Source organism: Oxyura jamaicensis, chromosome 9 (assembly GCF_011077185.1).
Source record: "Oxyura jamaicensis isolate SHBP4307 breed ruddy duck chromosome 9, BPBGC_Ojam_1.0, whole genome shotgun sequence".
Classification (NCBI taxonomy): Eukaryota; Metazoa; Chordata; class Aves; order Anseriformes; family Anatidae; genus Oxyura; species Oxyura jamaicensis.
Window position 1 is genome coordinate 24,240,147 of NC_048901.1, and position 141,225 is coordinate 24,381,371.

Below are 141,225 nucleotides of genomic sequence, written 5' to 3' on the forward strand. Positions count from 1 at the left end.
CCCCCGGTTACACTGGGCATGATTAACCCAATGGATCTACAAAGTCACTCAGAGGCCTCGTATTGCTGTGTCATGTATGGGTTAATACAGGATCAGTGAAGTGCTCTCAAATGATGTTAAAAAATGTACTTTTCTAAGAGTATCTATTGTCCTCTGGTTGCACACGTGTCGTCTGGCCGAGCACCTGCAGGAGAATAAAACGGATCCATGTGTCTGGAGAGCGGGACACTTCCCCAGCGTTTTCCTGCCTATTTCAAACTGTCTGTCTCTCACCGCACACGTCTAGGGCCTGGCCAGTTAGTTGTTTTAATGTACTACCTAATAGAGACTGTATTTCCTTTGAAATGTGCCACTTCAACCATTTTACCAATTTATTAAAGCTGAATTGTTTAAGCTTTAAGCCAGAGAGCTGGAAATAATATTCCTTTAAGAGTATAAACAAAAAGATTTCCTTTGGTTTTCATGTTCAGGAGAAAATTACAGCATATTTTACCAGTTAAAGGTCATTTTTATATAGACTCATTACAACCTTTTTGGTGGTGCACCGTGGACAGCTTTGCCCGCTCCGAAAGCGGTGTCTGTCCTATCTAAAATACTAAATGCACTTTAATGGTTTTGCATGACAAAGAAAAAAAAAGGGTATTAATTTTGGGGTGTGGGCACTAAAATACTTGCGGGTGTTCGGGGGGCTCAGTGCCTGCTGCCTGTGCCGTGGTCCCAGCGGGACAGGAGCTCAGCCCTGCCACCGTCCCCAGAAGGAGACGGAAACGGAGCGAGGAACCCACGCTGGGCTGATGGTTTTAATTAAAGTGCCACGAAGGTCTGTACATGCAGCTGACAACAGCTATGATTTATCTTGTCAGCTCTCATCAGAAGTGTATTCTTTGAAGTAATAGTAATAATAAGAAGAAAAATCATCCCTGACTACCACGGGAAGCAAGTTCTCGCTGCTCCCCCTCCGGCGCCATCCGCTGCGCCGCTGTCAGCTGCGGCCCTCGTGCTGTTGTTCTTCCTGGAGAAGGGAAGGCAGGATAGGTGGCTCCGGGGGAGCTGCAGGAGCTGTGCCCCGCTGAGAGGTTGTGGGGACCGGCGAGATAGGAGCTCTGCGGGATGGTTTCGTGTCTTCAAGGCGTGCATGAGCGCCCACCGGCCGGCTGGGAAGCCATTTTGTTTCAGCCAGGAGCCTCGCCACAGCCCTGCCAAATTTAGGATTATCTGCTGGGTTAGGAATCACGATTAAAACACACAAAGTAATTCAGGATATTTAGCGAGGGCTGATGCCTCTCAATGCTTCTGGGAGTAAAATGAAAATCTCAAGAGGGGCTCTGAGGAAAGCAACCTCTTGATTTTGTTGCCTCTTTCTTTGCAGTGCAGCAAGACAAACACCTCCCCTCGTGACCGCCTTCAGAAAGTTTTGTAATTAAAACGCTCGCAGAACTTGCAGACGTTGCGTCCCGTGCAGCAAGAGGCGGCGTCCTGTGGGCCTACTCGTGCCATGCTGTGTGTAGGCCCCTCGAGGAGCCACCGCGGCCCGGGGCTGCGCCAGCCCCATTCCTCCCGTGTTTATAATTCCTCCCCAATTATAATGCAAACCAGCACCCACAGCCCTGCTACCGCCCCTCAGACCCGAACTTCCTTGAAGTTCTGAGGATTTTAAAATACTGATATTCATTAACAGGGTGATTTCCTGCGACACAAACGCACGTTATGTATTGTAATGTACTGGAAACAACGGCAAATGCCGTGTCAGAAGTGTTTACATGGCTGTTGTGAAAAACGGCCCCGCGCTAATATATGCCTGTTCCTTAAATTCTGTTAGCAGTTGTAAGACAGTCGGATCCCACCCATGGGAGCGTGTGCCCTCATGAAACACAATTACAATGAGAATATCTCATTATCTCATTGGCTTTAGCTTACTCTTCTGTTACCATGGTTTCAAATACACAGAGGAGCCTGAAACTAAGAGCGCTGCTAACAAAGAACATCTCCTTGTACAATGACATCAGATCGTGTTAGACAGAATAGACTTAATTAAATACCCCCTGACGTGGGCCAAAATATAGAAGTTGGGGATACTTTTAAAAATGGCATCTCCCGGGGGTTTTGTGTGGCCGGAAAGCTCCGCGGTTGCCAAAATCGGCAAGGGACGGAGCTGGCGTGTCCTGGTGGCATGAGGAGCATCGAGTCGTTGGGAATGGTTTTGGCTGGTGCTCTTTGCCGTCCTGCTCCCTTGCTGTTGCCCCATCCCTAGCCCACCTTCACCCCAGACCCACGGCACCCTGGCGTGGGACAGCGCCCGGCCCCCTCATACCCTCCCATCTTTTCGAGCCCCATGTCCCACGGGACAGGCAGAGCCATGCCCGGTGCCGCAGCGCAGCCCCCGTCCAGCCCCACCGCCCAAGCGCCTCGGCTTCGGGTTTCGAGCGGCGGCATTAAAAATTCCACAAATCATTTATTTACCCTGGAGTATATCCGGTGACATAATGTGACAATAATGACATCCCTAGTGGTGTTAATTGATTTTGTCCTGGTAGAGAGGGTAATTTGGCGTCCACAGCAGCTTCTAGATCACGGACTTACTGATTGTCTGCCTAGGTAATATTACTGTTAATGAAGAGAAAACATGCTTTCCTCTTTAAAAGACAGTATGCTAATTATGACAGACAATAGGGAGTCAGAGGTCATTTATTATTTTTAAATGGAGAGTTAATGCTAAATGACTGGCATAGAAGTGCAAAATGACTGTAAATTAATAAGTGCAATTCCTAGCTCATAAAATCCAATGTCACTATTAAATAAAAAGAGAGCATTCATGAAATATTCCAACCATCTTAGTACTTGAAGGTGTGAATAATTAACAGCCAGAAGTTAACATCCACTCGCTTGTAAAAGGTCTGATTAAAAGCGGTGTTCATCATCCACCAAACTATCACAGCCCATTGGGTCAACATCTCCTAATTAATGATTTCTTATTAGAGAGATAAAACATATTTTCTCGGGATAATTATTTTTTAAAAAGGAAGGACTGTACTGAATGCAATGTGTGGAATAATTATAAGTTATTTAGTGGGGACAAGACTCGCTGGGTGTGTAAGGCAGATTGTGGTGTGGGCACTGGTGGCCGATGTGTGGCAGTGCCAGGCAGGGTCCCTGGGTAGCCGGGGCACCTGGACCATCACTCTGAGCTGAGCTTTCATAAAACCCACTCCCAAAACTCCATATTTTCAGCTTTCCTGGAAAATACCACCATGGCAGCACCAACCTACCAACCAGCTGTCACCAATGCCACAGCAAACTTATCTTGCCTCCCTCTGGGGATGTCCCCAAACCCCAAAGTCCTCTGATGGCAGGAGCTGGTGGAGATGATGTGCCACATGTCTTCCATCACGTTGCAACATGGGGAGCTGCCGTTTGGCAGCTGATCATGGATCTGTGGGCTGAAAAGTATCCTGGACAGCTGTCAGTGAGGTCTCATGGCAAGAGAGGGCCTGGGATGAACCAAACCTGCATGTGGGAGATGCAAAGAAGAGGTTGTATGTTGTGTGGTCATCCTCTGGTTTTGCATGTTTGAGTTGCACCACAAAAACAGACACTTCTAGATATGTTCTGGAAAGCGTGATACTGCGTATTGTCTGGTTAGAGCAGGATGTGAGATGAAGCAAGCTGGATTTCATCACTAACCACATATATACGGACTTGTCTCTTTTGCTATATGCATGTAATTTCAATTGGTATTAATAAAGTATTAGGTGAATTCAGTGGAAGGGAGCTGACCTTTATTGCTCTTTGTTGGAAAACTTTGAAAAATTCATCGCAGGCCATCACTGGAGGTGTCACTCTAACCTTCACCTCACTCTGCTTCTCCCGATCCCATCTCATTTTGGCTTGTGCTTCATGTGCACAGTGCAGCTGGTGCGGCCAGCTCCTCCAGGCCCTGCAGAATCAGGCACGCCGTCCCATGTTCACAAGACTGATTTTTAGCTAAGCCAGTCTGAAAAACAGAATCTTACTTTTTATTTGAATTTTCAGCATGTTTTTACCATTTTACAGCTTTTATTCATAAAGTGTTTGTCTTTATTTATTTATTTATTTCTTGTTCCACTTCTGCTGCTGAATTTGTACATTAACTTGGCTCCAAGAACTGGGACTTTTAGCACTCACTTCACCTGCAACAAAATTCACAATAACATGAAGAACTGGCATAACTTAAAACTTGCCATCACTGCTGAGGGGAACACATCTGCTCCTCATGCTGATACATTCGTATGAATAATTTACTTTCAAAAATAATTTCTTAATGGGTTCAGGAATGGGTTTAATGTTTGGAACCTGTACTTAAGGACAGTGGTTATGATGGTACATTATACCCTTGATATGCAAATAACCCCAAATATAGAAAAAAAAAAAAAAGAAAAAAAGAAAAAAAAGAAAAAAGAAGAAATTATCCTTTGAAGGGTGAAGACCTCAAGGTGGGCACTGCTTATCTGCAAATTAGCAACATTGATCAATGTGAGCCATGTGAATCTGCATGTTGAAGCGCAGGAGGAGATACTATTTTAGTGCATTAAAATCATCACAGATAGAGCAAATAGGACCCTCACAGAAAAGGAGGACTGTGTCCTACCTAATTCCCTCCTCGGGTTGCAGGGCGATTGTGATCCTATAAAACCTAACTCGGAGAGAGGTTTAGGCTGGTGCCAACAATTCTGCTCCCCCTGTGAAAGGAGAGACATGGCTGAGGTTGTAAAGGTGCTGCGGGGGCAGCTCTGTTTTGGGACATGAATTATGGAGAAAGCTGGAGACACCCAAGTCTGGTTAATCTAACAAAAAGAAGAGTAAAAGGGTAATCTCTGAGAGATACAGTGTCCTAAAAGGGAAGGAATTAATGCGGATGAGATGTCAAAGACAGTTAATAATTTAAAAGCAGTAGGTAATGGGCTGACTACTTTCTGGGGATAGATCGGATAGATATGGGAGCAGCCTGGGGCTGTGAAGGACTTCGGCTCATTTGTTGGCATTGCTTTTCTTTCTCAGTTTGTCAGAGATGTGAGTTAGCAGTGGATGTATTGGGAGGGGTCTCCTCCAACCTCGGCTGTTCTGGGATTTCACATGAACAGATGCCAAATCCCGGTGCTCCCACGCGCATCCCTCGCGGTGCCTGGTGTTCTCCCCACCATTTCCTTCGATGCACATGGCACAGCGGCTCCACTCGCTGTGCCCACTCCAGGGGGTCGTTGCTGGGTGGAATACTTGGCACCAGCCTGCCCAATGCGTGGCACAGCACCGTGACCTCAGGGAGGTCCGTCTTGCTGCATGGAGCGGGCACACCGGGAGCTCCAGCTGTGCAGCACCACCCATGGCACCAGGATGCTCCCTGGAGCAACAACCAGGAGGATGAATTGTGGCAGGGCTGCTAACTCAGGTCTGGGAGCAGGGAGGGGATGGTTTTGTCAAGGTCCTGGTGCCACATAAACAGCAACAAAGAGCTCCAACGACAGCGCGGTCCCTAAGGCTTGGGGGTTTTGTTTTTAATTTACTTTTTAAACACTGTTTTCTAAGCACTGACCTCCATTAAAAGCATTTCCTGGTGCCCATTTGCATTTAAGGAAGAGAAGTTCAAGCTCTTAAAACTCCAAATTCTGCAGGAAATGAGGGCTGATGAACCAATATTTACACTGGATTCATTTCGGTGACTAAATGGCATTTTAGCTCTAGTTATAATGAGCAGGTATTGCGCATGTCGCCTTGCTGGTTCGGGCTTGCTCTAATGATCTGGAGGTGTGGCTACGCTTTAATGATATTCCTTAATAATTTATCAATAGAGTTTGTAAGTGCTAATTTGCACTTTTAGGTGCATATTCTCCTTTTGAAGCCGTTGTACAACCCCCCATTAATGTTAATGGGAATTGTGCTCACATTAAAAGGAGATTATACCCCGTAGGTGTTTAACATCTGACTTATCTAGGTCTTAAATTGCATCGCGGAATGTCATTTCTTTCATTCACCAAGATGGCTTTTTGCTGCTCTGTCACCACGTGAGTGCGACGGCAAAGCATGCTCAAGGAGAAAAATGGGGACGTGGCGAGTCGGTGCGCCAGCCCCAGCGTCCTGCTCGCGGCTCCAGCCTGAGCTCAGCGTGGAGAGGCTGGCGATGGACCCGCTCCGTTTGGATGCCCGCGGTGCTCGGGGGCTACCAGGGGATGTGGGAGCTGCCGGAGCTGGTGCCCAGGGCGCAGAGGGACAGCCACAACCAGGACGCAGGTTTCCCCCCCGAGGAGTGTTTAAGAGCTGCTTCTGGGGCAGTTGTGATAGCGTCAGAGGCCAGCGTTTATGAATTGACGTCTCATTAACAGAAAGTAGTGGAGGCCCGCGTTTGTCTTCTCACTCACAAAATCACTCAAGTTCAAACTGAAATCCTCTTCACTTCACTGAAGTTAATTGGGTTAAACTACACATTTAAAGATCAGTTCTCACCCCTTAGCACTTTACTAAGCCCACACTTACTGATATCCGGGATTTTGAAAGACAAACAGAATGGGAAACTCTTATCTGGGTGCAAGCACTGAGTCTGACTTCTGCAGGCAGGCAATGGCTGATGGATCCCAGGCCATAAAGGGGGGGGGATTTGAGAGGCACTAAAACCCATTTTCCCCAGAAATACGTAGTCACAGCTGGCCCTGGACACAGGGTCACAAGCCCATGAAGTGACATCCTTTAGGACTTGAACGTGGCTCAGTGCGGGTAAAGATGAGAAGCAGAGATACGGAGAACTTCACTGGAAGTCTTCTGATTGTGAGAAAATGTCCTGGAAAGGCCAGTAGTTCCCTGGCACTGCATGCCCTCAGACTTGCTGGGCTGCTCGGTTTGGGGAAAGTCCCGACCCCCGAGCACCCAGCCTCCGAAATCTCACATTGTGTTACAGCGCAGTGCCGGCATGCGTTAGAGGGAGCTGGCTGCCGAGCAGACCTTGCGATGGAGCGGGGTGATTTTATCTAACACAGGTGTTTGGTATTCATCTGCATAACTTTCTGTGCTCGCCTGCGCGCCGGCTGAAAAATATAATGAATGCCTTACATGTTAATCATGAGAGAGACAGAGCCGTCGGAGTGTGCTAGGTGATGAATTATGCATTTGCCCCACCTGGGAGTTAATATTTACCATATCTTGCTGAAATCCATTACGGAGAACAAACATTGTATTTATACGACAAGCTGCAAAGCCGTCCGCTCGCGTTGTTGCGAGCCAGCAGAAGGCAGGACGGGCGCCGTGGGGCGAGCCGGGCTCCGGGACGCTTTCTGCCGCGGTGTGCTCGGCCCCGGGGAGGGAACGGAGCCCCTGCCTCATGGCAGCCCCCCCTGCTCCCAGGGGGAAAGCGGGGTGATGCAGTACTCCTGGGGGCCCTTACACCTGGCACGGGAAGGACAGGCTTACACCAGCCCAGAGGGCAGGGGCTCCCCATCACCACCCCACAGTGGGGACCAGACCCTCCCGCAGCCCCCAGCGCCCCCAAAATGCTGCCCCAGGGCTCCTGGAACGCGTGTGCTCCTGGGCCCAGGCCCCTGGTGCCTCCTCCTGAGGTTGTTTTCACCTTGTGTCACCAAGCAGATAGCCCTGGCGCTCAGCTTGCTTTGAGAAGTGGGCACAGATGTTTGGCACTGAGGAATTTTACGCCAAAGGCCAAGTGATGGGGATGAAGAGGTTGTGCATTTATAACACCTGCGCCCACCTCACCCAGCTCTGTGCTTCCACAGGGAAATGCCTGCTGGGAGGCTCCGGGGCCTGTGCGAGCACTGAAACAAACCTCTCCCCGTTTTCTTCCTTTTCAAATGAATAAAAAGAAAACAAAAAGAGATGTCCTTTTCTCAATGTTCATTTTCCTGGCGACATTTGTAAAGCAATCGCAGTGTTTTCTGCCAGGTGCGTGCCCCAGCAGCCCTCAGCATCCCCTCCTGCCCCCTGGGCTGCCCATCTTCACCCTTGGTGCTGCGCCCGCGCAGGTTTCACCCCTTTCGGCGTGTGTTCTCTGAAATAAAAATACCCGTAAGGGAAACTCGCTGTGGAAAGTGGATGCAACTTTGTGTCCGAGTCTTTTATTTACATAAACCTGTCCACGGTGGAAAAAAACTTTGGCAACAAACGGCTCCAAAGCACCCAAGAGCACCTCAGACTGCTGCCGTTTGGTACAGGGAGCTGAAATCTCAGGAGTGCCTTCCCGGGGAAGCTGTGTGCACGTGTGTGGTGCCTGGCAGAGCAGCCGATGCCTTCATCCTCTAGATACGGACACCAATTTTCTGCCGGCACGGGTTGAAGCCCCGCAGCACGGGACCCGCACCCACAGGGCCCGCGGGGCGGCACGGAGCTGCTTGGCGCTCAGCGGCACGGCGCAGCCGGCGCACGTGGGTTTAATTCACTCCCGATTGATCCCGCAATTACAAAATTTGTTTAAAGCTGTTATATTATCTCCTTATTTGACACAATATGGCACAGTTTTGTTATAGTACCGAAAACCAAATAAGACAACTGCAGTTGGTAGGATTTCAAAGCAACATTCCCTTTAAGATGAAATCAATCCTGTTTCAAGTTTATTCCCTTGCTTTATGATCGAGGCTCTAGGGGTGTATTTTGCTGGAAAATGTCTTTTTGATTTTTCAGAAATTCTTTAGATTAATATGCAGCTGTCATTGCAAGGCAAATCCAGCCCCGCTTTCATGTGCCTCCTCTCTCCCCAGGCTGCGCTGGGGCTGCCTCTGCCGGGGAGCAGCCGGGGCGGCTCCGTGCGAGCCAGGATGGGGCCCTGCCACCCCCCAGCCCCCCGTGGCCAGCTCTGCCTCGCTTGGCCCCCACCACCATTTTTAAAGCAGGCGCAAAGTGCGGCTCAACGTATATACATGGCAGGATAAAGAGAGTTTTACTCTTCTGTGCCTGCCTCGGAGTGCCTTTTGAGAAGTTGTTTGGCTTGCAGATCATGTCGGATAAACTTTCCAGGGGGATATTTGCGAGTAAATAGGCACTGAAGGCCGTAAGCAAAGTTTAAGTATTTATATAAATATTTCAGCACTTCTTCCTTCCTCAGTGTCAATCAGCGCGGGGCTGCGGGGCTGCGACCTCGCTGGCTCCCGCGGGGCTGCGGCACGGCAGGGACCAGACCCGGGGGCTGCACCCAATGGGAATTGGACTGGGTGGTCCCCGGGGGTCCCTCCCAGCCCCTGTGCTTCTGTGCTTCTGGCCTCTTGCAGGGCACCCGGCCGAGGTGGCGGCCAGCTGAGGGCTTCGTTGCCAAAAAATGGGAGCGGTAATCCAAGGTGGCAGGGTAGTGATGGAGCTCATTGACTCAGGGCATCGCTGCTGCCGTACTCCAAGTGCTTAAAGGATGGAAATAACATGGGGAATGTCCTCCTGGTGCCTCGTGGAGATTAGTTTAAGGAAATACAAATAAGGGCCATGGGAAGAGCTGTTTGACTGCCTCCCAGCAAGGCCCTTGTCCGGCTGCTGCTGCCCTGCCTGCTCAGTGAGCAGTCGCCCAGTGGTGCCACGGCAGCTCCTGGCACTTAATTACTCATTAATGAGGTTGTCAGGCAGAGGAGGCACCGAGCACCCCTTGTACCCATGGACAGGGGCGGCACAGGGCAGCGGCGGCTCCCGGGATGAGAGCAAAGAGAGGGGCCAAGCATCCCTGCGAGGGTTTCCGTGTGATTTCCCCAGAGATTAATAAAACCTATCACTCTGAAGACCTTTGCATATTTTAATTTCTTATCTAAACTAAGCCCTGGAAACCTGGCATTTCTGTTGTTTCAAAGAATGAAAAACGCTGGTAGGGAATAATACATTAATAGCTGGAATGCTGCAAGCCGTTGTTTTACTAAGGCTGTTCCTGTGCTGGTTGAATAATTCTGTTGATTCCTCCACTTTAACATAAAATTTGTATTTGAGCTGCTTTCTCAGAAGCTTTCTGGCACAGCTGGAGATATATGATGAGTCAAAGTAGGAATATATGAATGCAGAGAGCACAGCAGAGTTTTGTGTGCTGAAGTGCTCATCTCTCCCGAAAATTTGGCTCCTCGTTCCTTTGTTCTCTGTTTGATTTCCCTTTTTCCATACTTCTTTCATATTTCCATTTTCCTTCAGGGCAACTGGAAAGAGCTGGGACAGGGTTTTTATCATGTGTCAGGAGTCCAAGTTTAGCACGGAGCCATTTGCTATTTCTGAAAACAAACACCAGCAGTCTGCCTAACAAAGCGCCGGGACGTTTTGTAAAAAATGCTGTCGACAAAATATCTGGGCCAGCCTGAACCCCCAGGCCCAGAAACATCCCTCCCAGGCAGGGATGGGGGCTGCACCCCTGCCTCGGGTGCCTTTGGTGTCCTGCGGGGGACACCTGCGGAGCTGCTGGGGATGGGGCGCATCCAGGAGCCCCGAGCTCCAGACCGGTGCCTGAAAGCACCCAGCTCTTTCCTCTCCGGGACAACGTTACAGAAAATTTCTCAGCAGAAGGTGCCGCGATTGCCTGGGGGTGCATACGTTCAGAAACCCCTGCTCTTTCTCTGCTGCTCGCCAGCGCTGTGAGCCTTTCGGAGGGTGATGCTTCTGCGAGGAGCTGGCGCCTCTCCAAAGGAATTTCCCAAACTCCTCCCTCTCCCCCCCCCCTCGTGTGTTTTATTAACTGCGGTTATGATTTGAAATGATTTATGGGGAATTTTGGCTGCTGTTCCTCTCTCGGTAACCCTTTCTCAAGATTTGATAATTACCCCAAAGCAAATCCCCAGTTTTGGCCATAATTTCTGCTGTGAACTGCAGCGGGAAGACAGGGCAGGGTGCTGCAACACTTCTCCCTGAGAGCAGTCAGTATGATGCTGCGGTGTTTCACGGCATTTGGTCATTTTCAGCAAAAAATAATGCAGTTTTCGGTAAATGCATGCTTGGAGCTCCGTGTTGGCATGTGTGAAGGCTTCCTCTCTGACGCCCGGGAGGAGCAGGGCGCGGAGGCAGCCCACCAGCAGGGCAGCCCTAGCAAGCCTGGTTTGCTTTCCAGTAGGTAGTTTGGGGGACGTGTGTCTGCGGGGACCCGCCGCTAATCCTGGGCACCTCCATCGGCATCGGCACCGCTTTTATTTGCCGTTTTGGGCTCGGGCCTGTGGGTGATTTCCACATGTTTTGGATGAAGGAGAGCCACGTGCATCTCGTGCTCAGAGCATCTCACGCTGCTCGAGATTATGCATCTGTCATGTAAGTTATTAAGTCGCTGTGGATTACATCGCATTACTGCTTAACGGGGAGATGTATTACAGAGCCCAGGAATGTCTTGCCTGTTCCAGCAAAGGACATTGTTTTCCCATATTTCTCTAGAAAGCTCGTGCATTATAATTGCTGCATACAGTATACCATGTAAAATGATCCCCATATATTTCGTACAATAGATGCCGTGTCATTTAATTAATTTAGACTAAAGGGGAATGATCAGCATTCCCTAACAACTTTTCCTCCGGGACCGTGCATGAAAGACCCTCTTTCTGTACAGCCGCCAGCGCAGGGAGGCACTGCTGGAGATAAGGTTTGAGCAGAGGGGAAATATGCCTCTACTCCCCATATTGTCCCCCAAATATATAACGAATTCACAGACATGATCTGAAGCAGCTGGTGGCAGTGCAACCCACAGCCCCGTGCACACAGAACCGGCCACGGGAGCAATGCCAGTGCAGAGGCAGTCGGGGAGAGGTGCGTGCTCCACGGCTGATATTTGAGGCTCGATGCGAGGGGATGCAGGGAGGAGACGGCCAGCCCGAGGCACCACCATCGCTGCTGGCTGTTCCTCACACTTCCACTCCTTTATTTTCTTTCCTTCAGCGAAGTGTTCTAGGGAAGTGTTGTGACTGGGGATGTTTACGGTGCGTGCAGCCAAATGCCGGTGACCGCCCGGGGTCGTCGTGCTGCGTTTCAGCATTCCTGTCCCTGCAGAACCCATTTTTATATTATGGAAATTTCTGCGGACCTTAGGCCATGAGTATTGAACAGTGCTCACCTCTCACAGCTTCTCATTGACCTACAGTACAATACAGGCTTCTTTGAACATAAAAGCATCATTGACAACTGCTCTGTTACGCCAGGAGATTGTTTACCCATGTGATGGAGGAGGCTTCTAAACTTGCCGCTAATTAGAGGCGTGCTTCTGAGGACAGCCTTCAGTGCAGGACCTGTCGCCGGTTTTGTTCCTCGCGCCCATTGCAGGTGATCTCTCACCGAGGTGTTTGCTGGTTTCGGCCAGCTCTGGGGCTGTGCCTCTCTTCTCCTTTCTGCTTTTCCCCATCCCTGCCCCGAGCAAGGGGCCGGGGCTGCGGGGAAGCTCCGCGCCTGGCAGGCACCGAGCCCGCAGTGCAAACCCTGGCCGTATTTCACACCTCGCCCTTCTTTTCCCCCACAAATTTATAGCTCCCTGCATTTACCGTAAGCACTATTTTCAGCATACATTAAGTGGGTTATTTTAATCGCGAGTAGCAGAGCTTCTCCCCCCAAAACAACTTTTCTTCTCGAGAGAGCTAATGCACACTGGAGGCACAGGTTAGCCCCCGCGATGCTCCTCGGTGAGTTAGCTGCGGAAAAGACTTTCCCTGCAGCCTTCAGCAGCTGGAGTATTCAAATATAACCACACAGCTTTCATTTGATATAATAAAAGATTCTCATCTGTATTGCTGGGTTCGATATAAGTGGTTTGCCTCTCAGATGTATTATAGCTCATTTCATATTTAGTGATACGGTAATAGCTCAAATCGTGCACTGAGGTCAAGGACAGGCATTGATCTGTTTAAACAGACACCGCTATTAATTAGAGGTGGGGTTGCACTGAAATACCCGGCCTGTGTGGGTCCCTTCAAACGCCCCAAAGCCCCGGTGCTGTCAGGTTTTGTCCCGGTGGCTGTGCTGAAGAGGAGCCGACTGCCTTGGGGCGGCCCCAGGGACAACCCCAGGATGACACCTTCTGGGTGTCGGAGCCTTCGCTCCATTATCGGAGCCTTTGCTGCAGTACCTGTCGATCCTCTTCCCACCTCTTTTTCTTCTTTCCCTTCTGAGGTTGTTGCCTAGCCAGTTCTTTCTAGGAGAGGAAGTTTTTACAAAGTCTCATGAGCCGTGTCCCATGCCTATAAAGGTTTTATTATTCGGGCAATACGGCCAAAGCTCTCACTCCCCTCTCCAAGACCTCAAACACAAAACCCAACCCTCCTCCACCCTCACACACACACACCTTTACATCCCAGCTTTCACCAGGTCATCCTAATGGAAAATACCGAACCAGCAACCAGAGTTTATACAAGTACCACCAAGCTGTCAAGAAAAGCCTTTCCACATCACAGCGGTGGTTTTATTAAAACCTTTCAACCAAAACCAAAGAGCTTCAACGTGTCGAGGAGAAGACAGTCAGAAAAGAGGTGGTGGGAAGCCCCGCGGTGTCAGTCCCAGCGGCTGCAGCGGGTGAGTGCCTTGGGGCAGAGGCTCCAGCGAGGTCTGGCTGCTCGCAGCCTCGCCTGCTCTGCCGCACACCCAGAGCTGGTTGGGAACGACCATTTTCACCCCAAACCCACTTGGGTGCCTCCCTGCCAGCCAGGGAGCAGGGTACGGCCCCCATGGGGCTGGGGGCTGCACCCACCCCCGGGGAGGGAGCGCAGCAGAGCCGGCGTTCGGAGGCTGAGCGTAGCCCCGAGTGAAAAACCTGACACAACCACAAAGAGCAGGCAGGATAAACAAATCCCGCTATTGCGAAGTTGCGGGGGCTATCCATCACTGTCAGGGCTCTCCTGACGGTACGAGCCGTCGTCGCAATTCAGAGCACCGGCAGCTAGAGCTGTCCCTGTATCTTAAGGGTATCCTTCTCAGAAGACATCAATAACAGAAAAAAAGAGGAAAAAAAAAAAAAGAGAGAGAGAGAAAAACGCTCCTTTTCAAGGGTCTCATCACACTGAAAACTTGCTTGGATTTGTGACAGCGCTTTTACATAAAAATAAAAGAATTCACAGTTTCCCCATGATGCGGTACCAAAAATCGCATTGGCAGATAGTTGAGCAAGAAGATCAGCATTTAATATGTCCTCATCACATACTCATTTTTAACTGTGAAATGAAATCTCCAATTTCAGGGGTTTGAAATAAAACCCATCTTTGGAGCCGTGCTTGGGGCACCTCCGTGCGGTGGGGTAGCCGCAGGGACCGGCCGCGTTCGCTGCCGGTGACGTCGGGCTCCGAGGCCATTTGCAGATCATGTCAGATAAACTTTCCAGGGGGATATTTTCGAGTAAATAGGTGCTGGAGGCCATTTGTCTGGTGCAGGTGGGAATATTGAACTGATACACGGTGGCATGGGGAAGAGTCAGAGCGAAGATATGCTCTAAAGCTTAATACATCTGGAATATAGATGGGAATCTACTCCAAGCTAAATGCTGTGCAGCAGTTGGCGTTGGCACCAAAGACCTGGGGGCCCCCTTCTGAGCCCCTCTCACCCAAAGCAGCTCTCCAGTGGCCTGGACACGGGGCACAGCCGCAGCTTTTGGGGTTGTGTTTGGGGCCCTTCCTGATGTGCTCTGCAGCAGCTCGACTCCCAAGCATCTTATTGCAAACCTTTTGCAGACGCAAGGCTGCCGGCACAAGCCCTGGCTCCTGCCCCGCCAGCTCGGCTGCCCCCAGTCTCACTTTGCAGAAGTTATTGCAGTTTTATAGGCAGAGATGGGCAAAAGAAGGTGGCCTCCCGTGGCTTTGCCCTGTTGCATCCCTCCAGCCCCCGACGCTGCTGCTCCCACTGGTCCCCACAGCCCCACCAGGAGAAGCACGAAGGAAATTATCAACCAGGGGAGAGGGAGAAGCATCCACATCTGTGCGGGGAGAGAATGCAATAAATAACAAATGAGATTTGATTATATAACATAATATTACTTTCAATGTAAAAATGAATTACGCTGCACTCAGTAATAAATCATAACTTTACAATTCACCAGCACAGAGCCAGCTCTGAACCACAACATCTGGAGCTCAGCCTGAGCTTCCCAGCTTTTGGGGACACCTTGACCCGAGCCTCATCTCCGGAAGACCAGATGAGAACCTGAGCCTGATTATCACGGAAGGACCTACGCGGGGAAGGAGGCATCATCCGTCCGTGGCATGATGCAAAGCTTGCAAGGAAGCCAGATGGATCATGAACTTTTTTTTTTTTCTTTTTAGAGCTACAGCAAAACAAAGCTGTAAGGTTGGCTGCCTGATCAGGTTGCCTGCTGCGGCTCAGGAAGCCCCGCGTGAGCCCACGGGGGCACAGCTTGGCCATGTCACCACCCCGGTGGCACCGCACAGCCCCAGTTGTGCCACTGGTCCTGAGGGGATGTCCCCACTGCCCTGCTGTGTGATGGTGGCAGGAGATACACCTGGAGCCACGGCCAGGAGGGCTCTCACTAAATCACACGTGTCCGGAGGCAGGACAGTGACCAGGAACAGGTGCCCCGAGCCAAGTGCCACTCGTCCGGCACTAAGCAGCATCCCTGGCCGCTTTATGGGAAGAAGCAGAGAGATGCTGGAAGACCAGGGAAAGAAATACTCGCTTTATTGCTAAGCCTGGCACAGCTGTATCTCAGTGAATTGGCTTACCTACAGCTCACAGTCCTCATTTTAAAATATGGGCATTTCTCTGCTGGAGATGCTGTCCTCTAATATTTCCCTGGTCTGAAAGCTGCGAGGGTCAATACATCAGCACTAAAGTCTGCTGAGTGTCTGGAAATAAGGCGGTATCATTTCCAAAAGTAAGTGACCACCAGGCTGCCGTTAGCTCTGACATTGCAGAGGAGGAGATGGCTTTTTGCAACGTTGATTTACTGACAATTGTTGGAAAAGAAGCAAGCAACAAACGAAAACCCAATATTTCCATTACCGTTTACTTAATAAAAAAAATATTGTAGGAAAGTCGGGCATCATAAAACGCCCATCTCCTCTCTACGTTTACAGGACCACACAATGCCTTGAGCCAGAGCAGCAATCCATTAAAGCCCAGAGCAAGCGCAGGGGCTGCTCTCCCACCAGCAGCATCCCCTGGCCCGTTCCAGCCGGGGCAGGGGCACAGCACCCACCGACAGCAGCCCCCTGCCAGCTCTGGAGCGTGCTGTGGCACGGTTCTTCCAAGAAACCCTCTTGCACACTGAGCAGTTTCTCCTCCAAGGGGTCCGAGATCATCCTCATCACTTTGCCCTCTTGCACAAAACCTCTGCTGGGTGCAGTGGGAGCGGCGCTGCTGGGACGTCGGCGCCTGCTGGCGTCCCTTATTCCTCAGCCAGTGGCTTAATCTATTCTAACGATCATCAGTACTGATGTGTGGTATAATCACCTTGTCTGTTAAAATTGCTAGAATCTGAAAGCCAACTAGATTTTAACGCCTTATCATCAGGAGTATTATTTGGTTGGATTAAGCTGGTCTTAATTCCTCCGCAGCCATCATTTCCAAGCTGTTTGGAGCCCATCAGGGCAACCCCTCGTCCCGGTCTGAATCGGTGCCTTGGCTGCACACTGGGTATTTTTATATTGCCTTTAGCAGGCAGTGACACAGGTGGACACCGAAGCACCCCAGGCAGTTCATATTCATGACCTGTCCCCGCCTCCATTCCAGGCGCCTTACAAAGCACGGCAGCAGTGGATGGATGTTCCTCTCCGGGTACCGCATGAGACCTGGTTAGAAGACCTGGCTGCAAACGCTCACGAAACGGAGCCTGGAGAAGCCAGAGCAGCACTTTCTGCAGCAGGAAAGTGTTCCCTGGGCAGGGTCCCGGGGCTGCAGGGTGCCATGGCACATCCAAGCACCCAGCACAAGGGCTCGGAGCCACAGAGAACAGCGAGGCAAAGCAGGGACCCTGTACAGCCCTTGTCCGAGCACTGATATGAGATGGAGACAGGCTCTGCTTTTGTACCTGAAAACACGGTTGTTCTTCTGTGTTCTTGTGCTTCTGGTGCAGCTGTGAACAACCCCCAGCAAGTGTCATACTAAAACCTTGAGGGACCAGGCTTGCTGCTGCCACGAGATGCTGCAGAGCTTAAAAGCTGCTTAGTAGGAGGCAAGGAGATCGTAGAGCAGACAAACATTTCCTTTACACTAATACTTTTTCTTTATCCGCAGGAATATAAACGTGCATTTAGAAAAAAAAGCTGGCAACTTACTCTTTCAAGAGCTAGCCAGAAGTGGTGAATTAAGCACATTTTTATGGAAACAAGCAGTCAAGATCAGCATGTAATGACCATGAATAACCCTTCTGTGGACGGAAGAACTGTTAGGTAAGTTATTTGATTAATTTGTGTAAAAATAAAGCACTCGAGGCATTTTAGATGTTTCCTTCAGTTAATGAGATTTCCATGATAGTTAAAAAATAACATTAGAAAACAATGCCATTAATCCTGGATTACATGCAATGTGGGCAGACTTAGTGGCATAAAGCAGGAAGATTAAGACACTTTGCTCTTCAGCAAAATAGCGGTGGTGGAGGCTACGTGCCGTATCTTCCTGCCTGAGATTAACAGAGAGGTAACGAGGAGCTGTCCCTTCGTCCCCAACGCATTGGCACAGCCCTAACTTCTCCTTTTTAAAAGGCAGAGCGTGCTTCTGAGAAAAAACAAACAATAAAAAGGGAAATAATCTTTGAAGAAATAATGCAAGACCAGATTCTAACTGCATTAAAAAGTAACAAGTCATGGTTTCAATCAGCAGCCAGGCAAGCGGCTGATAATCTCGTGTGTACAGCATATAAATCTGCGAGTGAGACAAATTGCATTTTAATTTATGTACTGAAAAGGTTAACTTCTAACACCCTCTGCTAGCTTAAGAAACCAGGAGAAGCGTGTTCAGGCAGAGTGCACGCTGAGGCCAATAACGGCACCCTGCACGGCTGGTCCAGCAGCAGGGATGACGTTACCCCCCAGAGACCCAAGCCCTATTTTGTGGGGGTTTATTTTATTGTCGGTGTTGTTTTAATCAGTAGTGCAGGAAGTTCTGGAACGTCCAGAGAAAAATGCTTCACTTTTAGCGTGCACTTTTGGCAGAGATTTCGGTATGATCAATTGCACTCAGTTTATTTTCTTCTTCTTCTTATTTTAAATCTCTTCTGATGTCCCTTCAGCAAAGTTATCTGAAATCAAAGGATGGGTTTCACAATAAGCCCACAAATGCACTGACTCATCCTGACTTTTACAAAACAGCCCTTTTGTTCACAGTTATTTATTGAAGCGAACCCTTATACACATATATAATGAAATATTAATAAGATCTCAGAATAAAATTCTAGTAAAAGTTTTCTTCAGACAGAACAGTTTTGAATAAAAATACCTAACGCACCACAGACAATCGCAAGGTACAGTCTCCTTAGTACCCCCCCCACCAGTACTTACCTAGACCAGCAGCTTGTAAAGAAATGCAAGTCATTAAAAAAAAAGAATCCCTTTCCATGCAGTGTATAATGGCATGCAGTAATTAGATTCCATGGAACACACGGGTACTGATGTATAAATGTTTTAATTAACTTAACAATAAAATGCACAGTAATACTTTGCAATGAGCTGTACGTGAGGATCCCACCAGCTGACAAGATGGATGTAAAAGCACAACAATGCATCCTGCATTTTTTTAAACAGCCACATTACTGTTATCTAGATGTAGATTTTCATCTAAAAATCAAATTGATTTTTTCAATACTTCTTTCAATGTCGTGATACGCATCGCATCATGACATCAAATAAATTCTTCTAGAGCAGTCACTGCTGGATTCCCTATCAGGATAGGGAGAAACAGCCTAAAATGGGGGGAAAAAAAGTCAGGAAAAAAGACTTGATATCATACTGAAATACAGTATTAAATATTTATTTTCATATCCTTTTCAAATAATTAATAACAAATTAATGACAAAATAAATATAAAAGTAATAACTGTGGTCCCTAAGCAACTCCAATCTCAACTTTTTGTTGAGGTCACCCCAGAGCAAAGTGCAGCGGAGGCAGGAGCCGACCACGACCCAGCACTAGGCAGCGTCCTCGCCCAGCAGCAGCGGTTCCACTTCCAGCGCCACCACGGCAGGCTGCCTGTCCTTGCGCTGACGATACAGAACGAATTGCACAGTCACCTGTTATTCTGGGGTAAGGAAGTAATTAACTGGGATACAGAGGCAGCGCTTGCAGTACTGGCTTTCAGTGAAAGACAGAAAGCCGCACAGAATAAGAGCAGCCACCCATTTAGCTCTGGCTCGGACTCTGAGTACCACAGAGGAAAACTTAAAACTTGTTTCATCTAATTCACACCCTGCGGGGTGTTATCCATTTATTTAATCCTAACTGTGGAATTTTCTACATTATCATACAAGCTCTTCCAAACCTTACTTAACATTCATCTTCAGTATTTCTTAATGACAAAACATTTAATCATTTTACTTGCAATACTAAAAAAGGGAAGATACAGGAAAAAGTTAACTTTAAACCTCAGCTTTATGGCTCAAATCCAAATGAGAATATCCCTTGCTATCTCTTGCCTGCAAGGGTCGTAAGCATGAAATTCATCAGACATGCAAAAGGAGCATTGTTCACCTGGGGAGCCCACGTGGGGCTGCTGGTAGGGAGGGGGAGTTAGTAAAAACTTCTTAGAGGTGGATCAACAGGGCCTGATCAGGAAACAAAATCCTAATTTCCTGCAAAATTCTCCCTCGTTTGGTATTGGAAGGCAATGACAGGCCGACAGCTCTGTGGCTCCGCATTTAATGCTGTTTTCAACACAGAATTGTGCAATTGGACACAACTGTTTATTTCTGTTGTAAAACAGAGCAGTGGAAACACTGCTAACCTAAAAAGAATTAACAAGGATGTACTTGTCCTTTTCCTTGATGATTCCAGCTCTCAAACAAAATTACTGACCTGGAGCATATCTAGCCTTTAAAAAAATGGCAATGTGCACTTCGAAAGGATGAGAGATGCCTCAGTCCTCAGAGCTTCTGCTAGGTAACTTTTGTACTTCAGCACTGACCTGGATACGAGGCGCTTAGCTTTGACAGATACACCACTTTACATACCATTCTGCAATATAAAGGTATCACACGAGTCTCTCCAGCTGTCCTTCCATTAGGGACTGTGTTTTGTTTGCAGGGAAGACGTTTCTATTGTACAAGACATCAGCGTAGCATCTTCCAGAATAGATTTCCTAGTGACAGTACACTGATACGAGCTGTGGTGTACCGCCAGCAGCCTGCCCTCACAGAGGCACAGCACCAGCAGGCAGCGAGGTGGCAACGCTGCCTGGTGTAAGGCACTGCCTGTGGTTCTTCCTTTCCACCCCCGCTGCATGGAAGCAGGCTTAAAAGCACAGGGTGTGCAAACAAGAAGCTATCTGTATACCTGGGTGCAACGTGCAGGGGATGCTCATCCATGTTCAGCTTTAACGGAGACTAGTCACCACTACTACTACACGTAAAATCCCACTTTCAATTGAAACTGCGTTTCTCTGGGAGGAAATCTGGCACATAAAGTTTTGCCACGAACACTTCAGCCCAGTTAAAATAACTTGGCTGGCAGACAACGTTTGTGAGAAGTCTGCGGCTAATGTACACGCTTATTTATAAAAATAAGAATTAAAAATAAAAAGCTTTCTGGGAGGCCTGGATGGAAGCAGAGGAAATTCTCTACAGATTTCTTAGGCAAAGCCCCAGGAGTTGTCCCCCTTTCCCAAAGCTCTCCAGCATCCCACCCCTAAGGCCTCCCAGCTAAAGACTAGACAGGATTTCCTTCAGAGCCAGCAGATCAGCACTCCTTTCAAGCCCTTCCGTAGTATTATGCAGGAAACTTTAAGAAGAAAGTTTAGCAAATTAGTATTACAGCATATGTAGCTACCGCTTAAATTTCCTGCCTGTTTCTTTTTTCAAATAGGCCTTATTGGACTTGCAGCCAAACACCTCCCCAGGTCTTAAAAGCTGCACTGGGAGAAAGGCTTTTGGGGACTGGGGATCAAAGCTGCTGAAACCACACCGTAGGCTGGGGACAGGACTGGGCTGGTGGCAGCAACAGAGCTCTTAATTTTTGTATCTCACCTTCCTTATGTGGAATTCACCAAAGTATTTGCAGAATGTTGGTGTGTGTTTTTTTTTCCTTTTTTTTTTTTAGCGTATGTGCTCATCTGGTTGTATTTTTAAAATAAACACTGGACTGCCAAGACTACTTAATATAGAAACATACTTGATGCTCTCGTCTGTGACTTTCTGGGGGAAACTCCAAGGCCTAAGCACGCAGACAGCCCAGAGTGGAGGTGAGAGCCAGGCTGACTGCTCAACACCAGTGTTTGTGACAGCCACTGATCAAGTTTATCAAATCTGTTTCATGAAAACCTATCAATAATTTAATGACAAATCAAATAATGCAATGTTTTTGAGACAACAGCAGGTAGTTACAGGAGTGCAGAGAAGTTTGGCTGGGAAAGTCTTGCTGACTTGTCAGGTCAGACTTACATTCTCTGCACCGTGTAATTAAATTACAAAGCACGACGTTTTGTAGAGGTATATAATGGATTCCAAGTGCCTGCCCTGCAACTCACAAAAGGTGCCAGATAAAGAGTCCGTGTACAGCAGCTTGGCTCTTGCTGAATATACTTTGGCTATTTAGTTACAACCTGGCTACACTTAATGAAAAGAAGTACCTGCAGAGGATTTGAACATCGCTCTCCGACAATAGGGTGATGTCAAACAAACAAACAAAAAAGAAAGGCAAAAATCCTAGTAAAGGGCCTTACCTGAATCTAAATACAAAGCAGAGTTGTTTGGTTTTGGTGGGGGCAAGGAGGGGAATGAAGCAAGGGTGAAAGAGAATACTTAGAGAAAAGGACAAAGTTTTCCAGAAAAGTTGTGCTAAATTCAGTCTCTTAAGATTTTTAGCAGCAGCCAACACTACGTTTCCAAGGGCAGAACTGGTCAAAAACTCAGCAGTTTAATACTACGTATTTTAGGTCCTCGTGTGCAAGTGAGCCATTAAATATGCACAGAGCAAAGCTCTATTGAGGTCCACCACGGAACCGTAAGATAGGCAAATGTGGACTTCAGTGTCTCTCCCAGATAAGGCACCCCACCCCATCAGGCACATGCCTGCCTTGACCTTCACAGTCTCTTAGAATCAGAGAGTGATTTGGGTTGAAAGGACCTTAAAGACCATCTAATCCCAACCCCTGCCCCTGCCTAGGGCAGAGGCACTTTCCACTAACAACTCTTGGGAAACTCCAACCACCTTCCTCTGCAAAGCAGCGGTTGGAAGGAAACAATTACTGGAAGAGAGAATCATGTCCAGTTTATAATGCAAACGTGCAGCATTATGAAATTCCTTCTTAAAATGAAGAAGAGGACAACTCATACTTTACAAACAACTGCACACTTCCATTGCTTATCAAAAATAACTAGCTTACCGCGCGATCAAATAACTAGCTTTAGACACCGAGGAAACAGGATGACCACGTTATCCCGTTAAAGCAAGCTGAAATGGGTCCGGTGTAATCCTGCACTGAGTAGCGCTGGAGCTGCTGTTCCAGCTGCGATCGGGAGTCCATTTGGTTCTAAAAATAGTCAATGGCAGCCACGGCAGGCAGAAGCAAGAGATAGAATGCTGCAGCAGACACAGAGTAAGTGAAGCCTTAATCCTTCCTTGGACCTTGAGGAATGAGGGCTTATCTTCCACCTAATGAAACTCTGCACACTCTAAGGAACAAACCACACTGGAATTAGACAATTTCTACAACTACTTCTCAAACCAGAGACTGCTGCACAAATGCTTAATTATGAGACACCTCTCTTGTAGAAATTACAACTTTTTCATTTAAGTCCTCTGTTTTTCAAAACCCCAGTGGTCCTGCTATTTTCTTTTCTGGTCTAGGTCTAACATGACATACCAGTTTGTTAGAATTTTGATTTCTTGCTTGGCAAGAGACAGTAATGAAGCTCTCTTTAAAAAAAAAAAATAGTGTTTACTTCCATACCTTCGGGGCTTCTCAAAGCTGGAGGTCTGCTTTTGTTTTCTCTTGATTACAAATACTTCATACATTTTCAACTAACACTATATACTTGACTAGATTTCTATAAGCTCCCCAACCTGATCTGGGAGCATCTGCTTCCAATATAATTTGAACTGGAAGACTATTAGCAAGATTGGATTCAGACTCCAATCAAGAGGGAGCTGAGAAATGAATGTCATGTGCACACTGGCACTGCAGTTCCGGGGCTGGGCTCGCAGAGGGGAGAGGTTTGTGGCCGATGCAAAAGTTTTGGAGTACATCACAGAGAGACATCTGCTAATATGCACATAATGTACTGCAAGGGTCATCAAGATCAAATTCTAGGGTGTTTTTTTGGTAAATAAATACTGGCAGTTTTATGTTTCCAGCTGTGGAGAGGAAAAGAAAGTCACTACTTCATTTGTGGAACAAAAGGGCTGAGCACTCACACCAGCCACATGGGCTAGCAACCCTGAATCCCTGCAGTCTATTCGTGCAAAAGAAACTGCATGGTCTCAAAAGATAAAAATTAAATTTACAAACGCAAGAAGCACAGATGCCCATTCTGAGGGACAGTACCATTTGGCAGCCCATCCAAGGCAAGGGTCAGCTGTCCCATCGTCAGGCTAATTGGAGTGGCTTATGAAATTACTTTAATCAGAAAGACAAGACTGATGCCTGGGAATCGTAACTTCTTGAACTGTTCCAGGTAAATCTGGTAAAGAACTTCCTTCTAATATGGAACGGATTAACACAATATGCTTTTTTAGCATGGTCTTGAAATCCCTCTTCATTCTATTTCATTTCATACTTGGAGTTAATGGAGCTAAGTACCAAGATGTTTTAAGAAACAAAACTAAAATTCTTACTCCAGGGAAGATCAGAAAGTCTCCTGTTTATACTATTTTAAATGAAAATGCAAGCTAAAGTAACGAGGCAGGTGGCTATAAACACAATGAACAGAAGAACAGCAAATACCACATTATCATTCGCTGGACTTCTAAAGCAAGAGTACAATATTACCATAAATATTTTACTTTTAATTTATTTATCACAGAATGCTAATGCTCAATGTAGAAAGAGCACGACTAGCAATAACTAAAACATTGTAAACATCTTACATATGTCCCCTGAATTAAGGGTAAAAAAAAATAGTGTTTAAGTTTGCTCAGGACTTCAAGAAACAGGCATATGTAACTGTGTAGTAGTAAGGCAGCTCTTAGCATGACTCAGTGAGCATAGCTGATGGTTTTCAGAGGCAAATGCATCTGATTTTGCCCCGTATTATACAGTTAAGTGTAGCTGCAACATTTCCTTGTTATATGTTGTTTTCTTGAAACAAAGTTTGCCAAAAATCTCATTGTCTGTCTCTCAAGCTGATGCACTCTTCCAATAGCATTTACAAGTCAGCCAACTTCTCAAAGCTATAATTCTATATTTATATTTAAAAACAAGCAGTTTTGGAGGTGTTTTTTTGTTTTTAACATTTATCAGACATCACACAAAACAGTAAACTGCAAAATTCCACTTCCCAACTTTTAGTATACTATGTATTGGCTACAACATTAAAATTAACCTGTGCAATGTAGCTTTAATGTAGTTATTTTCTATGAACTTAATTTATAGAAATATTCTCATAGAAAACATATTAATTATTATTCTGAAAGAAGTTAAGATTTTTTTAAAACATGATTAAAAAATTCTACCTAATTTCTGATCTACTTATTAACAAGCCCATCCTGAAAAACTCTAGCTGTAACAGCAAAAGGATACAAGAATGTCTAGAAACAAAACTCCAAAGCTCCCAATGAGCCACGGAAGATGGTGTAAAAAGTAGAGAGCTTGGAAAGATTTGGTAGCAGGCATCTTTAAAACAAGGCTCAGTCCATACGTACAGTTTCCCAGCATGGCTAATGCAAACAGCAGGTAAGAGGTGCCTTCTGTTGATCTTCTCTGAAACTAAAATACAAAGAAATTTTACAGGAAAAAAAAAGTTAAAACATTCATCACAGTAGTCAATTATAGATAATTCTGGTATTTTGTGCTATAATAAATCCAAAGACTCTCAGTCAATCTTTTCCATCTCTTCCTGGGCTCTGAATCCTCTGAGCTTAATATTTTCAGCACGTATCACCAAATGTTATAGGAATTGTTACAACTCTTAGAAGCAGCTCTAGTTAACAGTTTTTATTTATATAAGTGCAAAGCACCAAGGATAACCTGCTTCCAAATGATTTTTACTTCTTAGCAAGTCTGCTGCTCTATCAATCTGTTCAGTAGAGCCCTTTGAAAATGTTGTGGTATTCCGGCTGGGATGGAAAATGTAAAGGGAGAACAGGAATAAGCTTGGAAATGAATTAATCATTTACATAATCAGCTAGAATACCTGTATGCATTTGATTATGTAAGACCCTTAGCATTTTTTCTCCCACAGACTCTTCACTATCGGTATATTAAGAAAAAAAGTCAGTAGTAGCATCTTCGTGGAAAAGAATCTAAACCTTTGAATTAATTCTTCTCTAATTTTAACTTTTGATCCTGTAGTTGGTTACTTAAGGTAGAATAATTTGGAGAAAGAAAAGGGGAGATTCCACTTGCTCATGAAACCAATTACACAAAACATGCTTCTGCTCATGTATCTGATCAAAGTGTATAGAAATGTAAAACTTCCCTCTTTCCTGGCAAATCAGTCCTCTTCTATCAATTAAAGACCACCATTTTTCTAAATTCTCACCACCCTCTTCCCTTTTTCTTTACCATTTTAGAGAGTCACAAAAGCCAAGCAGGCTTTTGATGTTGAGGGCTCGCTGCTAGGAAGAATCCAAAATGCCAAACAACAGAGAATATTTTGTAAAGTATACAAGTATACTTAGCCAAAAACCTACTTACATTTTTATAAAGCTGAGGAAATCTACTTCCCAAGTAAAACACACAAGATATATAGCCACAAATGAAGCCTGACATTTCAATCATATCAAGAGAAGCCTGAAAAATAAAGGTACATAGGTTTTGGCAATAATGTTTTCAAGCATTTCAGAGGCAGAGAGAGACCACAGGCTAGCGTTCTGGACAGAACTCCTTTCAAAGCAGTTCAGGACAGCTCTTCAAATGACCAAAGAGGGCTAGAAAAGGTTTAATCTTTATCTCACAACAATGCACAGTGCTGCGTCATAGCCATGACTAAGATCAAAAGCAGTGCCAGGCTTTGGGCTGTAACTCTACCGTCAATCCAGCCCTTCTGCTCAAGATGCCTGGACACAATAATTCAAGCCAAAACTAAAAACCATAGCTAGGGCTACTAAAAAAAATAAAAACTCATCCTGTCTGGAAAAAGCAAAATACTCATTTTTCAGTTTAAGAGAATTGTTAGTTTTCTCACCCTAGCTGTATTTTGAAAATAAGCTGCCTCCCTGCTGAGCAATGTTGCTGGATTACAATTATTTTACTGGCATTAGTACGAAGGCTGTAAGATTGCAAGAATAGCCTGTGAACTTTCCTGGTGAAGTGACAGCAGCAGGTACAATTGTAATTTTCCACCTTTATTGATTTCACTTTTCACTGCATAGTCTCTACATGGATGTCCACATTATCTAACACAAGCAGAAAGACAACTCGTATACATGTTATTTCACAAAGCAGCACATCCTAATAACCCTAGGGACAGAATGAGCCCAAAACACAGGAAGCTGATAAAAAAATAAAAGCTATTTTGTAACTTTTCTTTATTTTGGGATGTACGGTACATACTTAAAATGTCCCAATAGCGCCACATTTATGATTTCTAAGGCATTGTTAAAAACATCATCCATTTTTCTTTAAACCTCAGAGCACACTATCCTTTCAAGCCACACTGTTTTTTTGCTTGTTTGTTTTGGAATGGAAGCAGGTTAAGAACTTACATTACTTCTTTCCAGTACTGAACTCTGGTCTTGGTTTCTTACTAGCAGCTGACAGAATAGAACGATGCACAGGGCCACACACAGCAAGATCCAGGTTACACAGAAATTCTTCAGGTTTTTGCTGCCTAGAACGACATACAAACAAATTAGCTGAAAAGTAAAAGGTAACTTTAAGTTAACAGAAGGTGTTATCTGCAACATAAAAATGTAAATCTAAAGGTACGATGCCAGGTATCTTCTTCTCAGCAACAATGCAAGTCTAAGGAGTGCTCCTCTTTTCCTGGGCTGTGTCCGGCCCTGCTCGCTGCGCACTGTGTCCTAACGCACCACCTGAGGGCAGCAGTGCAGGAGCAGGAGGGAGCTCCTTACACAGGCATCGCTACTGAGACAATTTTCACACTCAGTTCATTTATATAGAGTTCCATTTCCTAATAATTTACTTTTATGTAACAGCTGATAAACAGAAAACCGCTAAGAATAGAATACAACAGTTTCTTTCAACACACTGCAATTTAAAAATGCAAAAGCAACAATATTTGAAATTTAGATAAATTCAAAAATATCTTTCAGATAAATAAGTAAAGTCCTCTCTGTTGGACCACCGTCTATGCCCACGGTTAGCTAGATATGAATCCTTATCTTTACATGCAGAAGCTCACATATACAAAGATAAAGACTCCGTCTAGTAAGTCTCTGTAGACACCTACAAGACAACCTGAAAATGATAAACAATCCTAGCGATCTCTCAAGCTCTGCTATCTTCTGTATTTAAAAGGTGCTGGTAAGCTCCTGCAGTCACTGCTACCTGTGGAACAAATTGCTGTATAGCAGTAGAAAGCCTGCCCTAAAGACCTGCAACCTATACAACAGACACAGGAAGCAACACTGCTGTTTCACAGGCTTGGAGATGCAAAATTGACCAACCTGCCTGCAGTAACAGCTCTAGAACTGGCTACTAAAAGGTTTTATTGCTTTATTCACGATACCATTTCTCCCTCTCCAGCTATGCAAAGAGAGGGGCTGAAACAGGCATGGGCAGTTATACTGCACAAGGGCCTGCATTTGTTTTCGACAGCAAGCAGCAGGAAGGAAATATCTTTAGCACTGACCTATCTCCGGGTTTATTATCAGTTCCATATTGAATGAATCTGCTTTATCCCTATTTAGCTTGCTGGGCAGGCATCTGTTTTGCTTCAGCTTTTTGTTACCTCCACTGCACCATGGGTTTTAGGTTTTGTGTTTTTGTAGATTGATGAAATAATGGCTTTGATTTGATACAAATTGAACATAGCTTTCTGTCTTCCATTTCAGTAAAAACAGTAGTTCATTTGGTAGGCAGAATACTACAACTCCAGCCAGGATTTTATGAAGCACCTCAAGCAATTTCATTCCCATTAATACTTCTTAATCATAGGTATTGAAACAGAACACATGAAGATGTCAGGATATTTTATGCTATAAGCAAATAAAGTCCCGTTTTAATTAACATGAAGGAAACTGAGCCACACAAAGCAATAATGCTTACTCTCAGCTTACGCGTATAGTTAGATAGCTGAAAGTAGATAGTAAAACCATGGAGCAAGTTAAAATATGGAACCAGATTCCACAAAACTACATTATTTATGTCTGTATAGACAGAAAGTACTACATAGGAAATATGTACAGATATTTTGTGGGTAAGAGACTGAAAAAACTGGAAGAAAGAGGCCTAACAACTCCAGGTGGAATTTGTGCACTCTATTTTTAGGTAGCTTTTCTTTAAACACTATAGGAAATATCACAGTGAAGAATGTGCTATTTAATAGATAACATTAACTGCTTTTAAAACTTACATTTTGTCATCTTCTGATTCTTGAGCTTATAGTATACATATTGTGAAATCATAATTATATCCATATTAACATAAGAAATGGCGGTGACAGTCTGAAAGAGAAAAACACATTTGCTTGTTCATTATACAAAAAAGTTTAAAACTTTCTCAACTTAATTGTGCTTCATAATAATGACGTGAACAACAAATACCAAGCTAGACAGCAGCAGATGAACGCGATGTAAAGCTTGTGCAACGGTGATGTGCTGACACAATCACAACAGTGTGTCATTTTGCAGGATGCATGGCACAAATTCCTGCCTGGGCAGACTGAAAAATCCTTTCCTGCCCAGAAGCTGAAGTCCACTCTACCCAGTTTCACAGCGCTTTGGAATCTATCAGCCTTGCTTAGTGCCTCCTGCCTCAAGAAGACAGAACTGACATTCTCTCTTCCCCTTTTACAATGGGGGAGATGAAACTGTTAGACAACATTAAGTTGTAAACTAGATGACAACTCTATCCACTCTTGGGTCCCTCTCCAGCTTGGGAAAACTTCTGTGACTGACACATACATCTTTCTTTCATTAAGAATTGAAAATAGAAACAGAAGACAAGAAAGTTCCAGACACAATTAACAGATCACTGACAACTAAGGCTTCTTACAGTGAAGCTGGAACTGTATTGTCAAATTTTAACAGATTAATAAGAAAGCGCTAGTTCAAAGAAGCTGTTAAAAGACAATTCTTTTATATATGTGTAGTATTAAATTATCCTAGAGGTTAAAGAGACAGTCAAAAATTATATATCAAAAAGTAGAAATAACAACAGATTACCTGAATTGGCAGTTGATTTGTTAAATAGCAGCCTATAAAATTTGTAAGATCTCCAGCTATCCAACACAGCAGAAAGCCCAAAGACAGCGCTTGATCCACTTTTCCATTCTGACAGGCAACGTAAATTTGACTGGCACAAATTCCAGAAGTAATTATAAAATATTGTAAGCCAAAAATGTTTGACAAGCTTGAAAATACATTTTTCAAAATCTGAATATAGAAAAATCAAAACTCTTAACTACAAGAGACCCATCACAGCAAAACCCCACTTACAGTTTGGATGAGAACTCCATTCACTACCGCTCACCATGTCTTACTCTCATATAACAAAGACTGAAATCACAACCTCATTACAGCTTGCGTGAGTTCTTTTTTTGTGTCCTGCACTGAAGTATCATTTTCTGGACACCAGAACTATGCCAGCATCATTTCATATTCCCCTGCTGTAAGTACTAGCCTTTAAAATACTGAAAGAAGAAAAACACTTACTTGACATAGAAGTGCTAAGAATGAACAAAGCTTCTGTAAGAGCAGACTACTACGCTTACACTTCCAAATTGGAGAACTGTTACTCAGATTCATAACAGGGGCTATGAAGCAATCCCAAATTTGAGTCCATTAGACATGTCTTGATGAATTCCATACCCACTAACATGACACTTTTAATGTAAAGTCCATTTTCAACTAATATTTAAGAAGCTCAACAGCTTACTCAGAGTGTTTTTATTTTGCTTGATTTCCATCACACTTTTATAAGTTCAGTAAATTATATTTCCCTTATGGGGACAGACTTTGGAGTCAATCCCATTTTGTTCCAGGCATTCTCATCCACTAGCAGCATTTCTGCTTTCTTTTGCCATCTCCTACCTATGTTTGAAATCTGAACCCAGTGCCAGTCCGCCAAACACCAACTGATTTAGCACTACACACAGTGCTAACTCATGTGCTGTTTCTGACCTTTTTGAGTCCAAACTTCGTTGGCAGGAGCCAGCAGAACAGTACTGGTGACGTGGCATGTGGTTTAAACACCAAGCCAGTTTTTGCAGCAAGTGTGCTGCGTGTGCACACATCTCAGGGTGGAGAAGATAAGAGAGAAGAGGTGATTTATTCTCATTTGCTCTAAGTGGCAGAGATTAGTGTCAAGTCGGTACAACAGAACAGTACATCAAGCTCATTTGTCAACCACCAAATATTGTTCTAAACATGAACAACATGCTTCTCTGGCATATTATATCTGTATTATGCAGATAGAGAAACATATCCAAGATAAACTAAAAAAAGGCAGCTTGTGAAAAAGGCTTCAGGCAAGATTACTCATGTCTCAATCTGAGGACTGCCTAAGACTTTAAACTTACGGTAGTGCAGCAAACAGAAAACAGACAATGGAAATCAGTCCTATGACAACGCTCCAGTACTCCCACGCATTCTCAACACATTCTTCCAGAAGATGCCAAATCCATGGTGTTCCATTTATACACAGTCTCCTAGCCTCTATTGGGGAGATATTGAAAGCATGTGTATACAGCTGGGAAGCCATCATTTCTGGACTGAGATTCGATTTCAGAAGTTTATTTCTGCCTCCATATTTACCCCATGCAAATCCGCAAATCCGTTTACCAGTGCCGAATATCCGCTGTGAAAAGACCTCTGCATACCGCAGTTATTCCCAATCTCATAAATGAACCTGTCAAATTCAAAGAAAATAAATATAGCCAGTGTGAATAAGACGTTAGCCATAAGATGCTTGATCATATTTATTGCTTACAGAAAAGAAGTTCAGACTTCCAAGAAAGAAAAATACTTCGTAGCCCATTGCATCCATTAACCCTTGACAAATATGCAACACTCCAGATGTTTATCACTGTAGCATTTTAGTCTGAGCCTGTGTTAGACAGAGAGGTGCCAGAAATCTGCTGCAGGGTAAAGTAAACAAAGCCATTTATTTGCACTTAAGACCAAAACTCTGATTTTCACGTTCAGCATTATCCCAAAGAAGTAACAGTGCTTTCTTTAACAGTATCCAACCTGAACACTCTATTCACACTTATGGAACATAAATCTAGCGATCTTTTCTATGCAATTAATTTCCAGCTAATATTATGAAGGAGAAGTTATTTATTACACAGATTGCAGACAAGCTCTAAGGCCTACTTGAATATATGTCGCCCAATCAACCTAATTAGTGATTTGATATAGTGTCAGACAGCTTGTATTATTTAATACTTCAGAGGAAACAGGGAAAACATGAGAAGCCTCCTAAGGTGAATGTAAGGTATTTCCACTCCCAACCCACACAGAATGAAGCACATGAAATAAAACACAGGTCAGGGTTTGAAGCACAAGGTCTTTCTGACCTTAAAAAAATATCTTCTCATAGGTAATTATAATAATTCTGGATATTTATTGTTCTTCCTACTGAAATATCCAACCTATTGGACATTTCTTTTTTCCCTAAATGTCTAACCACTATAAAATTGAAGATTTTTATTTTATTTTATTATTTTTTTTTTTAGCAAAAATGCAGAATTATGTGTGACTATTCCCTGAGATTTACTGCTGACAAAAAAAAGCTGCTTTCCCATTCACTGTGATGATACTTAGGCTCTCTGAGGGTTAATAATTTCCCATGCAGAGGAAATCAAATCAAGTAGCTATGAGAAAAAGCCACAGCATATTTTAAGAAATTCTTCTTAAATATATATATATACGTGTTGTATTAATAGATTCACCTGTTTAGTACTTAAAGCCAGATGTCAAAGCAGCAACAAGAAAGACAATGATAATTTCTAAGGCCATTCGGGAACAACTCAGAAGCACAGCAAGTTCAGAAACCAGGAAGCAGTAACACTGAGGCATAAGGGCATCCTCCTAGAAGTGACTATCTCAAGGACAACAGTCCCCAAAGGCCTCATGTTTGTGGCAGGGATTTTGAGGTTTGTAACACCATGTGCCTGGGAGGGGACAGGGCTCGGGAGGGCTCAGCTTTCTACCCTTTCTACAATACAACATGTTGGAGCCACTCTCATTATGCAAACTACAGTCGAGCCTTGATGAAGGTTCACAGCGTTTGTTTTCATAGAGCATCATGCACTGTAAAGTTAGGACTCACTTTGCTAACCATCAAGAAATCTTTTCTATTTCCAGACTTCAAGTATCTGCGGTGCTGAAACAAGTTTTCTGCAGAAACTGGCTGCTTCTCAAGAGAGCTGTCATCATGGGACCTAAACCACATAAACAATAAAAGAGAACATGTTTTCATACACTGAGAATTCATCTTAGTCTATTCGATATATTTAGCTTATACTGGAGAAGTTATTAGGCTTTGTAGTCATCTTTGAAAATATTTTTTAAAGTTAAAAAAATTTATCTATGAGTAATGTTTAAACTAAGCTTCCCATTCTGGCACTCTGCAGCTGAACAGGGTGTTGCCATGCACTAGGAAGGAGAAACAAAGTACACACTCTACTTGGGCAGGTCTTAGGCCACAAACTTTCAACTATCTATAAACACTGTAACAATAAACTTGCAAATTTCATTAGGTTTCAGAAAACACTGCACCTCAGCTTCATCCTAAAACACCCCTTTTGATATATGCAAAATATATCAGACGTTTAAAAAGTTGCATATGGTATTTAAAACTATGCCTGAATGTCACGACTGCAGTTTGACTCATACATTAAAAGTTCTCTTAAAAAAAAAATAAATCACAGACTATGGGGTAAAATGACTAAATGAGGCAATTAGGACTCAACCACCTGATCTTAGGCTATACCCTGCTCCAAAACCCTGCAGCTGTTACAGAAAACCAAACAGCTTAAGAAGTGGTGGGAGTTGGGCCCCTTACACTTCCCAGATGACTGCAGACTTGTGCGCTGGCCTCCTGCCACACGCTGCACTTAACACATTTAAAGCACGTGGATATTCTCGGGTTGCTGTTCCTTAGCATTTATACAGCAGGATAACTGCTGTGCCGCCGGCCCTTGAGACTGTATTTTTAGTCTTAAAATAATTGTGTGTTTTTTTTGTTGTTGTTTTTTAATCCCCAGCAAAATACTGCGCCCCTATAACAAGAACAATTTCATCCGTGGGTAGAACAACTGGATGCTGTCAACTAAATGTATCTGCCACAAAGCCCTTCTTACTTCTATTTTGTTGCATGAAACGCTTTGCACCTGAAAACAGGATGAGATTGTCGTGGCATTTCTTTTCTTCCTGTAATCTTAGATTCGGTGAGAAAGGAAAACAAAAGGTGAGTTATGTCCCTACAAGAATTTCATACCTACAACCTCATTCTTAGATTACTGCCCAAATAGTATTTTCTAGCATTTGAAAAAGCTGCAGTAAGGGTATTATTTATTATTTTCAATGAAGTGTTAGTCCGGAAGCTTGAGATCATGCCTTTCTGAAAAGGCTTAGTGTTTGTCTAGCTAGAAGTAAAACTATTGTGGTTTCAGATATTTAGTTATAAGGAAACAATAGCTTGACACTTCGCTTTGGACATCTTTCTTACTTTAATCTGCTATTATGGAATAAAGATGCTGAAATAAATAGCATTTTAAGAGTGAAATCCTCTTCGTTAAGAACAGCTCCACGGTGCGGAGGAGGCAAAGCGTGCTTCTCCTGTAAGTCTGGAGACCTGCCACAGCCGCTCTGCCCCTCCAGCAGCCAAGTTGCTGCAAAAACCCGCGTGCTCCGACCACGGCGAGCACCGGGGTGGCAAGTAATGGGTCGCTGCGAGTAACGGGCAACGGTGTCGGATGTGTGCGTGGCTGGCAGTTCTGCTGGTTCCTTAAACAGGTAACAGCCTGAAACCCAAAAGGATGCTCAGTTCTGCAGTGTTTATAATTTAATTATTACTGGGGGTAAAATAAGAAAATTAAAAACATGAGTTTAGCTAAGGAGTAACTGGGAGCTTCTTCACGCGCTCCCCTGCCTTAACCCGTTCATCCCACCCCGGCTCTTCTTTAAGTGCTTCTTTCCCCAGCCCCAGCTGCGAATATTGCATCCTCAGCGCTGATGATAACGCACGGCCAAATCGAGCCTACGAACTGCGCCCAGTTCTCACAGAAAGCTTCCGGCTTATCAAAGAAAGAAGAAAAATGAGAGATAAAGAAGCGCCGTCCCAGCGAAGCTCCCATGAGCCAGCCCCAGCCCCACCGCCCCGGGCAGCCGCAGCCCTTCGCCCTCCCGTGCCCAGCCCGGGCCGAGGGGAAGAGCCGGGGCCGGGCAGCTCGGGGAGGGGGCTGACAGCAGCGACATGGGGACAGCAGGGACAGGGGGACAGCCGCCACACCTGAGGGGACGGCCCCGGGTGCCGGCGCTGCTGCAGGCGCCCCCCGCCCCGTGTAATGGCGGCCCCGCGGGGAGGCCGGGACCGGGACGGGGCCGCGCGGCGAGGACGCGAGCGGGGCGGACACCGACCTGGCCACGGCTGCTGCTGCTCCGCGGATCCAGCTCGGGCTCGGCCGGCCCAGCACCGAGGGCCCCGGCACCCAGCCGAGGGAGGCAGGCAGGCAGGCAGGCGGCCGCCCGGCCCTGCCGGGGTGACGGGGAGGCAGGCGGGCAGGCGGCCCGCCCGCACCGCACCGCCCCTCGCCGCCATCGGCAGCCGCAGCGGCGGGGCCCGGGCGCCCTCTGCGGGCGGCTGCCGGGGCTGTGGAGCTGCCTGCCGGGGGGGAAGGAGCTGGGGTCGGCAGGGCGGAAAATGGGGGGTTTTTGAGGGCCCGGGTGGTCGTTTCGAGAGGGCGCCCCTCTCTTATACAGCACCGCGGCTTCCCGGTCTGCCTCCGTGTGGCACGCACCAGGGCAGTCACCGTGAGGCTCTGAGCAGAGGAGCAATCTGTTGGGTGGTCCAAGCCGTCCGTAATTCCATCATGCTCCATCATTCCGTGCTGCTCCGTGGCTTGCCTTCAGCTGGAGCAGAGGTTCATCCACAAGGGTGTCCCCCTGGCCCTTGAGAAACACAAGCCGAGGTCCCTGGAAGCAGCAGTTAAATCTGAGCAAGATTCACTTCACCGGCAAATGCTCCAAATGCACTTTGGTTTTCTGGAGGCTTCTCCTCCTCCCAGAGGCTCCAAGGTGCAGACCCAGGCTGTCCCCACAGAGCTGGCCATCCCCAAGGAGCTCCGTTTGCGCTCCTGTCAGTTTCAGGGTCTCCCTGTGGAAAGTGGGATATCAGCATCTAATCCCCAGTGACTTAAAAACTGGGCTCAGCCCAGAACGAAGAGAAGCACGCACCCGACGTACCCTTTGCAGGCCTGGCCACTGTCTGGGGTGCAGCCACGACCTTCCTGCTGCCTCCAAGCCTGCCCTTTTTACTGCTGAGTTAGTGCCCCTTGGTCTCTGCTGGCCGCTCTCAGACGCTGCCTCTTGGTTTAATTGGTAATGGCAGGTAGTGATCCGAGGGACAAAGCAGCCTGACGAACAATCCCGGGATCTTCACAGGACATGCACTTTTAAGCATGAATATTTTAAAATATTTTGATGGGAAGGAATATTGTATAATTTACTGAATTTTTAATAGAATTTTGCTTTTATTCTCGCATAGGCTCATCATTTCTGTAGTTACTGCAGCCTAGCTAATTAACACAGGGTTGGGAGACTGATTAAAGGAAGGGTTTGGGTCTCTGTATTGTTCTGGTTTAATTGCTGCTCAAGCAGTGATTCAGTGTTGTTCTTGGCAGCTGAGCAGCATTTGTCTGGCACTGTGAAATTCCTCACTTATGTCCACGAGGCTCATCTGTTGCTGACTGGCAAAGGCATGCAGATTTATATACTTTTATAATGTTAATTGTAAGGGAAAATGAGAAAACTAGCAATTTAGGTGTGGAAAAGCACTGTAAAGATATCTCTAAAATGCTTCTAGAGGCTAGAAAATCTTTCCAGAAAGAGAGCTTGAAATTCCTATGTTTGTCCAGGCCAGTTGCTGCTTTGGTTTCCAGAACGTATGTATCTTGTATGTCATGAACTGCATCTTATGACACCCACTTTAAAAAAGTGCAAAAAGAGAGGGTAATGTGCTGAAAGACAGCCAATTATTTCATAAATGTAAACTACACTAAGAAGTGATGTACGGCATTATATATTTATGGATACAATTTTGTTCTACTGTCACATAACAAAATGAATAATACATTAGTCCAAGAACTTGTCATTAAGTGAACTTCTTTGTTGCCTTGCCATTAAAATAAAGTCCTTGGTCTGTGTATATATGCATGACATTAACCCTTTCCTGGGAGTACAGTGTAGTGTGAGTGAAGGTACTATGAGGCTGTAAATTTGAAGCCAATTTTATAATTTTTAAGGTGAAAGGATTCTAATGAGATTCATCTAAGATTTGAAGACATTCAGGATGGTTTTACATTTCTTTTTCTGTTAATGAGGTGTGATAAATGGAATTGATACTGAATATTATTTGGACAAGAAAATGCTGTTCTTTTTGACAGTCTCTATTATCTGAACATTTTTGTAGTAACCAGTTGGAAAGAGAGAGATCCTTTGCAAGAATTAATGAGAAGGTGGGATCAGGGAAGACTTACTTAAGCTTTAGAAAACTTCCAGGTAAGACTAAAAGTTCTGCTTGATCACGTTTAACTCTAGAATATCAAGCTATTTTGTATTTTAAGTCAAATTATTATTATTTTTTTTTTCCAAGAAGACAGAGGAACATATATTTATGGTCTGATGAGGAAGATTAAAGGGGTAATCAGTCCTGGCGATTAGGAGAAAATTACCTTTATGTTTAAACGTGGTTGGACTGGATATGGGAATTTCAGGCCCCAGCTTAAATTCTTGTCTTGCCCCATGAGCCTAGCTGAGGGGTGGAGAAAACACATATACAGTTTGATGGTGTGGCTGTCATAATGTTGAGCCTCCCAGGTATTCTGCAGAGTTCTCCATATAGATGTATATGATGAGTTTGCACCTTTCAAAAGTAAGATTAAACTTAGCTGAAATACCATTTATCTCAGGATGTGTTAATCTGATTTTTTCTTTCCTATTTTCTTCTTTTTCCCCATAACGTAGTTGACAGAAAAATTGGATCAGTTTACTACTGAGTTGGACGTGAAAGGTGAACACTGAATTTTCTATTACTTCATTTTAATGCAATGTGTACACCTCACTATTTGATAAATTCAGACCTTCTGGGGAAAAACTGAGAATCACATTTTGGACACAAAGGAGAAGATGTTGACTTGCATTGCAGAGACTATTGGTTTAATTTTCTAGTTTGAGAGGAAAAATATGGTTTCTCTGCAATATTTTGAAATTTCAGGGAGTTGTTTTCATACTGGAGCCCCTGTTGTTAGCCGTGTGCCACATCTGCGGGTAGGAGGTTCTTGGGCAAGTGGGAATGCTTAAGGAAAAAGACAATAGGTACAGCAGTACAAAAGAAAAAAAAAAAAACCTGAGGAATCAGAGGTCATGAAAGCTTTATGAATCAAATTTTGCTTAGGTCCTGCCCTAAGGTTAAATTAACTGAACAGGACATGGAAAAGCACTGAGAAAAACATGAGGAATTGCCAAATGTGACAGATAATGGTGTGAGAAGCTAAAAATGGTTACGTATATGAGGGAAGTGCTGCCAAGCTACAGCACAGCGATGAGTCAATAGCATGATGCTGTGGAGAAAAGCAGCTGTAGCTTTGAAGTGTGCTCATTGGGAGATGGCTGCAAGACATGGGAGACTGTAATCCTACTGTAATCACACTTGAAAAGGCCTGGGGTAGACCACGGTGTTCTGTTTTCAATGCATCTCTGCTAGAAAAGAGAGAGAGACCAGAGAGTCAACAAGGGTGGGGTGGAAATTGACAAGAGAACATGAAAAAGGTGAGAAGCTGAATGAGTTGTTTGCTCCATGAGAGACATCTGAGAGAGCAAAGAATCATTAAGAAAGTGAGGCCCTGTAATAAAACAGTGATCTGTTATCGTCTGTTCCTAATGAAATTGGAAGAAGTGTTTGGCTACTGGGTAAATTCTTAATTGTAAAGTGTTGAAACATTTACCTCTGGGAAGCAGCAACAGCAGAAAAGCATCAGGTGTGTCTATACGTGACAGCTCTTGCCTCAGCACAAGGATGTAGGTTAGATCACATCTTGAGGCCTTTCCAATCCTACTTTTCTATGGTTCCATGCTCGCTTTATACAGAGACTCTCTTCTGCAAATCTAGCAAACAAAAGTATGTCTAGGAAAGCAATTTAGGTAGGCATGCATACTAATGCTGATATTAATTCATTTAAATAATTTCTCCCATGAGGTGTTGTCTCTTTTTTTTCTGTTGACTGGTTTCCTTGAGCCACTGCTTAGCTCTGCCATTGTTGACTTCAGAGTGCCTGGTGGAAGTACGATTCCTTATGTTTGTATCTTTCAGAGCATTGTGCTCATCTGTGAGCTATAGAATTAATGATGGTAAGCTTTTGAAGTATTATATCCTGAACAGATGTTTCAGTAGTTTTTAAATACTGACTCTTACTTTGGCATCTGTCCATAGCCAAGAGGAGAACCTGTTCACAGGAAAGGCATGAGCTCATTGTGCCAATGTGCAATGCGTTTCTTTCTCAAAAGCTAGCAGAAATGCTTGTATTAATTTTAAATGTGGAGCTATGGTACGGATTATCTGGTATCATTAGTAGCTTCAGAGGACAGGTGTTTAATATTAATAATCACTGTTAGCCTATTGAGTTAATTAGGACGAGAAGTGTCGGGATGCTGTGCAGAACCAGTCTTGGTTCTAGATGCTGTTCCCGTCTGCAGCAGGCACGTCTTGATTGCTGAGCTTTTGTCTCCAGGCTGCTGAGAACAGCATGTCCTCACTGCTGCTTATCGATACCACTTCTCCTCCCCGGTTCTAGGACTCTTTAAAAGGTTTCTGGCTCTTAACCAGAAATGAAGAGCGTGAGTGCCCATTGAAACAGTCCCTTGCAGTCAGGCAGCTTTTTCTTCTGTGTGGGAGTAGCTGCCTTTGGTCTCCTAAGGTAAGTTTTCTTGACTTCTGCTCTCAGGGACAGAATACAAGGGTTACTTGGGCTGTCATCAGCAGTTTAATTCATTTGCCTGGCGACCCTTAAAAAGACTTGGCTTAAGCCAAGTGCAGACTTCTACCCATTCAGGGTTGAAAGGGTAGGAAAGTAGGCAAAACATACAGAAATTTAAAAGTGAAAAATACAGTGGGACTGTTGAAGCGTTCCTCAACTCGCAGAGCTTGTAACTACGGAGGTGCAAATCCATGCTCAGTATGCTGCTTGGTACGGTATATAAAAACTCAGCGGTGGAGTTATGCGGCTAATTACCACAGTTCATAAACTATGCAGCTCAATTAAGAAGGCCCTTTATGTGGGAAACAATGTGAGTGGAAATAGATGCCTGAAGTAAAATATGCAGTTCAATTGGAAAATGATTCAGGTAGGTAAGGAAAATAGGCTATCTGGCATGCAAAACTGTGAATGTGAGAGGGTGTGTGTGCATGTATGCATCTGAGTGTGTAAAAATGGATTGGGTGTGTGTACAGTTTGTCTGTCACAGCAAGGAAGGATGCTGAGCATCTGAAGAACCATCAGGTGGGCCTGAAGTGACATTAGTTTGTTGCCTATGAGTATTTTGGAACTTTCTCCAAAACAGCAGTGGCTATAAAGAAATAAGTATTCAAACTTTTCTGTTTCTGATATAGTTTATCAGTGAGATGGCACTTAGATGCACAGCAGATGTTGTCTTTTGTGATGCAGATGAGCCTTTTGGAGCAGTGCAGCTGATAATGAGCTCTGTGTATTGTTACAAGATAGGGCTGCCAGGCAATAGCCACCTACAAACCCAACTAACGAACAGCTACCGTGCTGAGGCAGAATCTAGTTCCTCTGAGACAACGGGTCAGATCCTATGGTTTTTAGTCTTCATTCAGGGAAAACCTATTTTAATTTCAACAGGAGCTTTGACTTTGTCTGGAACACAAGGTTTGGCCTTTAGAAATAAACAGCTATTCTAAAAGCGTCAAACCAGATTGCTTTGTTGGTAATTGGAGTGTAAACAATCCTTAGTTTCCAAATAATAAGTAGAATAGTTAAAAGATAGTGTTAATAGTTAATACGGAATTTGATAGAAATATTAGGTTGATATCTAACAATTTGTTTGGCAGGAGAGTTTGCTATCCTAAATACTCCAGTGTATGAAATTATGCAATTACACTAATTATTGGACTGCTGCCAGTCAAATACATGGCCCAGAAATACTTCTTGTAAACTGGTCCATACAGAAACCAAAGATTACTTCATAAATGCCTGTGTCATTATTCACTTCTTTATCTGGGACAGCAAATAGGCATAAGGAAACTTGAGAAAATACCTACTGGGAGAACAAAAGACGAAAATCTTCTAGGAGTTGCTCAATTAACTTCAGTGAGCTTTTGAGAGGTTCTTACTTCTGGAGATAAGTGTTTCTTCCTCAGCGGAATGGACACACCAGGATACGTTATCTGAAAGGAAAAGAAAATCAAATTATATTTATCTCATGGTAGAGGAAGCATTGAATCTGTTTCTATAGTTCTTGGACAAAATTGCTGGTATCTGTGTAAAAGATGCAGCTGTGAACTAGTTAACTCTGTGGCATGCGGTAGGTAAAGAAATTGCTTACAATGGAAATGTTTCCATGTTCCTCAAGGTATTTGTGTCCTCGCTGATTCCATCAGAATCAGAGGAATTTTTGCCAGGTTTTAAAAATCTGAGTGGAGTAAGGGAAGAGTCATCAGTGTCTTGCTTAGCAAGATTTTGAGGCATCAGTGCACACGTTTAAAGGACAGCAGTAGGCAGTGCGCCATCTGTGCTGAATCTGTCTTCTGACAGTGCTACCACTGGTGGCTGACCACCAGGCCCTACAACACAGAGCTAAACTTTGTTATTTGAGCTTGCTGATCACCTGAACACAGACTTTAGACTAATAATTGCCTGTTTTTGAAGTTAATGTAAACTATCTGGAGGCATGATCTGTACTAGCCTCATTGGTTTCTGTGGCTGATTTTGGGCATACAGCAGATTTCTGGCACCTAGACGTATGCCGGGACATAAACCTGATTTTTTTTTTCTATTATCTTTTTACATTAGTAGGTTGTGGGTGTATGTGGATTTTTATGAATGCTCTAAATTAAAGAGACTTCAGCTTGACTGTGAAATTAATAGAGCTATCAAAAAGCCCACTTTCATTCTACAACAATTGTTAATTATTTACAAGCAAACTTCTGCAAGAACAGTATTGTAGCTGTCAGCATTGTTGTTATTAAAATTAAACTGCTTTGTCTGAGTAGGAGATAACATGACTCATTTAGGCTAAATGCAATGAATACAGAATATTCTGTTTCTCTTCACCAATTAGTCAGAGAGAACAATAGCATCTTTCTTTCCTAACAAGATGTTTATTTAAACAAGTCTAACGAAATACATTATTTTCAGGACTTTAAGAAGGACACAAATTCATTGCAGCTATTATGAAGGTTAAAACCAATTGTTTTCTAGGATGGAAAATGCCTTCATAAAGTCAATTCTCCTCTTTCAGATAGTGAAATACACATGTAAGTCTTTGCCTTATTGCAATACGTTGTTTATCATGTGCATTATATGATTTAGAGTCATGAGTTGCTCAAGTGCTATTTATTGTCTTTAATTGCATTTGTCGTTCCAAGCATATCCTGGTCCAGTGGTATTCAGTGTTCTTTGTGTAGTATTTTTTATAAACGGTAGGAGGGAAGTCGAAGAACGGTCAAGAAGTCTGCAGTGGGTGGTTTGACTGAGGCTTCCTGTGACATTCTTCAATGTGCAAACCTGCATTAGCTAACATTTCATTGTCTTAGTGACATTAGTGGTGTATAGCAATGAATCCATCAATTAAAAAAAAAAATAATAAAAAAAATTAAGGTATGAATATGTCAGGGTTGTAAAGGGTGATGCTAGCATGGCAAAGCCCTGCAGCGAGTGTACAGATTGGAAGGGACTGAAGCCCCTAGCCAGGAAAGTGCCATGTTGCTTTGTCTTTCTTCAAGGTAATGCCATCAGTCTTCTTTTCCAAGCTTGTTTGGGTCTCTTGCACCTGATCTTTACTTTGCCTTACACTCCTTAGTCAGCTGTCTCTGTTGGTTTTCTCTCTGACTGTACAGATGATTCTGGGAGCAGAGAACATTCACTCCAGGGTAAGATGTATTCTGTGCAGGACCCCTTGCTGCTGCTGTCCACCTCATGGTATTAAGGGAATGGGTTGCCTGAGAAGGCAGTCAACGTTCATCTTATCCTTTTTCGTGTAGCTATCAGAAGAGCTTTTCCACATAAATCTTCTCAGGACTGTGATTAGCTCTGACTGGAGCTGCGTTTGAGTAAGCACAAAACCAGCCTGTGGTTCTACTTTTCCTTCTGTACAAAAAAAATTGAAAAGATTGTCAGACACAGGGGGGAAATGTTACTTGTGTTGCTTACAGAGAGTGAAGGAATCAACCTGTTAATTCCCACGGTGCGGTAACTTAAATCAGATGCAGAAGTAAAATCCAAGATCCTTTTTGTGCTCTCCTAAGCCAATAGTTAGGCCATCCTGATTTTTAAAACACTTTTTAGTATCTTGTGTTTAGGAAGCAATTTTAGAGTGAAGGTTTATGTTGCGCTAACAACCTGTAAGCCTCGCATAGCCTCACAGAGGTAGGAGGGAAGCAAACTGTGTGTTTCATATGCATACGAAGTTAAAAGGAAGATACAGTGAACACAATCTTATTTTTATTTTTATTTTAAAAAGTCTCTTAGCTTCATTAAAGTATGTGTTCACCCACCATTAATTTTGTACTTGGTTGTAGAGGCCATGCTGGAATGATCTGGAGCTAAAAAGCTGTTCTGAGTGCTTACTGTTAAAATCAAGGACTCATAACTTCATTGTATATTCTGTGGAGCAGATTTTTTAAAACTATAACTTATAAATCCTTACTGTGTTGCAAAAAGACAAAAGACCTAACAAAAACGTACAAACGTGCCTCCTCATTATCTTTGGGCAAACAGTCTTTCTTTTCTTCTGGGTAAGTAGCTGGCTGAGAGTGCTTGACGTTACCCTCTGCTGTTCTGCGAGGTGGCCAAAGCAATATCCAAATAACCATTATTAGAAAAATGCCAGTGCTGGGACACTCCCACTGTGGGTTTGCTCCTGTGCTCAGCAAGGAGAGGGAAAATATAGCCCGATATCGGTTCTGTCAACTCCCCATGGGCCTGTGTGTAGCGCAGGGTTTAGTTACGGTTAATGCTTTGGAAATGTGGAATTTACTTATCAAGGGAAAGCTAAAGGGAGAAGCATACAGACGTGCTTAATGTGGAAGGCAAGCACGTTCAGCTTGCGTGCAAAAATCTGCCAGAAAGATTTCGAAATGATTTCTCCACTGCAGCTGCCAGGCTTTGGAGGTGTTGAGGTAGGTCCTGAGCACAGGTTTCAGCCGGGCAGTGGCACTTTGTATGGGCGGCCTGAAGTTCTCTGGGTTGGAGAGACAGGACAGCTGCCACCTGAAAGGATGCACGTCCTGCCTGGCGTCCTGCTCCTTCCTGAATTTTCTTTGGGCTGGTGTTCCTCCAAAGACACAGGGAGTCCAGCCTTCTCGCTGACTTCTGACAAGAGGCCCCATATTATATTATATTAACTGCTGCAATTTCCTCGTTGCTCTTAAGCAAGTTATTAATTAACTGAATGTAACCACTGGCTGTTGATAAATCCTTTTAACTAATTCCAATTCCATATCGAGCTCGGAGCATTTCCACTCAAGCTGCTGCCGCCTTTAAGCTTTGGGAAGAATTAGTTCTGAGCTGTTTTTGAGTTCTGGAGTTGGGGAAAATGGAGAGAAGATATTTGTTTGCTTGATTCCACATGACAACTCCAGGGTAACTGAATAGACTGTACGGTTGGTTTGACAAGGCTGTGCACCGAGCCAGCAGCCTCACATACCAGAGACAGGGGGATGGAAGGGGAACTGACAGTTGTAATGGATTTTATCAGAATTTCTCTAAAGACCAACAATTTGCCTTCAATTATTAATGTTTTTCAGAGGTTTCTCTCCTGAGAGGTATGAATAACTAACTTAAATAAATATGCATTCATGTAACACTTTCAATAATGAATAAATTACTGCGTGGAAAGAAGTTGAGTAGCACATCCAAATATTAAATAATGGAAGAAGTTTTTGAGACCATATAAAATATTGTCTTTTAATACCGGTTAAGTGACTGTTTTTTCTGTGAATGCAGGAACTGTGGTTATTAGGTGTATGAATGTATTACAGTAATGTTTGTTAAAAACCTGTTCTGAATTAGCTTGTAGTTCGCTAGAGAGAAAAGGCAGTGCCTGTGGATCGGGGTGTGCTACAGCATGGGCGTTAATCCCACAGCGTTCTTGATTCATCCTGGGGCTCAAATGCATTTCGCTTTCCTCCCTGCTCTCAGAAGGCACTCTGTGCCCTGTGCTGTGGGGTTATTGCCTTTTGTTAGGGGAACTTTCAAAATACAGACTGGAGAAGGTGTCTGTGCTAAACGATGTACTGAAGAGAGGCTGGAGTGGATTGCCAGATACCTGGGAGGCACCTTAGGATATTCAGTGACTGTTTGGTGACTTCCAGTTCAGGAGACATTGAGGATCAGGGACTTTGATTTATTATTATTTTTTAATCGTTCTAGTCCCATTTTTACTTCCAGAGTGAAATTCTTGGAGTCCTTATCCTGTTGTCATCTCCTGATGATCTGTTCTGTGTAGTCTCTCATGCTCTTTAGACAGAAATGCACGTTTTTACACTTAGTAAAACTTTTTAACAAGTCCTTTTCCTGGAATGTCATATAGTGTTGAAAACCTGTCATGTATATGAATTCTCATTAAGAAATACTTGAAAATGGTGAACTTGTGCCAGCATCGCCATGACAGTAAGTGTATGGGTATTTGTTGCATGAAGCAGTCTTAGATACATTAGCAATGTTATTCTAGCATCCTATTTTAAAGAAGCTACTTAGAAATTGACTTCTTACAAATCTGTCTTACTAATTTTTAAAAATGGTTTTGCTGTGTTACTTATAGCATTAGCGTGTTCTGAAGCAACAGCCAAATATAAGCCTTGGATTTTATTATTTATACAATGAAAATTGTATAAAACTCTCTCAATAGTACATAGGTTATCAAGCAGATATGTTAAATATTTTTTTGGGTGGCAAAGTTACAAACCTTTTGCAAGAGGCACGCCTGTCAGGTTTACAGGTACATTCTTTCCACTCTGCATCGGATTTGTTCTGCATGGATTTTTGCAGCCAAAATTGCAACAGATCTGTGAGATCTGGCTCACTTAAAGCATCATCTGAGCTATAAAACCTACCAGTTAAGCCAGTTAATTGCAGGGGAGAATATTTACATGGTGGTTTGCATGTCAAGGAAGAGCACTGACCTTCAGAGTGGGGACAGACCTCCCTAAAAGCCCTGCAGCCTGTTAGAAGAGATGGATCTTAAGAGGCAGTACATTTCCTCTGATTGTTTTACAGTTGCTTCCAGTAAGAATACAGTTTCTTTTTGTATGAGGACTGGGCATTAGTCAGTTTGCAGCTCCCAGGACTGCAGCAAGGTGTTTCATTAGCCCCCCCCCCCCCCCCCCCCCCCCAAAAAAAAATAATAATAATAATAATAAATCCTAATTAGTAGACTTAACATTTCATTGTTTCATCATCTGGTCCAGCTCAGCATCCATGGGATCTCTAGACGACATGAAGTGTGGAAACCTGTCATGACAGAAAAAAGGCAGAGGCTTGTAGCAAACAATGGTTGTCTTGTGGGAAGAGTTTAAATATATGCAGCTGATCCCATGGGAACTGCTGTAGTCTATTCACCCTGTGTGAAAATGATGCTCTTTCAAAATCATCTTTAATCCTTTTCTTTCACTGAAAAATGTGAGAACTTTATTTAAAAGTTTCGAAAGGGCGCTCTGTTTTAGTAAGTAAATGTGTTTCAAATACAAAAATAAATTGAATTATTATTGTAACACGGAGGGGGGCAGTTGTCCAAAATATCTTGCAATATTCTATCCACAAGTTACGTATGTGAATGTTCTTGGGAAAGTTTCAGGCCCAAAATAATCAGGAAATGTATCCGTGCTTTCTTTTTTTCCTGCCTGGATGCATGTGGGGAAGGAAGTATCCAGCAGTCTTGGAGACATTAGAAATTTTGTGACCGAGACATCCTTTTTCTAATTCCGCAGAACAGATTTTTCCTGTGAGGTGGGGGTGAAGGATTTCAAGAGAAGGGAATCCTGCTGTACACACAGAGTGAAAGTTTACTTTGAAGGTGATTGTCATCTTCCTCCTATTCATAGAAAAGTAAAATAAAACTAAATATGCAGTTGTTGGACATATCTGTCCCCACCCCCAGAGAGAATGGGAATCCCAACCTCTCTTTGTTCAATCCATGCGTGTGTAAATAACATCAAACTCCCACAGGGTTTTGTAGAGCTGCTGTCCTATTTGTTTTCCTGTGCTTTTTTTGTTTTTAGTAGGACTATGTCCTAAATATTAAACCCAGTTCCCTGAAATACACAGTCTTATTCCTGGTGGTATCTTGTGGCATATGTGTTACAGTCTGCACACAGAGTGCTGAAACGTGCAAAAGAGTTATTAATGCTATTGTGTTTTTGCTTTCCTATAGCATCTTTCACCCAAGGCATCCAAAGCACTTCATACAATGCAGTGCATTAAGCATGGCAATGTGTCCGTGAGGTAAGGAAATGTATTTATTTATTTATTCCTTTTTATTGATAGAATAGTCGAAGCATTGGGCTGGGATTGCATGGGGTTGCTATGGTACAGCAGGACCTCTGGCCTCCCAGTCCTTTAACACAAGTCTCTTCACTTAAGGAGAATTCTCTCTTGTGTACTTTGCTTGACAATTAAATCTAAAATAACTTTTGCTCTGGGTGTTCAGTTTATACTGAAAAGGAAATTTACCTTTTCTTTATCAAAGAGTTCTGGCTTTTAGGGTTGCTTGATCCATCAGTAAAGAAGAAACATCAGCTGGCAAGGCTCTAGCGCTGCGGTGTTTGAGGAGAACCACGCTCGGTGCCTGTGACAAAATGGGTGTCATGGAGGAAAATGGGGTTTGGGACCGGATTAAGAACTGGGAGCCCTTGGTCTACATTAGGAGTAGAGTCCTTCCTTGGTGTGGCTCCCGCAAGGTTCATCCTCCCAGGTTGTTGTCTCTTGATGTGCTCAACTGCAACCGGTCAGTGGCTTTGAGAGTTTAGCCCTCATGGCTGTGGGTTATGGATTTTACTGCAGAGATGAGTTAGCTCAGGACTCGGTAATGTTTAACCTTGTTCTGAAATGCAGTATTATGTACAGTCCCTTCTAATTTCCTTGAACCGTGCAGTAAGAGGTTAGGTGCCTCTTGCTTTCTAGTGAGAAAACTGGAAGATGCTGTAAGGTTCACTTAACGTTAAGTGCAGGTGGCCTGCATTTCCAAAAATTCCTGAAGTATATTGAGGGGGTTGGGGGTTTTTCATATTTATGTTGTTTAGTGTACAGCTAGATTAACAATACTACACAGTTCTTCAAAGGTGGCCCTTTTGTTTTCAGTGGGATAGCATCATCTGGTAAAACTGAGCAACCGTACTTTCATCTCACGTCCTTTGCAAGTTATGGAAATGACTCTAACTTCTTGCAGCATTTGCCCCACTAAAAATTCAATGTATCTTATTCCTTCCCCTTCCTCTCTGATTCCAAAAACACTTTTTTTTTTTTTTTTTTTTTTTTTTTTTTTTTTTTTTGGTTCTTGTAATGTCTTTCTGCAGAATCTGAGTTCCTGATAAAACTATGGCTCTTTTTTTTAGCTGAGCTCAGTTGGCCCTTGGATGCCTTTAGGTCCGACGGCCCTTTTACGTGAATTTTTTATTGTTAATCTTCTTTCATTGGGCGAATTATTTTGCAAACAGACCAATTCAATTGCTTCAAGCTCTGAAACCTGTCAGGCTAGCTTTTGTTCTGATTGCTTCTGATAAGGAGCTTTGGTAAGAATGTTGTGCCTCCAGCAAGTTAAGAGACTCACCTTGGAGGGGAGCAGCTTCAAGGTCCCAGGGAACATATGGCTCTTTCAGTTCATCATGAAAAAAGAATCTAGGTGTAGAAAATCAGAATAAAAACTTTGAATTAGATGTGGGAGAGCACCACAAACCTGTGGGAGGGGGCTGTGTTTTAAGCTGTCTCTTTTTCTGCATAATGATGACCTGGAGTTTGTTACGAGAGCTGGAGTCGCTGCTTTCTTCCCACGTTTTGACCACGTGAAGGTGTGGATCCCTGCTGCTAGCCCCCATGGACAGGGCATTGACGGGGATCTGCACAGGAGGGAGGAACTTTGGCAAGTCCTTTTGCCTATTTTCACTGACTGTGTACGTGAGGCACAAATGTAAGTCTGAGCTCAGATGCTGATCAGACAGTGATGTCTGTCCTGTTGAACAAAAAGATTCTGACGCTGTGGAATCGAGCTGATGAGGCATCTCAGGAACCATACTCTGAAGCAATTTAATTGTCCAACCAGGTTCTTTTTATTAAGAATAAAAGACGTGTATTATGTTTTATCTTTTCTTCAGTGGCAGCTACCTACTAGCAGTAAACTAAAATCTTTAGTAAGGAGATGCTTAAAGAACAATTTTCTCCATGTAAGACCTATGCAAGAAGAGTCTTTTGGGAACTGTTATGAAATTTAAGTATTAAGATGACAATACAATTCCATTTCACAAAGCTTATGGTTAAGAAAATGTTTGTCAATATTGTCCTTATTGTCTATAAAACATGTACAAATGGAATCAGTCCATCAGACAGCACAGGACCTTTCTGGGAAACTCTTCTGCAGAAGCACATGGAGTAGATACCATTTGCCAAAGGCCAGGAAAAGGTAGCCGTGTTTAAGTGCATCCGATCAAAAGGAACTTCATTCCTGAAGCATTTCTCTGAATTCTATGTCCAGATTTTGTTGTGCTACTTCTAAAAGTAATGTTAAAAGCCAAAAAACTTCAGACCCTCTTTTGTATTCACGTGAAGTGTTACAGAATGACAGCATTTATTCCTTTGGACAGAAAATCTCCTCTATTGCAAGAAAAAGAACAAGTGAACAGAACAGTGTGAGCTTACTGAGTTTTTCTTTCTAGCCTTCTTCCCAGGAAAGGATAGCTTTCCGCTAACACTGAGAGTTCTGTTTTCCCTATTAAAAACAACTGCAGTCGAGTGGAATAGGCTTTGTATTTTGTCCTGGAAACAGAGCATTTCATTCAAAGATAAGGCCTCTCTGCGTTTAGGTTCATTTAGTCACCTGACGGAGAGATTGGTAACTTTTAGGCTGCTTTAGTCTGCATTCCTGAAATGCTTTACTCCTGGCACTGCAATTAACAGCTTCGGGTTCACTGCTTACCACCAGATTCCCCAGCTTTCCACTCGTGCCCTTGGATGTTGCCTGTGGTAGCAGCAGAGCAAAGCAAACAGGCTTTGTTTCAAAGAGCACAAACTTTACACCTCTAAACGTCATTGAGGATGTCACTGTGAAATCGTGAACAGGTAAAAAAAAAAAAAAAAAAATCACTTTGTCTATGGCTTTTTGAAATTTTAATTATAAATTTGGGAATTGCTGAGTATGAGTACGATGGGCCCAGTCTCCTCTGTTGGAGACAGAGCACCGTCACCTTACTTGGGTGACTGCTGGTTTAGGTCTTCGAGATTGCCAGGAGAATCGAGCCCTTTGTGCCTTGGGGTTTAGAATTTTAGTAGCTTTTTTCTGCTTTTGTCTTGCTGCAAATAATAATAATAAAAACCTGTAATGATATTAATAGATTTTTAATTATCTATTAAATTACCTATTTAAATCATTTTAAATAGTTAAATAGTTTAAATTAAAAAACATACAGTCAGGCTTATGGCAGATCGAATTCAGGGTTTTGTCTATTCTGATAAAATAGAGATTGTTTCAATTAACTATTTCTGGAAACTTCTCAGTGTTTTGCACTGGTTTTACCACGTATTTCACAATTGGCTTTTTTTTTTCTGAAAAATAGCATAAAATAGAGCACAGGAATTAAGGATATGCTATATATTTCAGTTAATAATTACGCGATGAACTGTGTTCATCAGCTCAGGAGGGGAGTTTGGCCATGAATGCACCACGTGGGCAATCTGGGAGCGCGCTTGGTGCATCTCTTGCTATCCTCCAAATCAGCAAATATTTTTTAAGATATGAATAAGTGAAGACAGGGGAATTTTTTCCCTTGTGACGCAATGTTTGTGTTCTCAGGTTTCAGGCTGGGGAGGTGCGTAGCCAGGGCTGCCTGCAGCCCGCCGTGCCAGCTGCTGTGCTCCTGCTGCAGCACCTGAGCTCTCGGCGCGGCGCTGCTGTCGGGGCATGGGTGGCTGTGCACGCCATCAGCTAACGCAAACCTGCGTGAGAGCAAGGTGGTGTTTGATTGCCAGGCTTGTGCTCATCCAGCTCCTTCGTCACTCTGTCCAGATTATGAATTGCCTACCCATCTTAAAATTCCCCTTACTCCTGTATTTTACTTCTGCTAATATATGTCAAATCTCAGTCTTTTTTACCCCTTTATATAGTAACTTCAGCATGAGGTTCATGGTAGGTGCTTAAGGACATCCCTAGACTGGGGATTCTGCATACTGCTTACATGCACTGTTTAAAAATCTTTGCTAAACTGGATGATAGTGAACATATTTGCTATTTTTTCTTTTTCTTTTTCCCTTTTAGATTGTGGCCAAGGAAGTCTTGAAATGTGCCACAGATTTATTCTTCATATTACACCGATGGCTAGTCCGCAGGGTTGTTCCCGTTCTGTCCTCATCTAACTCCTTCGTGCATATGCTGCATGCGGAGGCCTGGCTGAGTGGCAGCAAACGCAGCCATGCATCACCTCTTTGGGCTGGTTTTGGCACAGAAGGACCTTTCACGTGCGGGGGATCTCTTCTCCTTAGATGATGCTGAAATTGAAGGAAGCCTCTCGGAAGCTCTTGAACAAATAAGACTAATTAGTTCATCTCCTGTAAGTGAAATGCTGTCCTCTAATAATTTTTCATGAGATAAAATATATCATATAAACAAAGTATTAAAGATGGTGACATACACAATCCAAGGTTTTAAACTCAAGAATGCCATACAAAATGTAAGACAAGCGTCCTGCTCCTGCTCCTGCATTTATTCAGGGACAGCTCCAGGCTCGGGGTGGTTGCAGTGGGCTGGTTACACAGGCACTGCTGGCTCCGTTGTGGTGAAGTGTGCGCGGCTGCAAAATGCTCGGTGAGCTTCTGAAAGGAGGCAGGACGATGCTGCCGTCGCCAGAGCACAACCTCCTCAGACCACCTTTGTCACCCTTTTGTCCCCGTGTTTTGCCTTTAACTTGTGTCTGGTTAGAGAGCAAGTTGTGTGCAGTTTAATGATCAGCTCGTCCACTCCTTAACTATATTTCACAGGAGACTTGAGCCGGAGCCTCAGAACCCCTCAAATGCACGCAGGAGTGTGCGCCAGCCTGCAGAAGGGAAGGGCAAGCTCTTCGGAGCACTAAGATGCTCGGTAGCAACACATACGTGTTCCAATAGCGGTGCTTTCCTGGCATGTTACTTCAAGTGATTTTTAAAATCAGTTTTGGCAATGTGCAAACCTCACAAGACCTGACTGAAGATGGCCAGTGTGCACTGGCTCGTCTTCTTGTTGGTCGTTTCTCTGGCAGTTATACCTGCAGCCCTTCACAACACGTTTTGGCTGTTGCTGTTTCCAGTGCACTTCCACAAACCTAGCTGCAGATAACCCTGGGGGTTTTGTGTAAAACATGGTATGCTTTTCAGGAGGGAATGCCCGGACCTGCCATCGGATTTCCTGAAGCACACGGCTTTGTGTGAAGCAGTGTGAGGAGCAGGGCCAGGGCTGGGCGCTGCCTGCCAGAGGGCTCCGAGTGCTGCCCGTGGCTAGGAACAGAGGCAGGGAGCTGCCCCGAGACAGCCCCAAGTGTCATCGCCTCTGCCTGGCACTCGCAGGCATCCCCAGCTGTAGCACAGACCCTCTGGAGCTGCACATTGCAAGCTCGTGTTGAATTTGCCCCTTGAAAAATGTCTATATTTTTTCCATTTTTGATGGAAATTTTGATGACTTTTGGTTAATGCTTTGGTCCGCCGTTCATCTTTGTTTCTTTTCAGGGTGGAACGGCACAGGTCAGAGGGAAGCACGGAGGTGGTGTATTTTGGGTGTGATTCTCCCCCGCAGCCTTTTAAGTTACTGCACAGAGCTACTGTTTTATTCCCATGGGGCTCGTGTGTCAGTAATTACGGGGGATTACAGGGCTTTGCAATAAAGCCTGTTTAATTTTTATTCGTGTCACGTTAATGCTAATTGAAACTAACCGTGCTTACGTCAGGGACCTGACATGATGGGAGATATCTGGGACCCTGCATTTGGCTGTACGTAGGTAACAATTTCAGTTTGAGTTTTAGGATGCTTATGGGAGAAGAGGCCCACGCAAGTGTTTATAAGGCATGCAGCTGCAGTCTCTGGTCAAGAAGGCCATACTTTGAGACAGCCTGCTAAAAATCATGAGAGAACATAATCTGTATCTTAACAGTAATGAGAATTAGGACTTGGAACAGCGAGCGTATCATCTATGATGTGGCTGATTTGTTTTTAATCATGCTAAACATTAATTCTGAAGGTGGAAGTGAGCAAACAATAGGCAGAAAAACCTCAAGCCTTCTGGTCTGATGTGGGGTCCGATAAAGGATGTGCATTCACTGGCAGATGTCTTTATGTGAACCAGGACTACCAAACCAACGACAACGACCAGGCTGTGGTGGAAATCTGCATCACTCGCATCACCACTGCCATCAGGGAGACGGAGTCCATCGAGAAGCACGGGAGAGCCCTCGTGGCTCTCTGGGAGTCGTGCCTGGAGCACAACCTGAAGCCTTCCGGAAAAGATGAGGACACGCCACATGCCAAAATAGCATCTGATATCATGAGCTGTATCTTGCAGGTAAGAATGAGCTGGAAAAAGCAAGGGAGTGCCATGCATTCCTCAGCTACCCAGTTTTACCTCTGAAAAAGCAGCCGTGCTTCATGTTTTCTAAGGGTGCATGAGAGTAGCTGCGTTTGTTTAAAACCAAGAATATGACCCCAAATGTTAATGGAGGTTACCACATATACGTGGTATCCCTTCTGATGAATCAAACATTTTGGCAGCTTACTTATCTTTAGAAATATTGTGACTATTTAGTGCCAGATTTCGTTATCTTAATGCTCGTCAATTCTAAGTATTTGCATTTAATTAAGAATTAAAGTGGGAGACACAGGGCTACCATGTTCTGTGGTTACAGAAAGCTTCATTGGAAAGCACTTAATATTGGGAAAGAGGTTATTCTTTGGAATTGTTCTGGAAGGCAGAAAAATACTGAAGACATTTTAATAACGTGGCATTTAGGTCATTGGGTATCCTGTCAGTCCCTTTAAATTTGGATTGCAAAAGCTGAGTCCAGAGACAACGCAGAAAACTGACTTCTGACCTAAACCCTGATTGCTACTGCTCTAAGCAGAGGACTAGAAAGAGGTTATGCCCTGGTCAAGAGTGTTGAAATAATTTCTTAGAATATTTTACTAAATGCTGGAGGCAGCAACAATAATATGGAAAAAGTATTTAGGTCCCAAAAATGTTTGCTAGACGAACAGCTGAAAATAGGTCCTGTTTGAACCCTGTAAATGCAAGACTAAAAATAAGACCTCAAAGTATACAGCAGCCTTTTAGGGTAGGAGTAGGCTATTCCAAGGCTTTCTGATAAGGTAATCTGAGGGTGAAAAGCCATTTCAAGATGGGGAGGAGGAAAAAAATCCCCCTAAAACCCAACCTGATTTAATATGTTTTTTTGTGTGTGTGTTTTGTTTTGTTTTTTAAATATATATATATTTTATTTTACTATATTTTAAAAGCAGGGATTGCAAGCAATATTATTTCTTGTTGGGGAAAAAAAAACTATCATACACTGGACTGGCCCTTAGAGAAATCTGTGTACAGTTATCTAACGAGGAGCAGAAATCAGGGTTCTTTCCAGAGTCTCATCTGTGGGTACAATTTATGGGTCAGATACAGGAGTCGTTTCTCCAAGTGCCGTGGAGTGTGTTTTTGTGTGGACTGCTTTGGGGCGGTGTTTGCAGCGTGTCTGCTGTCTCCTAATCACTTTCTGTACCTCTTACAATCAGATGTGCATTTTCTGGTTCTTTCGTTGTAAGAATTGGTCTATTCTCCCACGTGCCTGGTGACAGGACGAAGGGGAATGGGCTGAAGTTGCGCCAGGGGAGGTTTAGGTTGGATATTAGGAAGAACTTCTTTCCTGAACGGGTTGTTAGTCACTGGAATGGGCTGCCCACGAAGTGGTTGAGTCCCCATCCCTGGAGGTCTTTAAAAGACGTTTAGATGTAGAGCTTAGGGATATGGTTTAGTGGAGGACTTCTTAGTGTTAGGTCAGAGGCTGGACCTGGTGATCTTGGAGGTCTCTTCCAACCCAGACTATTCTGTGATTCTGTGAATTGGCACAGGTATGTCACTGCCCCATGAAAGCTGCTGCTTAGCCCCATTGCAGGATTGCTCGATAAACTTACTGAGATTCCTCCTCTAGTTTTGCTGAAAGTATTTAAAATCCAAAAGAAACAAGAAGTTTCAGGGGGGAAAAAAAAAAAAAAAAAAAAAAAAAAAAAGTGGAATTAAAGATTAATTTTCTTCAATTAAATATTAGTTTACAACCATTTGTGGTCAGTTGTTTACTCTCAGTCCCTCACTCTGACGACATACAAAAAAAGTGTTACAACAAAATATTACAAGAAGGATGAAACTTCCTTTCCTGAAGCCGGGTTGTTGCCGATACTGGTTTGGGAAGAGTAGGAGTTTATTCTAGCCAGACATGAGGTCGAGTCTGTGGATGAGATTTAGCAGGATTTCTTCTGTGCTGCTCTGGCAGCTGGGAGCTGCGGTTCGTAAGCTGCACCCCGGAGCAGGGCCTGGTAAAGCACCCTTTGAAGGTCAGCGGTGTGCCGGGGGGGCTGCATCCTGTCTGCCCTTCTCTGAACGGCTGGCTTTGCTAAGGGCCGTGCTCTCTGATACGCAGGGTGTTCCTGGGGGTGCTGCTTGTTTCCCTGTCCGTCTTGAGTCTCTAGGGGTGAGGCAGTAACTGGATTTGGATGCTGGCTGCAGCACCGCTTAAACTTCCCAGACCAAAGGCTGTAGGCTGTAAAATCGTATCGTGCTTCGTAAGAATGCTGCAGCGCGCCACGGCTCGTCCAAGCTTTCAGTCAGTGCGGTTGGCAACGGCGTGCCTACATCCAGTGAGCTCTTATCCAAATGTTTTCGGGATTGCACTGTGTTACAGATTGCTTTGAGAAAGGAGTTCACTGAAATGGGAAGTATAAAAACATGCGCTGCTCTCTGAAACAGAGCTGCTTTGAGCAAGTTTCTTCGCATAAAAGAAGAATGAAAGGCATAACCTGGGTTTTTGTGCAATATGCGAGGGTTAGTTGAAGTAGTAATGAATATCTGACAGCTGGGTTGAATCTCACAGCATGTTTCTGTTGATATTAGCAGCAGGGAGGTCCCCGAGGTTTGCAGACAGCACTATATCATATTATTGAAATCTGGTTTGCATTGTCACCTACACATAAGTGTGCTGTCATGCCCTGGTATTATTTATAAAGGAGCAAATGGAACCTTTCTCCTTCCATCTGAATGAAAACCTTTTCTTAACGATTTCACCTTTATCATAGGTTAAAAAAAAAAAATTAAAAAAAAATCCCATTCTTTGGAATTTTCTTAGATCTTTTTAATGCTAGTCAGATGGCCAAGTCTTATCTTCCCCTATAGTATATCTTCCCCTATAGTATAAAATGGAGGCAGAATTTGGCTCCTGCTCAGTAGTGCCTCTCCTCCAAACACAAGGAGGCATCATGTGGATTTAAATGTGCTGCTGCCTAAAGGTCTATTCGCTTTAAGGGCTTTTGTTAAAATGCAGTATTTGGTCATGTGGCAGTTGCCCCAGCGAGCTGTGCCGATGCCTGGGCGTTGCTGCAGCCCGTTCTTCCTTAGGGGCTGGTGCAAAGGGACCGTCCCGGAGCTGCTGCAGCACTGCACTGCTTGGCAGGTCTCCGTTGCAGGGATGAGTCCTCACAGCCAGTTAACTTGGCTTTTTTTTGCATTGGTTGAGCAGCAAACTGCAGCCTTAATTAGGGTCAGCCCTGCTCTCCGTGAGGCTAATGGCCAAGGCAGTTACTACTCACAGGGGCAGAGCTGGCCTAGCAAGCAATGTAGCTGAGTATATGGAACAACAGACTTGGTTTTTTTTTTTTTTTTTTTTTTTCTTGGGTTTAAATTTATTTTTTTCAGTGCTGCTGCAGAATGAGCATGTGTTAAGCCTGGCCTGCCTTTTCTTGCACTACTTTGTTGCTTTCTGGAACATCTGGGACCCAGTGGTTGCCTGTGATTTCAGATGCTAATTAAATATAATCATATTGCAGGACTGTTTTCAAAAACAACGACATACTCTGGTTTCAAAGAGATATTCAAAACTGAATGAAGATGAGAGAAAAGCACTGATTAAGGAGGTTTCAGAAAGAATGTAGATCCTCAATTGCACGTAAACAAATATGTCCTACTTGTTTCAAGAGCAGTGAGGTAACTTAATTTGGGAATTTAATGGGCATTAGATGTTTGTAATCTGTGCATACAAGGTTGCATACACAGATAGTTGCAGAAAATCCTTACCCTAATCTCAAGACCGAAGTATGTGTGCAGGTAGCCCTAAGGTCACTGAAGCTCGATGCCATTTTGAGGACAGAAGTCAGCTGTCTCTAGTCCCAGGTGTAGGACAAAAAAACAGTTGAGCCTGGTGTTCAGAGGAATTGACTGGAATTTAAGAAAGGAAATCTTAATTATCAGAGGAAAATTGCTGGTTACGCTGTGAACAAGCCTTCCAGAACACCTCCTCACGTGTACTCTTCCTCGTTTGACAGGTGTGCCTCTGATTTCAGAGTTAATTACATCTACCCCCTGTCCTTCAAAAAAGGGCTTCTTTGTTTTTACTTACTCGGAGCTGCAATTTGAAAAGAGTTCTTAATATTCAGTGAATCGGGCTGTAAGGTTTTGAGTTACAGCTTTGGGCTGTCATCACACATGGCTGCCATATTCATGCCTTGCTGTATATCCCTAAGAACACAACTAAACAGACGAGGAATTCAGACAGAAACATCATAGTTATGCCAAATACAAGGGAGACCCTGTGTTTGTCCTGTGCTCTGATGCCATTTTTGGATGGGAATGCAGCTCCGGCCTCTGAGCTTTCCCCAGCTGACCTCTGGGGAGGGTGGGTGTTGCAGGGCAGCAGGGCACCAGAGGATGCAGGGCAGGGGAAGGAAGCAAACCTTGCAGCAGCAACAGCAGCAAAATGCTGCCTGGACGCTGTGCCCGCAGGTAGGGCGAAAGGCAGCGAAGGATCTGCCAGGGTGGTGAGTAGGATTTACCGGTCAACAGCGGGAGTGACGCTCTGAGGTGTTTCCTGTGCTTTGGGGTGAAAATTACCTATTCTGTCTGGATAATGGCTATGGCTTCTGCTGTGTTCTCTGATGGCACAAAACAAAATATATTGTTAGAAATGTTACAGCGGTTAACCTTTAAGTAGTACACTCAGTATTGTTTTATCCTCCTCTTGCAAAATACAAAAATGGATGTATTGTCATCATCTCCGGCTGCAGCAGTTTTAAGTTTCCTTATGTGCTCTTTCTTTGAAGTCTGTTTTCCGTGGTGTTACCAAAACATAACCTTTTTTGACCTGTTTTTTTCTTCCTCCAATTCTGATCAGCAGGAGACTTCATTTTAATAATTTTTTTCAGCTGCCTGTTTTTCAGTGTTTCTTCATGTCGTTCCAGAATTACAATCGACCTCCAGTAATGGCCTTAGCTGTCCCAGTGGCGGTGAAATTTCTGCAGAGGGGCAATAAGGAGCTGTGCAGAAACATGTCGAGTTACCTATCCTTGGCTGCAATAGCCAAGGCGGACCTGCTGGCTGATCACACAGATGCCATCGTCAAAAGTGTCCTTCAAGGTATGAACACACTGAGATTTTGGGTTTAGTCCTGCAGTGTGCCCATCGTTACATTGATTAGTCTATATTAGGTGTGTATACAAACATACAAATAAATGCTTTGTCCATCAAAACATTTGAGACATGGATGTATAAAACATGCACGCCAACATTCACAAGCATTTGATGAAATACATCAGATGCAATCTAAAATAACAGAATGCCTCAAGGAACACCTTCCAGGTCTATGTGAATTTAACGAACCTTGTTGACTGTGGAAGATTTGTTGCAGATTGGATGACCCGTAGGGCAGGTAATATATCTGTAGTTGTTATTGCACTGTACTAATGGACTTCACATAATAAGCCGTGCTAGGAGACACTAGTTACTGGGCTCTTATCCTTTCTATTAGTGTCATTGGCAATACTCCAAAATATAAATGAAGATTAAATGAATCCCATTCTGTGGCAGAGTAGTCAGATGTAAGATATAAAAGCTTTATGGTGATGCTTTAGTCTTGCCTACATCAGTAGTTTTAGACAGTTTTGTTGTTAAACTCTGTAAATTTTACTGTTGTTGTTTAAAAAGAAACCTAAAATATTCATACTTGTACAAAAGTAAGTCCATTTTGGCTGAGGTAGTAAAGTTCACAGTATTTGTTGCAATATAGTGCTACTGCAGCAGAAAAGTCATTGTTTTCTCAAGCACAGGTAATAGCAATGAGTACCAATGGCTGTCTAATTATGCCATGAACATTATGAAAATATTAAGTCCTTGAACTAAATTTGTGCGTTATTTAAAAATAAAAAATAGTGCTAGTTATTTTTTTGGTATTATGTGGAAGGATACCCTGAGCTAGAAAGTAACTTGGTCCTTAAAACACTATCATAAGAGTTTGCTTATTTCTATCTAACTTGTTTAAGGACAAATGTGATAAATATGATCTGAAAATAATATGATGTAATAAATATGATCTGAAATAATATGATATGAAAAGAAAGAAACATGTATGAGCTGTGTGATCATACTAATAGAGTAGATCATACTAATAGAGTAGTCCAAGAACAGGATTTTGTTAACAACTTACAAAGCCACATGGATAACTCTTCTAAGACTTGTGACATGGGTATGTATGTGTTTGCTCTATGTTGCCACGGGAAGCACAGCACTATGAACAGAAAGATGAAGGGACACAAATTTTGTGGCACAGTCATAAGTTTAGGAAAAGAGTGACAAATGCCCACAGCTGAAGGATTCGACTGCGCCTGCTGGTTTTCATGTATTTATGTTATTCTACCAGCAGATGTTGCTGTGGACATCAGAGATGGAAATTGCAGGTTGGAGGAGAGTACTCCGCGTAGGCACAGAGCTCTGCTTTGCGTACTGGCTTCACGGCACCGTACACAGTTTGTGTTTCAGGCATGAAAAGGCTGGTGTGCAGCAGGCTAAGGACCATGGGGAGAGACTGTTTGGAGAAGGGAGAAGGGAAGCAAGGGGATCATCTGTTAAAGATGGCTTTAGGAAGCAGTGCAGAGACAAAGGGCCTTGTTCTGGTGCTGCGCAGACTGGGCGCAGCCTAGTGGCACCAGCGAGACTGATAGTGGGCTTTGGCCCGCTGCCTGCGGGTGTTTGAGAGCTGACTGGGGTTTTGGCTACTTGGGGCAACTGCTTGGCTGCACAATCAGTTTCTTATCGTACCAGTTAAGAGAGCTCTTTAGAGTGAGCGTGTGACTACTCTGCTCTGTTTAGTGTGAACTCAGCCTCTAAGCACGCGTGTGTCTGTGCCGTGCGCGTGATGCTGACAGGCCGCGTGCTGGCACCTTCCCTCAGGATAAGGGACCAGGCAGCCTTATTCCTGCTTCCAGGGGACGGCAGCAGAACCACCCTGCAGTCATTGGGGTACTCTGAGGGTCCCACGGCTGCTCTGTCTTCTGGGGGAGCTGGGGCAGCGCGCACGTGCTGCTGTGCTGGGCAGAGGCTGGCTACAGAGCAGGGCTGAGCTCAGCGCCATACACAAGCTTAAGGGACTCACGTCTGCTCCTTCGAGTTCATGCTCTCAGAGCAGGAGCAGGATCGCAGTGGTTCTTCTGTATTTGGAGACCAAACTCCCCCCAGATACTTCTTAATTTGTGTCTTCCAAACAGGCTAAGTAACTGTTAACAAAGGAAAATGTAGTTCGGTGCTGAAGGGAAGAGAAGAGAAGCGTGGTGGTGGACGTGCCTCGTATGGGGCAAGAGGGGACTGGTCGTGGGAAAGCTCTGCTTGTTCGTGGAGGTTAGAAAGGGAAAGAAAAGCGGCTGGAAAGAGGAGGGTGTTCCAGCCGAGCTGATGAGAACGCAAGGACTGGCTTTGCGTTTGGTAATCTGCCAAACCAGTGCGGAGATAGGAGAAGGATACTTGAAAGACAAAACATTTCAGGTATGAGGAACAGTAAAGAAAAGCAGCCAGGAATGACTTTGGGTAATCTTTTTGAGGATTTCGCTTGTTCTGCTATATTTCATGGACATTTGTTTTCATTTAATGGGTGGCAGTGTATGGAAAGAGGATTTGAGAGTATTTTTGCGCTTGCACAATGTTGGGAAATAGAGTGCTTTTCTTAACTCTGAAGATATATTTTCTGGCTGACATCAGATGATCAGAGGTAACCTTTCATTGTTCTGTACTTCAAGTTATTTGCAGATACTATTTAGTAAGGGCTTTTTACATTTTTATTGCAAGTAGGAGGAGGAATTTCAGCATTCTGAGAAAGCTAGGTTTGCCTTAAATACACAGTATTGCCAAAATGTTGAAACAGACTGTGTAACTTCAGCTGCGAGGCACAACCCCCTTGAATGGCGTAGTCAAGTGGAAATTACCTTGTCACAGCTTTTTTCTTACTACTTTGTTGCGGAAGGAAGGATTTGGTAGCTGCATTGTGTTCGGGAATGAACATAGCAGCAACTTTTCAGAGCATGTCCTTAAGACATCTGTAGAGAGTCAGAAAGAAAATGGAAATAGAATAAAAAGGTGTGCTGTTTCCAGTGGAAGTGAGAATTGCTTTGAATAAGGCATTTTCCAAGACAACTTGTTCAGAGACTTCAGCATACATTCAGGAATCCCCTCAGGTTGATGTGTGTTTATCAGTGTAAGTGTCTCTTCTGTACGAGCAACCCTGCCCACGATGGAGAGCTGCTGGAGCAGTAGATCCCTCCGCGTGTCAGTGTCCACGGGGGGTTGTTACCATGACAGACCAGTAAAGCTGTCTTTGCCAAGTGCTTGGAGGTCAGTCCTCTGAGGGGAGGGTCTCTCCATTTGTGTAAGATGTTAATATTTGTGTTTCTCTCTATTAGCAACTAAAACTGAGTGGTTAACAACATGGAAAAAATCCCATTTTCTATTTATTTCAAGAGTTCCAGTTGATGAATGCCATGGAAAATCTTAGTTTAGTAAAGTATCTTTATTTACAGAACAACTTTACAAAAATAATTTCAATAAAATTATTACAAAGTCAATTTACAGTATAATACAGCTGTGTTTTCTCAAAATGTAACATCGGATTATGATGGCGAATATTACTTTTATATGTTAGGTCAATCCGTGGCATTAAATAATGCTTGAAACAAGAAGCTAGTTTTATTGTAGTCTACAAATTACTAACAACACTTAATAAACAACACGCTTCTTGGCTTTTGTGGTTCCTCTGCACAATTGACATTAGCACTATGAAAACCAACGACTGGAGAAGCCTGGAAGATGTGCGGCTTTGCATCTGTTCTGCGGAGACGTGCAGGAGCTTAGCAGGAACTGCGGGAGTCCGGTTCTGCTCAGTCCACAGTGGCACTCATTTTTATACATAAGCTAGAGAGACAGCGGTCGTCTGACCTCAGGAATAGCTTTTCCAAAGTCAAGCCTTGATGTATTGTTTTCAGTGTTTTGCCAAAACAGCAGGCAGAGATCAAATCCCATCTCCACAGTACCTCATTCTGTAAACTTGCAGTGCTAATCTTCCTTGGGAGGTTGGGAGGTGCAGGCTCTTTCAGCTCTGTGTACTTGTAGGCATTGGCATTCTGCTCTTAATGGAATACGTTCTCTGCTTCAGAAACTGCTTTACAGGAGTTTAAGAAACATACTGAGCTCCTCCGTATGGCAGAACTTCTGTGACTCCCCACCCGATGATGTTGCCCCTGATACTGCACGCATCTTCTCCGCTCTGCGCTGCTATCTCTTCAGTGCTGAGCACTCTGTCCCACAGGTTAAAGCCTGTTAATTTTCCTGAGAAGGCTAAAGCTTCATCAAATCCACCTCCAACACAGCAGCCATTCTTCTCTTGACCAATCTGCAAAATTCCTCCGTCTGGAACAGTGTGAGCGTCAGCAACGCCTGCGGCAGTGCCTGCGAGCTCTCCGTTCACCCACAGGGACGCGGTCCCGTTGTCCGAGCTCCAGGCGCCACAGAGATGGATCCACTTCCCAGGAACAATTACATTTTTGACGACTAACTTGTGCTGCTCGCTACCAACGGCAAGCACTGCAGATTCACGGCTGAGATAAAGCTGAATTTCGTATGGATTTTTCTTGGTTCCATAGGAGAAGACAATAGTTTTGTCCAAAACCTCAGTCACTTTGATCCAGATGCAGGCAGTGAAGGAGTGGAGGGTCATTTCAGCAGTTGGATGAACGCTCCCAAAGATCTTTTTTGAACGCATTGGGAATAGAATTGCTGTTTCGCAGCCTGAAAAAGTTAATTAGAAAGATTAGGTAAGTAAAGGTTTGTACATCCATGATTAGGACCCTTGGCATATGCTCACCTCTGGACTTTTCAGAGGGAAAAAAGCACTTGCCTACCTACCTAGCACTTGGTATGGCAATGAGCCTAGGGGCTAATCATGCTGCTTTAACAAGACCCAGCCTTCCCTTCACCGTAAAAGCGTGTTGCTGTCGTGTAGCACGCAAAATGGCATTCAGTTTTAATGCTACCTGCCTGTCTTGGCCATGTAATGGTAAAGGGATGGGCTTGCCAATCTATCAGCCTGGAAGCTTTACGTACTGTGACGTTCCTGGGATAGCAGTGTGAAATGCTGCCGGGGCCGGTGGCACAGAGCCACCGGATAGCTGTGTCACCAGCAGCTGTAGCCTGTCCTGCTGGGCTGGATACCTGACGACGGTCTTCCGAGTACCGGCAGGGCTCGGTATGTCCGTTCTGTGCAACGCAATACGGTGGAACGGTGCCTGCCAGGAGCTAAGCGTGGCCCCGGGGAAGCCCTGTCACCGCAGCCCTCCGTCCAAACCAGGGCACCTCATGCCCGAGGGGCGAACGGATGCGCTGACGTGTTCCCTGTCAGATTTCTGACGGTGTTTCGGTGCCTATATTTAGGCTCACTTCTAAGGGCAAGGCTTGGTCTCGTATGTCCTGTTGCTGGCTCAGGAAATGCCATCGGTTGTCAGGGCTGTGATGTGACCCGAGGAGCCCTGTCAGCTCGCTGTGCTCGGAGCAGCACGGGCTGTTTGTTGTTGATGCTGCCCCATAACAGCACGAGTTAAAAATGTGTCTTGCTGAGCCAGCCCTGTTTGGTTACGTCAACACGAACCCGGGGCCGCACAACTTGCACCTGGGGGGATTTGCTGGATTAACTACACATAGGATCTTGCACTGAGTGAGTTACTTGAGAGCAGTTTCAGATCCTGGCTGGTTCCCCTGTCCTTTGCAAATGCGTGCCTATGTCCTGGCGATTTCCTGCAACTGGTCTCCGGCAGCATCCTCCAGCAGCAGAGTGGGACAGGGACTGCTGGAAAGCACGAGCAGGGAGTTTGGCAGAAGCATGCTCAGATGTATTTTATTTTTTTTATCAATCCCTTTTCCCAGCCTGGCTTTAGGGCTGTTAGTAACTCATGCACTGGTTAGTTGTCTTTCATGTTTCCAATATTTAGTATTTTTAAAGCAGTTCCCCTCCCCTCTCCAGTTTATCAATACGTTACAGTAGAAACTAGATCATTAAAGCTATTAACAGGAATTCATGGCTATTAGAGAAGTGTCTGATGATTACTAAACACTTCTTAGCATTCTAACATGCTGTTCTTTATGTATAACCCTGGTCTTTATGTATAACTCCATATTCTAAGTGAGAGGGGGAAAAGCAGCCCCCATCTATAATTAAGCTGGTTCGTTTCCTGTTTAAACAAGCTAGAGGATCTAAAGCGTCTAAAATGTGTGTGGAAACTTCAGCCTCAGTGCATGAAGGACTCTTTGTGTCCTTCTGGATAGTGCTGCTGTGTTATTTCATAGACTGCTTCCTTTAAACTTTGGGCAAATTTTACATTTCTTCATTTTTTTTGAGAGAGAGTTAGCTGAGGGGCAGCAAGCAACTGTTGGGGATGCTCCTTAAAATGCTACTTATGAATGCTATTGTGAAATGGCTTTTAATGAGCAAGCTTTCTGGCTTTATTGTCAAGGAGTAAACAAAATTAAAAACAGCCTCGCTGAAGAACAAAAAGTGTGATTTGAAAATCCCTCAAGAGTGTCTGGCAGTAATTCAAGATGGGAGAAATTAAAGTCAGTTGCTAAAAATTCCCTTAAAAAAAAATATCCAGGGAGAGAGACCCTGCAAGTACTTAAGATGTGTCTTTTAAATTAAGAAACTAAAAAAAAAATGCTTTCTATAAAATCATGTAGTGGAAATACTCTGAATTTCCAGTGCTGAGTCTGGGATCTTTAAAGCTGACCAAGTTTTTTTTCCTCTCACCCAGCGCACAGTAACTGACTGCAAGGCTGGCCATGTTACAGGGGAGATAAAGGGTGAGATCATGCTTTTTGGAAGGCGAGATTCATCTGTTGGGGGAGGGAGGGGAGGAGGAAGATGCTGTAAGAGCTACTACCACAACGTGCAGATTACCAAAATATTACAGTAAAGAAGTAAAAGCAATTTACTTACAGAGCTGACTTAATGTTCTCCATTAAAGGATAGATTTGTTGGGTTGTAAAATGCTTTGTTATAAAGTATTGTTATGTTGTGTTTGCAGGCTCGTGTAAGTTGTTGGTGGTTTTTGCAGCTGCGAGAAGCACACTTTGCTCACCTGTGTAAGAGCTCATGCTGGTGGCATTGCTAAGGGCTCACCACCAAGGCTGGTGTAACCCCCACCTCCCTGTTCACACGTCTGTGGGATTCTGTGAGTGTAGGTTTCTTTGTGTTTTGGGTTTTCTATGCTACCGTTAAACTTCTGTTTATGGAATATGTGATCACTAAAGATACGGCAGCTCTTAGAAAACATGCAGTGCCAGTTATCCAGTAGGCAGAGTTACATCCAACGTGGTTGTGCTGTGCACGCAGCAACTTTGCACCCACACCCTTTAGGTAGGGCTTTGCTCTGCCATGCCCAAGGTGCTGTAGCTGCTTCTGCTGGGTGCCACCTTACAGCAGACAGAAAAACCAATGAGTTTTGAGATCTGAGCTCTTCTTTCTATGGCTACCTCGCTTGCTCACCAGTACCATGGTTTTAGAAATAAGAAATCGGTGTGTCAGTTCTGCTGTGTTACTTGCAGGTTCCCGTGCTTGGGGAAGGCATTCTGTCCTGACAGTTGCGTGCAGTGAACGTGCCCTCCCTGCTGCAGGAAGCATGCGTAGCTGTGGCTGGTTGGCACCAGCAGCACGTCCTCTGCCCTGGCTCTGCTCTTGGGCATCAGAGTTGGTGAGGAGGAGGCAGAGCTTAGCTCAGGAGGAAGGAGGAGTTGGGTACATGCAGGAGGAGGACAGGAGCATTAGTGACTAGTGAGTATGTGTGGGAGTTACCAGCTGGGAAGGTAAAAGGTGAGAGAATATATTTTGTATGTTTAAAATACGTTTGTTGCTCTTTGGCAGCTGCTTTGATCTAGGAGAGCCTCCAGGAGGTAGGATCCTAGCTGGGTGGCTGCTTTGCCCTGTGTAAGGACTTTGATTAAACCCTGCTTTGATCCCTTCTTTGAAAAGCTCAACGCCTCTTTTTTCAAGAACCCTTACTGGGTTTCCTCCCCGTATCTGCAGACTGCTCAGAGCTTCTGGGCTATTCATAAGATTGCTTTGGAGTCCTGTGTGGAGGTAAATGTTTATAGGATGTCTGCTTCAACAGGCCAACCAAAGAGCTCGCCAGTAAAGAATGATGTGTGTGGACTTACCCGCTGGCAGCAAGTGCTGAGCTGCCCATTTCTGCGATGCCTTCAGTTCGGCTCTCATCTGCTGTAGCTCTTTCCACAGAGAGTTCAAAATGAGGTTGTCTTCTCTGGTGGGACTGAATTTGTCCTGCTGAAAAGCTGTTTCTTGCACCTCTGCCTCAGATCTTCTCAGGCAAACGCTCTCCAGGCGGCTGAGTCTGTTGGACACGTTGTGGCTCAGTAACAGAACGTGCTCGAGAACCTTTCCTTGCTGGGACTCATGAAGCCCCTTGGCTTCTTCACCGTGGTCACTGCTCCTCACAAGTGCTTGCTCTACCTGTGAGATGACGTGGGAAGTGATTTTTTCGACCACAGTGCTGAAGGTGCCGGTGAGGCTGGCAGCGAGCTGGCTCAGTTCTGCTCTAAGTGTCTGCAGGTCCACCTTCAGGATGTCGTCCATTGTCTGCAGCATCATGTTCTCCTTCATCTGCGAGTTCTCGAGCATGATGAAGAGCTTGTCCCACTCGGTGTGCTCTCGCTGGCAGTCACACGAAGCTGGAATGCAAGATGCAGATGCACTTACGGTTTTAAACAGAAGGGGTATTTAACAAAACCTGGCTTTGCACAAGGCTTATGTGCTCCAGTCTGCCAGTTCATTTCCTTCTGTATCAAAATGGGGAGGTAAAGCAGTGTGTATTAGAGCAATTCTAAAACTGTCAACCCCACTCTTCTGCAGGAAAACAGGAACAATAGTGTAAAGCAAATTCCAAGGCATGCTATCCAAGTACTGTAGCATTTGCTGTTCACAATAATGTGAGCACATGCTTCTTCCCCTTAAAATGAATAAATTTTTGTAACAATTGGTACAAGAGCAAGCAACAAAGAATGCAATACTGCACTTAACAGAAATTTAGTTTAAATCTACTTAATCTACTTACTTTCCTCAGTCCCAAGAACCGGACCTTCGATTTCGTTATCCAGATTCACATACATGAGATCATAGTCGTCATCTTCGTCCAGAACAGAAACAGAAGCCCTGAAAACACAGAACAGCGTAAGCAGAGAAAGCACTCCTTGAGGCAGCATTCTCCAGCTGCTTCCTGAAAATAGCTGAGCTGTCTGGAGCTAAAGTCGAAGTCAGACTTCAGCGGAGACAGGACTGCGAGTGAGCCGCGGCGAGCCCCTAATAAATGCTCCGAGTGTCTCAGCTTGAATGAATGAGCGATGCTAGTGCCAGTGTTGTAATAGGAGCACTTCTGGTTGTTGGTTTTGGCGGCGAGGCGAAGGGGGCGTGCAGCTTGCTCAATCTCAGCCTTCCAGGTTTGCGCTGGGGGGAGAAGGGTTGCCTCAAGGAGGGGAAGGAATGGGGAAAGCTGCGCTTGCGAGCTGCCACTTCCCCTCCGAGAGCAGATTGCCGGAACGTGCAGCGAAGTGAGGGTGAGAGCGGGGGATGAAATCACTCAGAGGTTGCTGCCTAAAAGCCCAGGCTGCATCTCTTGTGCCATTTTGTGTCCTTTGTGGGAAGGAAAATGTTCTCTGCAAACTCATTTTGCAGTTGGTATGTGCCAGGGCTCTGGAGGGGACTGGTAGAGAAATAAATAGATCTGTAACTGGTTTAGATACACACGTACGGTTTCACCTAGATCTTGTAACTTTTTTTTTTTTTTTGGATAGTTTTTTATTTAAAAACTTCTATTATACTGTTAGTTTGCTACCTTAAACAATAAAAGAGAAGTTGTGAAAAAAATAAAGACAGCTTGCTAGAGTTTTACTTTTCTAGTCCTAATCACCAGTAATAGTTTTGTAACTGGTGGATAAAGCATTACTGCTAGAATCTTGTTTCAGGAGCCCATAGGTTAGCAGCTGCAGGATGAGAGCTGTTTCTCTTCACTTGGAAACGACAAAACAAGGAACTCGTGGGTTAGATGTTAATCCAGTGACAAGCAGTGTTGGTGGCGGTGTTGACTCACTTAAGCTCTGGCAAGTTTATCAGTTTAATGGGCCCTTGATTATTCCAGAATTGAGATTAAGGGTAACGTGGTGGTGGTATCAGTTACACATTGGCTACAAATATTTAGAAAACCGGAGGGGGAAAACCCCACATAACCACGCTCAGCGTGCAATCTGTTCCCTTTCTGCTTGGGACGCTCAGGCCCAGCCCCTCAGCGCTGCACACAGCGGTGGCAGGGAGGGCCCCACGCTTCCCCCCCCGCAGCTTCCTCGGCCTCCTCCATCACCAGGGCTTCTGATCAGGGGCAGGAGGTGTGGGGAGGTAGCACGGAGGTGTGCATGGCCTCAGCACACCTCTGGTAGCCGCACTGCTGAGCACGATGCCAAGCTCCCCACGCTGCTGGCCCTGTCGCGGTGCCTTTCCTCTGCACCACGCGTCTGGCTGCTCCACAGCGTGCGCCTGGCTCCTGCCCCAGTGGGGCCTCCAGCTGCTCTCCAGCTAGCTGAAATAAATGGTGACTTTGGCACGGTGTCCTGCAAAACCTAACAGTTTGGTAAAGCAGAGGTGAACACTTTCAGAGTTCTCTGCCCAGCTTGGGCCACCCAGGGAAAGCAGTGCTCTTGGTGCACGCGCTTTTCCCAGAGTACTCCTCCAGAGTGAAGGCCAGAACGGGGCTGTACGTTCACACAGCGCTGCCAGCCTCTGGGATCAGCCGTGGATGGGGCAGAGCTGGGCTGGAGCACGTGGCTGCCTTTGCCACTCCTTGTGCATGCAGGGGATCGGCCAACGCGTGTGCAGTGTGGTCCTGGGGTTGTGGCTGCTGCTGCTGGACCTGCCTCTGCCCTGCCTGACTCGCAGCCAGCCCGGCTCAGCCATCGGATGTCCCCAACTGTACGTTACTTTCTGCCCGAGTTGCATAATTCCCAGTGTGTGGTCTGCTTGGAACGCCTGAGCAAGTCTAATCTGGAAAGCATTGGGGATAAGGGTGGTAGGGAAGGAAGAGGGAGAGAAGGTAATTAAGGAGCTGAGTATAATGTTTTTCCATTCTCGGACAGCAAATGTGCTTTTCAGGCTCTGGGTTTAGGCTGAGAGAGATGAGGCAAGATGGAGCAAAGTGAATTAGTTGGGAGCGGGCAGAGCATCGCCTCTGACTGAGCTCTGAGAATGCAAAAGGTTGTGAGCTGCACGTGGGGAAATCGCTTAGAAACTGGGAAGGTTTGGCAAATGGCAACGGCGCTCAGAGCTGGCTGGAAACATGCAAACAGGAGAAAGTAGCGAATGGGGTCATGCTTTATGACCCTTCCTAAGTTATACGAAGAACAGGCACAAACTGTGATGTCTGCTTGGATGGTTTACAAGTTGGTGTATGGGGGTTGTTCAATTAAAAAGGACTCCGTGTCAGTGAGGTCACTTAAACATCGCTCCAAAGTGATGGGCTAGCTTCTAATTTGCCTTGTTTTCCATTTATCAGGTTAGTGAATTTAAAGGCAGTAATGTTTGCTGCGTGGTGACTGGACGAGCTGCCCAAGTTGTTGTTTGTACAAAGTATTTCTGTTCAAAGTCTTTCATAACTGCAATCCATCATGTCATGGCAAATTACACCGCCTCTTCTAATGCATCCAATAGTCAAAATGGTGGTTTTCTGACGGTGAATAATTAGTCTTAGCTTCCAGATATCTTCCTACCCGTGATATTCTGGCTTAGGCAATGGTGAATCTCAGGCTAGCGGCTGTCTTTCTTCATTTAGGGCTGCTACTTCTTGTCTTTCTCTTGAATCATTTCCCTCCACATTACACCCAAGAATTTTGCCTGTCCAGGAACAAGGAAATTTCATCTTTTGCAGTTGTTACCACTGCTGAAAATTTGACTGGAGCTTAAGGGGTCTGTTCTGCATGGGCAGAAAGCTTCCAGTGGAAACTAAACATGCACAAGTACAAAGAAAGGGCTTAATTCAGGAAGCACGAAATCATCCAGAGAACAAGAAATTTTTCAGTACGTTCAGTTACAAGATTGTTCAATTTCAAACTCAGATGTGAGTCCAGAAAACTTCAAGTAAATCGATCTTCTAGCATTTTAGTTTTAGCTTCGGGCGAATTGGTGTTTTGATGACTGTTTAACTACACTACTCACAATCACTGCCTTTCCTGGTGCTCAGCTGCCTCTGCTGTCCTGGTTAGTTTAAAAATTACAAAATAAAATCTATCAGCTGCTTGTGCAGGTCAAAGGCATTTTCAAAAGAACCTCTGTGACTTAGGAGCACGAGTCCCATAGTTAGTGACTCTTGTGCCCCTCAATTCTTTTACAGTAGCATCAGGAAGAGATGTGCACAAAGGTGTGGATAGAAAGAGGCTGGAGCTGAACTGCTTGCCTTGAACTGTTTGGGGTAATCCATCAGCAAATATCCTTTGTTTGCGACTGGCCTTTGTGCTTTATTTGTTGAACAGAACAAGACAAATTCTTCATGTCCATGGGAACTGAGGTGGGGTCTGAACCTCATTGTTAGCCCTGCCTTTGGGAAGAAGCCGACGACTCTTCAGGCAGAATAAATGCTTCAGGAGAGGATGCAGAAGCGAGGCTGCATGAACAGTGCAGAGGCACTCCTCTGGAGCACAAGGACCCCTTAAGGATCATTACAGGCTGCTTTGCCTAAAAGTTTTGAGGCTGCAATGAGTTTCATTTTAGTTACTTGCCTCAGGGGTGATGTTGTAAGACCTGACAGTGTCTTGGGCTGCTCTTTCTGTATCTGGCACGAGCACAATGCGATCAAGTCTGACCCATATATCCTCTTTCTGCCATCCATGAGCTGACCTGCTTATCTTCCAAAATTATAAGGCTTGGATTTAAGTGGGAGAAAAAGCAGCAGGCCAGAGTGCTAGTTCCTCTTAGAAACCAAATCCGAAGAGACCTTAAGGACTTTCAAGGGTTTACAAAAAGAAGCCATACTACACTGCAATAGGCAGATGTTTTCCATATGTTGTTCAAGTGAAACTTAAATATATTGAGGCAGGCATGTACAGCGATGTGAAGTTATATATTTTGGTATGAGCCTGGGCTTCAAATTGAATTATGCACAGACATCTTAAGAAAATGTGTGAGAGGGTTTTGCATATCTGTGTCTGTCTGCAGTTGACTCTCTCTGTCTTCTTTCTATTCCTGGAAATGTCATCCTTAACTATTTATGTTCAAATTTACTGTCATGCACATTTAGTTCTCTTAATAACTAACTATTCTTTCCATATGCTGGTTACTTAATTTGAAAGCCTTAATCTCAACAAAAGGGAAATAGAGCTTTTATGTGCTTTCTAGCTTTTTTTTTTTTTTTTTTTTTTTTTAATTATTAATTTAAATCACACTTTCTGGAGTCCTAGACCAATTTATTATCCAAACCTGAAAGCTCGTTAAGTGGCCTTCTCATGGTATTGTATTTGAGAATGAAAATTATAATAAATAGGAAATACTTTTTTTACACATACATTGTTATACCTGCAATGATTCATTCTATTCAGATAATTTATTGGGCTTCTTGGCACAGTACATGATTTCCTGCAGTGAATTTTACACCTCCCTGGTTCTGTACTTATGATTCTCAAACACTGGTGTCTCCAGGCGTGTGCCGATTTTCTAGGGTGCTCCCTAGCTGTGGGGCACTGGCATACACTAAGTCACCGGCCTCTCGTTTGCTCTGTTCTCAGGGAACTCGATGCTGCTCCGTGTCCTGCCTTCCCTGTACGAGAAGCAACCGCGGCCGATAAACCTCCATCTGAGGGAGCTGGTGGCCCTGATGGCTCAGCTGCACCCAGCCGAACAGCACCACCTCCTCAGGCTCCTCCAGGTCGTGGCGAGGAAGAAAGAACTTGGGGTAAAACTGCATTTGGAATATCTCACTGCTAAATGTTGCACCCCCTTTTGGGGGGGGGGGGGGGTATTTTTTTCAGATGACTTGGTAAAGTGTGCCTACTAGCTGCTCTCAGAACAGTAGGAGTCCCGTAACATGCATGGCAGTGCTTTCCTATGATTTTCCTATGAATTTCCCTGTGAATTCTTTAATTCCATTTCAAATTCTCCATCTGATCATAAAGAAGACATAACAGTGACTCCATTGGACCAAAAATGTTGTGTTAAACCAGAACTGTTTTCTACTCTTTTGGCTCTTCCTCCATGAGCCGAGCATTAATTCCCATAACTACATTTCTGTTGGAATATGTGAACTGTGTTAAGTAATATATCAAGAAAAACTAAAACGAGTTAGGAACTGATTAAGAGTGACCTGAAGATTAACTGAGGCAAAGCATCCCATGCTTTGAAAATTCTAGGACAGCACCCAGCACATTCAAACAAGGCACAAAGCTACCTGCTTTGTAAATTTATGGAATCTATAAAATCTTCGGAAAACAGGAATCAGCAATAATTAATATATTCCTCCAGATAGCCAAGGAAACTTTATCATAATACCCTGTCACAGATGAAATAGAGCTGCTTTTGGAAGTAGGAGAGTCGTCAGCCAAAGGGCCCTGCGCTGCACTGCTGGCCATGCTGAGGCTCCACGCTGGAGCCGACACGTCTGAGGTTGCTTTGTGCAACTGTCAGGTGCTTGCTGTAAGTGTGTGGGGATGCTGTGCTGGTGAAAAGTAGATGTATAAGCCAAAAAATGTGCGAGTGAGCACTTGGAGCATCTTCCCAAACCCTGGGAAGTTGGTGGAAAGCCTCCCTTTGGCTTCAGCAGGTGTTGGACCAGTCTGTCATAATGACATGCAAATCATTAGTCGTGAGCCTTAATAGCTTTAAAGTATTTCGTGTTTGTGCTTCGTGTCTGCGCCACACACTCCATAAATCCGAAGTGTTGTCATTTACCACTGTTAACAATTTATTCGGTCAGGTACCTGCAATATTGTGGCAGAGCCGTTGGTAACAACTTGCTAAAGCTGATCGTCCACTTAGAAAAAAAAAAAAAAAAAGTCACTTTATGCCCCCATTCTGTGCTGTAATGTGTTTTACATGCACGCAGCAGTTTCACAGAGTCAGAAGTGTGTTAGTATACACGTAGACGTGCATTAGTATACGTGTAAAATAATCATCGAGTAGGTAGTTGAGTACACTGCATCCTGTTTGTAAGGCGTTCTGAAGGACTGGACCCTCAACCTCTTGAAAAGTGTGCTGGAAGATATGACAGCACTTCTGTGCAGCTCGGATCTTGCCCCTTACTTTTAGTTTGGTACCAGCTATTAACCTTGTCATGTTATTTGGTTGCTGGGGGAAATAAAAAATTTCTGCTAGTACTTTAATTTACTGTATCGCTGGGGAAGACTGAGAAGACCTATGTTGTTTTAATCCATAAAGTATAGAACTGGCCCAGAGCAAAGGAAATATTTGGTGAGGGATTTTTTTTTTTGCCTTTTTTAAAACAATTGAGTATTTCCTTACTTAAGTATGCATAACTGCAATATTTCAAGGCTACAGCGTACCCTTGTTCCATATGTTGAGCTGAACTTCTGTTGACCTCAGCAATAGCTTTGTGCAAAGGTCAACAAAGGTGGAAAACTATTGTGCTAAATCAAAGCCTGGCGTTTTAGTTCTATCCCTCCAATGTACGATGCCTCTTTTGGTTATGTGTATTCACAATGCTCAAATATATTCACAATCTTTGTCATTTTTTTTTGAATAGGTGCTGAAAGAGTGTATTCCATGTCTGCTGGGACACCTACGAGACCCCAGCCACAGCGACGTTATTCTAAACATACTTGTAGAAATAGCTGGCTATGAGCCGGTAGCCTTAGCTGCTTTTCTTCCGAAGCTAAAAGAAATTGGTGAGAGTTTTCCAGGTGTGATTGGGCAAACGGCAAAGATCTTTGGAGCTGTTGAACATATTGATGAGGTAAGCTTGAGAACAAAAGAGGTTGGTTGGTTCAGCGGATGGCTCTCTGTGTGTGTGCTCGTTTGTTTCTCTTGTTAAATGGTGTACAAATTAATATACCTAAGTACTGCAAACCCTGGGTATGATAGTGAATTTCAGATGCATATAGTCTTCAGGAACATTGCAATCATGCAGTGAAATGTGAACTCCCTGATACAGTGTAATCCAGCTATTTTGCATGAGTAGCCATAGTTAATTGAATACTTCTGACAAATATCTTCATAAGGAGAGTGCCCGGCAGTGATGCTGGATTCGAGCCTCATCACAGGAACATTTTCACGGTTAACTCTGTTTGGGACCTGACCCAGCGGGAACATTCTGCCTTAAAAGGATTTAAAGCCACAAACTCCTAAAATTGTTTCATGAGTTTCATCACAGAGCAACAAATTGCAAAAAACTGCAGTTTTTTCTTCTGTCATAAAGTCTGGACACAGAAACAATGCTCACCTGCTCCAGGTGCTACGAGCAGGCTTGGTGTGCTACAGACACCACCGAGCAGCGCTCAGGTTCTGTGTTTTAGCACGCTGAACCAGCTCTTCCATGCAAATGTCTGAGGCAGCCTTTCTGCTGTGTTCCCCTTCCTAAAAGGGACAGAATTTAATTTGCATTTATTTACTTATTCATTGATTTATAGCAAGAACAAGCAAGCAGCCACCTGGATGTGTTGTGCGTTGTATATTATTGGAAACGACAGACTACTGTAAAGTTTACAAAGAACCAATTTGCAGAACACTTTCTTCTATTTTTTTAATCCCTGGGTTTCTGCAGATACATGTAACATCCACCTTTTACATGCAGCCTGGGCCAAACCTGCACAAAATAATCATTCTTCAGTCCTGTAAGTGTCAGGTAACCGCCGTGCTGCCCCGTGCCGTACACCCGATGTGTCTGAGGGGCTGCAGGCTGCTGACAGACACGTGCCATGTTCCAGCCCAGCTCCATGCCACGAGCCGTGCTTGCTTGGAGAGGTGGGTGCACACTTGGCTTGGTTTTGTGGCTCTGCTTTAGCAGCACCCAGGAGACCTTTGATCAAAAAATATTTCTAGAAGTGACATGCAAAGGCTGGCAGAGGTGAACTCTGCAGTGTGAGACAGCTGGCTCCTCTAGTCTCCTGGGTTTGCTTTCTAAAAAGGTGTCCAAATGGTTCTTTTGTATGGTTTTTGCATCCTCTGACATGGGACATGGTCTGCTTCCCTGCATCGCCTGCTCGGGTTCACCCGACTGCTTCCCTTTTCCTTCAGCATTGCAGCTGAGGGTCTTTCTCACACCTTCTCCTTGTGACTTTTGTCTTTTTATCCCAATTTTAAAAATATTTTTATTTTAGCGATTTTGAGTGCCTTGTGTCCCACAGTTTTCTGGGGGTATGAGGAGCTATTTGGAGGGCCATTCACTGGTCCGGGGTTTGCAGGAGACCAGACAGTGACCGAAGGGTCCCTGCCCCTCTCACCTGTTCAGTAACGCACAGATCTCATTCTCCCCATAAAGCTTTCTTTTCTTGCTTTATTCTGGCTGTTCCTTTTTCAGATTTTTGTCCCCACACTACCATCAGTGAAGGGGCAGGTGCTGTCTGTGGGTGCTCCCGTGCAGATTGGGCACCTCAAAAGAGGGGAGGAGAGAAGGCTTTGTGACTGCCCCATGAATTTCACCGATGTGTAAGGCATCAGTTGCCGCAGTGTGGACACCCAGCCTGTGATAAAACAGCAGAAACACATCTGGCATCATAAAAGCTGGGCCGATCGTAAAGGTTCCGCAGATCAAGATGAGCCTACCCAAAAGAAATTATCCAAGTACCACTGATCTAAGAGGAACTGCTCGGTTACAAGCCATTCCTGCAGCCAGCTAATTTATGTGGGCCCGGCAGAAACGTGTGAGCAGCACAGCGGTCCCTGCACGCCCGGGCGTGCTGATGGGGTCCTTACCTCGGCGGTGCCTCCCCGAACGCGTCTGCGGCCGCTTCGCCCCCTCCTGCTTCCTGCGACGGGGCTGTGCTGCAGACGCACTGCTCGCAGACGGGACCCTGCACCAGCAACCCCTCGCTGGCCAAGGGAAGCAAGCGAGAAACGAAATGATAACGGCGTGTGGGAACTTTATTTGTTGGCATTTTATTTCGCCGGGTGGTTTACTGGGTGAAAAGAGGTGGCAAGGGTTGAGGGTTGGCCCTTCGTCATACAGATTGCGAACGTGAGCAGAAAATGCCTTCTGCTGGCTTCTGGAAGCGAGCTCTCGTGCTTTTCCTGAGCTGCTCTCTCCCCCTTGGCAGCTCAGGCAGACCCCTGGAGAGATGAGAGGTTTGGCTGGGAACGGATCCCTTTATTTTAGAGGTCCCCTTGTTTGTGCACACCGCTTCTGCTGATGTCAGGGGGAGTCTCGTGGGTGAAGCTGAAATCCGAACATGTCCCTTGACCAGCAATTTGTGCAAAGCAAAACACTGTCCTGGGACACAGGTCAGCTGGATGTAGAGTTACTGAAATATATAGATATATGTGTATTAAGATGTTTTGAGCAAACTGGAAATTGCAGTTTCTTCTGAAATCCTTGTGGTCTTTTTCGTAGTCTCTTGAGCCTGATTTTAAGAAAAAGCAAACTGTTTCCACACCTTGTGGCTTGCATTTTAGATCTTCACCTACTGGCGGAGGTAACACCATAAAACGGGAGATAAGCTTACGGTAAAGCAGATGAGCACAGAAAACAAGCACAGTTGCAATAACAATGGCTTGTGTATCTCCAAACAGGCTTTCTGAACATTTCTGGGTAAAAATTGCGGCGGAGATAATAACTGCTTTCATGTTGAGCTATTTTGCTGTAATTTTGTTTTGTGTAGCAGTTCCATATTATATTACTCACTGGAGTTTATTGTTCTTTTACCTCACTCCAGGCGAGTAGCAGCGTTTCAGCGTGGCTGGAGACATTCCAGCTGGATCAAAGTGACATGAAAAGGGTCAAAACTTCTCTTCGAGTTGCGTCTGCTGCACAGTTTGTTTAGGAAACAAAAATGTGTTTTAAATGTTAATTGAGCCTATGTTTATCTCTTGGAGGGAGGAATGCCTTCCAAACAAGCTAGGGAATATTTACCCAAAAGTCAGCCCCTTTCAAACCATTGAGAAAAAAGCTTGCTCTGTCACACCAGCCCAGCCCGCCCAAAGAAGTAGCCGTAGTTTTTTCCACATGCGGCTGAGGGGAAGCAATTTGTCCGATAAGCTCTGCTCATTTATCTCTGTCATGGCACGGCGTAGCCGATCCCCTTTTGTTTGAAAGAAGTTGACTTTTTCTTCAAAAAGTGTCTCATCCGTGATACTTGGGCAACGCTCTGCCGATGTCTCCCATGTGTTTTTATGGCCCAGCTATACCTGGAATTAAACCTTCAGCAGCATTTTTTCTCCTGTTACACAGTCCCAGAGGAATTTGGAGGTTTTTTTTTCTGAAATCGGAGGCAATAACGCTATTGCCCTGCAGTGCTGGGAGGATGTACATGGCACGCAGCTTCCCCTCCTTTTCTGCTAGTACTTGGGAAGAAGAGATTTTTTTTTCTTTATTTTATTTTATTTTTCCCTAAAGTGCCTCTGCTTGCATTTCAGCACAGGTTCTAACAGCAAAACATCTCCAGGCTTCTGTAACCGTCTGCTGAGTGTGGGGTGGGTTTCGCTAAGGGGAGCCGTGCGCTGGTATCCCAGCGGAGGATCCGATATGAGCTCTGAGTGAATTGCTTCTCTTTGCTGCTTTTACCACTTAGGTATTTTTAGGGTTGTGGAACCTTTACACCTAGAACAACTATAGGACAACAAAGAAACCCTCATGCTTTTCTTTGCCTTCAGGGTTTGTGTTTTAGTGCGAGAACTTGCACATGTGTATGCAGGGATTTGGAACCGTGGGCACTTGCCAAGCAGAGATAACATATTTGTTAGCAAATATTTGTGTGTTTGTTGTTTTTTTTCTTAGCTTATGATCAGAAGCAGCCCCTGTAATTGTAATTTGTGGGGGATGTGATCTTGCTGATAAATTGACCAGCAAAACTTTGGCTGCGGAGGGCATATCAGACGTCAGCGTGTTGGCTGTGATCGATAGAGCTGCCAGACAGCAGCTTGTCGCGTGTGGCAAGATCGTAAAATGAAATCTCCTTTTAAACTCCACTTTGTTTCGGTGTTAGTCATGGGCCTCATCTGAGCGTCGCTCCTAGATGCAGAGCAATGGAAGGAGAACGCCCCTGTGATTTCTGAGGCCCTCCAACCCCTCGCCACTTGCCCCGTGCCTGGCCCTCCTCTGCAGGACGCCGTCACAGGAGTCCTGCTCAGTCTGGGGAGTGCTGGTGAAGACAGGGTTTGGGGTGACACTGCTAAATATAGCAAATGGGCAACACCTGACAGATCCAGAAAGGAAGCTGTGATTGGGAAACACTTTTGTGCTCTGGAAAAATGGGTATTTGTGCCTGGCTATGTGCTTGTCACAGCTGGTGGCTCGCGCAGAGCTCACTCTAACTGCCTGGTGGCTCTTGAGGGGTTGCAGCTGTGGAGGAAAATGTGGACAAGGCAATAATCTGGAAATTAGCCCATAAATGCAACGGGTCTGTAACAAAGCCACATCAGCGGAGTCAGCCCTAGGCTGTGCGGTGCAGCCCTGAGCCACAGGGTCTGCTCCCTGCTGAGCTGGGGGTACATGAGCATGAGGGTTTGCCAGCCAGAAACAGCCCGGGAGGTGGAAGGAAGGAAAAGAAAGAAAAGCAAGCATGGAAACTGGGCTATGGGCAGGTGAGGTAGCTTGGCCAGGCTCACAAGGCTCATCAAAGAAGAAACGGGAGCCGAGTCTGCTGCTGGTGCTCTGATCTGTGAACCAGGTTGATCTACTGCCCTAGAGCAATGCAGGGCCCTCCCAAGGCTCTGGGGACTCCGTTTCTGGGTTGAGGAGCAGACAAAGGTGTCCTGAAGCTAAGCCAGGCTGGGCAGCACCAAGCTGAATACACGTGATATTGACAGCACACAAAAGTAAACCGTGCTTGGTTGCAGCTGCCTTTTTGTTAGTCGTGGGGCAGCCACTATTCCCCAGTTCCCTGATGGCAATGTTTTAATCAGCAGCACGCACACAAGGCAGCCTTGTGCAAGCAAACATTGAATTCATTTGTTTAAAATTTTTCTATCTCCTTATGTTGTCTAGGAGCGAGCCAGGATGTGCCTGATGTATTTGGTGAACCATCTGGCCAACATGGAGCACTCATTTCACCACATCCTATTGCTGGAAATTAAGAGTCTCACCGACACCTTCTCCAGCATCTTGGGCACCCAGAGCAGAGATATCTACCGCATGAGCAACAGTTTCACTGCCATAGCCAAGCTCCTCGTCCGACAGCTAGAGAATGACAACGTGTCAGCAGCCAGGTACAGCTGGGTTTTGTGTGATGAGGGGCAGTCCCAGGGGCTGTGCGAGGCGGTATGAATTTATATTAAATATACTCAAGTTCCAATAAATGAGCATCCAGCTGAAAATAAGCTGTACTGCAGTTCCTGTAAGTTACTACGTTTCTATTTTCAAATTGATCTTGATATCTCTCATGGCTTGTTCCAGTGTATACTCACTCAGCTATTGGATTGCATTATTTATAGGGTCAGGTAAGCGTACAGACACCCGATGGAGAACATCCGTACTTGTAGAAGTAACTTGAGGCATGCATTTCAAACGCAGGAATAAGGGCGATCGACGCTAAAGCAGAAATCCATAGTTCCAGGATGTCAGTAAGGGCCTAGGTGCACTGCAAATGCCAGATGCGTGCTACCAGGCAGAATGGCCTCTGAACATCACGCAACAGCAGCTGTGGCATTTGGCAAGGGAGAAAAAAGAAGCTGTTAAAGTTTTAGCACTTAGAAAAGAACAGAAAGAAGGCTACATCCCAGATAAGCAGACTAAGGCAATCTGAAAAGCTTCAGTTAAAAATAAATTGGTGAAGTCAGGCTACACAATTATCACTGAGTTTATTCTAGAAGATAACCACTGAAGCTGAGGAGAACAATGACTGGCACAGCTCTGTGACAAAGGTTTGCTAAACAAGTCTGAAAAAATATTCTCAAGCATGTACAAAACTGTTCTGAGCACTTAGCTTCTTGAAACTTGTATCCTGAGATTAAAGCATTGGGAGCACTGCTGCATTTGTCACAGCAAGAACGTGTCATTTAAATATCTGATAGTAGTCGCTTTTAATTAGGGAGAGACTTATAATTAGCACTGCGTATACTGAGATAGGTCAAGAGGGCACAAAGGAATAGCAATCCTGTGATATAAAATTTAACACAGATGTCAGAAAACTCATAACCATGAAGGATAGCTTTGGAGACAGACTGGCAGGGTTGAAGCCAAAACATTGAGGTCATTTGAGAAACAATTAATTGGTATCCTGGAGAGTTAAAAATGAGGAAGGAGAGGAACCCTGATACAGCCACTTATTTTACGAGGCTGTCATAAATGTGCACACATCACCTGGTGGCAGAAATTCTGCCCTGAGAACTGGCTTTGTGAAAAGCTTCACTGAAGACAGTGAAAAAGCTGATGTGGAAAAAACGGAGTGAACATGAAATGACGTACGTGTTTTTCAAACTAGTCAAGTTCAACTGCAAAAAAAAGAGTAGGCAAGTTGTCACAGCGAAGGGGGCCAGAAGAATGTCACGTGTTACGGGAACTGTAACGAAACAGGACGGGAATTGAGGTTTCAGTAACAAAGCGTAATAATTACTCTTGCAGCCCAGGACTGGTCACTTGATTTATGACAGAAAAATTACTTTATTTGCTAAAATGCTATGGTTTTCCTATTCCTTGTTATCTTCTGTGCCTAACATTTATCACTAGAGTGGATCTACACCCCCTAAAAAAAAAAAAAAAATGAAAAAAAAAAAGGAAAAAAACGGGAAAAGGTCTCCGTTAGAACGTTATTGTCATGTTCCTCTATTTCTCTGTAAAATTCCCCTTTAAGGACTGGCTTTGCTGAGGGGTAGAAGCTGCTTCAGCTGTGTATGTGCATGGCTACAGAAGCAAAGCACAGCTTTGTGTGTGGAGCCTGGGGGAGGAGGAGAGGGCAGAGTTTGGCCTCCTACCTGCAGTGGATGGAACCTAAAACACAAGTTCCTCCACCCTGGTTTGCTGTTGCTCTCAGTTTTTAATATTCTGGTGATAAATTGCTGCTTTCAGGAGCTCAGACAGTTGATGCAATACCGGTGCTCTCACCACGAGGCAGGTGCAATTCGTGTTGCTTCACCAGAATAAAATACAAATAAAAGCCTGTTCCCGATGCTGCTCTGGGTGACAAAGAGGGGTGTCTGCCTCACACGCAGCTTTCCCGGACCAGTTGCTGTGCCAGACCCTTTCAAACCAACCTTTCCGGGACTATTCTTTAACTTCCATCTTCTTCCACTTGATTTTTCCTGCATCATCTCCCTTGTCCTTCGTGACCCTGGTCCCTGCAGGCTGGCAGCTGGGGTCCGCTGTGTTAACTCAGCGTGGCTGCGAGTGAGCAGAGAGAAAGGCAGACGTTTTGCAGTTATAGGTGTCAGTTATTTGCTTTGGCATTTCAAACCTTTACCAAGCATAATATCAGCTAACTCAGACAAGAACAAGTACAGAGCAGCAGTTAAGTGAGAGCTTAAAGTGAGAGCTCTCCACTGATTTATGCAGCATTGCTTCTGACTCGTGTTAAGTGGGGAGGATCCAGAGATCAACATGGAAATCCACTCCTGGCTGCAGAGCGGCTGCAGTTACTGAGCTGTGGTGGTTTGTAAAGAGCGGCAATCCAGAGTGTTTGTGCTGTGAAAGGAAAACAGGGTTTTAAAATGTGTGGCTGGATTATAACCATTCCTTCCAGAATCATGTGTTTACATAAGCAGAAACTGATTTCTTCAGAGTGATGGCTGGCTTGGAGTTGTTTGACACTGGGAATTTTACATGCATTTAGTAGAGAGTGTAATTAAAGCCATGCGATGCTCTATTGCCCCTCACTGTCGCAAAATCGCAAGCTACTTGGTCTCAGAGGGGCTTTTTAAGAACACATGCGGAGTCTTAATGGACTGATCTAACCTACAAGTGTAGCATGGTTAATTAAAAGAAGGCAAGAAAGGGCAGAAGGAAAATGTAATGGTGCTTCCAAGCCATCGTTCTGGGTAAGAACTGCTGCTCAGTTTGGTGGCTGGATGAAATTCTTCCTTCCAGGAGAGCATAGGTCTAGCACATAGCATCACTTAGCATTCATTTACCATTCATTTGCCTTTCATTTTCTACAGTAGTTGACCTCCTTTAAATCAACGCTTGTAGCGGTGAGGAGAACTGGGGCAACATCAAAGATTTCCGTGTGTTTTAGTTCCCCCGTTACCACCTACGAGTGCTGAGGCTGTGAGCTGTGACCTGTCGGAGGACGCAGCCTGCAGCTCCGTGTAGCACCTCAGCCTTGGACATTGTCAGGCTGATTATGTTTCCATAATCGGTTCCTAGCAATATTTGGAAGCTCCTGATGGGTTTCCTGACTGTGAGCCGGAGGTCTGGAGATTCTGCTGGCTCTGACGAGCAGTCCCTTGTCGTCTGCCCCGTGCTATCCCCCACTTGCCTTCATCAAAGCTGCACTTCCGTCGTGTTTAAGGAGGTGATTATGGCTGTACGGTGATGAACCACGAGGACCTGCACTCGATCCATTTATGTTACTTCCAAACAGAGTCGAACCCTGGAACCAGTCCCATCTCAGTGTATTTTTAGCAATTTCTATTTGTGTGTGCTCTTCTGCCCATTTTAAGCACCTGACTATGATGCCAGTGATGCTGTTGGTGCCCTGGAGAAACACTCTCCAAATTAATACATCACTCTTGCCATGCTGCCCTGTATATTTAGGCGTCTTTCTAAAATTTGCAAAAGAGCATTTAAAAGCAGTGCGACAGGGAGGAGCACAGCAACATGGAGGGCTTTGCCACCAAGGTCCTTATGATTCACAATAAGTTTGTGCATCCTTTTCCTCTTGAAACACTCCAAGCTTTGGTGTAAGCTGATCCTTCTGCAGCAACCTCAGCAATGTACTGGGTGCCTCTTGCCAAGATTTCAAACAATAGTTTATTTTACTGTTGCTGCAAGGGGAGGCCAGCAGGAAGGCCTGCCAGGCAGCCCGTTGGGCGTGGGGTGGAGGCTTCATTGAACATTTCTCTTGGGGCATGTGCTCTTGGCTTCCTGGGAATCAATGTGAGTGTGAGGCGGGTACACGTGAGAGCTGGTGGTGCCCCAGAAGATCCGTGCCTTGTGTCATCCCACAGCCAGCAGTGCTCGCAGTTGCTCAGGATGCCAGGCATCAGCTGGGTCCCAACCCAGGTGGGGTGTGAGCACCAGTGAGGAGCCCTGTATTTACTAACTTGCTGCTGCAAAGAGGATTCATTGATGCGTTTCTTTATCAGAAGCATTTTCTTGTGTTTCCTTCACAAAGGCACCAGGGTTCAACTGGAGAATGCTGGGGGAAAAAGGTGCAGTTAGAAAAGTCTGATCACATTTCCAAACATTTTAAGGCTAGCTGGCTTGGGGCTGTGATTCATAAACCCCATCAGTCCGTCCATCCATCCCCACTCTGCAGCCAGCGGGCTGTATACACGTGTGTGTATATCAGATGTTTTCCTAGTGCTTGCTTCCCACAGAGAGAGCAGTGGTGGCAGAGCTGTTGGAGCAACAGTTTCTTAAGGAATTAAACCTTGTTCTCCATCTGCAGAAAGACTTGTTAGCAAAGGTCATACCATGATTCTTTATTAGAAAAAACATATATATATATATATATTTCTAAAATGTTCTGTGGTGTTAATATATTGTGAGGTCTTGCTTACATTTAAAACAAAACAGGACAAAACCTTGCCAGCTCCCCTGAGAAATATCCTGAACTGCCTTTATCAAAACAAACACAAAGGCACACTTCATGATGCACTCACTATTCACAGTTGTTCTTTTTTGGTTTTGTTTTTTTGGTTGGTTGCTTTTTTTTTCCAAACACGCTTTGTTTCCACTATTAGTAATTTGCAGTGTTTGGGACTTCTTAATAGGCTTCCCAGCTGCAAGCATGACTTGTTGAGACACGGCTGCTTTGAAAGTGGTGTGTTAAAATTCTCATTTGTGGCTTTCAGCGTCCATATTTCACAGATCGAGCCATTCAGATGTTTGTTCCTAAGGGGGGCAGAAAGGAAGAACAAAATAAGTGGGGTGGGGTAAAAGGAAAATGAGCTTATTTTTGAACTGCAGAGCTAAGTAAAGGTTGCCAAACATCCCTTCATTCTCTGGGAGGATTCTGGTCGCGGAGTTTCTGAACGTTGTACGGGTCAGGCTGGTTTCACCTCCGACCACCTGCGGGATGTGGTTACTCATTCTAGCCTGGGTTACTTCAGAAAGTTGTGGCCCCATGGCTGCACATAGCTGGGATCTGGGAGGGACAGCGTGCTGTTTTCCATCCCAGGAACCAGCACGGTACCCTGAGGTTTTAGTTTCCTGAGCCTGTTTCTTTCCATGCACAGAGTTTTTTTAAAATATATTTTTCTTACTCTGAGTACATTAAGTCAGTACAAACTGTGTGTACTTTTGTCAAACTTTTTTAAACCACAAACTTCTATAAACTCTACAATTAACTCTAGTTTTGGTTTATGAAAATAATGCAATAAGTCACTGTTTAGCAAGCTTGAAAGAATAGTTTAAGTTCAGCTGAAAACCTTTTCCCTATGGGACTATCAGGAAAAGAGGTTTTTTGCTTATGCAGATACTGCACATGCAGTTTCTAATCCAGTGTTGTCAGAGATGTTCAGTGTTTCTGATCCATCTGACAGAGATGTTGATCTAGAAGATGTTTCTGAAAATGATTAATCAACTTCTACGAAAATCTCTGCTGAAACATAATTATTTTAGCAGACGCATAGCAGGGGTCAAGGGCGGAAATGCAGTGTCAGCATCCCTAGGAGCAAAGTGTGCCAGAGCTAAATCTCTGCTTTCTGATTTCTTAGGACAGAAAATGATATTGAAATAGAATCGCCTGTACCACTGGATGATTTAAAATCTGTTATGGATGGAAATGAAGAAGAAGAAAAGCTTCAAGTTAAGATACAGGCCTTTGAAGAAAAAATAAACATCAACAACAGTACTCCTGGCTCAGTAAGAAGATACAGTTTAGGCCAGGTTTCTAAAGAAGAAAGGAAGGATATGAGATTTAACAGGTAGGGTTCTGTAAAATGCACGAGTGGTTTTTGTGACTATCAGTTTTGTAATAAAACTTTGTTCAAACATTGGGAAATTGGTCTGCTTGCCTGATGGCTGTAGGCATCCTAAGTCTAATTTGAACCAAGTCTCATATCTGTGAATTTAAAGGCTGAGAAAATCTCCCGAAGCTACTTTTTTTGATCAGTTCTGTGCCCTAAAATAGCAGGAAGGACAGTAAAATGTTTACGCACAGACAATAGTAGAAAGGAAGGCATAGAGGCCTCTCCTGGATGTTTCTGCTAACGGTATGCATCAAATCCTGTGTCGGTGGGTCCGTCTGTGCTCCGTGCTGGGACAAGAGTGACTCTCCCAGGACCTGGGTGAGATGAGGCCCCTCATTCACCAGCACCCACAAAGTTCTTTGGCCGTGTGTGCTCCACAGGTTCACAGCCAAGGCTGCTGCTTCCTGCTCCAGTATTTCTGCTGTAAACCTGACAGCAAAGGTAACCGCAGCCCTGGTAAGGCTGGGACTCTGCCTCCTCCCCTGAAGCTCTGACAAGGGCACGGCCACTTCTGTGCCCTCAGTGTCCCTGCAAGCACGCATCGCCTCTGCCTGTGTGCTCTCAGGCACTTCTCTTCCAGCCTTCTTGCTCTTAAAGAGACTTCAGTTTCATGTTTGGCATATAGGTACGGGGCAGTGAAGAACTGGAGGCTGAATCTTGGTTCAGGTTCAGGTTTGGTGCAGTTAAATCTCCGCTGGATGGCATTTTTATGATGTGATCAATAAAGCATATGCTGCAGTGCTGGGGTTTTAAGTTCCTTACAGATAGGTTGACTGGCTCCTTCCATGGCACGCAGATGTTGTGATACATGGATATTATTTAGTTTCATTTGCTTATTAAAACTGGCTTGCATTTTGCTTTTGAAACGCATATTTATCAGGAGGTATTTGCCTCTGGCTAAGTTAGCCTTGCACTCTGCTCTCTGAACTGGCTGCATAGAGGTAACTCAGAAGAGCACATGTTCAAGTGATTTCTGTCTCGTTGCTCAGCGTGTTGTGTTCCACCTTACCTCTGTTCCAAAGCACTTTTCCTTCCTTACTTGCCTTCCAGGTCCAAAAGCCTTGCTTTGCATGCAGTCCGCATGAAGTCGGGAAACTTAGACAGTGGCCAAGATGAGGAGAGCGGGGACATACCTGCTGGTATCTCCTTCACCGAGATCTACATTAGCCAAGAAAACGACAAGTTACCTTTTGGTGTTGATACCGAAGAAATGCAACTGGGAAATTCTCTGGTTTCACACCAAAGTATCGATTACACAGAATCAGAAAATTTGCCAGACTCCGCTAGAGAAAAGGCCCGTGAAGAAAGCACAGAGGTGCTGAAGAGTCCTGCAGAATACCAAGACAAGCTCTACTTGCACTTGAAGGAAAACTTGGGTAAAGTGAAGGCATACGTCATGGAGATGGGGAAGAAAATTCCTATCCCTGACCAGTGTGTTATTGAAGGTAAGAGGCCTGAGCCTTTCGGGCGACAACTTTAACACGACACTGAATGTCATCACAGCATTCAGGCAGCAAAGATCCTATAGCACAGAGCGTATGGATGGGGAGGAAGCTAAGTTTTATAAAATAACATCATTCACAAATTGTAGTGTTTGGAAATCTTCCAAGACTTTGGCTGTTTTCCTTCCGGGATATAGTGCAGCTCTCGCCTATCCCAGACTCCCAGGAAAGTTAAAACCTGAGCCCTCCAGAAGAGGGCAAGACCTGTCACAGCCCAAGCAGAAGAGCTGGGGCTGCTGGTGAGGGCTGCAGATACCTGCAGGCACAGCTGTGGGGCACAGAACGGGACTTGTAGCACATGCTGGTACTTAAACATCCTTCTTGGCCTGCTGAGTTGGTCTAGAGCAGACCTGGATCTGCCTCATTAACGTGACATCATTAAATCAGATGTGTTACAAGTTACACCAGTGACGAAGCAGGTCAGGAACCTCACAGCAGCATGTTCTATCCCTGAAAAAGTGCTACGTGAAAGCAACAGAATGAGATCCTGGTGCTTTAGGTTGGGTTGGATACTACCTCACCGCTTCCCTGGGCTCCTTTAATGTTTTCTGCTTTCATCAAGGGCAAGCAGGTATCTTTTTAAGTGCGAGAAGGCTGTTTTGTCTGCTTTTGTGAGGCTGCCTGGGGAGGGAGGGCTGCAACACGCTGCAGAACAGGTCCTTTATGCTCTTTGAAGGAAAGCTATTTAGGTTTGGTTGTAAGCCTCGTGCCTACACTGAGCAATGGTCGGTTACCTTAACACAATTCTGTGTGCATCTAACCACTTGCTGGTGATTGTGGGCACTTCACAGTCCAACCCGTCATGGGTCGTGTTGATGGTAAAGAGGAGCTGACTCTATAAATTAATTTGCAATCACTTAAAATGTCATCTTCTAATACTGTGTAACTTCCATCAAATATCTTATCAACTGCTTGTTTACTTTTTCAACAGTCAATAAGTGAAAAGCAGGCTCCACCCATAAAAGGGATATATATGGCTATACATATTTTAAAATTTATTCTGCAGGAATTCCTAAATAATGACAAGTGTTAGGTCTACTATTTGAAATAGTTATTTGTTAGAATTACTGATAAAACTTTAGTTTCATAAAAATCTGATAGAAAAGTAAGAGTGAACAATCCGGCTTGAAGCGCTGAATATGTGACCTTGCATTAATCACATGCAATACACAGAATATTTTTAAATATATTGCTCCATTTCCTTTCTGAAGTACCTATTATGGTATGTTCTAAGCATGGGACTATTTCAAAATTCACTCAAACTATTGTAATTTCCTGGAAATCCACAACTAGCATTCTTAGGGAACTTCTTTGAGCAGGGACACATGTGCAGAACAGGAGATTTATGTGACTCATTCTAAATACGCTCAAAGAACTGCAGTCTGGCTCCTCGCGCAGGGGACATCTTTGTTAATACTTCAGATATTACATAAAGCACTCCATCAAAAAGCTGGCAGTTACTGGACTTCTACGATTCCCACACACTATAAAGGCTCATTCAAATGTATCTGTTTTTACTTTTCAGATAACATGTTTAGAAAATACTAGGAAAATGCAGGAAAATATTAAGAGGTTTCTAAATATTTTATGTTGGTTATGTAGGAACTTTTGAACTGGAAATTTAGTCCAATTTAGTCCAAAATTTAGGAGTTAAAATATAAAAAAAAAAAAATAGGCACCTCAGAGCAGTGTCTCACCATGAAAGAGAACTGGGAGGAAATGGTGGCAAACTGTGTTGCAACAGATAGCGCTACAGATTGCTAACGATGGAGAGTGCAAATTTCCCCAAATTCCACCCCGTTGTCAGAGTCGTGCCTTTCCTGGGCTGCCAAGTGGCAGCTCGCATTCAGGTCAAAAGCGTCAACGTCAGTGACAAGAACTTCTCATTAGCGATGGGCCAAATTCTGCTCAGTGCACTTGAGCAGAATTCAGAACCATGCTTGCACTGCTGATGCTGGAGGCGTTTAACCTTCGGCCAGACTGCCTGTGAACATGGTAAATTCCTCATTGCTGAAAACTGGGACTGGGTGCTGTCCCCAGAAGTAGTCTGGGAGGCACAGGGGTTTGCAGGGAGCTCATGAAGGTTCCCCAGATAGGGCATAATTGCCTTGCAGAACGACAGAGGATGTTCAGCTCGGTGCTCAGCAGCAGACAGAAAAGCAAATGGACCAGGGAAGAATTAAGAACAATAGATACCTCATGATGACGTCGTTATGTCGTTGTCTGCATGAATTGGGGCTTGAAGGGCAAAGCAGACCTGGAAGAAGAGTACAAGGGTAATTGGAGACCTTGAAATGAAGAAAAATGAACAGGGCTGGGACTGTACATTGCTGAAGAGATGGGTGATGGGGATCTGTAAAATCACGAGCGACAGAGCAGATTAGCTGGGAGGCTCGCTGTCTGTCCTGACGTGTGTACTAGAGAACATGCAGTGAAGTCACCAGGAAGCACATTCAAAATATACAAAGTAGGTGCCTCGTGGCACATAATTGGGTGCACGTAAATAAGTGGCAGAACTGATTGCTACGGTGCATTAACTATACTGAAAGTGTACCTGTTTTCAAAAGTGACTAGGTAAATTCATGGATTGGAGTTGTTCAAGAGTTATCAAAATAATACCTCCCTGCTGCTGGAAATGCCCAAGCCACAGTTGTAGGTGCGAGGTGAGTGGCAGGGAAATTACTGCTTGTCCTGTTCTTGCACCCCTCACCTACATCTTTTCCTCACCCTCTGCGAGCTAACACCAGGTCATGGCACTGGCTGGGCTCCTTCTCGAGTCGGAGAGCCTCTTGATCTGTGAGTGCTGCGGGCAGCTGTGTGCAGAGGGAAGTTGCTTGATTTGAGCCCTCTGTAGCTGGAGAACGTGTCCTGCAGGTACTGCAGAGGGAGGCAAGGAGGGTGCCAACAGGTCAGGGAAACATGAGTTGTGGGGAAAATTGGAAAAAATGCACTTAACTGGAAAAGGAGAAGGCTGAAGGGGGACATGATAACAGCTCTAAGCTATGTGTAAAACTTAAAGGAACATCCCATGCTGAACAAGACAATTAGCTTTAATACCAACAAGAAAGATCCAGCTTGAACACTAGAAAAAGCCCTCTAGAAGCACTACAAGCTTGCACTGCCAGAGGAGGTTGTGGAGAACTTCTGAAAGCACATTAAAGCAACCTGGAGAGGCTGGCTTCTGGGTCTGACACAGCTGAAGAATGGCTGGTGGCTCCTCAACCATTCCTGGTTCTTCCACGCACACCCGCTGGTTTAGTAAAAGACGTTACTGCTCCTCATCCCTGCCTTACACTACCAGCCAGCCTGCGGCTACAACTCCAGCGTCACAGGCACTGGAGACCGCGTGTGGGTCGGGAGGCAGATCGGCTGGCCGCTCCAGTTCCCCTGCGTGTCTTTGATTACATCTCTGCTCCGTTCTGCAAAGTTCCTTTTTTGTTGATTCATGCATTTGGTATGCATTTCAAAGCCGTGGCAAAATATTTTTCCTTTACAGGATGCATTTTTTCAGTCTCTTTGTTGATTTATAAGCTCGTTCAATTTAAACTATAGTCAAAATTTATGTAATATTGACTCGAGCAATGAATTTTACAACTCTGAAGGGGATACTTGTTAAAAACCGTAAGAGGGGGTCTATGGTCAGCCTGTGACAGTTAATTTGAAGATGCCTCCTGTGCACACTGACGCGTTCTCAGCTCTGTTATCCCATTTAGTATTTATAGTTTTGGGCTACGTGTGCGTCAGGCAGAGGAGAGCAGTGAATTGGATGATGGTGCTACTGCACAAGCAGGGTGCAGAACATCTTAGGCTAAGGAAATGGTCAAGTTGAGAAGGTTTTGAAGAAAGGACAAGATCCAACAACCTACTGGATCCCTGTGTACCTGCATAAGTGAATCTTTTGGAACTTACACTGCAGTGTGAGAGGGGATTTTAAATGGTGCAGAAAGAAGGCATCTGAAACTACAAAAGTCCTTTTATTTTAGGTTGTTTCAGTTTGGGGCTGATGGTTTGGTTCATTCCCATCAACCACCTTGCACGGGTTCTCATCTCTGCTGTGCTTTAAGCAGCTTGAGACATTCTTTTATATCATGTTCATCACTTAAATCCTCTTAATCCTGGGGACCTTTTCCTCAAAAAAAAAAAAAAAAAAAAAAAAAAAAGCCACTGTATTTGTTGAACGTTTTAGCTTCCATGGAGCTAAGCGGTTTTCATCAGCCTGTATTTTTCCAGATGGTTTGTGATCTTCTGTCTTATCGGTACCTCCGGGATCTTGCTGATGGCAGCAGCCCAGAGCTGTGCCTCTCTAATTTCCTGAACGCTCCCCAGATTTGCTACTGCTTTTCAGCATACGCTGGGCAGGATTTCCACCACCTCAGTGCCACTGGAATTGACCGAGAACAAGAAACCATGTTCTGTGTTGGACATTAACGGTGGTGTGACCTGCCAGAGCGGATGTCAGGAGCGCCACACCATCCAGCTGAGGCCTGAATCACTGTCTGACCTGGTTTGGTCCAAATTCTGCTGCATGCAGCGTGGAGCTGGTGGCTCTGCTCTAGCCTCGCTGTGCCTCACCCTGACCCCTGCGTGCTGGAGAAGTCTTGACGTATTCTCCTTTCCCAGACATGAAGGAATAGTGGGTCAAATGCATGGCTGCGTGGCCTGCCCCTGGCAGTGAGTGGCTGGTGTCAAACGGTTCCCAGACACAAGCCTGTGGAACTGCTCATTTTGGCTATAATTTGAGGGAAAATCCCTGTCTTTCCTCTAGTTCTACAGTCTATTCAGACAATTCAGATAAAAACACCACCGTTAATGCCTACAGCTCAGTGCCAAGCAAGCCACTGGAAAGAAAACCCAACGTGTGAATGTAGGACAGTGGAGGATTTTTGCTTCTCGACCTCAGAAGGGCCAAGGCCAGAGACATCGGGTGCATCTCTCAAATCTTGGGCACTGAAGCCATGTTAAAAATCCAACAATTGTTGTTATAGCCACTTTATAGTAGCGAGCCACTCCTGGCTCCTTGTTGCCCTGCAGGAGGAAACATAAACAGCAAATATTTTGTGGGCTTAACGACAGAACTCTGATAAAGGAGGAGGCGGCAGGGGAAACAGGTTGCAGTACGCTGTCCCGGAATCTGGTTGTTGTTATGTTTTATGCTGTACCGAGAGCTAATGGGTACCACATGACGGGCTCGATGGAAAAGCTCGTTGGTCCCCTGCAGTGCTCGCCTCTGCACCGGGCCGATCGATTCCAGCATTCCTTCGGCCCGGCCTGATTGGGACCAGATGCACCTCCGCTCCCTCCGCGGCACCGCGGCGCTGCGCGGGCTCAGGCCAGCATTTCCAGAGATGAGCTCTGTTTCTGCTAGGCCAAAGAAATATTAGTTGATGTTTTTATCCTGTGGAACTGGTATTAGCGTTGAAATCCATCCCAAATGTCAGGCGAGGTGGTGAAAATGGAGGCGCGAACGCGTGGCCTGGCCCTTGTGCTCGCGGCGATCTGGGCCATGGGCTGTGTAGAGAGCCCCCGTGGTGCGGGGAGCGTAACGGGGGCGAGGAGGTGGTCGTGGTAGCCTGCCCTCACGTCTGCGATGACAGCAGCTGGTGTGCTCGTCTGGAAGCCTCTGCTGGAACAGACCCACCTCCAGATGCGATTTACCTGGTGGTAGCAGAGGGATTCCCGATGGGGATTTGTTAGCGCTCTCCAAAGCCAAAGCAGAGGGCTTGGACTTGGGCAGGGTGGGGGGGGACCGGGACAGACGCTGTGCTTCCCCAAGGAGTGCTCTCAGCAGGAGGACAGCCCTGCCCTGCCCTGCCCGCTACACCTGAGCTCCGATTTCGGCAGGGGAGAAGAGCCCTGCATGGCTGGTGCCCATGCCATGGGGCAAGCACCATGTGGAGACGGCCGAGGGATGTGGGGATGGGGATGTTTCCCCAGGACCTGGCTGTCCTGCAAAGGCACCGTGGGCTCTTTGCTCTTCAGGCATCGATTCAGGCAGAAAGGGAAGCGTGCTTTTGCTGCTGAAGATGGGATGACGTGAGAGAGGTCGACCTTCCCAGATGACACAGGCTTTTCGTTACCCTGATGGGGAAGAGAAGAAAGTCAGAAAATGTTATGAAGTTAAGCAAATCTGTACGTTCTCATTTATGGCTTTTACCACTCAGACTTGAACTCTGCATACTGACTGCATTGTGGTGGGCTCCCCGAGCCCGTTGACGTCGTACCTCTGCATTGTAGTTTGGGTGACTTACTGGAGGAAGTACGCATTGAACTGAGTTACGGCACACATGCAAAGCTAGTAGTGCTCCAAAAATAATAATTTCTTGAAGCTGACAGCTTTAAAAACTACTCTCTTCTCCTACAAACATATGTATTGTTTGCATCCTTATCTGTAAATCTAAACTGAAGAGAAAAGGAAACTGAGGAAGCTGAAAATGGTTTGACACTTAAGAAGTTGTATCCATTTCTTATTCTCCAGTTTCATGTTTATGGGTGGGTTTGAGTCTATTTGGGAAATTTATGAGCATACTTTTACTCCTATTAACAGACTTTATTTAATAGTAAAGGATTACCACTGTAAATCAAATAATGCGTGAATTGTTCCCAGAACCAGTGACTCTGTACCTACTTGACTGCGTTACATCCCTCCTGGCTACCCCCGCATGGTGAGCTGGAGTAAACAACAAGCAACAACTCTGACAAATTCTTGTGCTTATATTCTTTTTCCCCAGGCACAAGCACTTAGTAGTGAACTTTAAAATTGCAACATATATTCTCTTGTTTCTTGTACAAAAAAACAAGTTGGTGTTTATTTTCTTGCTAGGAGTCTGGGACTTGCCAGCAGACGTGGTGAGAAGTGCTTCCTGACCAGCAGTCGTGTTTCCAGGGGAGCCTGATCATCCTTTGGTGTCTTTTGACAAGTGCAAGGGATTTTCCTGGCCCAAGTAAAAGGACCATATTTGTCGTCCAGCTCTAAGGGTTAGCTAGTCCTAAGACAGGTCTGTTGGGTTGTCTTCTTTTTCTGCAGTTAAAACTTTTATGAGCCTGTGCGATAGTCACAGCTCTGATAGCTGAAATGGTATTTCCACGAATCCTAATTTAGGTCAGATGGGAAAGGTAACTAAATGAAGCATTTTTCTCAGTTGTGTGTGCTTTCCTGTTATGTGAATTCAACATTTTTATTCTCTGATTCAGGCCTGCAAATGATTTATTTTTGCTCATTTTAAGCAAAAATCTGTTTGCTCCCCTTTCCTAGCTAGCCTTGTGAACCTGGTCTCTGTTCAGCCATCACATTCCCCTTTGTCAGCCACTCTGCACTGCCAAATGCAAATGCAATGAGTTGTTTTCCCTAGAAATGGCTGCCTTAAAATTTCACAGGTGCAGATAGGTCTTGCTATGCGTTATTATCTCTGCTTTAATTCCTCTGGGATCAGCTGGGATTACACGAGGTTGAGATTTGGTTCATAGTGTTTCATAGATCATTGCAATGAGGGACTGGAAAAAGTACGAAGCATAGCTTGCCTAAAGCTCAGCCAATTTATGGAGATGTGCTTTAGGAAAGCCCAAAAATGTATCTTCTTAAACTGTATATACTGAACACGTAAGTACACGTAATTTGTTAATTCTACACTGGTTTTGGAAGCACCTTTTCCATTCTCAGAGCGTGTCTGAGCACAAGTATGAACACGGGTGTGTTATGTGCGTGCTTTGCTCCTAAGTGCGCCCGCCACTCTTCGAACTTACCCAGAAGGTATGGCAAAAATGGGCTGCTGCGATGGGTGCGCTGAGGTTTAATTCATGGTCCTTTGGGATCCTTGAATAAGATGCTATAAAAGTGTAATGTTTTACTAGTAATATCAAGAAACAGTTAATGTTACTACTCTGTGCTGCAGTGGGATATAGCGCAGAGACTCTGAACTGAAATCCCTACATGAGAGGGAAAATGCTTGTAAAGAGTTATATCCTCACTTCTAGAAACAGTGCTTTGGTTTAGCTTCTAAAAAATAAGAATGTAGCACACAAAGGTGTCTAACAGCAGCTGGGTGGTAGGATAACACTATATAATGCAGACATCTGGGGAGGCATTTGGAAACAGACAGGCTCTGATAGCCTGTTGAGTAACATTTACAATATCTGCAACGTTTTTACGTGGAATGTAGATGAAGAGAACTCCGTTGACATGGTTGCATTTCAGTGGACGATGTCAAATTTTGAAGGATTATGACTCAGCCGGTGTGATTTTTTTATTTCCATTTTGGACATTTTGTGAAATGGCCCAGTGTAACTAGTTGTCTCAAACAGTGGCAGCCTCATGTGCCTGGATGAGAAGAAATTCCTGCAGCCTTGCCTCTTTAAAGGCCTCCCGCAACCGTAAGAGTAAGTGGCCGTGGTAGTCACATTGTGGTTGGCAGTTGAGCAAAGTACAGTGAAACCCTGCTAGATAGGGATCGGGGTCATCTTAGTTTTCATCAGAAATAAGTTTATTATTTTAATATCACTTCCTATAACTATGGGATAGCTGGGATTAGCTGTTGTGTGTTGAAACTAGCAATTCCGTGCCATCATTTTAGGGCTGCGTGTAGTAAATTTTGGCTTGTTACCAGACATTGCCACATTCAGCATATCAAATGTAGTAGGAACAGCTATGAGTAATTGCTCATCTTGTACCAAAGGTCTGAAGATTGTCTGAGTTGAGTAGGAGGCTTTTTTTACTTGGTATTGACAGATGAATGTTACTTTTTTCCAGGAATCAGCTTTCTGCGCAGCCAGCACGGGCTCCAGTGCTTGAGCTGACGTTTATTTTGGCATGCGTTGTCAGCCTCAGCATTTTTTCCATGTCATCCAGTGTCTTGCTAAGCATTTTCTTAGATTTTGGTGTCCCTCCATATATCCCATGCAGTATTTTTGTTCCGTGGCCTTTAGGAACCTCCTTCGCGGTCCCGTCGAGCACAGTCCCACCTAGCACCGCGTTGCCTTTCTCAGCTGCTCCCCGGGGCTCCGCCACCCTCTGCCCACAGCTGCAGTGACTTCTGCAGGAGACAGCACGGCTGGGGCTTCATCGGCTTCGTGTGGACGTGATGTGGGGGACAGCAGCTCCAGCTCCGGGCTCTGCTGCCTTGCACAGCTGTTTAAGGCACTCCAGTGCTGGCCTGCAGCCTTCACATGCCTCCCAGGTTTCTTGTCAGTTCCTCCACTTGTAATGAAAAAAGAAGTGCTCTTTGGAGAGGAAGGCATTGACTGCCAGCTCCTTGTAGCAGTGGCAGAACGTGCTTTATGGTCACTTTTAGCTAAGAGCGATTTCCCATAACGAAGCATTAAACTTTTCACACACATGGACCAAAGCCAAACCTCTACGTCTGGGGGAGTATACTGAAATTAAGGTTCTTTGTTAGCATCTGCGATGCATAAGCCAGGGATCTTTAGTTTGGACCATGCTGGTGGAGGAGCCTTCTGACAACAGGCTCCTTGGAGACAGTGTTTAGTTCTGTGCTGTAATACATCCCAGGACTTAGGGTCGGTCTAATTAACCCCTTCAGTTTCCCAAACTCCTCTTGTATATTGAATGTGAACACTGTCAGGTTAGTGGCTGGGGTAATTAGATTAGACTCAGGCCTTCCCCACAGCTGCACATCCAAGAGCAGTGGATTTTCTGCCCTATCTTTTTCCTGCTAAGGTGGGAGTGTTGCTCGCGGGCACGGTGCATTTGTGATCTGCAGCTAGGGTAATTTTCTTTCCAGGATTATCATTTCAGTTTAGCAGCATTAACATCTTTGTTAGCTTAACTTTAAGCCCCAACTTTCCAATGCTGAAGGCTTACGATCGTATGCTTCCTGTACTGCCTCACTGTAGATCTTGGTATCCTTTGAATTTAGAGTGTGTCTGTGCCCAGGTGATTAAGCAAGCCCAAACGGCACTCCCAGATTCGTCAGATTTAGACAAAATGCCCAACTCCATGTTCTCTTCTTCAAAGAGCAGCCTGCAAATGCCCAGTGCTTGGCATCGAGCCCCCCATCCCACACGTTTCTCCCTTCTTCAACCCAGGCAACGTTCCGGGGTGGTTTTGTTTTCTCAGACCCACCCAGGACCTTGCCGAGCAGGAGTGCCCAGCAAGTCAGCCTTGTTCCTGGTACGTTCTGTGAAGCTGGGAGCAGTGGCCCCACTTCAGCCCCTCTTCCCATCACTGTCTCTGAGCAGGGGAAACTTCCCCCAAGTTCCTCCTTGCCTCCCAGCTCGTCCCTCTGACCCTCCTGCTCCCACAGCTTTCCTTTCCGCGCAGCGTCGCTCGTTCTGGCCCCACGTCGGCTCGTGCACCTGCCTGTGGTTACGGACCGATGAGCAACCCGGCGGTGTCCAGGTAATCCAAGCTTCATCAGCTGTAATGCTGCCAATTATAACTTGTAAGCCTTACCCCGAGGAAGGAGCACAGTTCTCATCCCTTTCTGACTGCCTGTACAGTCAGTTTTAGTTCTTGCCTTCGCTTCCCAACATGATGCGGTGCCTCGACCTGTGTTTCCTTCCCCGCAGTGTGTAGTGCCTCTGCTGTTCTTTGTTGACTCTAATCTTCCTCTGCCTTTACATCTCACACCTTTTCTCCTTGTGGCAGTGGAGGCTCAGCGAGCTCTGCAGTCCCCACTTGCTGCAGGTGACTTCCTTTCCTCGACAAATTCAAACAGCTTTGTCTAAGGGTAACAGAGCAGCTTCCACGTGCCCGCTTCTGAAGCTTCTCCCAGCCCCTGACAGCCACCTGCTCTCTCTGCAGCATACTGGGCAGGCTCAGGCAGCACAGGCTTTAATTTGCCACATTTTCAGTGACAACTTGACCCCCTGATATTTTGGTTCTGGGAGCCCAAACTTTTGTGCTTCTGATAAACTCATTTCTCATGCCGTGTGAAATACTGCATTTATTACATTTCTCTCTTGCTTTCACATCTTGATTAGATGAAAAACGCTCACAACAAGTGTGATGCGAACTGATGAGGCTATGCCTAACATGCTGTTATCATTATGAGGCGTCATCCAAAGGCAGAAAACCAAGGCTCGAGGTCAATATTTTTCCAAAGCAGGATCGCATATCTCAGGGGCTTGGTTTCCAGTTAAAACCACCACGGGAAGTTCAAGTCAGGTAACGTTACGTAGCCGTAGCTTTGTGCTGAGCAGCTGGTCCCAAGGGGCACCTTCGGATCCCACGTAAGCACTGCGGGATTTTGGTCAGTGATGTTCATGCACACATCAGGTGTGCCCAGCAGACCTGCACCACACGTGCTTGGGAAGAAGCGGGGCTTGCAGAGCCCTTAGCCATTTCCTAATATGTAGGATTTAAAGCACCTGAGATGAAATTTCTCTAGTATTGTCCTGTGGCTTGTCCTTAACGTGAGAGCACAAACACAGCAGTGCCCTTCTGAATGCCACAGGAGCTGACCCGGAGTGATTTGTGGATGCCTGCTGAGTGGAAGTGTAACGAGCCTGAGGTGCAGCAGCATCCCCGCTCATCACGGGCACCTGGCTTCTGTCCTCTCTGTGGCTGATTTTAATATTCTGTGTCTTTGTTTCTAGATACCGTGAGAAGCTGCGTAGCAAAGTTGTTCTTCAGCTGTCCCCTGAAGGGCCACTACTGCCTGTACAGTAAATCCAGCTTCACCCTCGTCAGCCGGCAGCCCCCGCTGTGGATCCACATCATGTTTCTCTTCCAGCAGGTGCGTGCAGTACAGATTAGTGGCACCTCTGTATTTTTCGTGTTGTACCTGGAAAAAATGTTTTTGTGGTTAATCTGTCGAAATGTGCTTGTAATCCACAGTGCTGTTAATGTGAGTTTTTGTGAGCCTTGTGATTTCTCAGGGAGCTGTCAGGTTTATTGTGGATCTCACCACGGTGGGAACGTTACAGCAGGTTGAAGGGGTTTTGCAGTTGAAGGATTTCTATTGAATGTAACAAATTCAAACTGCCTGTAGGGATTACGAAGCCTCAAGAGTGCAATGTGGGGCCAAACCTTGTTGTCCTGATTCAGGCAAAGCTCGCAGAAAGTCCTAGGTGCTGCCCTGCTGCTTTGCACATGAACAGGAGAAGGGCAGTTGATTTGTGTGGTAGCAGAATCGACCCCAGAGATTTCAGGTGAGGTTCAAGGGGCAGCACCCTCTGGAGTTTTTTTGTTTTTGTTTTTTTACTGTGTGGAAGTTTTGACTGAGCAGGATTTGCAAATCACATCAGTGCTGTTCCCCTACCAGCCCTAAAAGCACTGTCCTGCTCTTAGTGCCACTTCCAAATGCGGCCCCTTATTTGGATGTGTATGGGATTTCCTAATAGGTTACAAACAGTGTGAAATTGTAAAAGCATACCTTAGGTTCACAGTTCAAGATGAAACAAAAGGTTTCTATAATAAAATTATTAGGTTTGTTTTCTTAACCTCTGTAGAATTGGCCATTGCCATTCACCCCGCCCTACTGCAAACCTAGAAATACAAAGGATTTATCTGAAGCTTAAAACATGCTTAGTGAGTTACTGTAAAGTTAACAGGTCAGGTCACTCCTCCCTCTGTTTGTTCCTAGAAATAAATAGAAAAAATATTTTTAAAAAATCCAGCGTGGTTGTTGCTCGTGGGTAACAGGCAACAAGAAGGAGGTCAGAGAAGAGAGAAAGGGAAGCAGAAAAGGGCAGCAGCAAAACCAAGAATGAGAAGATGGTAGGGAAGGGGAAAATAAAGGGGGTGAATGCCTCTGTAAATGAAAGCCTGAAGGAGGAGGTTGAATTTAAACAGAGCCTAGAGAGATTAAATAAATTATGTTACGAATGCAACATTTTGTTCTCGGTGAGAGCAAGGGAAACAGATGTTGGGAAATATGTGCAAGAGTACTGAAAGGCACAGAACTGAAGGAGGAGAAGAAGACACGAGAAGGGCAGGCACACCTCGCTCACTGCCCTGACCCCACCACCGACCCTCGCCCCACCGGTGCTCCATGGCCTCACCCAGTGCACTGACGGTGCACTCACTGCTCGCAACCACGGTCCCCCGTGCCCAGCCTTTTCCTGATGTCCTTCATTTTTTTTTGTTCAAAATCCTGAAGCTTTTATGTACCGGACACATAACTATTATTAAATCACACCGCTCTGAATTTGGCCCTGGAAAAATGTTAGTTAAGTCTGTGAAATTGCACAAGAGATAAATTCGACATAAAATATATTTTATAGTGTGTTAATAATGAGTTAAATGAAAGACTGGTGATAAAAATGTAGCTTTCAGCAGACTTGTCATAGATTAGCAGACAGCTAATACACAGTTCCTGCAGATTTCTGTACAAATTACTGTATTTTATTCTCTTCTTGCCAGTCACACTATATTCTGTTGGACATTGCATTCTTCAACAGTAGAAATGAGAAATATTTTTCTCTGAGGTCTCCAGAACGTATCCTTAATTTTGAGACCCTGCTTTTTATTTAATTTCAAAAATTTTAACGAGTAGTTGTATCATGTTTCGAAACCCTCAGATGGAAGTTGTGAAACTGCAAATTATTCCTGTTTTCTCAGCTGAGTAGCTTTTGGCCAGGAGAAAAATGAGAATATTTCACTGGAGAGCTGAGAGAGGAGTTGTCATACAGAAAAATGATTATCAAGAAAGGAAGAAAATCGGAGTAAGGGTGAATAGAGCAGTTATTTGATAGACAAGGTGCTTGATTTCCCAGATTAATTCATTAAATCATCCCATACTGCTGTAGGATTTAGGGTTTGATTTCTCTCATCAGGGTGCAGCGTCACGCTGGCAAGCAAGCCCCTCGCCTGTCGCGGCCCTTTCCAGTGCCTTCCTGACAGCCGTTCATAAATTTGCCAAAGCTGGGTTAATTGGGCTGCGGTCTTCTCGTGCCAGGTGCTGCCTCACGCTGTTTCTCAGCTTTAATTTGGACAAGGTGATCCAGCTGTTTGTGACAGCAGAGCTGGAAAAAAATGCATTGCCCCGGCCACACTAAAAATGCCTGCTGACCACTTGCTCAATACCTCCGGTTACATTACGTGCTCTGAAGCAGGAGCAGGCTCAGGCAGAGCTCCTTGCAAGAGGGTTTGGCTGTCCCCGTGCAATGCTGCCAGCTCCACTCTGGAGCATGCAGAGCTCACACAGAGGGGGCTCAGGGTCTGGGGATCCCCAGGCAGGCAGGGGGGCAGGCGCTGGGGATTACTGCAGGGTAGGACTTGGGCTTGGGCTGAGGTTTACCCGAGGGTGGAACTGGGATTGGCAGGCTTTGGTTCAGAAAGAGAACAAGGAATATCCCTCCAGGAAATCTACGTTAAAAGGCATAGCACACATTGTGAAATCAAGTGTTCACAATACGGAAAGTCAGATTTGCTTGTGCACTGTTAACTTGGCTCCTGCGTGCAGATGCATTTTTTACTTACAAGATCACGTAGTAGATGTAGTGGAGGAATAATGCTAAGCTCTCATAACCGCAGTGCTGTTCTTTTAACATTGACTCTGTGTGCAGTTTACACAATTAAGAACTTAACCTTCTGCTGCCTTGAATTATTCTATATCAAATGTTATATCCTAGTCCCCTGAGGCAGGTGGCCTTGGAGGTAAGAGCAGCCAACCTAACAGGTTTCATCTTGTGCTGCTTCACCTCGTGTTGTGGGTGTTCCGCGGATGACAATTCCCGCACTCTGCGCTGAGCAGCTTCCACGGGGCTTTTCCTCTTGCACTTCATCCCCTGTCCCCTCAGTGCAGCCACCACATAACCACTGCAGTCACCAGCCCTGCATTGCGGCTGTTCCCTGCCTGCAGGCCAAATGAGCAGAACAAACCTGCAGCGGTGCTGATCCTCTCTTTGCACCTCTAGTAAAAGGCATCTCCCTGTCTCTTCCACAAAGCAGCCTTTCACTGAGTACATCTAGAGAAGCCTACCTTGCCTACACTTCTGTAGACCAGCATTTGCATACAAACATGGCATGCAAGTTGCTGTGCGTAGTAGTATCTGGTATATAACGAGCCAAGGACCACACATAGTCATACAGTGAGCTGAGGACCTTAAAGATGTGTCATGTACAATAAAAAAAGCCCCAGAAACAAATTAAATATGTGGGAATTTATCTAACTGTGTGCATATCGATCCTTCATAACTCCTTATAGAGAAATGAACTTATTCCTGTATTTTTTGTGTGGCTGTCCCACGATGAAATAAGAACAAGATGTTCTTTGTTAATGGCCAAGCAAAAAATGCTTGAAATGCTGTTTTCAATATTTTCTTCAGAGCTTGTTTGCAGAACCTTTGTCAATACAGAGTAATTCTGTGCAAGTCCTCAAGGCCCTGTGGGAGAAAACACAGCTCAAGGGGACACACAGTTTTGAAACTGCCATGATCCAGTCTACATTTCCACACCAAAAGGTAAGCATCTCTGAACCAAACTCTTAACAATGTGCCAAGTCCTCTTGTGCTGGGTGACCATATGGCAATTTGCAGTGCCTGCCTCTAACTGCCCTTTTATAGGGCATTTAGCTTGTGGGGAGATTGGGAAATGTTTCCCCAGCCATTATATTTTCTGCAGAGGGTCCACAGTGTTATTTTGTATGGTGCTTTGAAAGATCTCCAGGCTTCTTCTCCAGCCACTCCTACACACTTCATGTGGATTGTTCCCAAGGTGATGAAAACTAGTGATGCTACATATGGAGTTTTTCCTGCTCACAGTTTTAAACTCCAGATTCAGATTAGCTGCCATTATGGATTGTTTGGCAGCCACTAGGAAATTCACCTAGTTAAACACGGACTTGGATTTTATGAAAACGATCATTTGCACATGCACCATTAGTTACCCCCATCAGTTTAAAAGATTACTCTTTCAAAGCTGTCTCCAGGATTTCAGGGAACGCTATTTCAAAGCTATTAATCAGGCTCTTGGAAAAGAACGCTATAGGATTGTAAAACAAATATCTATTTATTCCTGAACATCTCCATCCAGGGAAATCGGATGAAATGAGTTGTCAAACACGATTTTAAAATACTCTCTCTCAGGATATTTTGAGGCATAGCAATGTCTGACTGAATAAGATTAATTTACTAAGGTTATGGGTGATTTAAAAACAGGAGTTTTGTTAGAAACACCTTCTGAGCCTCCAAGATAGCATTGCGTTGAAGTGGGAACTGCCACCGTGGCTTGTGAGAGGAGCGGGGTCCCCACGTCTGACACCCAGCTTATGGGCCAGTTTGACTTAGACACAGTGCAGCTCACACTAAGTCTTTTAGCTGCTTCTGAAATCCTAGCCTGAGTCATCCAAAGGCATTAGAAATGTCTTTCTGCTCAGTAGTGGCTTAACTTGAGTCCGTGCCAAAAGCTAGTAGTCGAAAGTCAGAGCTGGTGGAGTCTAGAAGAGTTAGGGGTGAATAAAGAGCTTAGAAAAGAGCACGCTTTCATGGCTAGAATTAGATGTAGTGCATCATGTGCACAAATTCTGCAAAATACGTCCAACACCCTAGAAACGTGATTAGTCTCCAGCGCATCAGTTGCATAATCCTACTACTGTTCAGATACTAGCAGTTGGCCTATTTTGGGAACTTTCATCACTGCGTAACAGGATGAGTATCTCTGAGTTCCCAAAACAGGGGAGCTGGAAAATGAGATACTGATCTCCGCTGATTTCATGAATGAGGCAGAAAACGGAAGTTTGGAAACTCCAGAAGTTGCAGATTAATTTACTAAGTGATCTGAAATTTTAGTTTGAGAATTTCTTCCCGTAACTAACAGAACTTCAAATACAGCGAACGATTTGACGAAATGATTGCAGTTAATATTATTCCTCTTCCAGTCATGCAGAATGCAAAATTCTGGGTGCGCTTGTTTCAGTAAACATAGCGCTTTTCCTTGGTTTTTGAACTCAAGAGATTCCAAAACATGATGGTTGAAATCCACAGCTTTATCAATGTCCTGTTCCTTTACACCCTGCGTTACAGTGACATCTGGATACCTGCACCAGATCTGGGGAACGTGGGTGATGTGGGAGCGTGTGGGGGAAGCTCTAGGGCCAGCAGCCAGCAGGAACCTCAGCGAAGCCTTGCTGCAACCACTGCTCTGCAATAAGTGAATTTACAATTGTTCTTAATATGTACTCTAAAGAATGTTGTAAACCTGGAGAAAAATCTATTACATCACTGATTTATTCTGGAGTAAATTCTGAGAAATGCTTGCAGATTTATATCACAGGCAGCTATCTGGATTTGGCTGAGCTGTGGGTGCGCGGAATTGCAGCGAGTACCTAGCGTACAGAAAGAATGTCCTGTATCACCGGGCACTGTGTTCGTGCCACAAAAAATATTTATACAACACAGCTTAAAATGTGCCAGAAGCAAAGTATTTCCAGATGTACATCCTTACAGATTTCCGTTCAGTTGCTTCATAGTTCTTTATCAAAGTACACGCAGGCCACATTATAAAAGCTCTGCTGGTGTGAGCCCTTTGCAGAAGTCTTTGTGTTGACTCACGCTGTGTCAGAGCAGTGACACAGTGACTACTTTACAAGCCCCGTGTGATTCTCTAAGAAAGCCTTTTGTTGAGCAGTGTTGCAAGAGAATAATTAACATTTTTAAGCCTTAAGCCGTTGTTAGTTCTGTTCCTCCTTGCCCTTTGTTTGCTATCTCAGTTTACGCAGCAGAAAGAATCGCCACGTTTTCACAATGGAGTCACTGAAGCTTTCAAGACGATGTAGGGAGAGGGTGAGATGAATCTCTCCTCTCCAATTAGGCTTTTTTGTTTCCCTGTGCTTCACCTCCTAAAATAAGTGGCTCATTTGAGGTGTCCTAGGAGTACAGACTGGAAAAGGCTGACTGCTGCATTGATATTTCCCTGATTGCCTCTCTCACTGCTTTAGCTCACTGCAGCCACTACAAGTTTTTTCACAGGATGGCAAATGTCTGCTCTTTTTGTGCAGCTCCGTCCATGTGTGCTTCTAAAGACCTGCACAGACCCGCTGAGAGCAGTGCCACCAAGTATTTTGTCCATCCTGCATCCCCCCAGGTGCGCAGGGATAGCCACATGCTGCTCTGCCATCCCCTGCCGGGGGACTTCACCCCTCCATCGGGGACCAAGCAGTCTGTCCTGCTCCCCGAGGAGCCAGCTCTCCTGCCCCGGGGGGCAGTTCTGGGTCCCACACCATGCGTGAAGCAGCTGAAGGGAGGCGGTGGGTGCTCGCACCACCAGATCCACTGCTGACGTACCGGTGGGAGAAATAGGGAGAAAGACTGCATGGCTCTCCTGTTACACAGTGCAGCAGCCAGCTAAATTCCTTGCATGCATAAAATTCCTCTTTGGAGGACAGTAAGAATTCATCAATGCATAAAGAGCAAAATAATCAAGTTCTAGTGGCCATTTCCAGCGCCCTGGAGCAAGGCAGGATGGCCAGAGGTGGAGCACCCGTGGGACACCCGAGGGGAGCGCTGGTTGGCAGCAGCGGGCACAGCTCCCCACGCAGCGCAGACACCGAAGGAGACCTGGGGGCAGTCGCCAGCTGCTTGCTTGTGCCTGCCCTGCAGCCCCACCAACTGCCCTGCGGGAGCAGACATGGATGGCAGATCTCATGCGAGATGTTCTCCTGGAGGTCTGCTTAAGCTCACGTGTGTTTAGATGTGTCTTGGCTGTTTGCTGGGGTTAGAAAGACTGGGGAGCAGAGCGGCCATGCTGCCAGGTCTCGCAGAACTCACGGGCTCCTGCTTTCTCATTCTCTAAAGCTTTTGAGATAGAAACAAATGGAAAAGGCCAGAATCAGACAGTTCTGTCCTTTGTACAGCCTTGTTCAGTGGGTGGAATTCGTGTCCCTGGCAGGAGAGGGTATTTGTCCCATTTACTGCGTAAATCCATGTTTTCTTTGGGCTGCTGTGTGCGGTATTGCAGATCTAAGATGATGCCAGGTAAACAAATAGGAGTGTTTTCTGAGTGGTCTTGGCAATTCCTTCTGTGTAACGAGAAACTTGGTGCTATTTAACATCAACATTTGTCTAAATGCAAGATAACGGTATTTTTTGAAATTATACAGTGTTGTAAGTGCCTCACAAGGAGCATCTCCTGGCTTTTCCCATCCTTGAAGCTGCAGGTTTAGTCCCTGTAGGTTTTTCATCAAGTCGGACATTACATTTATTTTTGATAATCCTTACTTTCCTTACCGTTTTCTGTGGAAGAATAACATCGCATTTACTTGGACGTGTTTTGTGTAAGATAAATCAGTCCTGCTGTTGCAGCATTTTTCTGAGACATTCATATTAAACATTTGTATTAGTGCTTCTTGGGTGGGGTTGGGTTCAGAACTTCTTTCTTAACAAAAGAAACAACAACAACAAAAGGTACAGCGTGCACTTGCTGCGCTGGGGACCCAGGCAGAGCGGCGGCACTGACTTGTGGTCTGTTGGGAAAGTCCCACAAGGGCTGCAGGTGATGCAGGAGGCTCAGCTGGAGACAAACCAGGGCTGCTGCGAGTGTTGCTGGGGCACAAAAGATCGCAGCCCAGTCCCCTGCCTCCCTGGCGTGTTCGGTTAGGTGCTGCTGGTGGTGGAGGGAGGTGCGTCCTGCTGAGCACGCCTGCCCCGGCAGGCTGTTCGTCCCCGTGAGATGTACCAAAGGACACCGAGGCGCTAGCTGCAGTTGTCCACTATCTGACTGCCTTTGCTTTCTCTCCTTGTTGGCCCAGGATCTGGACCATGTGCAGATGCACCTGGAAGAAGTGAGGTTCTTCGATTTGTTCGGCTACAGCGAGGAAGCGGGAACGTGGCAGTGTTTCATGTGCAATAACCCCGAAAAGGCAACAGGTGAGTGCTCTGCGAGCGGTGGCTGGGCTGCGGCGGGTGGAGGATGCGGCGTGGCTCTGTGCAGGAGTGGTGATGGCAGAGGCTATGCAAAAAGTACAGCAAAGTTCCCAGCGTAGCCCTGCCAGTGTCTATTTTAATTGGAATTCTCTGTTAAACTCCTGTCTCAGCATTTCTGGTGAGAGAGAGTCAAACACAAACCTTACTTGGTGTACGCTTGCAGGGAGGCAATCCAAAATTAATGTGTACTCATAAATCTGCGTGGCTGCTAATGCCTGGGGAGTGGGAGGGATCTGCACCCATCTTGCAGCACCCAGATGAAGGAGTTGAATCTTCTGGACCATGTCCCAGGTCCACTGGAGACTGCCCAGGTGCCCCATGTCAGGGGATGTTGGCATAGATGCTGCAGCCAGTCCATGTCCTCTTCATCTGACAGGGCATCCTGGGGCGTGGTGGCCAGGGTTTTCCACAGAATTATTTCAATATAATCAAGTCCATAGTGCGCATTTTCTTAAGAACAAAACCTCTTGAGAACAGCCATAATACTGAAACTGTGCTAGAAAACAGGCTGAGGGCACAATAAACTTTGTCCAAGGTGAAAGATTCTGGTGACTTATGTTTTTTTGAAGCTCTCTGCTACCCGTGTGTTTTAGATCACTGTACTGAAATTCAGAAGGATGGCCTTTTTCTTAGATTTTCTTGCCACACTGTCATAGCCTGCACATTTCTGGCCAAGAATTCTGAGTATTTTGGTCAAGCCTTTGAAGAATTTGCTTTTTCAGCTCTTTATTTCAACGGCTAACATCTCTTTATATTTCATCAACCTCAAATCTAGTAAGTCTTGTAAGCATGGTGGCACAGCTGCCTACGCTCGTTTTGTGGGGTTTTTGACCATTTTCCTCCTTCCACAGCTCCCAGGTGGAACTCAGCTCCCACAAGAAGAATCATGCTTTGAGCTGAGATTTCACCTCAGTACAGCGGCCTTCCTGTGGCTGTTCCATCACATCAGTGCTAGATGTGTGTCAGGCCACAAGGAAAGAGTCTGTCTGAAAATTTCAAAGCTTAACAAAACAGCTTTGTTTTGAACTTTCAAGAACTCGGCGTGCCCAAAGAGGCGAGTGTTCGTGGCAAGGTACTGACTGTGCTGGTAGGGCGGCTCTATTAGTGCCAAGGGACCGTACAAAGGTGGCAACGTCAGTCCTCGGAGAAACATGAGGCACAATGTCCTTGTTGATGCTGTGGATTTGGCTGTTGGCACTAGTCTGGAGACATGAGAGGACCCCGTGAGTGTGGTGCTGGGTCTGGGATCCTGTACAGGCAGTATGGGGCTGGTGTTTTCTAAAGGCTCTGAACACGGGGGGAAGGCAACGAAAGCCCCTGACGCCAGGCCGCGATTCCCAGTGAACTCCTCCTTGCTCTTGGGCGAGAGCGTGCAGATGTGGGGACGTCTCTGTGCTGCTGACAAGAGGCTCTCGAGTCTGTTCTCAGAGCACTTGAGCTGACATCTCGAGCAGCATAAACTGCGCATGGTGCCGGGCGCTGACGGCCCCCGGGAAGTGGGAGCTGGCACGTGCCCTGGAGCGCCTGCGGCGGGGTTTGGCACACTGCTCCCCTGCTTACACATTGCTGGGCTGGGCTGGTGCAAAAAGGGCTTGGGCTTGGCACAGAGGTATGCCAGAGCAGCAGCTCTTGGCCACACGGGTGCAAAGCGTCCGTCCTCGGCGTGCCTGAGCCATGGAGGGGACAGCGGCTCGGCCAGCAGGTCGGCACAGACTGCACTTGTTTCCCTGTCAGCTCTATGTGCTGGGACTTATGTAGGCCCTTGTAAATGATGTTGCTTCGTATAATATCTTTACACTTACTTGTGATCTGGCTTGCATTTGTATAACGTCAACCAAAGCCCAGTGGAAAAAAAGGCAAGGACAGCATCGAGCTGTTAAGTGAAACGCCACCTGCTCAGCGGACGCAATGACCAGGGACGCTGGTCAAAGACTTTGTGAGGTTGGTCCCTAACCTTTGTGCAGCTTTTCTAACCGGCGATAACCCTGCAAACCCTGCTTTCAGTGCCTGAGAAGGGCAGGCCTTCCTCCGAACGTCCAGGGGCATCCTCCACGCTCTCAAGTACTTGTGACACCTTACAGCTCTCCCTAACCTATGGGGACAGGAAAACGTGCCTCCTCACAGTCCGTTCTTCCCAGTCGTTTCCTTCCTTACTGCTTCGTTCAGGTATCTCCACTTGCCAAACCCAGCAGTCATCTCCTCCTTTCCTTCTGGTTTTATCACCCTGTTCATATCCATGGGGGTAGGGCCTCCCTCGGTGACCCTGCCACCCATCTGTCCCCGCTGCCGCAGCTGAGGAGGAGAAACTTTAATAAATGTCAGCATCTACAAAATCACCATTTACTCCTGGCTTTGGAGCCAGGGCTGTGAGTTATGGGGTGCCTTTGGGGATGGTCAGGAACAGGAGGAACTGAGCACACAATATTTTTGGGCTGTAGCTGTCTGTTCTTTTTGTAAGCCGTTTCTGTCTTTGTCTCAGTTTAAAAAAAAATAATTGTACGGCACATTGTGAATGTCACAGCTTGCTTCTCAGACCTCAAGGCCTTTAGGAGTCGAAGAAAACGAACTATTTAATGGGTCAAGACACATGAAGGGAGTACAGAAGGTAGTCCTTCCCGGGACAAAACCTGCAGGTGAATGGCCAGTTCCTAGTGTCGGAGATGCAGTTCTGTGTCAGCAGGGAGAATTCGTGCCAGAGTGGGGGACACCGAGGGTCTTTGGAGGTTTATAAGATGTGACGGGGAAAAAAGAGGGCTCAGAGATCTTGAGCGTGTAAGAAATGTAAAGCTGTGAGACATCTTTCATGCTCATTCCACAGTCGGACGGACCCTTTTGAAACCTAGCAGTACTTTTGAAAGACAACAAAAATATTTCTCCCTCTCAGCAATGCTGTTTAGCAACCCAATTCTTCTTAAAGAAGGAATTCAGAGGGAAATTCTTTTTCTATTATTTTCTTTTGTTTTCTGTTAATGTTGGGTTTTGTTACATTTTTTGGATACCGTGTTGCAAGATGCCATTTATCCCCCAGACTTAGGGAAGGATTATGCCTTAAAGCCTGGCTCTTGCCTCGGGATGCCAGCTCCGTGACGGTTTTTGCAGATGCAGTGAGGAAGGTTTGCGGAGCCGCACTCTGCTGGGAGGCTGAGTTAGCAAGGGAAGAGGCAGTGGCAATTAACGCAGAGAAAGTTTGCCTATTTCACATGCATTCTTCTTGCTTTAAAGCATTATTTAGATGACCACACTCTTCCAGAAGTGCTGTTAAATCATCCTGATTATTTTTTTTCCGGCTACCCCTGAGCCAAGGAGGGAGAGAGCATTCCTACAAACCCTACTCATCTGCCCACATACACGTACGTGCCCTAACTGTGCGGCTGGTCCCAGAGCTAGGAAAAAACAAGTTACACTATTTTATTTTATTTTTTTAAACAATAACCATTCAAGCAACGACATAAGGCATGTGAAATTTTAGTAAATACAGTGTGCCTCTTGTTAGGAAAAGCTGGCTTTTAAGAGCTTCATTTCAACATAACCTTCTGCATTGACAGTTGGCTTCACAAGCTCTTGCACAAAAAAATTCAGTAAAACCACTTGATAGCCTGTGAGGGAATTGCAGTACATTCCAGATTCTGGAAGCTTACAAAGAAATTGCAGTAATCCCTGTGGGCTGCAGAAGAGACATTGTGCCCATGGGCAATGATTCGGGTAAAACTGAGGGGTTTTTATGAATTCCTCCTTAAAAAAGCAATTCACTCAGAATAGCCTACACCATATTAACTTCTGAATACATTTATCTTTTGCTAGCAGTGGTGATTATCGGGTGAACTGGAATATCCCAGCTATAATGCTTGCTTGAAAATTATAAAAAGTGGCATTCAGTAATGTGTCTTTTCCAGGTTTTCAGCAAAACCAAATGTGATAATTAATGAAAGAGAGCGAATCCATATTCCCTTAGGTTAATTGCATTTATCTTCTTCTGCTTACCACCCACACGTTTCATTCTTTCAAGTTAAGAGGAGCTTATTATCATTGAGATCGTTCATGATTGGGCTGAATTTTTGTGGATGGCTTTGTTTCATCAAATGGAAGATTTAATACTTTGTTTTTTTCTTACTTGAGTTCATCTTGCAAGAGTTTGGTTTTGGTTTTGGTTTTTTGTTTGTTTTCTATTTATTCACTACCCAAACTACTCCAAGTTTGATGCAGTGTAGTTCTGCAAAGAAAGCAAGATACAATCAGTGGAAAATAATTCCAGCTTATGTCATGGAGGACTCTTACCTCAATGGGTACTATTCAGGGTTGAATTGATCTTGCAGTTAGTCTCTCTTTCCTGAGATGGTTTAAGAAGCAATGAGTATTATAGCAAGTAATTATTCATTTTGAGTTTGGGTAGTAGTTTTAGCCTTATTGCGTGTTCTTCAGGAAAAAAATGTATTGAAAAATATATAATAGATAGTTTGAATCCTTCAACTCCTTTTTTTTCAAGCTAGAGATCTCATGATATGTCAACATACCGCTGCACAGAGTGATTTCAAACCCAGAGGAGATTGTGTGATCACCTACTTTAACCTTCTTTAAAACAACAGCTAAAGAATCCGGTCCAATAATGCTTACGTCAAATAATTTTCTCTTTGATCTGTATCACATTAGTATGTGTTTCTAAAGATGTCTAAACCTGTTTTTTAACAGTAAAGTGAAGGAGAACCCATGAGTTGTTGCTTAGGTAAATTAACCTCCTGTTAAAATGTGAGCTTATCTCTGGGCTGTCTCTAAGGCCTGGATCACATTAAGCCCTTCCCTGTTATGAGGAAAATCTCTGTGTAGATTTTATCATGTCACATCTTGATCTTTGCTTAGGAAGTTAAAGAGAATACACTTCATTAGTTTCCCATGATGCAAATAAACATATGAAAGATCAGCCTTAAATCATTCTTGTATGACTTTTCCAAAGTCTTCTTGGTCTAGATTCATGCAAGGTGAAAAAATCAGAACTAGACAGAGGGTTCCAGCAATCCATCTGTGTATAAGGAATGTGCACGTACCAGTTGGCAGTTGTTTGCATTCTTTTAAATAATTCTAACTGTATTAAAAATGCAGGTATTTCGATGTGGTAAGCAATGGGGCCACCAGCGACTGCGTTTGGTTTTGGCTAGACTTCAGAGAGAAGAGTAACTCCGCATGTCTCAGGCAGTGTGGGTTTGCTCCTACGCCCCTTGCCAACAGAGCCCTGCGCACTTACTCCTACTTTCCTCACACCATGGGTTCCACGGCCACAGTGGTGACCGAGTAAAATCCCACCAAGGATCATGACAAGCTGCACCAGGATGCCTGGGGCTGGAGGACGAGGGCTGGTTCAGGCAGGGCTGAAGGGATGTGGCAGTGGCCTCCTGCCTGCGGGGAGGTGATCGGGAAGGTGGGGTCAGGCTCTTCCTGGGCTGCTAGGGCAGGAGATAAGAGGTGTAAACTGGAACGAGAGATGTTCAGGCTGGCTATAAGGGAAAACTTTCCCACTGTGGGGATGATCGAGCATTGAAACAGTTTGCCTGGAGAGGTTGCTGAGATTTTCAAGTCCCAGATCAATAAATCCGTGAGCAACCTAGCCTGACCCCAGAGCTGACCTCGCTTTGAGCAGGAGGTGGGATGAGGCACCCCCTGAGCTCCCTTCCAACTGAATTATTCTGTCATTCTGTGAAGCTAACCGCAACCAAAATAAGCAAAAGGACTTAGAAAAATATTGGAAAAGAGCTTCATTCTTATCTTTTGTGAATCTTTTTCTTCTAATCAGACCCTCAGACATACTGGCATCTACTTCATTATGACAACTTTGGAAGCTGACAGCAGAATTCCCCATGGACTTCTCTGTGAATGTACACAAGAAGCGCTCTGTTATCACTGGTTCCAGCCACCGAGTGCTTAAAGGCAGACCAGCATTTCTCTAGTAAATCCTGTTTTTGAAAGATTTTGGCCATAAATATCCAATCTGGGACAAAATTGCACATCAACTTCCTTTCTCATGTTGTTTTCCTGACCACCAACCATCTCAGTATCTTCCAGTGCAGAAACCTTTGTGCTTTAAAGCTTCTTAGTTTGGCTTAGAACACGCTCCTACTGCACTGGAATTGGCATCAAAGCTGTTCCTGTGGACCAGGAGCCAGGTAGCTGCACAAGGCCCAGACACTGAGCAGTTGTCTTTTCATAGCAAAACTGTGTTTTGCTCTATCTAGATGCTTATACATCTGCCATCAAGGTCTGAGAGCTACTGTACACATTACAGATTCTTTGTAGTTCTCATTTAGAAGTAGAACTCCTATCCAGTCTTATCCTTTGCGCTCTGTCTCACTGAGTGGGCTTTGTCGCAGCAGTTCTGACACTTTCTCTTGGGAGATGATATGGAACCATGCCCTGTCTTTATCTCCTACATGCTACGGAGATAGTATTTCCTGACGTCAAACTGCATATTCTAATGGTGGCAAAATATCCTCCACCAAGAGGCTGCACATGTGAATGGCAAATAATGGGAGCGATGGAGGTATGAGCCTGTAAGTCGTTCAGTTAATTCCCAGCCCCAGCTCCATCATTTCCAGTGGGATTCCTGTGCACATCCCCAGCAGCCAACTGGGCCACTGTCAGCAAAGAGGTGCTGCAGAGGCACCCCATCCCTGCATGCTGTAACATCCTTGTGGCCAAGGAAGGCTTTAAATCCCCTCACCTTTTGACAACAATGTGCATTTTCTTGATCCGATCTCCAGGATTTTCACATCAGCTGAGTATTGATCTCCAAAGTGCCCCTGCCCCAACCAGGCTTCTCTGGAAGGCTGAGGACAAAAGCTTGCCAGCTGAGGAAATTTCTTAAACAAAGGAAAACGTGTATCTGTAGTCGTTTTGAAAACAATATTTAACACAGTTGAAAAGTTCTTGTTAAGGGGCACACTGTAAAACGTGGCTCTGTCCCACTGGAAGGCATGTTGTGAAATTGGTGCAGCCCCAAACCAGCTTCCCCGTAAATTTGTGCGGTTTTGCAGTGAGAAAAAATTGCTCGGGGAGAAAATCAGCCTCTGTTTTACTTTGTCCCATGTCAGGTTGGGTGTTGTCACGATTCGGTGCTGGCATGAAAATCTGCAGAGAAGAGCTGCCACGTCGAGCTCGGGGTGCTGTGGGCTGCGGGGAGCGGGGAGAACGACCTCTTTATCACAGAAATCACAGGCGCATTTCCCCATCGCAGCTGCAATTGGCCACCCCCGTTTTCATTCAGTGAATCTCCTTCCAGAAAACTGTTGTCTACAGAGACAGAAATATTTGTAGTCTTCATGAGGAAATAGTAGTACGCACTGAAGACCCCCAGTGCCTGCAGTTCTGCCAATACAAACAGCGCTGGGGAAAGCATACATTCTTTATCTAAATCTAAATTCTTTATCTAAATTGCATTGCATTGTTTCCCACTACCAGAGTGGAGGTAGTGAGGAGAGCTACGTGTCCAGAAAGCCACAAAGCCTCTGAAGCCCCAGGTGAAGCCCCTCAGGGCAGCGGCAGCGCTGCCTGTGGTGGCTGCCCTTGGCCACCGCGCTCACCTCGTGTCCTCCAAGGGCCTCGGTGTCACAGCGGCTCCTCGTGCTCTGGGCTCTGAAAGGCCATGCACAGATGACAGCAAAGGCTTTCGAGAAAAAAAAAGGTTTGCTGGATAAAGCTGAATGCGAAGGTATGCGGGAACGGCCAGCCAGAGGATAACGAACTATCTGACAGATGCTGGGAAGGACTCCAAGGCAAACATCACATCAAAACACATCCGTTCTCAGGCTGCTTACGCCTTGGACTGCTCTTCAGTCCATCTGATCCGTCCTGTCCTGTCTGTCTAAAAATAGAAGAGAAAGCGGAAAAGAAGAACCGACAGTGGCATTACAAAAGTTAAAAGTTGCTTGCTCCATGCGCAAGGGCAGCAGCTCGAGGCCGCTCCGAGGGCAGCGTTTTAAAGCCCAGGGTGATCCTCGTGGTTGCTGGGCCTTCCTTGTGCTGGGAGCTTCCTTCTTGGGTGCAAGGTCTGGGAACGCTCCTCCGGCTCCCAGAACCTTGTGGTTTCTGAGAGCCGTGCTGCACGCTGCATGCTTCGAATCCCATTTTAGGTTACTCACGTGCAACTTGCTGTAATGCAGTTGATCAGGAGGCAGGAGCTTTTTGTTTCTTCTCTCTACGAGCAAGGCAGTGTTAGTGGCTGATGACACACTAATAGTTTATCTGTAAGTAAATTTTGCCACAGAACGGTAAAAACTTGGCTGTCCCAGCTGGTGACAGCGGAGGGCCCTGACTGCTCCTGTGGGGGCGGCACTGACCCCTGCGTGGGGCTGAGCTGTGAGGCCCTGGCCTTTGTGGGCCAGCATCAGAACAAATCGTGTTATTTTATAAAAGTAAAAGCGACAGAAAATATCACAGTCCCAACGCGTCGGTGCAGGGAGATTTACAGAAGTACCACTTGGTTTGCTGTAAGGGTTGGTCTTCACAAAGTGGACCACTGACTTTTGAAATATCCCTGAAGAGAGACAAGGGGGCTGACAAAAAGCACCTCTGTCCTTACCCGTGAGGGAGCCCGGTCCTGATGTAGGGAAGGGGAGGATGAGGAGGGAAGGCCGTGCCCGTGGGACAAGGCCCTTCGCCTCCTGCTGAGCACAGTTCACGTTTCCAGGCTGGAGATGTCTGTGAGCCCTAGGGCTGGCGGGGGCTCCCGTGGGACGGGCGCCTGGCTCGTAACTCCCTCCACGGGGCCACCGCTGCGAAGGGGAGCACAGTGTCAGCCCCAAGCTGTTCCTGTCCCGAGGACCCCAGAGCAGGAGCACAACGGCACCGAGCTCTGCAGCACAAAGCTCCGAGACAGCACGAACGCTGACTTTAATCGCACAGAGCTATAAATGATTATGGCAGGGCTGAGGAACAACTGGGAGGCGTTACGGTGGGGGAAGTACACGGTGAATAAGGGGATAATAGAAGAAGTGACAGGCAGAGCGGTCTGAGCCATCGGCTCCATCTGTCAGGCCTCCCAAGCAAAATCTGACCAAGGGCTGAGTGCCTGAGGTCGGGAGGAATGCAGGCTGGCGCTGACACAGCCAAGCTGCAGAAACCTTCTCTGCATCGCGGCAAAGCCTGGCTTTCCGCTGAGGCCGAGAGAGGAAAGAACTAACCCCTCGCTGTGTGTTCACCTCTGCAGTGGTAAATCAGGATGGCCAACCTCTGATGGAAGGCAAGCTCAAAGAGAAGCAAGTCCGCTGGAAGTTTATCAAAAGGTGGAAAACTCGCTACTTCACCCTGGCTGGCAACCAGCTGCTCTTTCGGAAAGGAAAATCCGTAAGTCAGAAGTTTGATCCCTTTGTTTCCCTCCTCCGCATCACCATTTCCCAGAGGTTTTCACCACTCAGCTTTTTCCATGGGCTCTGTACACCACACGGCTGGCTCCAGCCAAGCGTTTGCTCACAGGGTCTGTTTATGCTTTTCTCTCTGGATCAGGAGCGTGAGACTTTGGAGAGGACTCAGCGCGAGGCTGGCAGTGCTGCTCTTCAGGTTAGCGGTCGCTGCAGCCCTCATGTCTCCATGCTTTACACCCCCCCCTGCCCAAGCATCATCCCCGCTGCCTCCAGGCACCCGGCACCACCTCTCAGGCGTTCCAAAGCCCCTGCTCCACGAGCGCATCCCGAACTGACGGGATTCCAGTGGGCTAAGCACTAGTTGTCAGTCTTGTTTAGCGGCTCATACTTCATTAGATAAACGATTCCAATAAATTCTGCGTGGGTGCATCTGATTTCCCACTGGCTGAGGGTATGGCATGTGGCGGCAAGGTAAGTGCAGCCACAGCTGGTGCGGTGATTCCTGGGTCCCCATTGTCACGGGATCTGCAGTGCTCGGGGTGGGTCGGTTGTGTGCAGCATGTCTAGGAAGTCAGGCCTGTCCAAGCATCTCGGGGCAGTCCCCTAAATGAAACAACAGGTCACTTTTTTTTAAAGCCTTGCCTGCTTTTGTATGTTAATAGGTGTTCTTGAGGTGATGGTGTTCCAACTGGTGTTATCTGTACAGGAGGTGCAGGTTTGCTTAAAGCAAGGTGACGCTGAAGTGCTCTTCTCCCAGAGGAACCAAGTTTGTTCTTTCACTTCTACCCTCATCTAAATTCAGGGTAACTGCTGAAATTTCTGCAAAATTGTTTGAAATTTCCACCAATATGACTCAACGACAAGTGAGTTCTGGGCGTAGAAGAGAAGGTAATTGAATCCAGTCCTCAATAGTTATTACTTGTCAATCATTAAAAACTAACTTTCTTCAGCTGTTCACAATGAAAATTATCATACATTGTGCAAAATAGTCCTTTTATTTTTGTTGCAACAGTTCTCTTCTTAGATAAACCAAAAATAGCAGCATCTTCCAGTTAAAACCAAGCCTTAATATTTCTGGTAAATGGTATCTTTTAGTACAGAAACCTAGCAAAGCTCTTAAAGCTTCTGAAATGGCTTCCTGAGTCCCTTCTTCCAAGAAACACATCAGGGCATCCAGCCTAGGAGAAACAAGTGCCTTTCATGGGGCAGTACGACCCTCCTGAGAGCAAGTACTTCATAAAACAACCTTTTCTTTACTTTCTAGCGACTTTTTCTGATGTTTGTTTGAGATCTTGAAGACAGTTCAATCCATACAAGTGTTCCAGCTTCAGTTCAGCACTGGCTGACGTTTCCTTCTTAAGGTGTCAGGATAATTGTCGCTTTTCTAGCAAGTTGATTGGCTTAAAGAAACGGATTTAATGGAATGGATTTAATTAGCTTGCAAACAAGCCAAGCAAAAGTCACGTCAGAATACCTTGATTACTCCTGGGATGCGATTAGCATGGAGCAGTCGCCTCCTTGCATTTGCATTCTCGGTGCTCTCCTTGTTAACATGAGGGCTGTTCAGCGTTTTGCTGGCGGATGAAGCTGGCAGGTTAGATTGTCAAACAGCAGATTCTGCTTAATAGCAGAGTCTATGTAGCTTAACTGCCCTTTTTTTTAGCTGGCAAACTCCAATTTTCTTTGCTTTTTCTAAAGTTGAACAAAAATATCTGGTTCCTCCCAGCAGCAGGCTGGCGTCCAGCCCCCGGGGACAGCAGCGGGTTGTTGTGCCTGGGCAATCAGTCTTCCAAGTTGCTGCGTTATATCCTGTTACTTCTGCATTATTTTTTGTTGCTTTTTAATTAGAGAGTTGAGTCCTGTTGTTAACCATTGCTTGGGCTACAGCCTGGGACCCGCTGAGCCCTCCAGCTTGTGCATGCCCAGAGCCGACTGCTGCAGACACCAAGAGAAAGGCTTTGCCTTGCAGCGGGGCTGGAGCTAGGACACCGCACAGAATTGGTTCAGACAATAAAAGTACTAAATAAGATTTTCAAATCCCACTCTGCTGAGTGTGCCCTGACAACAGCTGAAGGAGACAGCCAGGCTCCTTGTGCTCCTCCGCAGCTGCGAGGGAGCGCGTCCCAGGCCGGGCTAGGCGGTTTCTCACGCACTGATCCTGCATCTTTGCCCCCTTGTGGGGTGGAGCAGTTTGCCTCTCAGCGCAGGGAAGTCTGGTCAATGTCAGACAGGGAGCAGGCAACGAAGTGCTGGTGCTGGGCCAGAGAGCGGCAGGAGGGAAGGTGCCACCAGCAGCGGGGAGGCAGCGGGTGCACTGCAAGCGCTGCAGTCGCGAGGACCGATGTGCCCAGGTGCCTTGAGGTGTTGCCAGTGAATGGTTCTGTGTTAAAAAGGAAAGGTTTCTGCCCGGCCACATCTGGTGCTGATTGCGGTGCCCAAAGCAGCACAGGGCTCGCCTGGCTGAGCGTGACAGCTCTGCCCCTTCATCTCTGGCGTCGCTGAGCAGGGACAGGCGCCGCGTGGGTGTTTGGACTTTTCACGCTGCTCGCCTGAAAACACAAACCAAACAGGGAGGAAGTATTGTGAGATTGCCAGCTGGCGGAGCCTGCCTCTTCCCGGATCCCACTACAAACCTTCCCTTCGCAGAAGTAACCAGAAGGACAACATTTGCTCTGCGTAAGCGATTGTATGGCCAGTGGGTGAAGGGGCAGAATTAGAAAACCAAAATAGAAGAGGTCTGAAATGAGTCCAGACTCCTGGAAAACAGCGGTAAACTCCTTCCACAGAAATGTGCCTAGGGTACATTCTCAACTTTCTTTAGCAACTTGAGGTCAAGTGCTGTGTGTCCATGACATAACATGAAGGGAGCACATCGGTTTTGCTCGGCAGGCGTCTATGTCTGCAGGGCTACTCACGGGGTGCAAAGTTCTCTTGGTACATGGGGAATTGATGCTGCTTGCCTGCATGGCAGGAGTGCAAAGGTTTTGGAAAACCCATCATACTCCTCTTGGTAAAAAGCATAAGAAGCTCAACAGGAGAAACCTAAACAGTCTTGACAAATTGGAGCCTTGTGCTTAAACTTCTCATCTGGAAACCACAATTCGTATCTGTCTGATGAGCTCACAGATCTCCTGCAGGAAACGTCTGTGACTTTGCATGACCATCTCTTGCACTCCCTGCATCACATTCCCACTCCTACCATGACGCCAAGATTTCACAGATGCACTGCGTTGTACACTTTCAAACCACGTTACAACAGAGCTGTGCCATGTTCCCTGCTCCCCACTGAAAAATGCCCTGACTTCCCTCCTATTCCTGGGCCAGACACAAAGCATTTGTTCCGTCGTTACAGCCAGTATCAGGAGCTGCTGCTTCCCTTTCAGGGGGAGAGTCTGAGAAGGGGGACAGCTTATCACTCCTTACGAGCCAGAGCTGTCTCCTGTTCCTCAAGGAGATGCTGCTGGATCAGCTGTCAGGATGGTGGAAGCTGTACCGTATGAACGTGGTTTTGTCTGTCTTCCCCGCCCTGTGTTTCAGAAAGACGACCCCGACGACTGCCCCATCGAGCTCAGCAAGGTGCAGAGCGTTAAAGTGGTGGCGAAGAAGCGCCGGGACCGCAGCCTGCCCCGGGCCTTCGAGATCTTCACGGACAGCAAAACCTACGTCTTCAAGGCCAAGGACGAGAAGAACGCGGAGGAGTGGCTTCAGTGCATCAACGTCGCCGTCGCGCAGGCAAAAGAAAGGGAGAGCAGAGAGGCCACCACCTACCTGTAGGGCTGCTGGCAGCTCCAGCACGGGGCAGCTGCCTGCAGACTGCTCGAGGGGAATGTCCCTGGCCCCGGCCGGCTGCTGGGATGTGGGAAACTGGGGGGGAGTTTGTTGGCAGCGGGGAGGCCGTGGGGCAGCGCGGCAGCTTTAACACTACTGGCGGACCCAGCGCTGCGCCGGGTGCTGGCGTGGACGTAGCTTGCACATCCGCAAGCGAAATGCAGGTTTTTCTTCAGCTTAATTGCCTCAGGACCAGGAGACGTGGTCAGAAACAGCCCGGCCCTGGCCGCCCAGCTCCTGGGAGCCATGAGAGCCCTGTGGCTTTGGACGCTGCCGGGAGCATCTGAGTATGTACGGGCTTCCTGCGTTCCTCACTCACTGTCCGTCTGTGAAAAGATAATTTTCCCTCTTATTTAATCTCAATGTACCTTACCTTTTACTGTTTATGTGCCCATGAAAAGAAAATCATAGTTGTTTCTTCTTTCAGATCTGAGATGGGGCAATTTTAGAGATTTAATAGTGCCGAAAAATAAAATTCTATATTAAATGTTTTGCTTTTACCTCTTTCTCCTGCTTTTTCCCCTATTTGTAACTGAATGTAATTTTTAAATATATTTCTCTTTTTTTTTAATTACTTGTCTTCACTGTTCCGCAAGTTTTCAAAATATCTCTAAAACTGGAAAATGTCCAGGTATTTTTTTGCTGTTGTTGTCACCCTCCAGGAATTCCGAAGTGGAGAACGTACTGCAGAAAAGATGGAAAGCAAAAGAGGAAAGGAGGGAAAAAACGAGACAGAAGTCTGCAGATGAAGAAATTAACTTGGAGATCAAGGCTGAGTAGATAAAAAATCTTAAATTTCCCAATTTGCCTAAAACCTAGAAAAAAAGTATCTTTTGCAAAAAAGTCTTTTCCAGAAAATTGGCTGTAGTGATTTTACTGACATCTGGATCTTCCGTGCAGCAGGGGAGCCCATAGCATCTCAGAGAGCTCCTTGCCTTTGCTGGGCGGCTGCTTTCTCCAGCGGGGTGGGACAGAAGTAACGCCTGCCTCTGAATTCACAGCCCGATTTCTGCACCGTCCTGCACATCGCAGCCCTCCTGCTTTCATGTGAGCTGTTGCTGCTCAGCCGCGATCCCCATCAGGAGCTCTAATGTGGTCACTGGGAGAGACGTGGGCACGGTGCGGGGAGCGGAGGGTGGGAAATAAAAGCAAACAAGCTCGAAGCTGGTTGGGGCAATGTGATCCGAGGAGACCAGGCTGCAAAAGGGGCTTTCCGGTGTCAGGGACGACAGATCTGCCTGATGCCACCATGCTGCCCACCCTTACTCCTGATGCTGCTGTTGAGCACCAACCATTCAGCCCAGGAGCCCCCGCCAGCACCCAGCTCCTTTCTCATCCAGCTCTCCACGTGTTCCCCAAATCCGCAGAGACTGAAACAAAACCAGCAAATCCTTCCTGATGCTCTCACACTCCTTTATCGACTGCTGAGAGTTCGTGTAAGTTGATTTTGTTTTGCTGGAAGGTTCCCAGTCCTCCTGTGAGCCGGTTCCTCCTGGAACCGAGGCTGGAGCCACCTCCAGCCCTGCTGACTGCAGCGCGTCCTGGCCCTGCTCCAGCGCCGTGTCCAGGTGCGCTGAGCAGCTGCCTTGGCACCTGTGTCCCGGGGGGTCGGCGAGGCTGGCGTGAGGAGAGGGTGTTATTTCCAACACTCCCATTGTCCGTGGCACATCATACCGCACACGACTGGGACCAGAGCAGCCAGGGAAGCATTCCTAGGTGGTGGGAAATCAGGGAGGGCTTCAAAGCCAGCCCAGGTTTGTGGATCTAAGCAATCAATCTGCATCACCGCTGGTGGTGTTGGAGGGGAAGGAGAAAACTGTTGCGTGCTGCCCCTGCGGTGCCTCAACCAGCTCCAGACCCCCCGAGCGTCTCGGCTCTCTGGGGAGATGCTCAGGTCCAGTTCCTGAAAATTCCTGTAACAGCTACAAGGTGGAGATGAGTGCTGGATCACGAAATGCCGCAGAGTGATTGGAACAGCTCTGTTAAAGCTAGTCACCGACAGTTCACCCTAGTCCATCAAGGGAAACCAGCTGATGGGTTTCAGTAAAGCTTTCGACACAGCTTCCCCTAGGATCCTACTGGACAAAATGTCCAGCATAAAGGTAAAGAAAAACATCACACGATGGGAGAATAATTGGCTGACAGGCAGGGCTCAAAGGGTTGTGGTAAATGGGGCTGCATCGGGCTGGTGGATGGTCACCAGTGGGGTTCCTCGGGGCTCCATTTTAGGGCCAGTCCTCTGTTTTTATAAATGTTTTGGATGTATGTTTTTATAAACAATTTGGATGTAGAATTAGAAGGTGTTTTGAGCAAATTTGTTGATGATACCAAACTGGGAGGAGTTGTGGACTCTGCTGAGTGTGGAAAGCCTTGCAGAGGGATCTGGACAGAAGTGGAGCTCAGGGGCATAACAGGCTGGCCAACAAAAAGATCCATAGACGAGATGGGCTGCAGTTCCTCATCTTGATGCCACATTTCAGGCTGCCACCTACGCATCAATTTAAGGCACCTGATCACCGTCGCACAGACCACGACTGAGAATCCAGAGCACTGCTGAGTGATTCCTGTGTATGAGCATGAAACTGCGATACGGGACAAGGCTGTGGCTGCTTCACCTGCTGCCTCGGAGCGTTGTCATCAGCACTTCGCTGTCATCCGTCCCTTACGTCCTTCCTCTCAATCTCAGCGTGATTGAAACAATATGGAATGCATAGCTGTGCTGTTAGAGACCCTGGGTTTTGTGCCAAGAAATAATTACATAAAATAAGAAGCTTAGCCACACTTCTCCTGTCTTAAATTAAAACTTGGAATAAAATAAAAGAGAAATTCAGCTGGCAACTTATTCTAGTCATCCTCCTAAAAGGAGAAACACAGAAATCATCAATCTAGTTATGATGAGAGCAAGGAGATTTAAAAATAATAAGTAAAAAATAAAAAATAAAGATCCCACTGTTGCAAGATTTCTTCTTGAACCAATACAGAAATAGCTGTTACTGGTTCTGTTCGAAATGACATGTACTGAAACTTTCTAAATCTGAACAGCCGCTGCCCTCCAACCAGGGCACACTCCGGCGGTTCCCGCTGCGTTGTCCCGGTTTGTTTGCTCCTTGCTGGAGCCGCCGCTGCCCGCAGGGGACGAGGGCAGCGTCCCAGTGCCCCGGTGCGGGCTGCGAGGTCCCTCTCTGGCTGCAGGGCCCAGCACAGCATCGCTGCGCCTCTCTTCCAGGAAACCGCTCGCCTGCTGCCTTGCGCAACGCTCCGCACAAAAGATGTCATTCTCACTCCGCTGCTGGGTGAATTAACCTTTGCTGAAGGACGCCGTTATTCAGGAAGTGTTTGGTGAAGGAAAACAGCCTTCGTCTTGTGGAGAGAGGTGCAGCAAATACTTTCCAAGCCCTTGGCTGTACGGGATGCTAAAACCGCCAGGCGCAGCCAGCACCACGCTCGCTCCTGACCCACCGAGGGCAGGCTGGCGGTGGGGCCTGGCGGTGGGGCCTGGCGGTGGCACTGCCCCCAGCATGGCCATGAGATGTCCCCGGGAGCCGCAGCCACCAGCGGGGAGAGCTCCCAGCCCACACCAGCACCTTGGGGCCCTTTTCTGGCCAGGAACAGACCGGGGCAGGATCCCAGCCCAGCATCCCTGGGGAAACCAGACCCGACGCCGGATCTGGATGCTCCCAAATCCCAGCAGTTCCCAGGCTGGAACCCAGTTTTACAGATGAGCGTAGTTTCTCTAGAAAACGTACTTCTTGCAAACACTGGCTCATTTGAGCATTTTAGTCTAAGGAAATACTCCACTTTTCCGTGAGAGACTTGGTGTCCACCAAGGTAGCTCCATGACACAGGGTGTGTATGACAATGCGTGGTATTTAACTATTTTTCTGTTGTTCATAAGCAAATAGTGCTTCCTTTCAATTGTATTTTTTCCAATATTTTCTGAAAAATCCTGCTGCTTCTTCCTGGGCAGTTTGAAAACGGCAGCTTTTGGTCACTTTCTGGTCACGGCTCTGTCACGGTTCTGTCCCAGCAGCATGAGCTCAGCACCACAGCCAGCCGATGGCAGCGTTCCCCACGAACCCTCCTGTTAAATCCTTCTTTCCTCCCCAGGGCCGAACTGACTGAGCTTGAAAATGAACCGCAGAAGGCCGGGACATTTGCTGTGCTCCCAGGTGGGCATATTCCCACCCGCAGCCGGCCCAAGTGGGTGCCGGCCGGGCCGGAGCCTCCCCGGGCCCTGTGCTCCAAGGCCCCGCGCTTCCACGCCCGCCGCCCTGCTCGGCTTCGTTTCCTAGAAATGTGAGCCATGGGTTGTACTCCGAAGCTGCCTTCCCAGGGCTTGTTTATGAGAGCTGAGCCCGCTTCTGGGAAGTTTTCCAAGGAAAGTTTACCCTACGATTCCTCCCCTGCCTCCTCAAACAAAGAGTTCTCCAACGCGTTTGACAGGAACAGAATAAAACAGGTGATAAATGCTTAGGTGTTGCACACAGGCACCGCAGGCGCTGCGGGTATAAGTGGAACAAGCTGGACTTTATTTTTCACTCCCGGATTTTCCAGGTTTTCTGATCCCACAGGAAAAACCTTGCCTGCCTATTGTCAACAACTCATCTAGCTCATATTGATGCCGATGACTAACCCTGCATGGCTAAAACCCTTGGCCCCAGCAAGGTCAGACACAAACCTCCCATTAACTCTAATAGGGCCACAGTTTTACCACGATCGCTGCCTTGGTCTTAACTTCGAAGCCTCCTCCAAGCACCATGATAACAGGACCTCCAGCACCAGCTGCCGAAACAGAAACAATTCCTACCCTGCTGGGACGAGGTCCGGGCTGCCTCTTGCCTCCACCAGCCCCAAGCATCGCCGTGGCTCAGCGACCCGCCGGGGACACGTCCACCCCGAAGCAGCACCGCCAGCCCAGGGTAGAGATAAGCAGGAGATAAGCAGGTTTTGTGCTTGAGGATGCCTCTGTCCTGGTGCTGGTCCCAGTCCCACCAGGGGATGCCCCCAGTCCCAGGGAGCCCTGAGGGGTCTCACACAACCTCAGGGCACCTCAGGGGTTAGGTTTATTTGCTTCCGTAAGCGTGGATACTCTGGTATAAGTGCTCTGCCCGTCTGCTGTGGATACAAAGCATCTGAAAGGTAATCCTGGAGTTTAATTAGCTGCAACTTTTAATACATACTGAAATCACTTGACATTTTTAGGACAGAAGTTCTGTTTTGTTTAAGCAATAGCTATTGTTCAAGGGCCAAGTTTTGCCTGCTGGTCTCTGCCCTCCACTTCTTCTGGCTCTTCCTCAGCAGGGAAATCAAACTAGACATAAGAGTTCTGTATGTCTTGTAGACAAAGCATGAGGAAATTAGAATCTGAGGGGTCTTTACAAACCAAACAATGCCTTTTGTTGCCAGTAACAAGCGTATCCAGCTTCCTTTCAAGACAGTTTAAAAAATTACCCTCCTGGGAACCATCCAAGGCCACGCTGACTTCGGTGTGGAAACCTCGCCCGTGCTGGTGATCGCGGTGACAGCCCCGCAGGGCACCGTGGTGGCCCTGCCTCGCGCTGGGCTCACCGGGCCGAGCCCCCTGCCCCGGGCTGCGTGGCCGAGCCCCAGCGCCCTCAGACCCCAGAGCATCCATTGAGTGCTGACAAGCTTCAGGTGCAGGTCTACGGATCTGGGTCTGCACAGAGCCAGGAAAAACTCACCCCTGAGGTGGTCGGGGAGCTGGTGGCACTGCCATCTGTGTTCATCCCGGGGGGAGCTGCCCCCTCCCTGATTTCGCTGTCCAGAGCGTGGGTGCAGATCATTGAAAGGGCACAGCAACAGAAGGGACTGAGTGCCTGCAGGGTGGGAGCAAAAAAAAAAAAACAACAAACCCTTTTCTTGTTACTGGCAGTTATGCGTGGAAAATATGTGTGTCCGTAAGAGGGTTCTTTGTTTTTACAGTGGTTATTTTTTATTTTTTGTGATGGACAAACTTTACATACCCAGGTAACTCTTGTAAGGGGGTGCAAACACGCACTCGACGGAGCGGCTCTTTATTTAGGAGCAAGCAGCGGTAGGAGGCCGTGTGTCACACGGCACAACACAGATCTGTAACCAAAGACCTTTGGTTGCAGTTTGGGACTTCGAGCCCAAGGGAAAACATTCGTGGCAAGTGCTGTTGTTTTTCCTTTGAAGAACGTAAGTGTGAAAACCCTTTGCTTCAGTGCAGGTGGTGTTTAGGCAACAGCAGAGTATGTTTTTCCAGCTGCCCATGCCTGTGCTTGAGTTTTGACACCGAGAAGCCACCGCCAGGTTTCCAATGGCCGTGCTGAGCTCTGAGCCCCGGCCACCGCGGCCCCGGTGCCAGCAGCGAGTGGCCGTGCGTTCGCTGTGCTCTGCGGCATCGTGTGCTGATCGTGGAGGTGTCCCAGCCTGCGTGGCCCTGGTTCTGTTCTCTGGCCTCTCGACTTCGCTGGACCTTCCGCCATCTCATCTCCCTGTCCTCACACTGCCCCTCAGCAATCCACCATGGTTGTTCTTTGTTTTGAAGGGAAGTGACTCTAAAACGGAACAGAAGTTCAGAAATAAACAAAACCCGGGGCCGCTTCCACCCTATCCGTGCTTAGCTGACGCACCTGGCTCACCGGGACCCCTCATCCCACCGCCCCGGCAGCAAGCCACCGGGACCAGCACTGGGATCGGGAGAGGAGGAAGCACGTTGTCCACTGACACCTACGAGGTACGTCTTTAAAGCATCGACTAAAACCCACACCACAAGGAATCAAAGGCGCTTTCCAAACATATCCCATGTGTGCACGGGACTGTGCCTGCTCCGCTGGCTCCCTGCCGGGGGCCGTGCAGTATCTGTTTCATTGTGTTTTTGCCATATGCCTTGCAGATTCGGATCCAGCACGATATGTCTCCAGGGAAATCGAGCCCAGCCGGTTCAGATTGCTATCAGCTGGGCTAACAGGGACACGGAGGAGCCTCACAGCACCCCTGGTTTGTGGCTGAGGGCAGCAGACACCAGTCCTGGTGGCAAGTCCCCTCGCACGTGGGTACGGCCGTGTTCCTTGGTGGCGTTCCTTGGCTGAGGACCTGTGGCTGTCCTGCCCACCAAAAAGCGAAGGTGAGCCCAGAGACCTCAGCAGAGCTCACTGAGCACCACCAAGGGCACGGCTGGGTGGTTTATACCAAGGTTTGAGCCCCGGGATGCTTCACGGGGCGATGACAAAGGGGTGGGGAGCACCTACCTTCCTGCTACATGGAAGAAGGAAGGGGCCGTGGGACCCTAGTTTCATCTCGCTCCATCAGCCAAAGTCACCTGGGGGCTAAAAGCGAAGGTGTGCAGGAGAAACTGCTGGGAGACCACTGAACCACCTCGACCGTGCCTCGTAATCTCAGGGGCTAAGTTACCAGAAATGGGTCACTTTGCCTAATACACCACTGGCCACTTGCTGTTGTTTCTGCTTCCCGGCAGAACGGCTGGTTTGCAGGCAGGGAAAAAAGGAGACAGTAAATGTTGGCTGGGGAGAAACGTTTGTCCTGTGCAAAGTTATTCCAGCCGGAGTTCATCAATAGCTTGGTAAACACCTTGCAGCCCTCCAGATACTTTTTTTGGCCAAACAAAAAGCAGCAAATTGAATAGAAGCTGAGCACTCAGAACTGTTTTTGCAAACTGTTTCAGCTGTGTTGAGTGCATCACATCTGGCCGTATCCTGGCCCGTTTAATCACTAATGAGAATGCATGTGAAAAACAGTGGCCTCTTCAAAAAGCCGGGTTCTGCTTTCGGGCTTCCCTCTCTGCTCTCTATTAGCTCTCCACATTCACAGCAATTCACTTTCTCGCTGGCAGCCTCCCGCTGCTCTGATTGTCTTTGACAAGGGCAATGCGATGGGGGTGGGGAAGGATGATGGAACACATTATGATTTTATCAGCAGCCTGTCGTACATACTATTACCAACTGAGGAATAAAGCCCATGTGTAACGTATCAGGACCGGTACTCAGCTCTAAAGCCCGTCAGCCTGTGAGCCATAGGAAGGGCTGGGATGGGCTGGATCAGTGGTCTCAGATGGGAGCCAGCTGCCCAGCGTCCTGCCTCTGACAGCAACCAGTAGCAGATGCCTGGGGAGAAGGCAGAAGACAGAGGTGGCGTGGCCCCTCTCTGCCCCATCCTCTGCCTCCTCCGGATACCCCAGGGCCCTCCGGCACTGGGTGCTTCTCCCAGTAGCAGGGTGTTGGTGAATTGTTAGGGAGCCAGCCATCTTCTCGGCCTCCACAGCGTCCTGTGACTACGAGTCCCACCGTTTAATTAAGGGTTGCCTGGTGGTTTGGCAGCAGGAGGCACCTGAGAGCACGTCCACACTTTGGCTGCCCCACGGGGAGGTTCCTGCCCGCCACGCTGAGCCTGGTGGGCACTGGGAAGGATTTTTGGGGCACGACGCATGCGGGCCGGCACGTGGCAGGGAATGAGCTCCTGGTGCTGGCTCGCCGATGAATAGTCAACGGGAAATGGACTTGAGATTGCCGGGCTTACCTGAAGCCCCACCTAAAAGCAGGACCCTGCTTCATGGAGGCAGCAGCAGGGCGAGCACCGGGGACTGAGCTGCAAGCAGAGGTCACCCGCTGGCTCGGGGACGGAGCAAACCTGCTGGCACGGATGTCTGCCTGCATGCGGGCTTGCCAGGGAGGATCTTTAGGATGGATGTAAATGTTCGGGAGGTTTCACCAAAAAAAAAGCCCTGCAGAGTGGTCAGCAGCACCTGGGAGCACAGGGAGCCTCACCGGGGTGCGTCTGCTGGTGCAGGAACCGGGCGGTGGCTCAGGGTTCCCTCATCACGCAGCGTTCTGGGTGGTGAAATTCCACGTGGGCTCCACGAACAGCAAGTGTTCAACAGGACAAGTCCCCCCAGAAGTACAAAGGCCTCAGGTCCCAGCCTTAGTTTGCTGGGGGTGGTGATGAAGGAAGCCTGCTCCGGTCTGGGGCTCCTGGAAAATCCAGCAGCGGGATGCCGGCGTCAGGATGCCGGCAATGGGATGGCAGCAGTGGGACGGGAGCAGCAGGGTGCCCGTGGCAGGACACTGTCCCTGACCCAGGGCAGCCGTTCTGGCGGCACAGAGGCTTTTCTAAAACCCAGCAGCGTGCTTGTGGGCACCCCAGGCAGCGGCAGGAGCTGCCCCGGCTGCGCGGAGGAAGCAGGAGAGCATGCAGCGGGTCTTTTTTGGCCCAGCCCTGCTCTGCGTGGTGGAGCCTTGAATACGCAGCGAGTTACTTCAAAGGAGCCAAGGCCCTCGGGGAGGCCTCGCTCGGCTCCGGTCTCTGCAGGGAAGGAGCAGAGACGTGGGGGAGAGGAGCCCGTGAGACGGAGCCGACCTGCGGCTGTGCGCTGCTGCTCCTGGCGCGGTGTGGGCACGGGAGGCAGAGCTGCCCGGGGACCTGCGTTACATTCGGGCACCTTTCAGCTGATTGAGTGATTTCTGTTGAGATCGAGTGCAGTAAAAATAATAATAGTGGTAAGCCGTGATTTTTTTTTAAGTTATTTTTGTAACGGTGTATGTCAACAGCCTCAAAAGGGGCCGGCTGACCTATGCTGATCACCTCTGTTGGTCCCACCACAACTCCAGAGTAAAACTCTGGCACTCTTCGAGGCAGCAGAGCTGGCACAAGGGTTGTTCTGCTTCAAAACAAAGTCGGAAAGTCTTTCTTCCAACTCGACTGGCAATACTTCTGTGTTTGAACCTAAAAATAGACGGGCTTCCCATAGTTTCTGAGACAGGCCATGGGACGCGTAAAACAGGGATGCTTTCTTGTCGTTTGATGTCAGTGTTCGCGTTGCGAAGCCCTCACCTGGAGGCGTCTCTGCAGGACATCTCTGCGTGGGTGGGTGACCAACCCCCCTTCTCCCTGCAGTGTCAAAAAAGAAGTTAAATTAATGGGTTTTTTCTTTTGAATCTGCTAAAATCCACTTGGAGTATGGTGATGTTCGCAGCCAATGCGGGAATAATGCAAGGTTTCCTTTCTGAGGTTCTCTGCTCACTTCCCACCCCCAAGGCCGATGATTTAACGCCTCGTGCCGCGATGGGTGGAACTGTGATTTTCCGGTCACTTTAGGTTTCACCTGAGGTCAGACACAAACGTTACCAAGTTTGGGATCTTTTTCTGCGGTAACGTGCTGCCTCCTGCTGGGTAAAAGGCACTACGGGGAAGCTTTTCCGTAACTACAACGCGGTTTTCACCTGAAGCTTAGCAGAGAGCATTGCAGAGAGCTCGACTTTTCAGGCCCTCCCTTGTTTCTGATTCACCGGTGCTGGAAACAGCCTGGGATGTCGGCATCTCGGGTTCCTGGTGCGAGCCCGGTGTTTGTGTGGTGGCTTTCTCAGCGCTACGGGGCCAGGCAGCTTGCGCGTGGCAGGTCCTTGGGGTGTAAATGCCCTACCAGTGCCGGCATCGCCGTGTAGTTAATATTGCTGCTCGGTAAAGCAGGCTCTCGCCCAGGGGTTGGAGGGTAATTTCCTCTCCCTTTGCTGGTGACGCAGGAACCACCTCCTGCTGTTCTGCAGCACGGCGCCAGCCCGCTGGATGGCACACAGCCCCCGCCAAAAGCCCAGAGACGCGTGGACAGGCAGCCAAGGGAAGGCAGCTCGTGCTCGCAGTTGACATCACGGGAGACACTGAAGGCTGTCTAATAACCACCAGCGAGGTGTGTTACTGAGATCTCTTCCACGTGCTGAGACCATGAGCTACAGCACGAGTTCTCCCATAGCCCAGGCCACGAGCAGCAAGCAGCATGTTTAATGTTTTCTCCTTAAAGGCATCTTTCGGGTGAAGTTGGTGCTTTCCCCAGCGGTTTCCACCCCACATAAGCTCCCAGCGGTGCTGTTTGCCTGCTCGGCGCTGGGCAGGCTTTCACACATCGCGGCAATCGGTGGGCAGTTTGCCACAGACGCGGAGCTCAGCGGGACTTCCCTTAGGTGCTGGAAGAGAAAAACAGCGCTGGTGGAGGAGCAGAGGTGAAGAGGCAAGGCCCTGATAAACCTGCTCGTTCTTCTAATCTTTTTCTAGAGGAAGACGGGGGAAAAAAAAAGCGTAAACCAACTCATTTAAGGTTAATTGGACGCTCCAAAATGCTCTGAAGGTGGAAAAAGCTGAATACAGCTGGCTGAATACAAACATGCAAGTGGACAGCGCGGTGAGAGACTGGCTTGGTATTTACACGAGACGAGGCCTTTCGGTACCCACTGCGTTTGTCCGTAGGGGAACCACCTGGCTAAAGGGATGGCCAGGAGGTATCCTCTCCATGGAGCAGCTGCTCCCGCGCGCCGACCGGGGAGCGCTTCAGAAGCCAGCCCGGTGCAGGATGTGGCTCTGCAGGCTGCCGGTGTCCCAGCCAGGAGCAACGGCAGCTGGCGGTGGACTCGGAGCAGCACGCGGTGTCTCCGTGTGCTGGCACATTCCTCGGGCTGCGTGCGCACCGCTCCCTGCTCTGAGAGAACGGGATAAGCCCTCACCGGGCACGCCGATACTGCCTTCGCTGTCCTTTAAAGCTGCGGGCTCGTGACGCAACCCCTAAAAATAATGTAGGCCTGTCCCTGGAGTGACAAATATCCTCCTGGGTGAGGCAGAGCTAAATCTGTCCTGCTGATGTCTGCCTGTCCGGACACAGCCTGTTCCTTTCCGCCCCTCCGGCTGCCTGCTCCTGCTCGCTCTGTGCTAGTGGCCCCAGTGTGATTTATTCCAGGCTAACGCCCCGACCCTTCGCCATCAACTCAAGAAATGAGTGACAGACACCTGCTAAAACCAGCACCCCAGTGCTGCACAGCCTGATGACAAAATCTGTAAAGCACGTTTACACAAACGCAGCATTAGGGAGAGAAAAAAAAGCAAGAAATATAGCGTGAGTGTAAGCCTTGAAGAACTGTGAGTTCAGCGGCAGACTTCGATAATCTAGATGATAAGAGTCATGGAAAGTAAAAAAAGGTTTGTTTCTACACGGGGATGATATCCGAATCTTTTCTTGATAAAGACCTGAAGCCAGTCACCGGCAGTAGCCTCACTGGCAAGAAATGAGTAACGCCAAGAGGAATGCGGCTGAAACCAACAGAACGAGAGCTTTGGGGAGTGGAAGGCCATGAATCAGTTAACGTGAAACGGAGAAGCCCTGAAATAAAAGGCGGTGCTCGTAATTACGCTTCCGGTTTCACACCACGTTATTCACAGTGAGATCTGCAGGATGTAACTTACGCTCCCGAATTCCTCTTTTCTCTTTCAAAACGAGTGAGTTTAAAGAAATCGCCCCCTAGGAAGCATTTCAAATAATCTTTATTTCTCTGAGCTGTTAATTTAGAGTCCAGGTGTACGGTGTAAGTACCTACCATTCTTCTTACAGTTTTAATGTGACAGAGTGAAGTGTCGTTTCTCACTGCCAAGTCTCGTGGTGCCAAGCTCTTTCACATTTAACCCACGGTGGAAGTGCACGTGCAGTCAGCGGTTAGAGACAGCACTTTTTTATCACTGCGATGACGTGATTCGAGGTGCTCGGTTAATTCATCAGATTCGACATGAAGAACTGAAGCCCGTCTCCTAAAATATTTTGTTAAAAATAAAAAATAAATTAAAAAAAAGTCTTTCCAAGATCTCTACAGCTGGCAGCAGGGAAGAAGGAAAGAGCGTTGTGAGGTGAAGCTCGAGTGAGAAAGGGGAGCAGGCTGGCACCGCAGCCTGGAAGCTGCGATACCCCGCTGTACCCAGCCCCAGGCAGCCACCCGCCTGGACGAGCTGGGGACTCGTCCCTCCGTCACAACAGCTGTGAGGGCTGGAGGAGCGGCGTTGCCAACGCTGCCTGTGATTGTAGCTGCTTACATGGGAACATCTGAAACCAAAGGCTGGTGTGTTAGTGTCCACTTTGTGCCAGTAGCTGTCTGCACGCAGTGGGTTTAAGGAAAGCTCACAAATACAGCTCCGGGCCAGAGGGCACAGAGTTAGGTTCAGTAATACTCCCGTCCCTGATTCACCCAGCAGTTACTGATCGCCATCGCTTTCCGGCAGGGTCCGGGTTCCTGGCACCAAAGCACAAAGTTATTAAATTGGCTTTGTGAACAGGCTCGGGCTGCCTAGGTGTGGTGCTGCAGCACGGAGCCCACGGGGACTTCACCTCCTGTGGACGGTGTTACAAAACACGGCACTGACGCAACCCCACCTTACCCAGAGACATCGAGTACCCGCTCACCAGCTCCTGACAACTGTTTTGCTCTTTTTTTAAACAAAAAAAAAAACATGCTACAGCAAAACTTCCTGGCATTGCTAAAGCTTCCAATTGCACAACAGCTGTGCGGACGACACATTGCTCAACTCTACTGAATTAAAAAAGATTTGCACGAGGAAAAAAAAAAGACAAGAATTGTTAAGAATGGTACGAGCAGAGTGAGCCTGGGAAAGAAACAAAATGGAAGAAAATACGCTCTGGTTTTTAAACCACCAAGGCACAACTGGGAAACTGGAGCAAACAAAACCCAATACACCATGGGTGTGTGCATGAGCAGGGGAAAGAAAAAAAAGGGGGCAGGCAAATTCCACTGCGATGAGTGACACCTGCGGCTTGCATGACTCTCGTTTTTCCTTCTTTCCAGACTTTCTGGCACGTATCGCTAACTGCTTCGAGAACGGAAAGAGCTGTTCACCTTCTGCAAATACCCAGGAACCTGATAACCCGATATTCTCACCTTCAGAATCCGAGGGTTAGAGAACTCAAACAGCCACGGTTATTTTTCCCCGGCTCCCCTTTTTATTATTCCTTTGATCTCTAACACTTTCAGCGGTCTGTGAATTGTTTTTGCCATCGCAGGGACGCTTAGCACTAGCGCTGTGTGTTCACTGGACTTCTCTTGGCTGTGCGACGCAACACAGAGGGCTCCTGGAGGTTTCTAAAAGCCCAGTGATCTTCCAGGTCCACAAGTGGTGGTGGGCTTTTTGAATCTCTGTATTTCTATTTCTTGGTGCCTGTACAAGTACATGGCTACAGGGAGGGAACTTACAGACAAACAGGAAGGCTTACAGACAAACGTTGGGCTGTGTGGACTGGCAGGTGATCAGCAGCCATCTCTTGTCACTGATTATCTCTGGGGTCTGTCTCTCCCCAGATGTTCCATCCCGCCTCAGGTTTTTTGGCGTTAACAAACCCTGGCAGCAGCGCGTTGCTCTGGCTCTGCTGGGTTGTTATACGGTAACCTGGCCCTGCTCTCTGGGGTTTGGGCAAACTTGTGCCTCTGCGAGCCTTCTGTTCCTGTCAGCTTTGCTCTTCCTCAGTAATTATGAGGGAAAAAATAGTAATAAAAAAAAAATACATCTTTCCAGAGCACTCAGCCTGTCCCACAAGGGCACAACGGTGCTGGTGAGCACACCTGGCTGTCACGGCCCACAGAGAGGCACCGAATCGCCGCGGTTAGCTATTGAACAGCGGACCCGCGGGCTGAGGGCTCTCCTCGTTGGGATGTCCCCGCGGGAGCACTGCTGCGGCCTCCTGCCCCGCTCCACAGCCCGCTGCAGCTCGGGGAGGTGGCGCGGGGCGACGGATCACGTCAGCCAGAGACCTGGCACCGCGGCCGCGGGAGGGGGGCTGCAGCGGGGTGCTGGGTGGGAAATACGGGGCCGGGCCGGGCCGGGCCTGCCCTCAGAGCCGGGCGGGGACAGCCGGGGACAGCCGAGGACACGGCCCCACAGCGGCCGCTCCCTGCCCCGCACACAACATGGCGGCCGGCTGACGGCACGGGGAGCTGCCAATCACACGGCGGGAGCCAATCAGATTCCGAGGCTGCCCGCCGGGAGGGCGGGGCTTTCCGGGCAGTTCGCGTCTCCTTGCGGGCGGGTAGTCCCGGCCGGGCGCGCGGCCGCGGAAGGATACGGGCAGGCGGGCGCGGCGCGGTTGTTCCGAGAAGTGACGCGAGCGGCGGAAAGTGTCCCTCCGCCGCCCCCGCCGCGGCCCGGCCGGGGTAGGGGGCAGCGCCGGGAGGAAGCGGCGCCTCTGCCCCCAGGAGGAGCCGGGGCCCGGCTGTGCCGCCCCTGTGTCGAGCTGTGGGGGCTCATCTGCGGAAACGGGGCTGGGCTCTGTAAAACCCCTGCTGTAGCGATGGGGTTTGTAGGGCGCACCCCAGCTGCCCCCCCTCGGTGTTTGCCACAAGTGTTTCTCAAGCAGCACACACAACTGCGGTAGTAAACAGCGTGCTAAGAAGGGGGTTGTTTCCAGCTCTTCAATAATCTGTTAACTAGAAATAAATGCTTCATACGCAGCGTGTCTGTAGTCAAAAGCTACCCTTCTGGTGCAGCTGGCAGAAATAACGTTTTTTAGTAAATAAAAGTGGGTGCAGATGGCGGCCTGCTGGGACAGGGCTGTGTGCGACGGGCTAGGTGCGCAGTGAGCACCATGGGATGCAGAAGCCTCCAGGCCTGGCTTGGCGACACGCTCAGCACGGCCGATAATCCGCGGGGACCCTCACCGGGGGTCCGTGGGGACGTGAGATACCGGGGTGTGACAGCATGGGGGGCAGCGAGGGCTGGGCGGCTTCCCAGACAGGTACGTGTGTGGGAACCCAGCTCTGGGGTACGTGTGTGGGTACCCAAATCCTGGGCACAGCCACGGCAGCCCGGTCACTCCCACCCGTGGAAGGTTAACGCGTGTTCTCAGCCGGGACTCGCGGGGCCCAGCTCACGGCAGCACCGCACCGCAGCAGCCGGGTGCCGCCACCCGCCGCGGGGTCGTTGCCCTGCCCGCACCCCTCAGGAGCACCGAACCCCTCGGCTGGGGCACCTCGGGGCCAGCCGCTTCCAGTCCCAACCCGCCCGCTGCGGTGTAAGCCGTGCGGACAGGTGGCTGCCTCGACTCGCCCTTCAGAATTTCACTATTTAAGGTGATTTCTGCGGATTCCCCGCAGCACAAACCAGCTCCTCACAGAGCACCGACGCGGGTGCAGGACCCCTCGGACCCCCCCCCCCCCCCACAGCGGGGCGGGGCCGGGGGGGGGGGGGCGGGGCGGCGCGCGGGGGGACTTTTTTTTCCCGGCGTGCCCCGCGCGGGCGCCGCGGGGTGCTGCGTCACGGCGCCGGGCCGCGCTAGTCTCTGCGTGGCCGGCCGCGGGTGCGGACGCGCGCCGCCATCATGGCCTCCGCCGCCGCGCTCCCGGCCCCCCCCGCCGCCTCCTCCGCCGCCCCTGCCGTCGCCACAGCCGCCGCCCCGCCGGCCCCTTCCTCTTCCTCCGCTGCCGCCGCCGCCGCCCCGGGCATCCTGATCGGCGACCGGCTGTACTCGGAGGTGTCGCTGACCATCGACCACTCGCTGATCCCCGAGGAGCGCCTGTCGCCCACGCCGTCCATGCAGGACGGCCTGGACCTGCAGTGCGAGACCGACCTGCGCATCCTGGGCTGCGAGCTCATCCAGGCGGCCGGCATCCTCCTCCGCCTGCCGCAGGTCGGGGGGGGGCTGAGCCGGGCCGGGCCGAGGCGGGGGGGGGGGGGGGGGGGGAAGGGGGCCGCCATTGGGGTGCGGCGGGGCGGGGCGGGGGGGGGCGGCGGGTGCCCGGCACAAAATGGCGGCCGGGCGGGCTGAGGGCCTCGCTGACGGACGGGCTGAGGGGCTCCCTGACTGACCGACCGCCGCTCCGTCTCCGCAGGTGGCCATGGCGACGGGGCAGGTGCTGTTTCATCGCTTCTTCTACTCCAAGTCCTTCGTCAAGCACAGCTTCGAGGTGAGCGCGGCGCTGTGCCGCTCCCCGAAGGCCTTCAGGCCACGCTTCTCCTTAATTACCTAGCGTTAATTTTTATCGGCACTCGAATAACCTGGTGGAAATGGGCTTCCTTTCAGATTGTTGCGATGGCCTGCATCAATCTTGCGTCCAAAATCGAAGAGGCGCCTCGGCGTATAAGGGATGTGATCAACGTGTTCCATCACTTGCGCCAGCTAAGAGCAAAAAGGTAAGAGCAGTTCCCTTCTTGGCACCAGCATCTTTTGTCACTAATGTGCGCTGCAGTTCTCAATTCACAGTATTTTTCCAGGCTAAGTTCAACGACCTAAAATTGAGAAAGGAGCGCGCGTGGGCTGCTATGTAGGCAGTACAGCTCAGTGCTGACCTCTTCTAACGTTACTTTTGACTGTTTGGTAGACCTTCTTTTATTATTTATTTAGCTACAAGATTTTTGAGTATGGGTTGTAGTTTTAGGTCCGTGGTTGTAGTTTTAGGTACGCCACTAATTGATTTTTTTGATGTCTTGTAGTTCTTGAAAGGTAGTGCTAGGTATGACAAGCCAATTAGCGGGTTGCTGCGTATTCTCTAGTGTTTTAACAATGTTTGGCAGTCCTCATACTTCTCTTCTGATAGCATGTACCCAGCCAAAAGGGGTTATAGTGGCAATGAAGTACCAGTTAACAAAAGATGAAAGCTGAACCTCTGCCAGCGATAGCAGTATTACTTTTTAGAAGTAGCGGTTTTAGAATCTGAAGAAAGTATGGTTTGGCCTACAGTGTTTACAGCTTTAACACGACCTCGACAAGGAATGTATAATTGAGTCTTGGAAGCTGAAGGCATCTTTAATTGCGAAAAGTGAGACTTAGGTTTGTTATGGCACCGTGTGTTTGCGTCAGTCAGTAAAGCGGGAATGTGAGCTCACCTGATCTGTGTGCAGGTCCGGGTAATCTGTATGTTCTAGTCGTGGAGCTGTTCTCAGCTGCAAGTGCCTAATGCTGCTGCTTTGTGTGTGAAGTGATGTATGTTCTCATGTGGAAAGCAAACGAACACGGTGCGTTGGAAGGAGCAAGGAATGGTTGAAAGGAAGGAGTTACAGTTAAACGTAAGATTTCTTTAAGCACGTGCTGCAGCAGTGTTACAGACAGGTTGGAGACTTCAGCTGTGAAGTAGCTTTACTTTCAGTGTCTGATCACTTAGAACTCGGGGTAATTACAGTTCTAGAGAGGTGGGTGTTTCCAACTAGATCTTTAAATTCACACTTTGTCTTGCTCGGTATCGTTAACAGGAGCTCAAACTGAGTTGCGTTAACTTCTCAAAGTAGAGTAGAAATCCCGTAGGGAAGCCAGCTGTTTTCTTGGTACGTTTATTCTGGTTGTGTTTCTGTGGCTTCTATATGTCGGCTTTTACTGCCTCGTGCTCGAGTTCTGCTAGTTAGCTTCAGATACAAGAAGAATGGCCTAGTGTTACGCAATGAAAGGAACTTAGTTGTGTTGGCTTTTTTTTTTTTTTGCTTTTCCTTTGAAGCTGTTGGCCCCGAGAGAGTTTTTTGAAGTTACACTGAAGGTGACTTCTGTAGTATTGTTTCTTAACCACAGTTGTGAGAAGGGAGTCTGGTTATTGGGTTATTGAAGCTGGGTCAGAGATGCGTAATGTTTTGGCCTTGATCCAGATGTCGAAGGTTAATTAATCATATGCAATGCTTTTCTTTGCAAGGAGAATACAAATAAGTCGTTTCTTTGTGCCATGCAAAGGATCAGAGAAACTGAACTTAACCTGTGAACTTAAATCTTTCCAGCTAGCCTGTTCCAAATCAGAATGTCACTTATGCATGTTACATGGTGTCTAAAACGCATCATGTCGGGAGAAATCGTGCACTTCTACCCATTATTTTCTGGAGAAATGAGTATTGTTGCTCTGAGATTCTGAGTGAATCTGCATGAAATTAATCTAAAGATGCCGAAGTCTGACATTCAGGCTGGCTTTTCTTTTTTTACAAGCAGGATGTAAACGTTTTTCTGTACTTTTTACAAGATTACAATCACAATCTGTACACGTTATTAACTTCAACTCTTTTTTCCCTTGCAACCGACTATACAGCGACCAGCTACATTTACCAAAGCCTGGGTGATGTGGAGTGGTACATAAAGATGAAGCTGTCGTCATGGCAACAGTGAGTGAAGTATCGAAAATCCCCAAGGAGAAGCCAGTGCTCTGAGAATAGGTCACTGGAACCGGGGGACTAACAGGTTGGCCGCTGGTGAACCATTTGGAAGAACTCCTGTATCTTGTTATAAGCTTTTTTCTTTGCTGTCCAGGTTTTTAGAATACTAGCTTAATCTTCTTTTATCTGAAGCTAACACTTAGGCCGTAGTTAGTTTCTCACACACAACACAGAACTGAAATGAAGTTAGGCTGCTGTACTTTTTTTTTTTGCTTCTAGTTTAGTATTTCTGTTAACTGAAGCTCTTAACCCCACACGTGAAGGTTGAGTAGTTTGAGTGGGCTTGCTTTCTTAAACAATTTTGGTTTCTTGGTTCCACTTTCTGGATCTGTATAACTGTAGCTTGAATCCGTAGTAAAACCTGCCTTCACAAAGGTACAGAAGCCTCACATTTGTAAAGTTTTTTATATAAATGATGATATAAGTGCTCCCTTATGTCTGTGTTTGCAGAATGGGAATTGCATTGGAATTTCCTTTTTGTAAGTCTTGCAGTCAACTGGGTTGCTGTTAGGTGGTATTTCTAATACTGAGAAATAAGAAAAAGCTTTAAAAGAAGTGTTTTGGACAAGCACGTTTTCTCTGGAATCCTTCACAAGCATATGTCATGTAGTATTGCATGTGAAATGTTTGTGTGCATGAAGAAAAGCTCGTATTATGAAAAATACTGCTTTTAAAACTGTGTGCTGAAACGTCTCTGTTCTGAGCCAAGTACAACGTATGTTTAACATGCAGAATGTAGTTTTAAAGTGATTTTATCTATCTTAAATGTGCCTGAAAGCTGCAGAAGGGCCTTACGAGGCTTCAACCAAATGTGACTCCTGTCATCTGTAACCTTGCAAGCGTTGGTCTGAGAGGCTTACTCAGCTGTTCTGCACCTCTGCTGCAGCCGTCAGGTTTACACACTTACGTTGAAGTGGCCTGCATTAATGCACAAAATGTAGCGTTCTTAACTGGTCTACAGATCTACAGTGCTTGTATTTACAGTGTTGGAGACAAACGTAGAACCTGATTGCTTTTCACACTGGCTGGCATGAGAGAGATCTGTCTGGTCTTTGAAATGAGATGCTGACGTTACGCTGCACTTCCCAGAAGTACTTTTTGCACTTCAAACAAAGCCACACGCAGGGTACTTCTCCTCCAACATATTAGACGTTCCAAAGACGTGCAATTTGAACATTGCATCTAATGAAGCTGTGGTTGTGTCAAGAGCACAGATCTTGTTTCAGAAGGATTTTAAAAAGGATGTTTATAATTCTGTTGCAAACGCATTTTGGTCCGTTTATGTTTTGGGTTGTTGCGCTGTCTCTAAATCCAGATGAAGGTTTGTGACTGGATGGGCTCACCAGAACGGGCACTGTGCTCTGTGTAAGGTCTCGCCTGGAGCACTAGTGCTGGTTTGTAAGAAAATGTAGGCATGTGTAACACTGCTTTGCTATATAGGGCTTGAAGCTTATATTTCATATATGGGCTTAGCAATTAATTTTCTCTGCCCTGTTACCTGGACCTAAAAACAATCCCTGCTTGCACTGAGAACTAAGTGCAGCAAATCCAGTAGCAAAGTTCCTCCTACTGCCTTTCGAGTAGGAATACCAAGGAGTTTTCCACTTGGAAATACCTGAAGTCCACAACCTGTAAATAACCGCACGTCCCAACACTTGGGAGTTGATGGCAACAGTGCCTGACCAACCTTTTTCAGCGGGGAACTTCCCTTGTGCTCATAATGTGGTGCAGTGAAGCCTCAGGCAGATCTGTAATTTTGCGTAAGTAGATAACAGGCCACAACTCCCGTCCTGTTTCTGGGAATACCCTCAGATAAACGGATGGTTTTCTCATGGCTTCCTTGTGTGTCATAGGTGCCCAGGGTAACTCAAGACAACAGAGTGAAGCACGCTTCCAAATGTCTCTTAATTTCAGGTTTCCCATCACTTAGCTGTGTATGAGCAGTTTGTAGTGATCC

At 46.4% G+C, this 141,225-nt stretch overlaps 4 protein-coding genes across 19 annotated transcripts in view; 2 read left to right on the plus strand and 2 right to left on the minus strand.

The window, feature by feature from the left end:
- Window positions 1-18,831: 18,831 nt before the first annotated feature.
- Window positions 18,832-35,443, minus strand: LOC118171539 (lysosomal amino acid transporter 1 homolog). Of its 5 annotated transcripts, none has more exons than XM_035334741.1 (9): window positions 34,968-35,164; window positions 32,656-32,767; window positions 31,164-31,230; window positions 29,547-29,756; window positions 28,736-28,826; window positions 26,904-27,028; window positions 25,894-25,989; window positions 24,778-24,963; window positions 18,832-19,117 (listed from the first exon to the last, which is right to left on the minus strand). In XM_035334741.1, exons 3-9 carry the CDS (start codon window positions 31,197-31,199, stop codon window positions 19,016-19,018), a joined length of 846 nt encoding a protein of 281 aa, XP_035190632.1. In that variant the 5' UTR covers window positions 31,200-31,230; window positions 32,656-32,767; window positions 34,968-35,164; the 3' UTR covers window positions 18,832-19,015. The 5 variants fall into 5 exon arrangements, with proteins under 5 accessions (XP_035190632.1, XP_035190634.1, XP_035190631.1 ...); XM_035334743.1 differs by having other exon boundaries at window positions 29,547-29,676; window positions 34,968-35,161; XM_035334740.1 differs by having other exon boundaries at window positions 29,547-29,676; window positions 30,902-31,230; window positions 34,968-35,161.
- A 1,601-nt stretch (window positions 35,444-37,044) lies between these two features.
- Window positions 37,045-120,832, plus strand: VEPH1 (ventricular zone expressed PH domain containing 1). Of its 10 annotated transcripts, none has more exons than XM_035334921.1 (16): window positions 37,063-37,106; window positions 37,572-37,617; window positions 47,214-47,284; window positions 51,303-51,594; window positions 53,356-53,571; window positions 58,497-58,671; window positions 72,394-72,560; window positions 74,364-74,573; window positions 79,758-79,978; window positions 85,586-85,795; window positions 86,891-87,285; window positions 98,893-99,032; window positions 102,568-102,702; window positions 106,986-107,103; window positions 116,351-116,487; window positions 120,042-120,832. In XM_035334921.1, the coding sequence occupies exons 4-16, from the start codon at window positions 51,457-51,459 to the stop codon at window positions 120,276-120,278; spliced, it is 2,499 nt and encodes an 832-aa protein (XP_035190812.1). In that variant the 5' UTR covers window positions 37,063-37,106; window positions 37,572-37,617; window positions 47,214-47,284; window positions 51,303-51,456; the 3' UTR covers window positions 120,279-120,832. The 10 variants fall into 10 exon arrangements, with proteins under 10 accessions (XP_035190815.1, XP_035190812.1, XP_035190814.1 ...); XM_035334923.1 differs by having other exon boundaries at window positions 37,089-37,106; window positions 37,579-37,617; XM_035334922.1 differs by lacking the exons at window positions 37,063-37,106; window positions 37,572-37,617 and adding exons at window positions 38,338-38,584; window positions 46,771-46,856.
- On the minus strand, window positions 62,068-68,715 carry PTX3 (pentraxin 3). Its single transcript, XM_035334928.1, has 3 exons — window positions 67,689-68,715; window positions 66,775-67,305; window positions 62,068-63,360 (listed from the first exon to the last, which is right to left on the minus strand). Exons 1-3 carry the CDS (start codon window positions 67,834-67,836, stop codon window positions 62,747-62,749), a joined length of 1,293 nt encoding a protein of 430 aa, XP_035190819.1. The 5' UTR covers window positions 67,837-68,715; the 3' UTR covers window positions 62,068-62,746.
- Window positions 120,833-136,369: 15,537 nt separating the features above from the next.
- CCNL1 (cyclin L1) overlaps window positions 136,370-141,225 on the plus strand; it is an 11,948-nt gene continuing 7,092 nt past the window's right edge. The window contains exons 1-3 of one of the 3 annotated variants that reach the window (XR_004753142.1): window positions 136,370-136,773; window positions 136,976-137,050; window positions 137,167-137,276. Coding sequence is in view for 2 of the 3 variants with exons in the window: in XM_035334270.1 (XP_035190161.1) it covers window positions 136,465-136,773; window positions 136,976-137,050; window positions 137,167-137,276 (494 nt within the window). In the remaining variant the exon portion in view is untranslated. The remainder of the gene's footprint in view (window positions 136,774-136,975; window positions 137,051-137,166; window positions 137,277-141,225) is intronic. The other 2 variants (XM_035334270.1, XM_035334269.1) reach the window with 2 other exon arrangements.

Excerpts from the sequence above, each read along its gene's own strand:
- LOC118171539 (XM_035334739.1), bottom strand. The coding sequence starts at position 35,431 with ATGATGGAGCATGATGGAATTACGGACGGCTTGGACCACCCAACAGAT. Across the intron at positions 28,827-32,655 it reads ATTTCTTGATGGTTAGCAAA|ACTGTCACCGCCATTTCTTA; the intron begins GTGAGTCCTAAC and ends TTTCTCTTTCAG. Across the intron at positions 27,029-28,735 it reads GAATCAGAAGATGACAAAAT|GCAGCAAAAACCTGAAGAAT; the intron begins GTAAGTTTTAAA and ends ATGTCGTTCTAG.
- VEPH1 (XM_035334924.1), top strand. The coding sequence starts at position 51,457 with ATGCATCACCTCTTTGGGCTGGTTTTGGCACAGAAGGACCTTTCACGT. Across the intron at positions 72,561-74,363 it reads CGAGGAAGAAAGAACTTGGG|GTGCTGAAAGAGTGTATTCC; the intron begins GTAAAACTGCAT and ends TTTTTTGAATAG. Across the intron at positions 116,488-120,041 it reads TCTTTCGGAAAGGAAAATCC|AAAGACGACCCCGACGACTG; the intron begins GTAAGTCAGAAG and ends CCTGTGTTTCAG.
- PTX3 (XM_035334928.1), bottom strand. The coding sequence starts at position 67,836 with ATGCTGCCTCAAGGAGTGCTTTCTCTGCTTACGCTGTTCTGTGTTTTC. Across the intron at positions 67,306-67,688 it reads GGTTCTTGGGACTGAGGAAA|CTTCGTGTGACTGCCAGCGA; the intron begins GTAAGTAGATTA and ends CTTGCATTCCAG. Across the intron at positions 63,361-66,774 it reads TCAGCACTTGCTGCCAGCGG|GCTGCGAAACAGCAATTCTA; the intron begins GTAAGTCCACAC and ends TAACTTTTTCAG.